Here is a 144,179-nt window from a genome sequence, read left to right on the forward strand (position 1 = left end):
CAGGCTTGTCTATATGTTCATTTGCAAAGTTCAAACGATGATTTTTGTGGTGAGGACGTAGAAGAGGTTTTCATCTGATGACTCTTCCATGAAGACCATATTTGTACAAGTATCTCTTTATAGTGGAATAGTGACCACAACTCCAGTGTCTGCCAGATCTTTCTGGAGGGATCGTGCAGTCAAACATGGGTTTTGAATTGTTTTTCTCACAATCCTGCGAGCTGTTCTGTCTGATATTTTTCTTGGTCTTCCAGATCTTGCTTTAACTTCCACTGTTCCTGATGACTGCCATTTCTTAGTTACATTCCGAACGGAGGATATTGACAACTGAAAACGCTTTGCTATCTTCTTATAGCCTTCTCCAGCTTTGTGAGCGTCAACTATTTTCAGTTTCAGTTTTCTAGACAACTGCTTAGAAGAACCCATGGTGCTGATTGTTGGGGCAAGGTCAGATGAGTCGGGGCATTTAAAACCTTTGAGATTGACATCACCTGGTCTTCCCAGACGATGATTGAGAACAATCCATGACACTGGCAGGTCTCAGCTTGGCAAAGGGGGCAGTGCATGCTATAAATTCTGCAGGGGGCCCAAACTTTTGCAGACGCCATTTTTTTGTTTTCTGTTATTTTGAAAGTGTAAATGATGGAAATAAAATCTAACTTTTGTTGACATATTATAAGAATGTCTAATCTGTAATTTGATGCCTTTTGGAGATTTTTCCATCTTTCCTTGGCTTCTTTATGCACATTAATACACATTTTTAGCTGGGTTGCCCAAACTTTCCATCCCCACTGTGTATATATATGTGTATTTATTGAAATGTATTGAATATGGCCAAAAATGTAGTATTTCAAATATATATTTCTTCCATGTGGGTCGGATCATACATATATAATGAAGGAGACATTTTGTTAAAAAAGATATTTCTCAACTTTATTACATATAGATTTCCATTATAGTATTAAATACTAAATGTTTAAAAGGAATATCGCTCTGATAATACAAGAATATGAAACCACCAAGAAAAGAGGAAAGACAGCTCAACGCATTTCGATCATTCCACAGTCTAGATCTTCCTCAGGGAGCATGCAAGACAAAGGTCATCCCCTGTACTGTGTCCGCAGTCTCTGGTCATCTCCTGTACTATGTCCGCAGTCTCTGGTCATCTCCTGTACTACGTCTGCAGTCTCTGGTCATCTCATGTACTATGTCCGCAGTCTCTGGTCATCTCCTGTACTGTGTCCGCAGTCTCTGGTCATCTCCTGTACTGTGTCCGCAGTCTCTGGTCATCCCCTGTACTGTGTCCGCAGTCTCTGGTCATCTCCTGTACTATGTCCGCAGTCTCTGGTCATCTCCTGTACTATGTCCGCAGTCTCTGGTCATCTCCTGTACTGTCCGCAGTCTCTGGTCATCTCCTGTACTATGTCTGCAGTCTCTGACCATCTCCTGTACTGTGTCCGCAGTCTCTGGTCATTCCCTGTACTATGTCCGCAGTCTCTGGTCATTCCCTGTACTATGTGCGCAGTCTCTGGTCATCTCCTGTACTGTGTCCGCAGTCTCTGGTCATCTCCTGTACTATGTCTGCAGTCTCCGGTCATCTCCTGTACTGTGTCTGCAGTCTCTGGTCATCTCCTGTACTGTGTCCGCAGTCCCTGGTCATCCCTGTACTGTGTCCGCAGTCTCTTGTCATCTCCTGTACTGTGTCTGCAGTCTCTGGTCATCTCCTGTACTGTGTCCGCAGTCTCCGGTCATCTCCTGTACTGTGTCCGCAGTCTCCGGTCATCTCCTGTACTGTGTCCGCAGTCTCTGACCATCTCCTGTACTGTGCCTGCAGTCTCTTGTCATCTCCTGTACTGTGTCTGCACTCTCCTGTACTGTGTCCGCAGATTCTGGTCATCCCCTGTACTGTGTCTGCAGTCTGTGGTCATCTCCTGTACTGTGTCCGCAGTCTCTGGTCATCCCCTGTACTGTGTCCGCAGTCTCTGGTCATCTCCTGTACTGTGTCCGCAGGCTCTGGTCATCTCCTGTACTGTGTCCGCAGTCTCTGGTCATCTCCTGTACTATGTCCGCAGTCTCTGGTCATCTCCTGTACTGTCTGCAGTCTCTGGTCATCTCCTGTACTATGTCCGCAGTCTCTGGTCATCCCTGTACTATGTCCGCAGTCTCTGGTCATCTCCTGTACTATGTCCGCAGTCTCTGGTCATCTCCTGTACTGTGTCCGCAGTCTCTGGTCATCTCCTGTATTATGTCTGCAGTCTCTGGTCATCTCCTGTACTATGTCCGCAGTTTCTGGTCATCTCCTGTACTATGTCTGCAGTCTCTGGTCATCTCCTGTACTGTGTCCGCAGTCTCTGGTCATCCCCTGTACTATGTCTGCAGTCTCTGGTCATCTCCTGTACTGTGTCCGCAATCTCCGGTCATCTCCTGTACTGTGTCTGCAGTCTGTGGTCATCTCCTGTACTGTGTCCGCAGTTTCTGGTCATCCCCTGTACTGTGTCCACAGTCTCTGGTCATCTCCTGTACTGTGTCTGCAGTCTCTGGTCATCTCCTGTACTGTGTCCGCAGTCTCTGGTCATCCCCTGTACTATGTCCGCAGTCTCTGGTCATCCCCTGTACTATGTCCGCAGTCTCTGGTTATCTCCTGTACTATGTCCGCAGTCTCTGGTCATCCCCTGTACTATGTCCGCAGTCTCTGGTTATCTCCTGTACTATGTCCGCAGTCTCTGGTCATCTCCTGTACTGTGTCCGCAGTCTCTGGTCATCTCCTGTACTATGTCCGCAGTCTCTGGTCATCTCCTGTACTATGTCTGCAGTCTCTGGTCATCTCCTGTACTGTGTCCACAGTCTCTGGTCATCTCCTGTACTATGTCCGCAGTCTCTGGTCATCTCCTGTACTGTGTCCGCAATCTCCGGTCATCTCCTGTACTGTGTCTGCAGTCTCTGGTCATCTCCTGTACTATGTCTGCAGTCTCTGGTCATCTCCTGTACTGTGTCCGCAATCTCCGGTCATCTCCTGTACTGTGTCTGCAGTCTCTGGTCATCTCCTGTACTGTGTCTGCACTCTCCTGTACTGTGTCCGCAGTTTCTGGTCATCCCCTGTACTGTGTCCGCAGTCTCTGGTCATCTCCTGTACTGTGTCTGCAGTCTCTGGTCATCTCCTGTACTGTGTCCGCAGTCTCTGGTCATCCCCTGTACTATGTCCGCAGTCTCTGGTCATCTCCTGTACTATGTCCGCAGTCTCTGGTCATCTCCTGTACTGTGTCCGCAGTCTCTGATCATCTCCTGTACTATGTCCGCAGTCTCTGGTCATCCCCTGTACTATGTTTGCAGTCTCTGGTCATCTCCTGTACTGTGTCCGCAGTCTCTGGTCATCTCCTGTACTGTGTCCGCAGTCTCTGGTCATCCCCTGTACTATGTCCGCAGTCTCCGGTCATCCCCTGTACTATGTCCGCAGTCTCCGGTCATCTCCTGTACTATGTCCGCAGTCTCCGGTCATCCCCTGTACTATGTCCGCAGTCTCTGGTCATCTCCTGTACTGTGTCTGCAGTCTCTGGTCATCTCCTGTACTGTGTCTGCAATCTCTGGTCATCTCCTGTACTATGTCTGCAGTCTCTGGTCATCTCCTGTACTGTGTCCGCAGTCTCTGGTCATCTCCTGTACTATGTCCGCAGTCTCTGGTCATCTCCTGTACTATGTCCGCAGTCTCTGGTCATCCCCTGTACTATGTCCGCAGTCTCCGGTCATCTCCTGTACTATGTATGCAGTCCATTGGTTCAAAAAATTTTTTTCTCGTTTTCCTCCTCTAAAATCTAGGTGCATTTTATGGAGCAAAACATACGGGAAGTGTCTCCGGCCTTGAAGGTTTGCAGAACTTATTATTTTGGTTGCTGTATTTCTATTACGCACCATCTGGGGAGTTATTGTAACATCTAGAATGTATTCTGATTGGTGCTTTATGGATGCCGCCCGGAACATCCCGTGTTACCTCCATACTCAAGTACAACAATAAAAAACGCTGAAATTTGCTTTTCACACCTCAGTGTCTGAATTGCATGATTCCAAAAGTGCTTTGTATCTGGTATGGTTGGACAGAGGCTGCCGGCCCGAAACTGAGTTACCCTAACAATACACATACTGGGGCCAATTCAGACAGGAACCAATTAACCTCCCAGCATGTCTTTGGAGTGTGGGAGGAAACTGGAGTAACCGGAGGAAACCCACGCAGGCACGGAGAGAATTCAGCAGCTGCAGGAGGAACATGGATATATCAGTTCTTCTATATGCAGCCACCCCTATCCAGCTTCTTTCTGCTGACCCCCTGTGCTCCTCAGCCCCCCCCCCGCCCGTGCTGTCCGTCCCTCATGCTCCTCACCCCCTGCCCCCCGCTCTCTGGCCCTGTACTCTTCTCCTTGACCCCCCTGCTTTCCACCTCCCCGCACTCTGGCCCCCCATTACTCCTCGGTCCCCCATGCTCCCTGGGCCCCCTGTGCTCATTCCTGGACCTCCCCCGCAGCTCTGCCGGGTTCACCCCTCCCCTCTTCCGTTGGCTGCTATGGGGGATCTGTCAGGATGGAGAGCGGGGAATGGGCCGGTAAATGTGTAATTTACCGGCCCCTTCCTTTTCTAAATGGACAGTCAGTGATCGATACCAATCACTGACTCTGTCCATTCATAAATGAAACATAGTAAACTGTGTTTACTATGCTTCAGCTTATGAATGAATGGAAACCTTTGTATAGAGCTATTCCTGCCCATTCATTCTGTGCAGCTGAGGCTGTAACAAAGGTGGAACATCAGAGGTCTGTTTAGACCCCTGATATTTCACCGAAGCTCTCCCCAACAGGGCTCCTAAATTTTTTTTTTTAAATATTTAAAAAAAAATAATATTGTAAAAAAGAAAAAAAATTTAAAATGCCAAAAAAAAAAGAATGAACAAAAATAAAAAAAACTTCTGACACCAGTGGTGGATCTACCAGGGTTACAAAGGTCGCACTTGCGACCGGGCCCTGGAGTTCCACCATTGGGCTCGGAGGAAAGGGGGGCCCTTCATGGTTTCTTGCACCGAGGCCCTGAAGGTTCTAGTTATGCCTCTGCGATGTGTGATTGGAAGCCATGACACCTGATGCACAGACAATAGACCGCCCGTTGCACGTTGACGGTCTTACTGAATAAGACCAATTCCATCCTATAGAACAGAGATAACGGGTTCAACCCCCAATGGGACGTACCATGCAGCTGCTCCATTTGCCAACCTATCAGTATGGGTATATAGACGCACGCAATGTTTACATAAGGGAGACGGTAATGGGAACGCTACAGGTAGGTGACACGCTCATCCGTGCTGGGATAATAACACCACGCATATCTGTGTGTGCCAACACATGCTGCAGCTGCTATCACAATCGGCAGATGTGCCCAACGTGTTCTGTGTGCCAAGTAGATCCTCGCCTCGAAAAAACGGTGCACTGTGCCAAGTCCTCGCTCATCTGCTGCTGACACATGCTTTGGTAACTCAGGCAGTTTTCTTCTCACAATCAGATTTCCACGTTGATACACACAACAGGGGCTGGGAAAAACCCCGGCGTCCCCACGGGGAACAGCTGATGCCGGGGAATTCCATCGCGCTTTGCGGCCAATGTGATAACGGGAGCCGTGCGCCAACTGCAGTTATGTACATTCATATCGCAGGGGAGCATGCCAACGCACAAGGCCGAAGCCTGAAGAAGCTCGGGTCCTGGAGGCCTGAGGTGACCTCTAGTATCATTCTGTGCTTTACAGCAGATTGTGTATTTATTGATTTATTTATTACAGGTATTTACAGTGAAGGAAATGTGTATTTGCCCCCCGGCTGATAATGAATGTTCGCCCCTCACACAGAAATGATCGGTCTAACAATGGAATGTTCGCCCCTCACACAGAAACGATCGGTCTAACAATGGAATGTTCGCCCCTCACACAGAAATGATCGGTCTAACAATGGAATGTTCGCCCCTCACACAGAAATGATCGGTCTAACAATGGAATGTTCGCCCCTCACACAGAAATGATCGGTCTAACAATGGAATGTTCGCCCCTCATACAGAAATGATCGGTCTAACAATGGAATGTTCGGTGTAACACTGAGAGACAGAATACAACAACAAATTCAGCAGAAATGCGTCTAACAAATGATGACTGATCTGCATGTTCATGAGGGAAAGAAGGATTTGATCCCCTATCATTCAGCAGGATTTCTGGCTCCCAGGTGTCTCTCATACAGGTAACAAGCTGAGATTAGAAGCAGTCTCTTAAAGGGAGTGCTGCTAATCTCATTGTGTTACCTGTATAAAAGACACCTGTCCACAGGAGCCATCAAACCATCAGATTCCAAACTCTCCACCATGGCAAAGACCAAAGAGCTGTCCAAGGATGTCAGGGACAAGATGGTAGACCTACACAAGGCTGGACTGGGCTACCAAACTATGGCCAAGCAGCTTGGTGACAAGGTGACCACAGTTGGTGCAATCATTCACAAATGGAAGAAACACAAAACAAGTGTCAGTCTCCCTAGGTCTGGTGCACCATGCAAGATCTCACCTCGTGGGGTGTCAATGATCATGAGAACAGTGAGGAATCATCCCAGAACTACACGTGAGGATCTTGTCAATGATCTCCAGGCAGCTGGGACCACAGTCACCAAGAAAACAATTGGTAACACACTACGCCGACAAGGACTGAAATCCTGCAGTGCCCGCAAGGTCCCTCTGCTCAAGAAAGCCCATGTCCAGGCCCGTCTGAAGTCTGCCACTGAACATCTGAATGATGCAGAGGAGGACTGGTGGGAAGTGTTGTGGTCAGAGGAGACCAAAATCCAGCTCTTTGGCATCAACTCAACTCGCTGTGTTTGGAGGAGGAGGAATGCTGCCTATGACCCCAAGAACACCATCCCAACTGTGAAACATGGTGGTGGAAACATTCTGCTTTGGGGGTGTTTTTCTGCTAAGGGGACAGGACAACTGCACTGCATCAAAGGGACGATGGACGGGGCAACGTACCCTCAAATCTTGGGTGAGAACCTTCTTCCCTCAGCCAGGGCATTGAAAATGGGTGGTGGATGGGTGTTCCAGCATGACAATGACCCAAAACACACGGCCAAGGCAACAAAGGAGCGGCTCAAGAAGAAGCACATTAAGGTCCTGGAGTGGCCTAGCCAGTCTCCAGACCTTCATCTGATTGACACTACGCCGACAAGTATATAGCGCCAACAATATACACAGCACTTCACATGCTGTACATTCCAACCAGTCCCTGCCCTCGAGGAATTTACAATACCCCACATATGACGGCCAATTTAGACTGGAGTCGATTAACCTACTAGCAAGTCTTTGGAGTACCTGAAGATCAGAATACCGGGAGGAAACCCATGCAAAACAAAGGGAGAACAAGCAAACTCCATGCGGGTAGTGTCCAGGCTGGGCTTCAAACCGAACACCCCAGTTCTGCAAGGCAGAAGCTCTATGAACAGTGTAAGCAGGTGCTTATGGGGTACCCTTGAATGTGTTCATGCGGTAAATTGGCTGCATTATAAAGTTTGTTTAGGCTGCCCAGGATGGGAAGGGGTTAACTAAGTCTCAGACCCTTCCCGAGTATTTTTGGGTCCTTCCCTCTTTTGTGGACCAATAAAGGGAGAGGTTGATAGGTGAGAGGTCAGAAGAACCCACATGGGAATGGAAGGGAAGGCCTGATGGACGATGTAGTCCTCTTGGGAATGCATGACCCCCTTCTGGTGGGTCAACCACTGGGAAGCTTTACCTGGAGCCAGGACACTGCCTACAATGGACTTGGGGGACTCTTACCCAAGGAAGGTATGACCTGGGCAGCCTGCACTAGATAGGTATGAATGTTATGAGGGATGCATGTTATGCCGCTGGACCAGTACTGAATAGTCAGTAAAGTGTTTTGGAGCGCCGAGCTTCAAGCTACAAATCCCTCCAGTGTGAATGCAGCCTAACTGTTCTACGTCCGGTCTGAATTTACTCCAAAGGGGTGCATGAAGGTTCATGGTTTATCCCAAAGAACAGGACCTATTAGATACATTCGGGGGTGACGAGGAAGAACTAGAGGGCCATCACTAGGGTTTAACCCGACGGAGGAATTGGTTGGAAGTCATATAGTTGCTGTGGGTAACTAGGACTGGTGGGAAAGTAAAAGCAGCCAGACAATGGAAGAGTAGGGCTGAGCATGGATGGAGTCTTCTGGTTGGCAAGGGGGTCGGTGTTCTGACTCCCAACCTTGCGGTCCATGCCTCTGGAACATCTGGGACCGAACCTGTGGCACAGAGACCCCATGTACCTAGCCACAGGCATGGGAGAGACGAAGGACCTAATTAGTACACGTATAAAGGTCTGCGCTTAGAGCATGGTGGGACCCCTACTCTGTTACTGGAAGTGAGGTGACAGGAAGCTGGACTGGGGCCCAGGCTCAGTGGTGTCCCCCTCTAAATCCCCCCTTCATTCTGAAAGGCAAGGTGTAAAGTGTTACATGATGGAGCGTTTCACAGCACGGAGCCTCAAGTTTATTGTACGGCTGCACAAGGTGAACGGCTCACTTCTAGTTCACATGACCGTGGTCCCACCTAGCATTAGTGAAGGTGCTCATGAAAGAGTCCCCCCCACACTTGTAGGGCGAGTTGACCCCGCCCACAACCAAACCACTGTCCTCCCCAGTGGGCCTAAACATCTGAAACGGGTCTGCAAGTGTTTGTGTTGTCCACAACAGCTACAATTGATAGTTTTCCTCATTGAGCATCTTGTGGACAGACACTAAAATCTTAAAACCGGCATCTAACTTTCTTGAACCCTTCCCGTGGTCGACAGAACCTCACTGTCCCTGGCTTCTGAGAAATGTAGACCGCCTCCTAATCCGGGCTGACTGGGAACCCTTCCCGTGGTCGACAGAACCTCACTGTCCCTGGCTTCCGAGAAATGTAGACCGCCTCCTAATCCGGGCTGACTGGGAACCCTTCCCGTGGTCGACAGAACCTCACTGTCCCTGGCTTCCGAGAAAAGTAGACCGCCTCCTAATCCGGGCTGACTGGGAACCCTTCCCGTGGTCGACAGAACCTCACTGTCCCTGGCTTCCGAGAAATGTAGACCGCCTCCTAATCCGGGCTGACTGGGAACCCTTCCCGTGGTCGAGAGAACCTCACTGTCCCTGGCTTCCGAGAAATGTAGACCGCCTCCTAATCCGGGCTGACTGGCTCCCCAAATCTGCAATAGATGGCTGCTGCATCGTAACATCCACTTTCAGGAAGGAGATCCAGAGATTAATATTTAAAAACAAAAGCAGTAATTAATATAAATAATACAGATAATTAAATAATTAATAACACATTCAGATAGTTCATATTTACACGCCACGTACCCGGAACACACAGAATTCTGTCTTCTCTGCCGTTATCTGAAATATCGGTGAACGAAAGGACAATCATCACCACAGCGTGTAAAACGGAGGATTGCTACAATCACATTCGAATGCCCGGGCTGGCAATGTGTACATAGAGATATATATATACACGACTCGGACCAAAGTCTGTAGGTGCCACGGCTGCGGGATCCCCGGGGAAGCTGGAAATCTCGATTGTAGGCACCGGTACTCCAGTGATCCCTACTAGCTTCCAGGTCTGGTGCCGAATGACTGCCCTGCTTGACTGTGAACACAGGAGGTCATTCGCTCGGCACAGGCACCATTCACAGAACAATTGGCGCTTTTTTTAATGAACACAAAGTGTTTTCTGATTGGATGAGATAGACATCACTGCCCTGCCTCGCCCAACCAGTGAGGGCTTTGCATTCACCTTCTTGTCACTGCCGTTGTAAATTTGACCCCAGTAATCATTAGAAAATGGAATGGATGTGCCGAAAATTCACATTTTTCAAAAGAAGTTCTACAAGTGGACATAAATGGAGACGGCCACGTCTCCATCCAAGTCTCAATCCACGTCTCATCCATGTCTCCGTCCACATCACCATCCTCGTCTCCATCCACGTCTCATCCATGTCTCCATCCACATCACCATCCTCGTCTCCATCCACGTCTCATCCATATCACCATCCTCGTCTCCATTCATGTCTCATCCATGTCTCCATCCACATCTCATCCACGTCTCATCCACATCTCATCCACGTCTCATCCAAGTCTCCATCCACGTCTCATCCAAGTCTCCATCCACGTCTCATCCAAGTCTCCATCCACGTCTCATCCAAGTCTCCATCCACGTCTCATCCAAGTCTCCATCCACATCTCATCCATGTCTCCATCCAAGTCTCATCCACGTCTCCATCCACATCTCCATCCAAGTCTCATCCACATCTCATCCAAGTCTCCATCCAAGTCTCATCCACATCTCCATTCACATCTCATCCACATCTCTATCCAAGTCTCATCCACGTCTCCAAGTCTCATCCACGTCTCCATCCAAGTCTCATCTATGTCTCCATCCACGTCTCATCCAAGTCTCATCCACATCTCCATCCAAGTCTTCATCCACGTCTCATCCAAGTCTTCATCCACGTCTCCATCCAAGTCTCATATATGTCTCCATCCACATCTCATCCACATCTCCATCCAAGTCTCATCCACATCTCTATTCACATCTCATCCACATCTCCATCCAAGTCTCATCCACATCTCATCCACGTCTACATCCACATCTCATCCAAGTCTCATCCACATCTCCATCCAAGTCTCATCCACATCTCCATCCACGTCTCATCCATGTCTCCATCCAAGTCTCATCCATGTCTCCATCCAAGTCTCATCCATGTCTCCATCCACGTCTCCATCCACATGTCATCAACGTCTCCATCCATGTCTCCATTAATGACTCATCCACGTCTCCATCCAGGTCTCATCCAAGCCTCTATCCACATCTCCATCCACATCTCATACACGTCTCCATCCACTTCTCATCCACATGTCATCAACATCTCCATCCAAGTCTCCATCCACGTCTCCATCCACATCTCATCCAAGTCTCCATCCACGTCTCCATCCACGTCTCCATCCACATCTCATCCAAGTCTCCATCCAAGTCTCCATCCACATCTCATCCACGTCTCCATCCAAGTCTCATCCACGTCTCCATCCAAGTCTCATCCACGTCTCCATCCAAGTCTCCATCCACATCTCATCCAAGTCTCCATCCACGTCTCCATCCACATCTCATCCACGTCTCCATCCAAGTCTCATCCACGTCTCCATCCAAGTCTCCATCCACATCTCATCCACGTCTCCATCCAAGTCTCATCCACGTCTCCATCCACATATGTTCCCATCTAATTACTAATGTTAGCAGCACAAGGATTACAAATAGTTAATGTTGATGCAGAGAGTGAAGTTCTACTTTAACTACATGATATTGTCCCAAGTATTGCCCGCGCCCGGGGCAAATGAAGTGAATGAGGTAAGGAAGGTGAATGAAGTGAATGAGGTAAAGGTGAATGGGGTAAGGAAGGTGAATGAAGTGAATGGGGTAAGGAAGGTGAATGGGTGAATGAAGTGATGAGGTAAGGAAGGTGAATGGGGTAAGGAATGTGAATGGGTGAATGAGGTAAAGGTGAATGGGGTAAGGAAGGTGAATGAAGTGAATGGGGTAAGGAAGGTGAATGGGGTAAGGAAGGTGAATGGGTGAATGAAGTGAATGAGGTGAACACCTTATAATGACAATACGAACGATGATTCCCAGGAAGGAGGCCATGTCTGGAGGTCAGTCAGAAGTACAGGGAGATCTGGGCGGAAGAGTCTCTCACATATGGAATTCTGGCACAGCTGATTGGTGGCATTACGTGAAGTGGGAGGGACAGCCTGCCGGGAAACAGATGATTGGTGACATTACGAGAGGTAGGAGGGACAGCCGGTCGGGAAGACAGCTGATTGGTGACATTACGTGAGGTGGGAGGGACAGCCGGCCGGGAAGACAGCTGATTGGTGACATTACGTGAGGTGGGAGGGACAGCCGGTCGGGAAGACAGCTGATTGGTGACATTACGTGAGGTGGGAGGGACAGTCGACATCTCAGACTCAGCTCTGTATACAGACCGTTGATCTCCTGGCGTGCTGCACGCTGATTGGCCAGCGCTGTCCGGGCGGAACGCTGAGCTCCTTCTCCTGTTTCCGGGGGACGGGTGCAGTGACGGACCGTCCCCCCAGTGACAGGCGGAAGGTGAGTGGTGGAAGGAGAAGACACACAGTCCGGCTGTGCTCCGTGCAGGGATGGAGGGATGTGGAGGAGAGATGTGTGAGGGGCTGTACTGGGGGGGCCTCTAGTGTCAGCACAGAACTGGAGGGGGCAGTACAGGGGACCAGGCCGGTCACTGGTGGGGGGAGGGGGTATATAGGAGGAATAGATCTTCCATGTTGGTTTCCAGATTTCTGTGTGCACTGTACATGCTGACCGCACAAGGCACAGAGGTCATACCGAGGTCAGAGGTCATACCTGGGTCAGAGACTGGAGCGCTGGGCAGTGGAGGGGGCGGCTGGCTTAGGCTCTCAGTAGCTTGCTGATTGGCTGAGCCAGGTGCTGCTCCAGACTCTGGGGTGGATCCCGACTTTAAAGTCGGGATCTTATTCCAGCCTGGATTGACTGAGTGACGTCATCCCGCCATCTGATCGCTGACCCTGGTATGACCTCTGCTCCTTGTGCTGTCAGTGTGTACAGTGCACACAGGAATCTGGAAGCCAACATGGAAGATCTATTACTGAGTGACGTCATCCTGCCGTCAGCTGAAAATGGGTCATGTGAGTGCAGAACAAACATCCAAGAAGAAGAGTACATCCAAAAGTGCTTGGCCTGTACTTCTCCTTTAACCCGGATTTCATACACAATCAAGTGGCTGCATCCTCCGGGACTGTCCTGAAAACCGACAGGCAGACCCATGCTTGTCAGGGGGAGGAGTCCCGATTACCTCCACAGCCCCCGGTAATAGTGCGAGCAGAGGGGGCGGAGCACAGAGCCGGAGGGGGACAGTCTCTGAGTGATCCGGAGGTGTCTGACCTCTGACCCCGATTTGACCTCTGTGCCTTGTGCTGTCAGTGTGTACAGTGCACACAGGAATCTGGAAGCCAACATGGAAGATCTATTCCTGAGTGACGTCATCCCGTCAGCTGAAAACGGGCCACGGGAGTGCAGAACGAACTGCACTCCTGGGATCCACAAAAGTACAGCCAAAAGAACTTTGCTGCACTCCGGGACTGTGCCGAAAACTGACAGGCAGACCCATGTTTGTCAGGGGGAGGAGTCACGGTTACCTCCACAGCCCCCGGTAACAGCGGATAAGTTCAACTTTAGGAACCTGTTACATTCACCCGTTTTTAGGGTGGAACATGTAATGTGTTCCCAATGCTGCAGCCACGCCTGCCGCCCCCCTCCCTCTGACAGATAATACAGGGAGAAGTTTCCCCGTACTATGTGTCAGATTTGAAAACAGCATGGCTCCGCCCACACGACCGCATCATTCATTCACGGACTTCTGTGAATGAATGAACTGCAACTCCTGACAGCCTTAGCAACTGTGTGCTTGTAGCTTTCAATGAACTACCACGGCGCTGTGGAGCGATGTGGCAGTTTCTTGAAGCTTCCTGTCAGAATATCTGCTTATCCGTACATCCAGTACACCCTGTACATCCCCGTACATCCAGTACACCCTGTACATCCCCGTACATCCAGTACATCCCCGTACATCCAGTACATCCCCGTACATCCAGTACATCCCCGTACATCCAGTACATCCCCGTACATCCAGTAACCATGTACATCCCCGTACATCCAGTACATCCAGTAACCCTGTACATCCCCGTGCATCCAGTACACTCAGTACATCCAGTACACTCAGTACATCCTGTACACTCAGTACATCCAGTACACTCAGTACATCCAGTACACTCAGTACATCCAGTACACTCAGTACATCCAGTACATCCCCGTACATCCAGTACATCCCCGTACATCCAGTACATCCCCGTACATCCAGTACATCCCCGTACATCCAGTACATCCCCGTACATCCAGTACACTCAGTACATCCCCGTACATCCAGTACACTCAGTACATCCCCGTACATCCAGTACACTCAGTACATCCCCGTACATCCAGTACACTCAGTACATCCCCGTACATCCAGTACACTCAGTACATCCCCGTACATCCAGTACACTCAGTACATCCCCGTACATCCAGTACATCCCCGTACATCCAGTACACTCAGTACATCCCCGTACATCCAGTACACTCAGTACATCCCCGTACATCCAGTACACTCAGTACATCCCCGTACATCCAGTACATCCCCGTACATCCAGTACACTCAGTACATCCCCGTACATCCAGTACACTCAGTACATCCCCGTACATCCAGTACATCCAGTACATCCCCGTACATCCAGTACATCCCCGTACATCCAGTAACCCTGTACATCCCCGTACATCCAGTACACTCAGTACATCCAGTACACTCAGTACATCCAGTACACTCAGTACATCCAGTACACTCAGTACATCCAGTACACTCAGTACATCCAGTACACTCAGTACATCCAGTACATCCCCGTACATCCAGTACATCCCCGTACATCCAGTACATCCCCGTACATCCAGTACATCCCCGTACATCCAGTACACTCAGTACATCCCCGTACATCCAGTACACTCAGTACATCCCCGTACATCCAGTACACTCAGTACATCCCCGTACATCCAGTACACTCAGTACATCCCCGTACATCCAGTACACTCAGTACATCCCCGTACATCCAGTACACTCAGTACATCCCCGTACATCCAGTACATCCCCGTACATCCAGTACACTCAGTACATCCCCGTACATCCAGTACACTCAGTACATCCCCGTACATCCAGTACACTCAGTACATCCCCGTACATCCAGTACATCCCCGTACATCCAGTACATCCCCGTACATCCAGTACATCCCCGTACATCCCCGTACATCCAGTACATCCCCGTACATCCCCGTACACCCTGTACATCCCCGTACACCCTGTACATCCAGTACACCCCCGTACACCCTGTACATCCCCGTACACCCTGTACATCCCCGTACACACTGTACATCCCCCTACATCCAGTACATCCCTGTACATCCCCGTACACCCTGTACATCCCCGTGCATCCAGTATACCCCTGTACACCCCCGTACATCCAGTACACCCCGTACATCCAGTACACCCTGTACATTCCCGTACATCCAGTACACCCTGTACATTCCCGTACATCCAGTACACCCTGTACATTCCCGTACATCCAGTACACCCTGTACATTCCCGTACATCCAGTACACCCTGTACATCCCCGTACATCCAGTACACCCTGTACATCCCCGTACATCCAGTACACACCCTGTACATCCCCATACATCTCGTACATCCAGTACACCCCCGTACGTCCAGTACATCCCCGTACATCTCGTACATCCAGTACACCCCCGTACGTCCAGTACATCCAGTACATCCTCGTACGTCCAGTACATCCTTGTACGTCCAGTACATCCTCGTACATCCAGTACACCCCCGTACGTCCAGTACACCCCCGTACATCCCCTACACTCCGTACATCCAGTACACTCCGTACACTCCATACATCTCGTACACCTTGTACATCCAGTACACTCCGTACATCAGTACACTCCATACATCTTGTACACCTTGTACATCCCGTATACCTTGTACATCCAGAACACTCCATACATCCAGAACACTCCGTACATCCAGAACACTCCGTACATCCAGAACACTCCGTACATCCAGAACACTCCGTACATCCAGAACACTCCGTACATCCAGAACACTCCGTACATCCAGTACACTCCGTACATCTCGTACACCCAATACATCCCGTATACCTTGTACATCCAGTACACTCCATACATCCAGTACACTCCATACATCTCGTACACCCAGTACATCCCGTATACATTGTACATCCAGTACACCCCGCAGATACTCTGACAGGTCTGCAGGAGACCTGCATGGCATCAGCAATCTACTAATCATCGGTGCAATGCTTTCCAGACTGCTTTGATCAAAAATAATAAATGCACTTTTTTTTTACCTGCAAGAAAATGTGCACTTATTATTTTTGTCCAAAAGCTGAACTTATCCTTTAAAGTTAATAAAAATAAAATTCTGTTCCAAAAAGCATCTGTCATTTCTACATATTTTGTGCTTTTTATCAGTAAAGGTGTAAACCAAACTGTATTTCAATTGGCCCATTAACAGTGTTGTTTCTTTAATGTTACTAACGAGATAAATGGAAGAAAAAAAACATAAAGTAACTATAATTCTCCAAAGCCAAGAGTTACTTTTATGATATCCAGATATAGAGAACGGAGCAAAATGAAAATGACTTTACAGGCATCTATGTCCGGAAGACCACAAATCTGCACTCCTGTGACCTACAGGAGAAGTACAGCCGGCTTTACTTCTCCTTTAAGACCACAAAAATATATAAAAACAATTTTATTTTCAATTCTTAAAAAAATAGATAAAACAGCATACATATAGTATACAAATGGCCAATAGCTTCATCAAACAATCAACATTAATTACTGCATCATTCTAGTAGAGATAGATATATATAGTCCCCTTAGATATAGAACGCCCAACGCGTTTCAATTCATTAAGAATCTTCTTCAGGGGTTATGATGCAGAAGAAGTTTCTGAGAGATAAAAACATATACATGAAATAACATACACCGAATATATAGTATATCCATATACTATATCATACACAATTGGTAATGAAAAGAAACAACAAAACTTACAAAACCATTCTGAGTTTCCTGTAGAAATTCGGCTCTGTAATGATGAATGGTTTTGTAAGTTTTGTTCTTTTTTTTCATTACCAGTTGTGTATTATACAGGGCAGCACAGAGGCTAAGTGGTTAGCACTTCCGCTTGGCAGTACTGGGGAACACCGATCGTTGTACGGGACCTCTGTGTGAGGTCCTGATCATGTGATTACTGATTGGCCAATCTGTGATCACATGAAGAGTAGTAAGCAAGATGTCACTTCTGACATCTTTGCTTACTACGTGTGAAATCTGTGAATGATCACAGAGATCACATAGTACAGGGCCATTCACAACAGCCTTGTACCATGTGACAAGCTGTGACCAATCACAGCTCTCACAGTATTTCTCAATGGCTGCAGGAATGCAGCCAGAGAGAAGGAGAAATGATTCCTCTTACAGCCTTTATGGGTGTAAAAGCAATCAGTGTAAAAAAAAAAAAAATCATCACCCCCCACAAGTAGTACAGTGTCACTATGGTGACACTGTACTGCTAGTGTGACAGTGGGAAAAAAAACATAAATAATATGAAGAAATTAAATAAAAATGTAAAGAAAAATTTTAATTTTTGATGATAAACTAATTTGGGTTATTTTTTTTTTTTACTAAAAAGATAACTGAATAAATTGTGGCCAAGATTTATGAAGAAATATTATTTGTTTACAAAATTTTATAAGAAAAACAATTTTTTTTCAAACATTTTTGGACTTTTTCACTTGTATAGCAAAAAAAAAAAAATAAAAATCCCAGTGGTGAATAAATACCACCAAAATAAAAGTTTTATCTGTCTCAAAAAATTTCTAAAAAACTCATATGGATACAGTGTTGCATGACCGCGCAATTGTCATTCAAAGTGTGATAACGCTGAAAATTGGGCTGGAGAGGAAGGGGGTGAAAGTGTCCGGACTGGAAGGAGGGGGGGGGGTGTCTGGACTGGAAGGAGGGGAGGGGGGGGGGGTGTCTGGACTGGAAGGGGGGAAAGCGTCCGGACTGGAAGGGGGGGTAAAACTGTCCGGACAGGAAGGAGGGGGGGGGGGAAGTGTCCGGACTGGAAGGGGAGGAAAGCGTCCGGACTGGAAGGGGGGTGAAAGCGTCCGGACTGGAAGGGGGGGAAAGCGTCCGGACTGGAAGGGAGGGGGGGGGGGAGTGTCTGGACTGGAAGGGGGGGAAAGCGTCCGGACTGGAAGGGGGGGGGAAACTGTCCGGACAGGAAGGAGGGGGGGGGGGAAGTGTCCGGACTGGAAGGGGAGGAAAGTGTCCGGACTGGAAGGGGAGGAAAGTGTCCGGACTGGAAGGGGGGGGGGGGGAAGTGTCCGGACTGGAAGGGGGGGGGGGGGAAGTGTCCGGACTGGAAGGGGGGGGGGGGGAAGTGTCCGGACTGGAAGGGGGGGGGGGAAGTGTCCGGACTGGAAGGGGGGGGGGGGGGAAGTGTCCGGACTGGAAGGGGGGGGGGGAAGTGTCCGGACTGGAAGGGGGGGGGGGGAAGTGTCCGGACTGGAAGGGGGGGGGGGGAAGTGTCCGGACTGGAAGGGGGGGTGGAAGTGTCCGGACTGGAAGGGGGGGAAGGCGTCCGGACTGGAAGGGGGGGAAAGCGTCCGGACTGGAAGGGGGGTGAAAGCGTCCGGACTGGAAGGAGGGGGGGGGGAGTGTCTGGACTGGAAGGGGAGGAAAGCGTCCGGACTGGAAGGGGGGGGAAAGTGTCCGGACTGGAAGGGCGTTATTCCCTTTAAAGTCTCATTCCTTTTGCTCCAATCTCTATATATTGATATTAGGGATGTGGCACCTTTTCCCATTCAGTGGATTTCATAAACCAGGTAATAAAATCTTAATAGAATTTATAACTCGAAGTAACTCTTGTCTTTGGGGAATTATAACACGAAGTAACTCTTGTCTTTGGGGAATTATAACTCGAAGTAACTCTTGGCTTTGTTGTTTGTAGTTTGGACGGATCCTCCGGCTGGAATTCTACAGCGTCATTGTCTATAGAGGAGATGATTCTGCTTTTTAGGAATTGACACTCCAAGCCTCCGGATCTGCTGTCCATTTCATTGATAAGTGGGGAGATGGCTGCTGGGTGTCGCCTCTCATTGCGCCAGCTAAGACTCTGCCACCACCGCCTTCTTTTCTGCTCCCTTTACACTCGCAGTTCAAGCCAGTTCCAGCCCTGGGCTCCGGTCTTTTATAAGGCGCTGAAATATGGCAATAGAACCGCGTTGGTTGACCAACATGGGCAGCACAGTTACCAGGATCTGTATCTCAGGAGCTGTGCGCTGTCCAGACAGATAACATCTTTGTTGGGCGATCCGAGCAATCAAGCCCGCCCCGAACGAGTGTCTTTCCTTTGCCCCAATGACTCCTCCTATGTGGTGAGCCAATGGGCAGCTTGGATGAGTGGCGCCATTGCTGTCCCTCTGTATAAAAACCACCCTCCCGCTGAGCTAGAGTACATCTTGCAGGACTCCCAGAGTGCTCTGGTGCTGGCAGAGACCAGCTATACGGACGCTGTGGCACCTCTGGCCGAGAAGCTGGGCATTGCAAAACTTACCGTGCCAGATAGACAGTCAGGTGGGAACATGGAGGAGAACGCCCCCGAATTTGGCCTGGACTGGAAAGAGAGGGGAGCCATGATTATATACACCAGCGGGACCACAGGAAGACCGAAGGGGGTGCTCAGCACTCACCACAATCTAAGCGCTATGGTAAGAACCCCAAAATGCAAGAAGATTCTGCTTCTTTCTTCTTCGTTCTTTTTTCTTTTTCTGCACAACATACGGGCAGACCTTTCAATTACGATACAAATAACAAAAATGTATTAAAAAGATGCAAAAACATACAAGCCATAAAGAGCAACTGCTCTGAGGAAGGGAGTTTGACTCCCGAAACGCGTTAGCACTTTATCCGAGGACGCATGCTGTCCACGATTGGCACCTTTGACTTCTTGTCTCTCTTTTTATGACCTTTATGGCTTGTGAGTATGTTTTTGCATCTTTTTAATACATTTTTGGTTATGTATGATTATGTCAGTATTTCTGTGCTCAAAGCGATACATTTTTTTGCATGGAAATATGTTGTTGTTTCTTTTATTGTAGGCTGTAATTTTTGGGAATAACTCACTGAAATCTGTCCAAACAAGAGTCTAGTAAACATCCCGGGGAGGATAAAATTTGAAAAACGAAATCATAAATAATTTAATAAATAATCATAAAAAGTAATATAATAATAAATTTAATTCAATAATATAATCAAACCGAAAACACTGAAATGTGAAATATAGCGCCAAGTTGGCCCATCGCTGAGCTCAGTCGCAGAATCGTTTTCAATGTCTGATGAGGAATTTCCCCCACCAATCATTATCACTCAATTCTGCAAGTGGTTCTGATTTACTATCGCTGTTCTCTAGCCGCTCTAAAACCGCGTCTGACCTAAAGGGACGCTTTTTGGACGCCATGGACGTTTCTCAGTTTCCAGGCAGAAAGAGCGGTAAAAATGCAGGCAGGGCGCCGGACAAAGCACTCGGGACAAAATGTATGTGAAATGGTTTGATACAGGAATGTTATATTATGTGATTTTAGTGGATTTAGTGAATGTCACTTTTTAAAATGTTTACATTTCCCGCCAGTTCTGTTCCCTGAATGTATATATCTTGTATCTGTTAAAATAAAGCCGTCTATTTCCTGGTTTACTTCAATACTGATGCCGTCTAGTCTCGTATGGTTGGCGGTGGTGTCTGTGGTCGGTGTTCGGACGGGGAAGCGGTATTCTAACGGAAGTACCCAAGTGCAGTCTGAGGTCGGTTCCGTTACACGCGCAATTGTCAGTTAAAGTAAAAGAGGGCCGTATCGCAAAAATTGGCCTGGTCATTAAGGGGGGGGGGGGGGCAGGGTAAGTCCTCTGGAGGGCAAGTGGATAATACGGGATTTGTGCGGCTCCGACAGTTTGCGAAGCTCTTTAACTAGTAGCCGACCGCAGATAGCCGAATGACGGCTGCACTGCGGCCGGCCAGTTCTGCGTGGACGTCATATGACAGCCTCCCAGAACGCGCTCTCCTGCACGCCCCAGGGGGCGCGCACCCGGCGATCTCCGTGATCGCTGTGTCCTACAGACACAGCTGATCACGTGATGTGGTAAAAGGCCAATCACAGCGGCCTTTTACCACGTGATCAGCGGTGTCCAATGACACGCTGATCAGAGGGAAATACAAGTGCCGGTTCTCGGCTGCACTTTCCTCACGCTGTCAGATCGTGAGGAAAGTACTGCCGAGAACCGGCAGTTGTCAGAGCGGGGATCGGCACCGATCATCAGGGCACTGATGATCAGTGCCCTGATGATCGGTGCCCAGCAGTGCCACCCGCAAGTTCCGCCCACCTGTGCCCAGCAGTGCGCCCACTAGCTCCGCCCACCTGTGCCCAGCAGTGCACCCACCTGTGCCACTCTGCAGTGCCACCTACATGTGCCCAGAAGTGCCACCTACCTGTGCCCAGCAGTGCCACCCACCTGTGCCCACCAGTGCCACCCACCAGTGCAGCCCAGCAGTGCTGCCAGTCAGTGCCACCAGTCAGTGCCCAGCAGTGATGCCAGTCAGTGCCGTCTATCAGTACCCATCATCAGTGTCACCTATCAGTGCCGCCTATCCGTGACACCTCATTAGTACTGCCTATCAGTGCCCTTTAGTGCTGCCCATCAGTGCCGCCTATCAGTGCCCATCAGTGCTGCCTCATCAACGTACATCAGTGAAGGAGAAAAAAATACCTGTTTGAAAAATTTTATAATAGAAACAAAGAAACGTTTTTTTTTTTTCTTCAAATTTTTTGCACTTTTTTTATTTATAGCGCAAAAAGTAAAGCGCCCAGCGGCGATTAAATACCACCAAAAGAAAGCTCTATTTGTGAGAAAAAAATGATCAAAAGTTCATATGGGTACAATGTTGCATGACCGCGCAATTGTCAAAGTGCGGCAGCGCTGAAAGCTGAAAATTGGCCTGGTAAATAAGGGGGTATAAGTGCCTGGTAGGCGAGTGGTTAAAATGTAAAGGTGGGCAGTATAATTCAATACAGAAGGAATGGGGGGGGGGGGCAGCTTGGTCATGGAGCTTACAATCTACATTCACCAGAACTCCATGCGTTTTGGCTCAGTTGACTTGGGATGGACCAAGGAGGTACAAAGGCCGGGGATAAGGGTGAGGGGGCTGATATTTTTGTACTCTCTCCATACAGGTGACGGCTCTGATACAGGAGTGGGCGCTGAATAGCGCAGATCGCATCCTGCATGTGCTGCCCCTTCACCATGTTCACGGCGTGGTCAACAAGCTGCTTTGTCCTCTGTGGGTCGGGGCCACTTGTGTCATGCTGCCCGAGTTCTGCCCCAAGAAGGTAAGGCATGTTCCGACTTTTATGTTTCAGAACATCGAATGGAATTTGACAATCCTCTTGTATTGATTGGCATCACCGATGCACCTCGTTTGTCTTCCTGGTAAAACATCGACGGTTTGAATGAAATGTCACTTTGGGGGTCCAGTTATTGTAAATCTGACCGTTTCATCCAACGGCTAATGAGATTGGGCCACACATTGTGCGGTTATTAAAGTGGAACTAAACCCTCTCAATCAACACTGACTATTTTAATCCTTATGCCACGTGCATTAGTAAATAGACATTTCTTCAGTTGCTTCCTGGTTTCTGGCCTAGGCCAAAATTATGTCAGAAGGAAAGATCCAGAAGCCGCACATTAAAGGCAGACCCATGTGCATGAGGTGGGATGAATGGCAGCCTCAGCCCAGACTCCACCCAGGATATGCCCCCAACAGATTTCACTCCGCCCCTTGGAGCCTAATCATGGGGGTCAAGCTCCAAGGGGCGGAGTGAAACGTGTTGGGGGCATAGCCTGGGTGGAGTCTGGGCTGAGGCTACCATTCCTCTCACACATGGGTCTGCCTTTGATGTGCGGCTAATGGATCTTTGCTTTTGACATTACTGCAGCTTGGAGCTCCCTATCCCTGGCAGCACTCACAGCGGACTAGTTTGGACTTCACCTCCCTACCTGAGCTGCACCTAATCTTGTCTTTTTAGGCCAAAATGATGTCATATATTCCAGGAGTCTTCATGATCTTTTTTTTTTTTTTCATTTGGAGGAGGGGCTTTGAAACATTTCATAGTTCCCTGCACTGTGTAATGGTTTTGCACAGAGCAGCTCTGATCCACTTCTCCCCATTTAGTGCTCCTGGCTCTCCCCCCCCCCTCCCCCCTGCTTAGGCCCACCATAAGAAGCTGCTTGATATGGGGGCACTTGTACAGGTCACTCCTGAGCCGGCTGTCCATTGACACACACAGCATGGCTCAGCCCTGCCCCTCACCCCGACTTCCTTCTCACTGGCAGTGATTGACAGCAGTGGAAACCAATTGCCTATGAGCCTATGAGGAGGGAGAGAGCCACTGCTCTCATGCACGCCGCTGGATCAGAATGTGGCTCCGGTAAGTATAAGGGAGGGGGGGGATGGGAGCTGCACTCACGTTTTTTTTATCTAATGCAGAGAATGCCTGGAGGTAAAACACCTTCAGCCTTTAGAACCACTTTAATACATTCCTTGCATTAAAAAATGTTTAGGTAAAAGCATTCTCAGTGTCCTCCACCCCTCTCTGCCAATCCCTCCACTGGCCTCCACTCAGTGTCCTCCACCCCTCTCTGCCAATCCCTCCACTGGCCTCCCACTCAGTGTCCTCCACCCCTCTCTGCCAATCCCTCCACTGGCCTCCATTCCGTGTCCTACATTACTCTCTGCCAATCCCTCCACTGCCTCCATTCAGTGTCCTCCACCCCTCTCTGCCAATCCCTCCACTGACCTCCACTCAGTGTCCTCCACCCCCTCTGCCAATCCCTCCACTGGCTTCCATTCAGTGTCCTCCGCCCCTCTCTGCCAATCCCTCCAATGGCCTCCATTCAGTGGCCTCCATCCCTCTCTGCCAATCCCTCCAATGGCCTCCATTCAGTGGCCTCCATCCCTCTCTGCCAATCCCTCCACTGGCCTCCACTCAGTGTCCTCCACCCCTCTCTGCCAATCCCTCCACTGGTATCTACTCAGTGTCCTCCACCCCTCTCTGCCAATCCCTCCACTGACCTCCACTCAGTGTCCTCCACCCCTCTCTGCCAATCCCTCCACTCAGTGCCCTCCACCCCTCTCTGCCAATCCCTCCACTGGCTTCCATTCAGTGTCCTCCACCCCTCTCTGCCAATCCCTCCACTGACCTCCACTCAGTGTCCTCCACCCCCCTCTGCCAATCCCTCCACTGACCTCCACTCAGTGTCCTCCACCCCTCTCTGCCAATCTCTCCACTGGCTTCCATTCAGTGTCCTCCACCCCTCTCTGCCAATCCCTCCACTGGCCTCCACTCAGTGTCCTCCACCCCTCTCTGCCAATCCCTCCACTGGCCCCCATTCAGTGTCCTCCACCCCTCTCTGCCAATCCCTCCACTGACCTCCACTCAGTGTCCTCCACCCCCCTCTGCCAATCCCTCCACTGACCTCCACTCAGTGTCCTCCACCCCTCTCTGCCAATCCCTCCAATGGCCTCCACTCAGTGTCCTCCACCCCTCTCTGCCAATCCCTCCACTGACCTCCACTCAGTGTCCTCCACCCCCCTCTGCCAATCCCTCCACTGACCTCCACTCAGTGTCCTCCACCCCTCTCTGCCAATCCCTCCAATGGCCTCCACTCAGTGTCCTCCACCCCTCTCTGCCAATCCCTCCACTGACCTCCACTCAGTGTCCTCCACCCCTCTCTGCCAATCCCTCCACTGGCTTCCCATTGCCCAACGGATAAAATTCAAAACATGAACAATAACATATAAAGTCGTTTATAACTCCATAAATCCTGCATAATAATAACGTGACATGCGATGTCTGTGCGGTGTGAGCCATCTGATTTCTGGCATTCGCACTGCGTTTTACAATCTGTTTTGGGGTGTCATTAATTTAACATTGACACCCGTACCGGATCTCATGGACGCCGCGGTATTGCAATGCGGTGCGGCACACACACAGGATTCGCCGCGTTTCCCGCATGGCATTAGTGTGAAGCAGGTCTAATGTTTCCTATTACACTCTGTAAGACGGGGAGGTCAGCAGCGGATAGATCCGACTTCCTCTGACATTCCCAACAAACTTTTCATCAATGCTGGAAAGTCACCTGACCTGCGCAGCGATCATTATTGGTAGATATGGCCGCCTGATCTAAATACAAAACAAAGATTGCTCCCCTCTGTCCTCGTCCGGCTGCTCTGAACGAAGAGGCTTTTGGGGGCTTTTGATGTCTCAGCTGCAGTAAAGCGTCTTCTATCTGCGGTCTTTTGGGGGGAGAATTGTTCTGGAGCAGCAATGTGGGGGGGGGGGGGGAGACTGTAAACAGCTAAGGGGAATATAAAGCCGGGGGGTCCAGGATCAGTGAGGGTGTCTGTGAGGCCGGGAGGGAGTCACCTCTATTCAGTCCGCCTTCCTTTTCCCTGTTTAGGCTCCTGCTGGCGGCACAGTGCTGGAATGGGGAAGCCTGTCAGGCCCTGTTAGGAATCACATACATCAGGGGAGGGGGGGGGGGGGGGGGGAGTAGAAAGTCCTCTCAATGCAGAGAGCAGACTCAGTAATGCAGGCCATACACGGGTCGAATTCGTCCAAAAATTGAAACCGTTGTTTGCTCGGTAATCCGACGGCGCCATCAATGATTTCGAAAATCAGCCGACCGAGTCATAAAGTTCACCCCATATAACAGGCGACACTTCTGTTCCTTCCAGGTCACGGCTCATGCGTGTATCCTTTTCGGAAAAAACGATCGTACGATTTGACCATCATTGAGTCAAAAATCGGTCGTTTTTCACAAATTTTCTAACATGCCCAGTCACCGAAAAGGGGAGGAACCACGAAAATCAGCCGGTGCCATTGACCCCACTAACAGAGCGAAAATCGGCCAATTATTCCTAGATCCGATTTTAGGACGAAAAATCGGTCAAATTTCAACCCATGTATGGCCGGCATTAGTGTTCGCATTTGTACACTTCCCCTACAGGTGACACCACCGGAGATACTGCTAGTTTGTTCCAGCCGGGGCACCTTAAACCGATATGGAAGTGCTAGTAAACGCGTTTTTGTGATTTTCTTTTTTTTTCCCACCTACAGGTAATCTTATAACAAAGCTCAAGATTAATATTTCCTAAGCATGTGCTTTTTAGGAGATATTCCATCGAGCGTGGTGACGTCACCGGCACACGTGCTCTGAAGGAACGGCATACCCGTGCTACAAATCGCCACGCACGCCGGAGTGAGAGCAATCATTCTGACCGAGCACGGCTGTCAAACTGGCGGCCCTCCAGCGCCTCCTGATGTGTTCAAGGGGCACTCTAGTGAATCTTTAACTAGTCCACATTGAAAGGGATTATTGCTAAGTGTGTGAAGGTGGTTTTGGTGGCCGTATAGTATTCTTTTTTTGTTTAATGAAAGATTGCAGCACAGCTATACTTGTGTGCACTGGGGGGGGGGGGGGTTTAAGCTTGTTATTAGGGAAAGGGGGCGGGGGGCACATAGGAGGCAGTACTAGGGACACTGGTTCGAATCCCAACCACGGCACCGCCTGCTTGGAGTTTGCATGTTCTCCCTGTGCCTGCGTGGGTTTCCTCCGGGTACTCCGGTTTCCTTCCACACTCCAAAGACATGCTGGTAGGTTAATTGGCTCCCGTCTAAATTGTCCCTAGTATGTGTATGTATGATGGGAGTTAGGGACCTTAGATTGTACGTTCCTCGTGGGCGGGGACTGATGTAAGTGTATGTATGTGTGTATATATATATATATATATACAGTTGCAAGAAAAAGTATGTGAACCCCTTGGGATTACGTGGAGTTTTGCATGAATTGGGCATAAAATGTGCTCTGAACGTCATCTAAGTCACAACAATAGAAGAACACAGTCTGCTGAACATAATACTACACAAACATTAGATGTTGCCATGGTTTAATTGCACATAACATGTAAACATTCACAGTGCAGGGAGGAAAAAGTATGTGAACCTTTGGACTTAATAACTGGTTGACCCTCCTTTGGCAGCAATAACCTCAACCAAACGTTTCCTGTAGTTGCAGATCAGACCTGCACAACGATCTGGAGTCATTTTGGACCACTCCTCTTCACAAAACTGTTTCAGTGTAGCAATATTCTTGGGATGTCTGGTGTGAATCGCTCTCTTAAGGTAATGCCACAGCATTTCAATCGGGTTGAGGTCAGGACTCTGACTGGGCCACTCCAGAAGGCGTATTCTGTGCTGTTGCAGCCATTGTTTTGTTGAATTACTTGTATGCTTTGGGTCATTGTCCTGTTGCATCACCCATCCTCTGCGGAGCTTCAGTTGGCGGACAGATGGTCGTACGTTTTCCTGCAAAATGTCTTGATAAACTCTGGAATTCATTTTCCCATCAATGACAACAATCTGTCCAGGCCCTGAGGCAGCAAAGCAGCCCCAAACCATGATGCTCCCTCCGCCATGTTTCACAGTGGGGATGAGGTTTTGATGTTGGTGTGCTGGGCCTTTTTTTCTCCACACATAGTGTTGTGTGTTCTTCCCAAACAACTCAATCTTGGTTTCATCTGTCCACAGTATATTCTGCCAGTAGTGCTGTGGAACATCCAGGTGCTCTTTTGCAAACTTCAAACGTGCTGCAATATTCTTTTTGGACAGCAATGGCTTCCTCCGTGGTGTCCTCCCATGTACTCCATTCTTGTTTAATGTTTTCCTTATTGTAGATGTGTCAACAAAAATGTTAGCATGTGCCAGAGATTTCTGTAGGTCTTTAGCTGACACTCTGGGATTCTTCTTTACCTCATGCAGCATTCTGCGCTCTGCTCTTGCAGTCATTTTTACAGGACGACCACGCCTAGGGAGAGTAGCAACAGTGCTAAACTTTCTCCATTTGTAGACAGTCTGTCTTACCGTGGACACATGAACATCAAGGCTCAAGGAGATACTTTTTTAACCCTTTCCAGCTTCATGCAAGTCAACAATTCTTGATCGTAGGTCTTCTGAGAGCTCTTTTCTGCGAGGCATGGTTCACATCAGACAGTGCTTCTTGAAACCAGTAAACCCAAAACAGGTGTGTGTTTTTTAAGGGCAGGACAGCTGTCAGCAACACATCCAATATCATCACACTGATTGGAGTCAAGGTTGGCTCACTCCTGGCTCCAATTGGGTCTGGGAGAAGTCATTAAGCTAGGGCCTCACATACTTTTTCCTCCCTGCACTGTGAATGTTTACATGTTATGTGCAATTAAACTATGGCAACATCTAATGTTTTTGTAGTATTATGTTCAGCAGACTGTGTTCTTCTATTGTTGTGACATAGATGACGTTCAGAGCACATTTTATACCCAATTCATGCAAAACTCCTCGTAATCCCAAGGGGTTCACATACTTTTTCTTGCAACTGTATATATATATATGATATGTGACGCACTGCATTAATTGGCGACGCTATGTAAGTACCTGTAGTAGTAATAATAATTAGGAGCAGCAACAAGTACATGAAGCCAACGCGTTTCGGGAGAGAGGCTCTTCCTTCTTCAGGGCGAATGAAAGACTGTCAGAGTGTCATCTGTAGTTGCAGTGGCAGCATTGGCACAATGTATATGTACAGCGCTGCGTAAACTGACGGCTCTATAGTACTGCAAATAAATAATAATAAACATTAGGGATTATTATTATACAGTATTTATAAAGCGCCGATAGTTGGCTCAGCGCTGTACATTACAGAGGGGAACAGAACATGTGACAGAACAATACCAATACAATGCAAAACATGAGGGGATCGAGGGCCCTGCTCCTTGGAGCTTACAATCTAGGAGGGAGGGGATGGTGGCACAGGAGGAGATAGCTGTGGGGGATGGAGTGGTAGGAAGAGTGGAGGAGATCGGTCAAGTTAGCAGGGGGTGGGGTAGGCTTCCCTGAAGAGATGGGTTTTCAGGGTGCGCCTAAAGGAGAGGAGAGTAGGTGATAATCTGATGGGTTGGGGCAGGGAGTTCCAGAGGATGGGTGACACCCTGGAGAAGTCCTGGAGGCGGGCATGGGAGGAGGAGACCAGGGAACTAGAGAGAAGGAGGTCTTGTGAGGAGCGGAGTGTGCGTGTTGGGTGGTACTTGGATATTAGGTCAGTGATGTAGTTCGGGGCAGTATGGTGGACGGCTTTGTACGTCAGTGTTAGGATTTTGAATTTGATCCGTTGTGCAATCGGAAGCCAGTGGAGGGATTGGCAGAGGGGGGTGGAGGACACTGAATGGAGGTCAGTGAGGGGATTGGCAGAGGGGGGTGGAGGACACTGAATGGAGGCCAGTGGAGGGATTGGCAGAGAGGGGTGGAGGACACTGAGTGGAGGCCAGTGGACGGATTGGCAGAGAGGGGTGGAGGACACTGAGTGGAGACCAATGGAGGGATTGGCAGAGGGGGGTGGAGGACACTGAGTGGAGGCCAGTGGAGGGATTGGCAGAGGGAGGTGGAGGACACTGAGTGGAGGCCAGTGGAGGGATTGGCAGAGAGGGGTGGAGGACACTGAGTGGAGGCCAGTGGAGGGATTGGCAGAGGGGGGTGGAGGACACTGAGTGGAGGCCAGTGGAGGGATTGGCAGAGGGGGGTGGAGGACACTGAGTGGAGGCCAGTGGAGGGATTGGCAGAGGGGGGTGGAGGACACTGAGTGGAGGCCAGTGGAGGGATTGGCAGAGGGGGGTGGAGGACACTGAGTGGAGGCCAGTGGAGGGATTGGCAGAGGGGGGTGGAGGACACTGAGTGGAGGCCAGTGGAGGGATTGGCAGAGGGGGGTGGAGGACACTGAGTGGAGGCCAGTGGAGGGATTGGCAGAGGGGGGTGGAGGACACTGAGTGGAGGCCAGTGGAGGGATTGGCAGAGGGGGGTGGAGGAGATGGAGCAGTTGGAAAGGTGAATGAGTCTGGCAGCCGTATTCAGGATCGACTGAAGCGGGGATTGGAGGAGAGGGCCTTGATGAGGGTCAGGAAGTAGGCCTGTTTGGCTGCGTGGAGGGAGGAGGTGTAGGTGCGGAAGGCAGATTTGTAGCGGGTGAAGGCTTGTTGGGATTTGGTTTTGCGCCATAGTCGCTCCAGGGCACGGCTGTGTCGTTTGAGGGTTTTGGTGTGATCAGTCTGCCAGGGCTGGAGCGGTCGGGGTCTGATGTTGCGTGTGGTTAAAGGCGCTAGTGAGTCAAGGGCTGTTGACAGCGCGTTGTTGTAGGCCGTCATAGCCAAGTCGGGGCAGGACAGGGGGAGGATGCTGTCATGGAGTTGATCAGCTGCAGAGTGGAGGGGGGCAGGGTTGAGGTTGCGGAGGTTACGGCTGGTAGTAGTGTGACATTGGAGGGGGTAGGCGTTGCAGGATGAGGAGATGGGGATAACCGTTGCGTTCAGCCACCTCTATGATTGACTGCACCCGCTACAGCCAGGGCTGGGGATGTCTGATGGCAGCCGGGCACAGCCTGCAGACACGCCAGCATTCACCCGGTCCCCCAGCGGGCAGCCAGATCCCGCAGACGTTCTCTGATGTCTGGAGATGCCTTAAGGCTGAACTCCGGGCAGATATACCGTATTTGCCGGCGTATAAGACGACTTTTTGACCCTTGAAAATCTTCTCAAAAGTCGGGGGTCGTCTTATACGCCGGTACACATGTTAGGGGGGGCTGCTGCATTAAGTACAGGGGTTTGCAGGGGCTGATGTCTCTTACCTGGATCCAGTCCCACGACGATCCGGTCCAGGAAGCGCGGCGTCTCCTTCAGTTCGGCCACTGGATGTTCGTGCGGCTGCTCGGCTCCGCCTCCTCACCGGTGATTGGCCGCCAGAACTGTAGCTCAGGAAAGGCACACAGGCGGCCAATCACCGGCGAGGGGGCGGAGCCGAGCGGCCCCGCGAAAATTGAGTGCCGGAGCAGCAGGTAAGTGTTCTGTGTAGAGGTGCTGCTGCAACCACATATGCTGGCTGCAGCAGCACCATACGAGAACAGGGTCAGCAAGTCTCAGTGGGAGGAATAGTGCCCCATCATTGGTGTCACTGATGCCAATGATGGGGCACTATTCCTCCCACTGACACCAACGATGGGGCACTATTCCTCCCACTGACACCAACGATGGGGCACTATTCCTCCCCCCCACTGACACCAACGATGGGGCACTATTCCCCCCCCCCCACTGACACCAACGATGGGGCACTATTCCACCCCCCACTGACACCAATGATGGGGCACTATTCCACCCCTCACTGACACCAATGGTGGGACACCATTCCTCCCACTGACACCAATGATGGGGCACTATTCCTGCCACTGATACCAATGATGGGGCACCATTCCTGCCACTGATACCAATGATGGGGCACTATTCCTCCCACTGACACCAATGATGGGGGACTATTCCTCCCACTGACATCAATGATGGGGCACTATTCCTCCCACTGATACCAACGATGGGGCACTATTCCTCCCACTGACACCAACGATGGGGCACTATTCCTCCCCCCCACTGACACCAACGATGGGGCACTATTCCCCCCCCCCCACTGACACCAACGATGGGGCACTATTCCACCCCCCACTGACACCAATGATGGGGGACTATTCCTCCCACTGACATCAATGATGGGGCACTATTCCTCCCACTGACACCAATGATGGGGCACTATTCCTCCCCCCCACTGACACCAACGATGGGGCACTATTCCTCCCCCCCACTGACACCAACGATGGGGCACTATTCCTCCCCCCCACTGACACCAACGATGGGGCACTATTCCTCCCCCCCACTGACACCAATGATGGGGGACTATTCCTCCCACTGACATCAAGGATGGGGCACTATTCCTCCCACTGATACCAACGATGGGGCACTATTCCTCCCACTGACACCAACGATGGGGCACTATTCCTCCCCCCCACTGACACCAACGATGGGGCACTATTCCTCCCCCCCACTGACACCAACGATGGGGCACTATTCCTCCCCCCCACTGACACCAACGATGGGGCACTATTCCTCCCCCCCACTGACACCAACGATGGGGCACTATTCCTCCCCCCCACTGACACCAACGATGGGGCACTATTCCTCCCCCCCACTGACACCAACGATGGGGCACTATTCCCCCCCCCCACTGACACCAACGATGGGGCACTATTCCACCCCCCACTGACACCAATGATGGGGCACTATTCCACCCCTCACTGACACCAATGGTGGGACACCATTCCTCCCACTGACACCAATGATGGGACACCATTCCTCCCACTGACACCAATGATGGGGCACTATTCCTGCCACTGATACCAATGATGGGGCACTATTCCTCCCACTGACACCAATGATGGGGCACTATTCCTCCCACTGACATCAATGATGGGGCACTATTCCTCCCACTGATACCAACGATGGGGCACTATTCCTCCCACTGACACCAACGATGGGGCACTATTCCTCCCCCCCACTGACACCAACGATGGGGCACTATTCCCCCCCCCCCCACTGACACCAACGATGGGGCACTATTCCACCCCCCACTGACACCAATGATGGGGGACTATTCCTCCCACTGACATCAATGATGGGGCACTATTCCTCCCACTGATACCAACGATGGGGCACTATTCCTCCCACTGACACCAACGATGGGGCACTATTCCTCCCACTGACACCAACGATGGGGCACTATTCCTCCCACTGACACCAACGATGGGGCACTATTCCTCCCCCCCACTGACACCAACGATGGGGCACTATTCCTCCCCCCCACTGACACCAACGATGGGGCACTATTCCTCCCCCCCACTGACACCAATGATGGGGGACTATTCCTCCCACTGACATCAATGATGGGGCACTATTCCTCCCACTGATACCAACGATGGGGCACTATTCCTCCCACTGACACCAACGATGGGGCACTATTCCTCCCCCCCACTGACACCAACGATGGGGCACTATTCCTCCCCCCCACTGACACCAACGATGGGGCACTATTCCTCCCCCCCACTGACACCAACGATGGGGCACTATTCCTCCCCCCCACTGACACCAACGATGGGGCACTATTCCCCCCCCCCCACTGACACCAACGATGGGGCACTATTCCACCCCCCACTGACACCAATGATGGGGCACTATTCCACCCCTCACTGACACCAATGGTGGGACACCATTCCTCCCACTGACACCAATGATGGGACACCATTCCTCCCACTGACACCAATGATGGGGCACTATTCCTGCCACTGACACCAATGATGGGGCACTATTCCTCCCACTGATACCAATGATGGGGCACTATTCCTCCCACTGACACCAATGATGGGGCACTATTCCTCCCACTGACACCAATGATGGGGCACTATTCCTCCCACTGACACCAATGATGGGGCACTATTCCTCCCACTGGTGTGCATTGGAAGAGGGGTAGTCTTATACGGCGAGTATAGCCCAAACACTACATTTTAGCAGGAAAAGTAGGGGGGTCGTCTTATACGCCGGCAAATACGGTATATATAAAATCCGCCAATGAATGCAGATGAACATTTGTTCAAAATCATTATAGCTGAGCCCCAGGCAGATGAATGCAGCTCCATATTCTCTGATCCATCATTAAATGCACGGTTTTCTTCTCCGAGAATAGGTGCCGGAACTCCCCCCTTCTGAATCACTTCTTATCTCCCCCCACCCATCTCCCAGCGCAGCCTCTTGGTTCCACCCGCTTCCCGCCTCGCAGTACACAACCAATGAGAATTCTGGGGGGTCATTTAGGCTCGGTTCACATATATGCATTATGCGGTTTTTTGTTTTTTTTTTCTCCGGTGCAGTTTTGCTTTTTGCAGTTTGTTTTGCGTTTTTCTACACGCGTTTCTACCGCATTTTGCTCAGTTTTTTTTGTTTTTTTTTTTTTTTGTTAAAGTGGAATTTTTTTTTTTTTTGTTGCTGGGCAGAATAACAAAATGCAAACCGCAAAACACGGCAAAAAACGCACTACTGCGCATTTCAACAGCTTCTCCATTAAACTCTGTTGTAGCAAAAACGCTGCATTTTGCTTTTTTAAAAAAGCGCCCGACCCTTTCCAAAAAACGCAGCGGCTCAAAAAAGCCTGAATGTGAACGTGTTCCATAGGAATTAATGTTAAATGGACTGGAGGGCGTTTCTGCAAAAAGCGCTAAAAAAAATGAATTGGTGTGAATGAATTATAACAAGAAAGGCAGTAAAATGGATACCCTGCAGCCAGCAGAAACAGACCTCACAAGTAACAAAACACCACCCCAGCAATAGACCCCCAGCAGCAGCAACAGATCTCCCAGCAGCAGCCAGCATCAATAGACTCTCGGGCAGCCAGAAACAATAGACCCCTCCCTCAACAGTAGATCTCTTCCAGTCTTCCAGCAACAATTACCCCCCCACTAGTAAAAATAGACCCCACCCAGCAGCAACAACAGATCTCCCAGCAGCAGCCTGAATCAATAGACTCTCCAGCAGCCAGAAACAATAGACCCCACCCACAACAGTAGATCTCTTCCAGCAACAATTAACACCCCCTATAGTAACAATAGACCCCCCACCCACCCAGCAGCAACAACAAATATCCAAGCAGCAGCCAGCATCAATGGACTCTCCAGCAGCCAGAAATAATATACCCCTCCCTCCACAGTAGATCTCTTCCAGCAACAATTATCCCCCCCACTAGTAACAATAGACCTCCCCAGCAACAATAGACCCCCCCCCAACCAGCAGCAACAACAAATCTCCCAGCAGTAGCCAGCATCAATGGACTCTCCAGCAGCCAGAAACAATAGATCCCCCCCCTCAACAGTAGGTCTCTTCCAGCAATAATTCACCTCCCCCCACTATTAACAATAGACCTCCCCAGCAGCAAGAGACCCCACCCACACCCAGCAGCAACAACAGATCTCCCAGCAGCAGCCAGCATCAATAGACTTTCCAGCAGCCAGAAACAATAGACCCCTCCCTCAACAATAGACCCCCCCCACTAGTAACAATAGACCCCCATCCAGCAGCAACAACAGATCTCTCAGAAGCATCCAGCATCAATAGATTCTCCAGCAGCCAGAAACAATAGACCTCCCCAGAAACAATAGACCCCCACCTAGCAGCAACAACAGATCTCCCAGCAGTAGCCAGCATCAGTAGACTCTCCAGCAGCCAGAAACACAAGACCCCTCCTTCAACAGTAGATCTATTCTAGCAACAATAACCCCCCCACCACTAGTTACAATAGACCCCCTCCCAACAGCAACAACAGATCTGCCAGCAGCAGCCAGAATCAATAGACCCCTCCCATAACAGTAGATCTCTTTCAGCAACAATTATCCCCCCCAGTAACAATAGACCTCCCCAGCAACAATATACCCCCCCATCCAGCAGCAAAAACAAATATCCCAGCAGCAGCCAGAAACAATAGACTCTCCAGGAGCCAGAAAAAATAGACACCTCCCTCAACAGTAGATCTCTTCCAGCAGCAATAGATCCCCCCTCATCCAGTAACAATAGACCACAATGCAAAAGCAGATCCCCTTCAGTGACAATAGATCCCCGTCAGCCGGCATCAATAGACCTTCCAGGACATCCCAGCACCCCTTGCTATTACATGCATTCAGTGCTGGAGGTACCGGAACTGCGTTCCCACGGAAAGTGCTTGAATGGGCTGCTGTGCCTGCAGAAACGCGAGCCGCAGCAAACGCACAGGCGTGAACCTGGCGTTCCGTGTGCTGAATGATATTAGTAGCTGACCAATCGCTTTCACTTGTTTCCAGAGTTCCTCTCCCCGTTTCAGAGAACTTTATGTTGTTTATTAGCCTGTTCACCGGCCTGAAATGACTGACCCTTCTTGTCTTCCATTTAGGTGTGGGAACACTTACTTAGCAGAGAAATTCCTTCCATCAACGTCTTCATGGCTGTTCCCACGATCTACAGTAAACTGATAGAATATCACGATCGCCATTTCACTCAGCCGCATGTTAAAGACTTTGTACGAGCCGTGTGTCGGGAGCAGATCAGGTACGATGGCTCTGCCAGAGTGACCTGAGCAGCACTGGACCTGATTTATGAAGGCGGAGCTGCTCTCGTCACACAATACAGAAAGTAATATTCTCCAATTAGAGTACAGAAGATTGAAGCAAGGATCGGATTGTTGCCTGTGCGGGGCTACAGTTATAGCCGAATTTCAGGAATTCAGCTACTTGGCATGCCATGGGTTAAATCTAATGAGGTGTCTCATAGACTTATCTCTATTTTCATACCTGACGAGTTTATTGTCCAACAGGAAGATAACTTCTAGAGCTCCGATGCTGCCCACTCTGGTCCCAGTTTCATCAAGAGCAGAATCGTTGGACCTGCTATGCCCGCCCCTCAATTGCTTCTGCCTATTCTCAGAAGCCTTTGTATTATGTTTTTTCAATCACAAAATACAAAGGCTTCTGTGAATGTCATTCACAAAATACAAAGGCTTCCGTGAATGTCATTCACAAAATACAAAGGCTTCCGTGAATGTCATTCACAAAATACAAAGGCTTCCGTGAATTTCATTCACAAAATACAAAGGCTTCCGTGAATGTCATTCACAAAATACAAAGGCTTCCGTGAATGTCATTCACAAAATACAAAGGCTTCCGTGAATGTCATTCACAAAATACAAAGGCTTCCGTGAATGTCATTCACAAAATACAAAGGCTTCCGTGAATGTCATTCACAAAATACAAAGGCTTCCGTGAATGTCATTCACAAAATACAAAGGCTTCCGTGAATGTCATTCACAAAATACAAAGGCTTCCGTGAATGTCATTCACAAAATACAAAGGCTTTTGTGAATGTCAGTCACAAAATGCACATGCACTCCGCCAAACAATAAAAAAAAAACTCTAGCAGTACACACTAAACTGAGCATGTGCAGAGTGCCTCTTAGACCTCTGTACTATCAGCAGATGATTGAGGACAATAGAAGGAGAGGATCAGAGAAGACAGGATCAAACAGCCTTTTTACACAGTGTGGAGGATTAACCCCTTAGGTTCCACATTGAGTATAACAAGCATACTGATTTTACTGTTGTGGGTTTAGTAACACTTTAGCTCATAGTGTCTGGAACTGCTATGCCTGCCCCTGCCTTCCTTCTACCCATTCACAGAAGCCTTTGTATTATTTGGTGGCATTCACAAATACAAAGGCTTCTGTGAATGTCATTCACAAAATACAAAGGCTTCCGTGAATGTCATTCACAAAATACAAAGGCTTCCGTGAATGTCATTCACAAAATACAAAGGCTTCCGTGAATGTCATTCACAAAATACAAAGGCTTCCGTGAATGTCATTCACAAAATGCACATGCACTCTGCCAAACAATAAAAAAAAAACTCTAGCAGTACACACTAAACTGAGTATGTGCAGAGTGCCTCTTAGACCTCTATACTATCAGCAGATGATTGAGGACAATAGAAGAAGGAGAGGATCAGAGAAGACAGGATCAAACAGCCTTTTTACACAGTGCGGAGGATTAACCCCTTAGGTTCCACATTGAGTATAACAAGCATACTGATTTTACTGTTGTGGGTTTAGTAACACTTTAGCTCATAGTGTCTGGAACTGCTATGCTTGCCCCTGCCTTCCTTCTACCTATTCACAGAAGCCTTTGTATTATTTGACGGCATTCACAAATACAAAGGCTTCTGTGAATGGGCGGCAGAGGTTGAGTGGCGGGCATAGCTGCTCTGTGTACTTTTCTGCTCTCACAGCTGGAGTGTATTCTCCAAGAACGCAATAAACCTGTCACATGTAAGTAATAGAGAAGTCCCGGAGGTGACATGCTCCTTTATGAACTTAACTCATCGTGTGCCTGCGCTTTTTGCAAAGTTGCTGATGGAATTCAGCGTTAGGTCTGCAGCCCCCAAGTCAATAACAGACAATACAGCATTCAAGGATTGTGTGGGAAGCAAATGTCCATGCATTCTGGGGTCAGATTAGGCCTGCATACCTGAAAACCACTGTAAATGTAAGCTTTAAAGAGACCCTGTCACCACCCCATGCCAGCCAACATAGACTGCAGGCATACCGTGAGTCAGGTCTAGTGAGGTTCCTTCTGCCTCGTAGATTTATCCGTATTATTCACATCTGACACGTTTATTGTTCTACAGGAAGATAATTTCCGAAGCTCCGACGCTGCTCCCTGTGGTCTGTTCCTTCAAGAGCAGAGTTGCTGGAACTGCTGTGCTCACCCCTTCCTTCCTTCTGCCCATTCACAGAAGCCTTTGTATTATGTGACATTCACAAAAAATAAAGGCTTCTGTGAATGGGCAGCAGAGGAGAGTGGCTGGCATAGTTGTTTTGTGTGCTTTTCTATTCTCACAGCTGTAACAGAGCAATAAACATCACATATATTTAATAGAGATAAGTCCCAGAGGTGACATGCACCTAAATTAGGAGGAAGGAGGTCCTGATTCCTCTATATAGATCTTACTTCACTAGAGGAATCGGGACCTCCTTCCTCCTGCCGGTGACCCCTCTAGTGATATAAAGATCTATACAGAGGATTCGGGACCTCCTTCCTCCTGCCGGTGACCCCTCTAGTGATAGGATCTATATAGAGGAATTGGGATCTCTTTCCTCCCGCCGGTGACCCCTCTAGTGATATAAAGATCTATATAGAGGAATCGGGACCTCCTTCCTCCTGCCGGTGACCCCTCTAGTGATAGGATCTATATAGAGGAATCGGGACCTCCTTCCTCCTGCCGGTGACCCCTCTAGTGATAGGATCTATATAGAGGAATCGGGACCTCCTTCCTCCTGCCGGTGACCCCTCTAGTGATAGATCTATATAGAGGAATCAGGACCCTCCTTTCTCCTGCCGGTGACCCCTCTAGTGATAGGATCTATATAGAGGAATCGGGACCTCCTTCCTCCTGCCGGTGACCCCTCTAGTGATAGATCTATATAGAGGAATCAGGACCTCCTTTCTCCTGCCGGTGACCCCTCTAGTGATATAAAGATCTATATAGAGGAATCAGGACCTCCTTCCTCCTGCCGGTGACCCCTCTAGTGATAGGATCTATATAGGGGAATCAGGACCTCCTTCCTCCCGCTGGTGACCCCTCTAGTGATAGGATCTATATAGGGGAATCAGGACCTCCTTCCTCCTGCCGGTGACCCCTCTAGTGATATAAAGATCTATATAGAGGAATCAGGACCTCCTTCCTCCTGCCAGGGACCCCTCTAGTGATAGGATCTATATAGAGGAATCGGGACCTCCTTCCTCCTGCCGGTGACCCCTCTAGTGATAGGATCTATATAGAGCAATCAGGACCTCCTTCCTCCTGCTGGTGACCCCTCTAGTAATAGGATCTATATAGAGCAATCAGGACCTCCTTCCTCCTGCCGGTGACCCCTCTAGTGATATAAAGATCTATATAGAGGAATCAGGACCTCCTTCCTCCTGCCGGTGACCCCTCAAGTGATAGGATCTATATAGAGGAATCAGGACCTCCTTCCTCCTGCCGGTGACCCCTCAAGTGATAGGATCTATATAGAGGAATCGGGACCTCCTTCCTCCTGCCGGTGACCCCTCTAGTGATTGATCCTAGAATTCTATTCGCTGTCCCCACTGCCTGGTTCACACTGTTTGCTCGTTTTGCAATCATCTTCTTGTCTTGGATTGTGTTTTGTAGAAGCGATGGATTTCCAGGATCAGCTGACTTGGAAGCTCACCAATCGGCTGCATGCTTTGTGGTGTTGACAAGATAAAGTATCTTTGATAAAACTGCTGATTTCCTCCCTTCAGGTTAATGGTGTGTGGATCCTCGGCTCTGCCTGTGCCAGTTCTGGAACGATGGCTGGAGATCACCAGTCACACCCTCCTGGAGAGATACGGCATGACAGAGATTGGCATGGCTTTAACCAATCCGCTAAACGGACCAAGAGTGCCAGGTAGTCGCTTCTGTGTCAATGTTTTACAACAAAAAATGCAGTTCGGTCTGCAGTATTCTCCTCTCTGTTACTGTCCTCTGGACTAGCCTGCTCCTCTGTAGACTAGCCTGCTCCTCTGTAGACTAGCCTGCTCCTCTGTGGACTAGCCTGCTCCTCTGTGGACTAGCCTGCTCCTCTGTGGACCAGCCTGCTCCTCTGTGGACCAGCCTGCTCCTCTGTGGACTAGCCTGCTCCTCTGTGGACTAGCCTGCTCCTCTGTAGACTAGCCTGCTCCTCTGTAGACTAGCCTGCTCCTCTGTGGACTAGCCTGCTCCTCTGTGGACTAGCCTGCTCCTCTGTGGACTAGCCTGCTCCTCTGTAGACCAGCCTGCTCCTCTGTAGACCAGCCTGCTCCTCTGTGGACTAGCCTGCTCCTCTGTGGACTAGCCTGCTCCTCTGTAGACCAGCCTGCTCCTCTGTAGACTAGCCTGCTCCTCTGTAGACCAGCCTGCTCCTCTGTAGACTAGCCTGCTCCTCTGTGGACTAGCCTGCTCCTCTGTGGACTAGCTTGCTCCTCTGTGGACTAGCCTGCTCCTCTGTGGACTAGCCTGCTCCTCTGTGGACTAGCCTGCTCCTCTGTGGACCAGCCTGCTCCTCTGTGGACCAGCCTGCGCCTCTGTGGACCAGCCTGCTCCTCTGTGGACCAGCCTGCTCCTCTGTGGACCAGCCTGCTCCTCTGTGGACCAGCCTGCTCCTCTGTGGACCAGCCTGCTTCTCTGTGGACCAGCCTGCCCCTCTGTGGACCAGCCTGCTCCTCTGTAGACCAACCTGCTCCTCTGTAGACCAGCCTGCTCCTCTGTGGACTAGCCTGCTCCTCTGTGGACTAGCCTGCTCCTCTGTGGACTAGCCTGCTCCTCTGTGGACTATCCTGCTCCTCTGTGGACTATCCTGCTCCTCTGTGGACTATCCTGCTCCTCTGTGGACTATCCTGCTCCTCTGTGGACTATCCTGCTCCTCTGTGGACTATCCTGCTCCTCTGTGGACTATCCTGCTCCTCTGTGGACTATCCTGCTCCTCTGTGGACTATCCTGCTCCTCTGTGGACTAGCCTGCTCCTCTGTGGACTAGCCTGCTCCTCTGTGGACTATCCTGCTCCTCTGTGGACCAGCCTGCTCCTCTGTGGACCTGTCTGCTCCTCTGTGGACCAGCCTGCTCCTCTGTGGACCAGCCTGCTCCTCTGTGGACCAGCCTGCTCCTCTGTGGACCAGCCTGCTCCTCTGTGGACCAGCCTGCTCCTCTGTGGACCAGCCTGCTCCTCTGTGGACCAGCCTGCTCCTCTGCGGACCTGCCTGCTCCTCTGTGTGCCAGCCTGCTCCTCTGTGTGCCAGCCTGCTCCTCTGTGGACCAGCCTGCTCCTCCGTGGACCTGCCTGCTCCTCCGTGGACCGGCCTGCTCCTCTGTGGACCGGCCTGCTCCTCTGTGGACCGGCCTGCTCCTCTGCGGACCTGCCTGCTCCTCCTGGGACCAGCCTGCTCTCCAGCACTGTTCCTCTTCTGGGCTCAATGACACTTAGGGGTTGATTTACCAAAGGCAATTAGACTGCACTCTGCAAGTGCATTTGCTCCAGAGCTTAGTAAATGAGCAAAAGCTCTGTCATCCAATCACGTGCAAGCAAAAATGCTTTTTTGTTTTTTTAATGTTTCTTGCATGTGATTGAGTATTTTTGGCAAAGGGAAGTTTTACTTCATTTTCTAAGCTCTGGAGCAACTGCACTTGCTGAGTGCAATTGCACTTCACAAAGTGCGCAGTCTAATTGCCTTTAGTAAATCAACCCCCTAGTGTCATCAAATCCACTTCATCTGAGTGCAGGGTGACATGGACCTGCTCCTTGGAGGGGAACATCACCATGGCACTCTACATGCAAAGTACGATGATACACTTTGCATCGTTAAAGGTCACCCAACACCGGAAAAGAGGTGAAGAGGACCGGGATTCTGCATATTACATCACTGATCTGAAGACAGCTAAAAAAGAAAAGTAAAACAAAGCTCAAAAATATATGTTGGGGGGGCAGGGTGAATCCAGGATGGTGATGGTATTAGGACTGGATCCAAAGATATCACATGACTAGCCGGAAGACCCCTGGGTTTAAGGCCAGAGTCTCCAAACGTTCTAAACAAAGGGTCGATTTACTGTTTATCAGACTTTAGAGGGGCCAGACTGTGGCCAGCTGGAGAAGCAAATGCCCTGGTGTCAGTGGGTGTAGATAATGTCTCAGGCTTGGTGGTCAGTAGGAGTAAAATAATTATATAGCTCCTGGTTAGTAGGAGTGGGAGGATCAGTGCACCATCATTGATGTCAGTGGGAGAATCAGTACACCATCATTGGTGTCAGTAAGAGGATCAGCGATCCATCATCGGTGTCAGTGGGAGGATCAGCGATCCATCATCGGTGTCAGTGGGAGGATCAGCGATCCATCATCGGTGTCAGTGGGAGGATCAGCGATCCATCATCGGTGTCAGCGGGAGGATCAGCGATCCATCATCGGTGTCAGTGGGAGGATCAGCGATCCATCATCGGTGTCAGTGGGAGGATCAGCGATCCATCATCGGTGTCAGTGGGAGGATCAGCGATCCATCATCGGTGTCAGTGGGAGGATCAGCGATCCATCATCGGTGTCAGCGGGAGGATCAGGGGTTTGCTGGCATTGACACATGTATGGCTTGGGTTTCCTGGGAGTGACACATGTATGGCCGGGGTTTGCCGGGAGTGGCACATGTGTGGCCAGGGTTTGCCGGGACTGGCACATGTATGGCCGGGGTTTGCCGTGAGTGACACATGTGTGGCCGGGGTTTGCCGTGAGTGACACGTGTGGCCGGGGTTTGCCGTGAGTGACATGTGGCTGGGGTTTGCCGGGACTGGCACATGTATGGCCGGGGTTTGCGGGGACTGGCACATGTATGGTTGGGGTTTGCCGGGAGTGACACATGTATGGTTGGGGTTTGCCGGGAGTGACACATGTATGGCTGGGGTTTGCCGGGAGTGACACATGTATGGTTGGGGTTTGCCGGGAGTGACACATGTATGGCTGGGGTTTGCCGGGAGTGACACATGTATGGCTGGGGTTTGCCGGGAGTGACACATGTATGGCTGGGGTTTGCCGGGAGTGACACATGTATGGCTGGGGTTTGCCGGGAGTGACACATGTATGGCTGGGGTTTGCCGGGAGTGACACATGTATGGCTGGGGTTTGCCGGGAGTGACACATGTATGGCTGGGGTTTGCCGGGACTGACACATGTATGGCCGGGGTTTGCCGGGAGTGACACGTATGACCGGGGTTTGCCGGCTCTTTGGAAGGCAGAGGTTGAAATAAGATCTCTGGCTGTTCAATCACGAGCCTTGGCGTGCCGAAAGAGTTAACTGCTGCCTTTGCCTGAGTTTCTCTCTCTGTTCCGCACAGAATTATGAATTATTCATGGGCAGCTCACGCCTCTCCGGGTCTAATCAGGGCTTTAATTGGAGGTTTAGATCACAGTTGGCTAATGGCTGCTCCAGCAGGGACCTGGTGCATTGTGACAGGCGGATCACAGTGCGTCTTATCACCGGCCTGTCTCAATTCTCCGAGGGCCCCTCCACACACAGCAGCATGTGGACCCCCCTGAGCCCAGCACATGCAGCATCCTCAATTACACAGCTCCGCTCTCAGCGAGGAGGGTGGAGGGCTGAAGCGTTCAGCGAGGGCGTCCGCCTGTTCTGTATAGCGGGGTGATGGGTGTCGGGTTTTAGCTCATAGTTTTAGGCGCAGCATATTTATTTGAAAAATGCAGCAGAAAAGCAAATCTATAGTGTAAATCCAGAAAAAGTATGATCAGCGTAAAGAGCAACCGTGAGATGTTCACACAGACCTCCATTTCCTGTTCACAGCCGTCTGTTTTATAAATGCCCCTTTGCAGGGTAACTTTCCTGCCCCGCCTCAACTTCAAAGGGCATGAAAAGTCAAGCTTTGTATATTTTATTCCCATCTATCCTTCTGTTATCTCAGAACATTCCTTAAAGCTGAATTCTAGGCAGATATAAAAAGAAACAAGTAACTCAGGGATGTACTTCTCACAGGATAAGTTCACCTTTAGTAATAAAACAAAAAAAACGCACATTATTTTACAGGTAAAAAAAGCTGCATTTATTATTATTTTTTTATATACTGCAGCCTGTAAAGTATTGCACCCGTGATCAGCTTATTGCAGGTGCAATGGCGGGATCCTGCAGACACTCGGTACATCTATCTGCCCATAACCCCCACACCTCCAGTACCTCAATACACCCCCATACCGCAATACCCCCCCCATACCTCCAGTACCTCCCATACCCCAATACCTCCCATACCTCAATACTTCCCACACCCCAATACCTCCAATACTTCCCATACCCCAATACCTCCAGTACCTCAATACACCCCCGTACCGCAATACCCCCCCCCCCCGTACCCCCAGTACCTTAATACCTCCAGTACCTTCCATTCCCCAATACCTTCAGTACATCAATAACTTCAAGTACCCCAATATCTCCCATACCCTAATATTGCCCATACCCCAATACCTCCAGTACCTCAATACACCCCCGTAGCGCAATACCCCCCTCCGTACCTCCAGTACTTTAATACCTCCAGTACCTCCCATTCCCCCATGCCTCCAGTACCTCAATACACCCCCGTACCGCAATACCCCCCCCCCCCCGTACCTCCAGTACTTTAAAACCTCCAGTACCTCCCATTCCCCAATACCTCCAGTACATCAATAACTTCAAGTACCCCAATATCTCCCATACCTCCAATACCTCCAATACTGCCCGTACCTCCCATACCCCAATACTGCCCATACCCCAATACCTTCAGTACATCAATAACTTCAAGTACCCCAATACCTCCCGTACCTCCAATACCGCCCATACCTCCATACCTCCAGTACATCAGTTACTTCAAGTACCTCAAAATCTCCAGTACCTCCCAATATCTCCAGTACCTCAATATCTCCCATACCCCCAATACCTCCAGTACCTCAATACCCCCCGTACCTCCAATACCTTGAGTACCTCCAATATCTCCCGTACCTCCAGTACCTCAATACTTCCCATACCTCATTACTTCCCCTACCGCTAATATCTCCCATACCTCTAGCACCTCCCATACCTCCAATATCTCCCATACCTCCAGCACCTCCCATACCTCCAATATCTCCCATACCTCCAGCACCTCCCATACCTCCAATATCTCCCATACCTCCAGCACCTCCCATACCTCCAATATCTCCTATACCTCCAGCACCTCCCATACCTCCCATACCTCCAGCACCTCCCATACCTCCAATATCTCCCATACCTCCAATATCTCCCATACCTCCAGCACCTCTCATACCTCCAGCACCTCCCATACCTCCAATATCTCCCATACCTCCAATATCTCCCATACCTCCAATATCTCCCATACCTCCAATATCTCCCGTACTTCCAGTACCTCAATACTTCCCGTATAGACAGACAGGCACTGGGCGGTGCATTATAGTAACATGTTGCACCCTAACTATGGATGTAACATGCTACAGAGGTAAACTTATCCTTAAAACAACTATCAGATGGATCTGTTCTACTGAGAATGTAATTACCTGCATTTGGTATCAGGTGCTATTGTACCGCAGTACTTAGACTGGGAGAAGGAGGAGGTACACTGTGGACCAATCAGGTGTGCTACAAGCACATGTGCTGATAAGATGCATGCTGAAAGAATGAGAGAGGGTGGGGGTGACCTAATCAGCTTGCCGCTGATTCTTTACTGTCCAATCACTGTCCAGGAGACCTAGCTGGAACTCAAAACTAGACTGCTATACTGCAAGGATGAGTTTTCTATTACTCCCGCTGTGGGAAAAACAAACATCCCGAGTCCTAAATGATCCCAGCTGCTGCTACGACTTGTTCCCCAAAAATACACAATGAACCAAAGTATGCTTTTTACTTTCCTATACCTTGATATTGTAAGGATTGCCTTGAAAGAAATGCATATGATGTATGTATGTAAGTATGTAAGTATGTATGTTTCCATAGGTCTAGTTATATGCAGAGTGTATTCAGACTGTAGAACTGTATTTTTTTTTTTTACATGTCAATTTCCTGCTTTATAAAAAGAAATATTGCATGTAAATGTTTCTATTTACCATATGCAGCCCACAGGTGGCGTACTTCAGGTTTCCAATAGAGCCTTTTGGTGGTGACCTGAAATCCCTGTCTTGTAAATAGATCTAAATGCAAGATAACAAATGACAGTGAATGGCAGCTATGTGTGTTTTTTATGCATGTTATTTTACCGCAGATGGGATATAGCGGGAACAGAAACATTTAGCAGTGGTACAGTTCAGTGCAGAGCTGTTGGCTGTTAAGGACACAGCGGGTGCCAGCTCCTTAACGGCAAGCTATTTTCTGGTTGATAAGGACATGGTGGGTGCTGGCTCCTTAATGACCAGGTATTCTCTGGTTGATAAGGACACAGCGGGTGCCAGCTCCTTAACGACCAGCTATTTGCTGGTTGATAATCACGTGGTGGGTGCCAGCTCCTTAACGACCAGCTATTTTCTGGTTGATAAGGACATGGTGGGTGCTGGCTCCTTAATGACCAGGTATTCTCTGGTTGATAAGGACACGGTGGGTGCCAGCTCCTTAACGACCAGCTATTTGCTGGTTGATAAGGACGTGGTGGGTGCCAGCTCCTTAGTGACCAGGTATTCTCTGGTTGATAAGGACACAGCAGGTACTAGCTCCTTAACGACCAGCTATTTTCTGGTTGATAAGGACGTGGTGGGTGTCGGATCCTTAACGACCAGCTATTTTCTGGCTGATAAGGACGTGGTGGGTGCCGGATCCTTAACGACCAGCTATTTTCTGGTTGATAAGGACATGGTGGGTGCCGGCTCCTTAACGACCAGCGCTATTCTCTGGTTGTTAAGGACACCAGCAGGTGCCAGTCCCTTAACAAACAGCGAGTATTCTTTAAATACCATGTGGCTAGACCACCCCTTCTTGAACAATTTGGTTTTTGTATACTTTTTTTTTTTTTTAGTGATTTGACTTTGAGACAGGTTCATGCAGTATTTACTGAGCATTTCTTAGTTTTTGCAGTAAACGCAGCATAAACCTGTAGTGAATTTTTTTTATATCGAATGAGATATTTGAGTAAAATGTGTCACATGACCCACATATCTCATGCGATATGCTTTTTGTGAATTGACCCCCATAGAGTATAGTAGAAGACCTTGCATACCAGGCTGAATGACATTTGGTCACATGTATGTTCTCATGTGTCTTTCAGGATCAGTGGGCAATCCCTTACCCGGTGTAACAGTCCGTATCACTACTGAGGCGCCTCAAACCCACGGTGTGTCCTACACCGTCTTTGCTGAAGGAGATGTCAATGGAACTAAGGTAAGTGATGGGGGCAGACCCTCTGCCTGATCGGTGACGTAGTATTCTAGCAAAGCCCCCGACCTTTACATAGCTAATCAATAAATGACGTGGTGAATACTGGCGGAATGAGTTTTCGTGTGATTGGGCAGGGCTTAAAATTTCAAGTCCTGAGCTACTAGTCAGGCCTTAGAGTTACTTGCCACCAACAAAGACACACGAACAGATACACCTGTACACACACAGACATGTACATACATACACACACACACACACACACACACCCAAACATACACATACAGGCACATACATACACGCATACACAGAAGTACACATGCACAGACACATGTACATACATACACAGACACATGTACACACATGTATGTACAAACACACACATGTACATGCACACACAGACACATGTACACACACACATACATGTACATACACGCAGACACATGTACACATACACACAGACACATGTACAATTGTACATGCGTACACAGACACACACAAACACATATACATACACATACATACACACACAGGCACATATAGACATGCATACACAGAAATACACATGCACAGACACATGTACATACATACACAGACACATGTACACACATGTACGTACATACACACATGTACACGCACACACAGACACATGTACACACACAGACACATTTACACACACACATACATGTACATACACGCAGACATGTACAGATACACACAGACACATGTACAATTGTACATGCGCACACAGACACACACACACACAAACACACACATGTACACGTACACACACACACCCATAAAAAGTTGCAGTACTTCGTTGTTCACTCACAGAGCCGGGTACTGCACTCTAGGGGGAGGCAGAGAGCACAGCACACACTCCTTGCTTTGCTTTCACTGCGCTCAGCTATTGAGCAGTCTGACAGCTCCCAGGGCCAATGACAGATCCGGCCTGAGCTCCGAGCCTGGGGGACACACTCGCCCCCACCATAATTTCCACTCGCCATTGGCAAGCAGGCGAGTGGAAATTTCAAGCCCTGTGATCGGGGATGTTTAAAGCCAAACTTCAGGAACTGCGCACCCCGGTATACGAACAGCGAGGGTTCAGCTGAGGTGATCATCAAAGTTTCCTTGGCAAGATGAGTCTTTGGCAATCTGTTCTTACCATAGACGTTTCCCATACTTCCGAAAGGCATGTTAGGCTCAGCAGGGAACAAGATTGGCTTCTGATTTTATTTATTCTTTCAACAGATGGCTGTAAGTGAAATGACACCATCGCAACTTGTTGAGTTTTTTTTTGTTTTTTCTCTCCTGGCAGAAATATTGCGACATCAATATTAATTTGGAAATAAAATTTCACTGAGAATTGATATTCACGGGTGTTAAGAAAAAGCAAATAATCCAAGCAGCTCACTTGGATGTAACAAACAGCTGAGGTTATGTGGAAAGTGCAGCAACCCCGAGCCAATAGTGTGCAGTCTAATGAAGACCGGTCAGTGATAGATGATTTCTGATTGGCTGCGGTCAGTTGTTACACACTTCCCATTGCCTGAAGGCTGATTTCACAATACTGCGCTTGAAAACACGCTATGCGTTTTACAATCCGTGCATAGCGCGTTTTAAATGTGTTGTGATTAAAATTTGACGCAATGTATATGCAGCGAATATCTGGTTTTTCGGGACGCCAGCAGGTGCCGGCTCTGCTATTCATTGGTTAAGTAGTCAGCACCCACCAGCGTCCTAAAAGCGGAGCTCCGCCCAAAACGCCTGGAAATTAGCCCTGGGATCGCGGTGCCAAGCACTCCCAGGGAGCGCGCACAGGGAATAGATGCGGGAGGACGTTTTTTTTTTTTTTTTTTATAAAAGTGAACTCTGCTACACTCTATTTAAAGAGAAAGTAGCCACATAACATTTCTTGTAATTTCAGAAAAAAAAACATTTGTCCTTTCTCTAAGAAATTTCTGTTTTCGGGGGGGATAGCATGGCTCTAACAGTCAACCACCTATAGAAGAATTTACTAGGGGCGTTCAAGTCAAACCGTGGCTTTTGAGCTGTCTATGATAAAAGAGACAAATTTAAAGAAGTTGAAACTGCATTTATTTTTTGGCGTACTCCCCTGCTACATTTATACACTTATCCCAGCGTGTAACTAATGCCTGGAAAGCCTCGGCATAGAAAGATTTGTCGGGACGCCTGAACCCTCCTAGGACAGCCGGCTTCACTTCCTCATCATCGTGTTCACCGTTCCCACAGAAAGATTCGTCTCTTGTGCAATTTCACGATCGATGATCCAGGATCAGGCGTTCCATGCGCTGAATGTTCAAAGGAATGACTGCTGTGGGCCAGGATTTTATAAGCGAAACAACCCCCCCTAGATGGGACTTTAAAGGCATCACTAAAATGAGTAAAAATGACATCAATCTTTATTGAACATCGATGAATATTAGCCATAAAACACTGAATAGGCGATGATTACAAATGAGTACAATAGTACCGTACAAAATTGTGTCGACCTAACAGAGTTCCTAAACAGCAACCAACGCGTTTCAGAGTAAATCCACTCCTCCTTCAGGGTGCATGAAAACATATGGATTCTAAAGACTGAAACATATATATTACAGTCATGCAACAACTCTGTCTACAACTGTCAACAGAATTACTGTATACTTATCAAAAATACAATACTCACAGCATATTCTAATGGAGGCCAAATAGAAAATATCAATAATCGAGTTTCCACCATATTAAAAACATTTGGTGTATAGCAGGCATGTCCAAAGTCCGGCCCGCGGGCCATTTACGGCCCGGGCGTCGGTTTAATACGGCCCTCCAACAGCCCTCCCTGCTCTGTGTAATGTGGCCCTCCCACGGCCCTCTCTTCTATGGCAGACAGTCTTCTGCTTGAGAGCAGAGGGCAGTGCGCATGCCTGACTGCGGCACGTTCTCCCTGATCTGTGAAAATGCGGCTGTCGCACGGCCCTCCCTTCTGTGGCAGACAGTCTTCTGCTTGAGAGCAGTGCGCAGTGCGCATGCCTGACTGCGGCACGTTCTCCCTGATCTGTGAAAATGCAGCTGTCGCACGGCCCTCCCTTCTGTGGCAGACAGTCTTCTGCTTGAGAGCAGTGCGCATGCGTGACTGCGCCGCGCTGAGAGCGACAGAGGGCGGTGACGTCAGGGCCGAGCTTCCAGCGTGAAGTGTGTTTCTCTTCCCCTCCCGCCTGCCGAGCAGAGACTTCAGCTCCAGCTACCTTTTTCACCCTTCACATTAGTGCAGGTAAGTTTTTTTAAAATGTATTTTCAATACATTTTGAAAACTCAGCTGTCAGTTGATCTTAATGTTATGAAATGAAAAGTATGTCGTTTGCAATTAACTTGGCATAAAATAATTTATTTGCATTTAATTGTAATGGTTCAAAGAATGTTCGGAAAAATGTTCGGCCCTCCCCCATGTTCACTTCATCCAATCTGGCCCTCTTTGAAAAAAGTTTGGACACCCCTGGTGTATAGCCAAGTTTGTGTTTCCTCCCCAGGTCGCATCCTGACAAGCATAAATAAAGAAATACAAATGTAGCGCTACTCATGAAAATAAATAAAATAAATAGAATACAAATGTGAAAGTGAAAACACTGTGTAAAATAAAAAACATAAGTGGAATAAACTAATAATGCTCAATAGGAGGAGCCTCTGCACGCCTTGACGTTACGCCACCGGATCAGGAGGTCCGGTGGCCATCACTTTTTACCCACTGCCCTCACATCTCAGCCCAGCATTCCAGGAGTCCACCCAGGCAGGAGAAGTTGGGATATAGGTCCAGGTCATCATCTCTGGCAGCCGTTACCCCATTTACCACCAGAGGGCACCTTCACCATCAGGCTGTACCTTCACGGGACTTCCGGCTTCATGGAATTTCTATGTGCACATTAAATTGCACTTCCGGTGAGTGGGCAATTTTTCTACACCTTCATGTCATGATGTTGGAATATACCCATTTGGATTGAAGTCATTTACACTCCACCACTGGAATATACCTTTTTGGACTGATATCACATTACCTTGGACTGTATATTATCCAGTTTATAGGACTTTTTTGTCATATTTTGTCATACTTATGACAGTGTGTTTTATTTGTATAGCGCTGCACACCCCATTTTTATGTAATAATGCTCACTGTGTGCCACAGTATAAATATAAAATCTGTGAAATAATCATGAAATAAGTGACACATAATGTAATGCCACAAGTATAGTGATTTGCAGTGATAGTGAATGATAGTCAAAATATAAATATATAAATGTGTATCAACCACTGCAAATTCAATAGAAAGCAGAAACATGCACAAACTTAGTATACATAAATACAATAGATATCTACAGTGCCACCAAACAACATGTACCCCCTAAAAGGTACAATCTCACAATCCGTACAATACAAATATATAGAGCAACCAAAATATACAGTGTACAGTATATGTGCAAAGGCCGTGCAACAGCACACATATAAGATCCTGATGTGGATAATAACACTTTATCCAATACTTTCTTCGTTTATTCCACTTATGTTTTTTATTTTGCACACTGTGTTCACTTTCACATTTGTATTTATGTTATTTATTTTCATGAGTAGCGCTACATTTTTATTTCTTTATATCTACGGATCATGATTTAATGTTAGCAGCTTCTCTTGGTAGGTTACATATTCGGGATTATTAGCGCAGGAGGTTCACACCATTAGCATCCTGACAAGCACCAACCGGGCCAGGCCCCCCCCCCCCCCCCCGAGAGATCACTGAGGTCACACCGATAGCCACAGAGGCAGGCTATATACAAAATATAACAATAATAACTGTCAAACAGCTAAAAGAAGAAGAGTATCAGAACATTCTTATCATATTTACCCCCTTCCTGACCAGGGCAATTTTCAGCTTTCAGCGCTATCACGCTATCACACTTTGAATGACAATTGCGCAGTCATGCAACACTGTACCCAAATTAATTTTTTACCATTTTTTTGAGACAGATAAAGCTTTATTTTGGTGATATTTATTCACCACTGGGATTTTTATTTTTTTTGCTATGTAATGAAAAAGTCCAAATATTTTGAACAAAAGTGTTTTTTTTAATAAAATTTTGCAAATAAATAATATTTCATCATACATCTTTGCCAAAATGTATTCCATTATCTTTTTAGCAAAAAAACAAAAAAAAAACAAATTAGTTTATAACCAAAAATTATAATTTTTAAACATTTTTTTTACATTTTTATTTTATTTTTTTATATTATTTTTTATTTATTTATTTTTACATACTGTCACCCTAGCAGTACAGTGTCACCATGGTGACACTGTACTACTTGTGGGGGGTGATGAAGATTTTTTTTTTTTTTTTTACTGATTGCTTTTATACCCATATAGGATGTAAAAGCAATCATTTCTCTTTCTCTCTGTGTGCATTCCTGCACTCATTGAGAAGTACTGAGTGAGCTGTGATTGGTCACAGCTTGTCACATGGTACAAGGCTGTTGTGAATAGCCTTGTACCATGTGACCTCTGTGATCATTCACAGATTTCACACATAGTAAGCAATGATGTCACAAGTGACATCTTGCTTACTACTTTGCATGTGATCACTGATTGGCCAATCAGTGATCACATGATCGGGACCTCATACAGAGGTCCCGTCCGACGATCGGTGTTTCACTGTGTCCAGAGGACACAGCGGGCACCGGATCGCGGTGCTGCGCGCTCCCAGGGAGCGCGCACAAGCAGGGTGCGGGGAGGCCGTTCATAAACGGCCACCCGACCCTGTACTGCCACCATCCGGCCGTTTATATACAACGGCCGGTCGGGAAGTGGTTAAAAAAGATATAATGACTATTGGATTTAGGGAAACACCCATCACTGCTGAGGCAGATGCAGATTCTATTGTTGGCTGCGGTGGGCCGGGATCATCACGGACGGACGGCCATCTTTGAAACATTTACAGCATTCAAATGTCTTGGCGTCTCCTCACCGTACTGCTCTTGAAGTCTTCTGTAGATATCCGCAGATTTTGCACCTTCGTTCACAAGAAACTTCATCGCCATGCGCTGTTCCATGCACGCACGAACACTCTTGTCCGCCATCTTGATTAAGGGTCTCTGGACTAGCCCAGGACATGTGCGCCCCCTATCAGTATAGGCTGTAAACAAGCTGCTGATTAGTATATAAAAAAGGAAAGTTGCCATCATACTATAATATAATCTAATGACCTTGTGATATCTCCGTCTCACTTTTGCACATATACCACATATACCCTCATCATCATAAGGATCTGACCTGGATTCTTTGTATGGAATTTTCATTTAATGAACACAGAAGGATTATCATTGTCTCGGATTTATCACTAACTATATTGTTAATGCAGCGCAATGGAAGACGCCGAACGTTTTTTTTATTTTAACTCCTTGATTTTATTTTTATGATTGTACTATGATCACCATGTCCACGTCTACCTTTTCATGATCCATGAGATCAAATAAACAGAATATTGCGTTCACCAATATAGTTATAAATTACTCCGCATAGGATTAACTATGAACCACTCCTCGGCAGGTTTTGCACTAGTCAACTGCCATTTTGTCTTCTTAAGCTGCTGATTAGGCCTTTGCTTTTAATTCAACTGGAATAAATACCATTGGAGGTCTAGTTCGCTTCTGACCCGTTCACTTTATTGCCAGTCAAGCCCTGATGAAGGGGGCACTTGGACCCTCGAAACACGTTGGATACTTCTCAAATGATACCCCTGACTTTTAATGGAGTAAAGTTGTATCGGGGGCCTCTTTAGCAGAGGTGTGGCACTTCAAGTTCAGCTCTTCTCACAACAGCTTGTAATAGGACACACTTCCCACTTACTGCTGCGTGTAGTACCGCCATGCTATACCTGGAAAATGGAAAAGTCCCGGATTGATTGAACCCCTCGTATAACACAAGCAGCTGTGTGTAGCCATTTGTTCTTTTCTGCATGTCCTGATTGAGTAGATCTGACCCAGAAAAAAACCCCAAAAACTCTGTTCCCATAATGCAACAGGGGCGTCCGGTGTTCTGCACGATGTCAGCTGTTCTGTCGGATCAGCTTGGTGTAGTGAAAGACACAGACTCAGATTTTTTTCAGGCTGTCAGGCACTGAATTACATATTAGTTTCTTTCTCATTGCAGGAAAAGAAGATGAAAAAGTTAAAGTGAAAGTAAAGGCTACATATAAATATAGCGGGAATTGACTCAAAAAGTGCTGCTGGTGCACCCCTCCCCCAGCCTTTAACTAAGTTACACTTTTTTTTTTACAGGATGGGGGGAGCGAGTAATGATTTTTTTTTCAGCATCTGCTCTCACTACCGCTGTCCTTACCTGGGTGAAGATGACACCCTCACCCTGCCCCCTCCCGCAGCCTCCTGGGACATGTGATCTGTCCCAGGAGGCTGCAGGACCATCTACAAAGCTCACACATATGCATTGGGATGCTGGCTGTGGTTCCTCTGGAAGCCAAAGCTGGGTCCTGTATCCCAGATGGTGGCACTGGGGACCCACAGCGATAAGAACCGGCTGCAGGGAGACAGTGCTGGACTGCAGGCACCAGTATTTTTTTTAAAAGTCAGCAACTACAGTATTTGTAGCTGCTGACTCTCAAAGGAAAAAGTATGGCCAAAGCTTTTTTTGGCCGCCCTTCTCCTATGGATCACCGGAGGGCACTTCATTCTGCACTCCTGTGATCCATTTTCAGCCAGTCCAGACACCGAAAACAGGCCAACTTTACAGTCGGGATCCACCCGGATGCCTGGACCGGCAGCTAGTTCCACCTCTCAACAAGCCTCTGGGAGATTGAGCTGGCCACTCCCGCGCCCTTCACAGCCCTGTGCTCCAGTGAGCACAGGAGGGGCACAACAGAGAGAGAACCAATGACTGACAGTAGCCACTCTCTACAGACTCAATATCAAGAACTGAGCTATAGGCGGTCTTTAATTGCTCAATTCCCAGTGTAGAGGCAGTGGGGGACACCGCTGTCGGTGTAGGGGCGGTGGGGGACACCGCTGTCGGTGTAGGGGCGGTGGGGGACACCGCTGTCGGTGTAGGGGCGGTGGGGGACACCGCTGTCGGTGTAGGGGCGGTGGGGGACACCGCTGTCAGTGTAGAGGCGGTGGGGGACACCGCTGTCGGTATAAAGGTGGTGGGGGACACTGCTGTCGGTGTAGAGGTGGTGGGGGACACCGCTGTCGGTGTAGAGGCGGTGGGGGACACCGCTGTCGGTGTAGAGGCGGTGGGGGACACCGCTGTTGGTGTAAAGGTGGTGGGGGACACTGCTGTCGGTGTAGAGGTGGTGGGGGACACCGCTGTCGGTGTAGAGGCGGTGGGGGACACCGCTGTCGGTGTAGAGGCGGTGGGGGACACCGCTGTTGGTGTAAAGGTGGTGGGGGACACTGCTGTCGGTGTAGAGGTGGTAGGGGACACGATGTCGGTGTAGAAGCGGTGGGGGACACAGCTGTGCTGTCGGTGTAGAGGCAGTGGGGGGCACCGGTGTCGGTGTGGAGGCAGTGGGGTCACAGCTGTCGGTGTAGAGGCGGTGGGGGACACCGGTGTCAGTGTAGATGCGGTGGGGGACACCGGTGTCGGTGTAGATGCGGTGGGGGCACCGCTGTGCTGTCGGTGTAGAGGTGGTGGGGGACACGGTGTTGGTGTAGAAGCGGTGGGGGCACCGCTGTGCTGTCGGTGTAGAGGCAGTGGGGGACACCGGTGTCGGTGTGGAGGCAGTGGGGGACACCGGTGTCAGTGTGGAGGCAGTGGGGTCACAGCTGTCGGTGTAGAGGCGGTGGGGGACACCAGTGTCGGTGTGGAGGCAGTGGGGGACACCGTTGTCAGTGTAGAGGCAGTGGGGGACACCGGTGTCGGTGTGGAGGCAGTGGGGGACACCGTTGTCGGTGTGGAGGCAGTGGGGGACACCGGTGTCGGTGTGGAGGCAGTGGGGGGCACAGCTGTCGGTGTAGAGGTAGTGGGGGGCACAGCTGTCGGTGTAGAGGCAGTGGGGGACACCGGTGTCGGTGTGGAGGCAGTGGGGGACACCGGTGTCGGTGTGAAGGCAGTGGGGGGCACAGCTGTCGGTGTAGAGGCAGTGGGGGACACCGGTGTCGGTGTGGAGGCAGTGGGGGACACCGGTGTCGGTGTGGAGGCAGTGGGGGACACCGGTGTCGGTGTGGAGGCAGTGGGGGACACCGGTGTCGGTGTGGAGGCAGTGGGGGCTGCAGGTCGGAATCATTGCTACAGCCATTTAGATGAGTATTATTGTTTTGTTTTTTTTATTTGTCTATTCCTATTTCTCTTCTATTTCTAAAAAGAAAAATAATCTGAAGTTCCTCTTTAAAATTACCGCCCCCCCCCCCTTTCACTTACCTATGCTGTTTACTGCCGATAAAAGAGATCTGTGTAAATACCTTATTTCAGTCCACTCCGGTCTGGTCATGTGATGCAGAAACTCCAGCTCCCCTGCGTCCTGGAGCAGCTGCTGCAGGGGAGAGCAGGGAGTGTCGACAACAGATGGAGGATGTGGAAGTTTGTGGGTGACATCGGCTCCTGAAATTTAGCCCCGTCGTTGAGCGTTTCATGGCTTCTGCATCGTGTGACCAGATCAGAGCGCATTGATATCCAATACTTTTTTCTTTTTTTCTTTTTTACCAGCATAGGTAGGAGAAAGGGGGAGGCGGCGATTATACGCATATTTGTAGCCTTTACTTCCATTTTAATTGGAAATAAAGGCTTCAGCAGCACCTTATTCTAAAATGTAAAGCTCGTAGGATTGGGTTTGGCAAAAAAAAAAGGAACCCTCCCCTCTTCCCATAGGTCGGCCACAGAAGGGGTTAAACACACCAGTCGGGGATGTGGGGGGGGGGGAGCACCATCCTGCACAGAGATGCAGGATGTACGTTTTGAGTTATTGTTTTCACGCCTTTTCTTTCCGAATTCCCCCCCCCCCTTCCATTGCTGCCAACTGGCGCCAGTCTGTGCCAAGACTCCCAACTGGCAGATGCTGCATGCAGCAGATGTTTTCCTAAAGATGTGGGAGCGTTACCAAAACTTTAGAAAGCACACAAAGTCACCACCAGCTGTACGCAGGGAGTGCGTTTGTATGTGTTTGTATGCGTGTGTGTGTGTGTATGTGTGTGTTTGTATGCGTGTGTGTTTGTATGCGTGTTTGCACCGGGAGGGTACCCAGGTGTGGGGGGCGTTCTTATGTAAGCTCATTTAAGGATCGTTTTTCTTCTTCTTTTTTTTAGGTCTCTCCGGGATTTCAGGAGAGAGAAGGTGAACTGCAAGTCCGTGGGCCAACTGTGTTCAAAGAATACTGGAATAAGGCGCAGGAGACAAGGGAGGCGTTCACACCTGATGGCTGGTTCAAAACAGGTAACGACACAGCTACGTATTCATTACCATCATTGCATTTATTTTTAATTGCTACTAGTGTGAGTACCTGAGTTTGACTTCAGATCTGGTTCCTCACATTCCTTGTACACTGGGGGGGAGGGAGGGGCAGCACTAGGAGCCAATCAAATGTGCTGCACTGCACATGTGTTTTATAAAAACCATACTGATGGATGATGGAAAAGGTAAGAGATCGCTAGATGTTGGGGGTGGGTGGCCAGCTGTATTGCTTTGGAACATGCTGATGGGAAGAAGAGTGGAGAGCGATCACTGTCCAATCAGATGTTGGGGGCGGGTGGCCAGCTGTATTGCTTTGGAACATGCTGATGGGAGGGAGAGTAGAGATTGATCACTGTCCAATCAGATGTTGGGGGTGGGTGGCCAGCTGTATTGCTTTGGAACATGCTGATGGGAAGGAGAGTAGAGATTGCTCACTGTCCAATCATATATTGGGGGCGGGTGGCCAGCTGTATTGCTTTGGAACATGCTGATGGGAGGGAGAGTAGAGATTGATCACTATCAAATCAGATGTTGGGGACGGGTGGCCAGCTGTATTGCTTTGGAACATGCTGATGCGAAGGAGAGTGGAGAGCGATCACTGTCCAATCAGATGTTGGGGGCGGGTGGCCAGCTGTATTGCTTTGGAACATGCTGATGCGAAGGAGAGTGGAGAGCGATCACTGTCCAATCAGATGTTGGGGGCGGGTGGCCAGCTGTATTGCTTTGGAACATGCTGATGGGAGGGAGAGTAGAGATTGATCACTATCAAATCAGATGTTGGGGACGGGTGGCCAGCTGTATTGCTTTGGAACATGCTGATGCGAAGGAGAGTGGAGAGCGATCACTGTCCAATCAGATGTTGGGGGTGGGTGGCCAGCTGTATTGCTTTGGAACATGCTGACGGGAAGGAGAGTGGAGAGCAATCACTGTCCAATCAGATGTTGGGGGCGGGTGGCGAGCTGTATTGCTTTGGAACATGCTGATGGGAAGGAGAGTAGAGATTGATCACTGTCCAATCAGATGTTGGGGGTGGGTGGCCAGCTGTATTGCTTTGGAACATGCTGATGGGAAGGAGAGTGGAGAGCAATCACTGTCCAATCAGATGTTGGGGGCGGGTGGCAAGCTGTATTGCTTTGGAACATGCTGATGGGAAGGAGAGTAGAGATTGATCACTGTCCAATCAGATGTTGGGGGTGGGTGGCCAGCTGTATTGCTTTGGAACATGCTGACGGGAAGGAGAGTAGAGATTGATCACTGTCCAATCAGATGTTGGGGGTGGGTGGCCAGCTGTATTGCTTTGGAACATGCTGATGGAAGGAGAGTGGAGAGCGATCACTGTCCAATCAGATGTTGGGGGCGGGTGGCGAGCTGTATTGCTTTGGAACATGCTGATGGGAAGGAGAGTAGAGATTGATCACTGTCCAATCAGATGTTGGGGGCGGGTGGCGAGCTGTATTGCTTTGGAACATGCTGATGGAAGGAAAGTAGAGATTGATCACTGTCCAATCAGATGTTGGGGGCGGGTGGCCAGCTGTATTGCTTTGGAACATGCTGATGGAAGGAAAGCATGCATTGTTTAGGAGATATTCACACAGCATGCAGCCGGTGATGTCACCGATGCATGCGCTGTTAACGGGATGGCATAGCGTGCCAGAGCTTCAGCTGAGGACTCCTGCGCTCACGTAATCACAGAGTGTGCCCCTGGGGTGTGCAGGGGGGGCAGGTTTCTGGGAGGACGTCAATAGACCTCCTCCTAGAACTAGCCAACTGCACTGTTGCCATCATTTGGCTATAGCGCGGTCGGCAACTAGGAATGGGCTTCACCAACATTGGACAATAGAAGATTGGAAAAACGTCGCCTGGTCTGATGAGTCTGGATTTCAGCTGCGATATTCAGATGGTCGGGTCAGAATTTGGCCCAAACAACTTGAAAGCATGGATCTATCCTGCCTTGTATCAACGGTTCAGGCTGGTGGTGGTGGTGTCATGGTGTGGGGGATCCATCCTGCCTTGTATCAACGGTTCAGGCTGGTGGTGGTGTCACTGGTTTTGGTGTCATGGTGTGGTGAATCCATCCTGCCTTGTATCAACGGTTCAGACTGGTGGTGGTGGTGTCATGGTGTGGTGGATCCATTCTGCCTTGTATCCACAGTTCAGGCTGGTGGTGGTGGTGTCATGGTGTGGTGGATCCATCCTGCCTTGTATCAACGGTTCAGGCTGGTGGTGGTGGTGTCATGGTGTGGGGGATCCATCCTGCCTTGTATCAATGGTTCAGGTTGGTGGTGGTGGTGTCATGGTGTGGGGGATCCATCCTGCCTTGTATCATCGGTTCATGCTGGTGGTGGTGTCATGGTGTGGTGCATCCATCCTGCCTTGTATCAACAGTTCAGGTTGTTGGGGGTGGTGTCATGGTGTGGGGGATTCATCCTGCCTTGTATCAATGGTTCAGGCTGCTGGTGGTGGTGTCATGGTGTGGTGGATCCATCCTGCCTTGTATCAATGGTTCAGGCTGGTGGTGGTGGTGTCATGGTGTGGTGGATCCATCCTGCCTTGTATCAATGGTTCAGGCTGGTGGTGGTGGTGTCATGGTGAGGGGGATCCATCCTGCCTTGTATCAATGGTTCAGGCTGGTGGTGGTGGTGTCATGGTGTGGGGGATCCATCCTGCCTTGTATCAATGGTTCAGGCTGGTGGTGGTGGTGGTGTCATGGTGTGGGGGATTCATCCTGCCTTGTATCAATGGTTCAGGCTGGTGGTGGTGGTGTCATGGTGTGGGGGATTCATCCTGCCTTGTATCAATGGTTCAGGCTGCTGGTGGTGGTGTCATGGTGTGGTGGATCCATCCTGCCTTGTATCAATGGTTCAGGCTGGTGGTGGTGGTGTCATGGTGTGGTGGATCCATCCTGCCTTGTATCAATGGTTCAGGCTGGTGGTGGTGGTGTCATGGTGAGGGGGATCCATCCTGCCTTGTATCAATGGTTCAGGCTGGTGGTGGTGGTGTCATGGTGTGGGGGATCCATCCTGCCTTGTATCAATGGTTCAGGCTGGTGGTGGTGGTGTCATGGTGTGGTGGATCCATCCTGCCTTGTATCAACAGTTCAGGCTGGTGATGGTGTCATGGTGTGGGGGAGATCTTCTTGGCACTAGCAATGTGGACCTAATAAACAGGCCGGTGATGGTATATATTTTTGAACATTCTTACTTTATATTTTACTGTGCAAAAGTTTTAGCCAGTTATGAAGAAATGCTGTAAAGTATTCAGACCCCATTCACTTTTTTCAATGTTGCAGCCTAATACTACAGTTGTTTAAATTCATTTTTTTTTCTCATGAATCTACACTCGGCACCCCATAATGACAAAGTGAAAACAGAATTTTAGAAATGTCTGAATTTATTTAAAAGAAAAAACTGAAATATCACATATGCTGAAGTATTCAGACCCTTTAGTGAGTACTTTGCTGAAGCTCTGTTGGCAGCATTTCAATCCTCGACTTTTTTTAGGGATGAAGCTTTGCACACCTGGATTGGGGGATTTACTGCCATTTTTCTTTGCTCAGTCAGGTTGGATGGGGACTGCTGGTGGACAGCCATTTTCAGGTTCTCCATAGATGTTCAATAGGGTTCAAGTCAGGGCTCTGGCTGGGTCACTCTAGAACAGCGGTTCTCAACCTGGGGGTCGCGACGAACGACCATTTCCCAGGGGTCGCCTAAGACCATCGGAAAACACATATTTCCGATGGTCTTAGGAACCGAGACACCGCTCCTCCGTCTCAGGCGATGTGTGGGTGGGATGATACGCTGCTCCTGTCACCTGGCCACACCTCCGGGATCGCTCAGCAGCTCCGCCTCCTCGCCGCTGATTGGCCACCGGAACTGTAGCTCAGGAGAGGCACACAGGCGGCCAATCACCGGCGAGGAGGTGGAGCTTGGAGAGGAGGAGCCGAGCGGCAGCGCGTGTACATCAAAGAAGATCAAGGGAGCTGCCGGAGCGAGTGAAGAGGAGAGCGGCCAGAGAAGGAAGACAGCTGACAGGTAAGTGAGAGAGCGAGCCCAGGCTGGAGCAGGGGTCAGCAAGGTAAGTATCATTGGTGTCAGTGGGAGGAATAGTGCCCCATCATTTGTGTCACTAATACCAACGATGGGGCACTATTCCTCCCCCCACTGACACCAATGATGGGACACTATTCCTCCCACTGACACCAATGATGGGACACTATTCCTCCCACTGATACCAACGATGGGGCACTATTCCTCCCACTGATACCAACGATGGGGCACTATTCCTCCCACTGATACCAACGATGGGGCACTATTCCTCCCACTGACACCAACGATGGGGCACTATTCCTCCCACTGACACCAGTGATGGGGCACTATTCATCCCACTGACATCAGTGATGGGGCACTATTCCTCCCACTGATACCAACGATGGGGCACTATTCATCCCACTGACACCAATGATGGGACACTATTCCTCCCACTGACACCAATGATGGGGCTCTATTCATCCCACTGACATCAGTGATGGGGCACTATTCCTCCCACTGACACCAATGATGGGACACTATTCCTCCCACTGACACCAATGATGGGGCACTATTCCTCCCACTGATACCAACGATGGGGCACTATTCCTCCCACTGATACCAACGATGGGGCACTATTCCTCCCACTGATACCAACGATGGGGCACTATTCCTCCCACTGACACCAGTGATGGGGCACTATTCCTCCCACTGACACCAGTGATGGGGCACTATTCATCCCACTGACATCAGTGATGGGGCACTATTCCTCCCACTGATACCAACGATGGGGCACTATTCCTCCCACTGATACCAATGATGGGGCACTATTCATCCCACTGACACCAATGATGGGACACTATTCCTCCCACTGACACCAATGATGGGGCTCTATTCATCCCACTGACATCAGTGATGGGGCACTATTCCTCCCACTGACACCAATGATGGGGCACTATTCATCCCACTGACATCAGTGATGGGGCACTATTCCTCCCACTGACACCAATGATGGGGCACTATTCATCCCACTGACATCAGTGATGGGGCACTATTCCTCCCACTGACACCAATGATGGGGCACTATTCCTCCCACCGATACCAACGATGGGGCACTATTCATCCCACTGACATCAGTGATGGGGCACTATTCCTCCCACTGACACCAATGATGGGGCACTATTCCTCCCACTGATACCAACGATGGGGCACTATTCATCCCACTGACATCAGTGATGGGGCACTACTCCTTCCACTGACACCAATGACATGGCACTATTCCTCCCACTGCAAAATTACAGTTATGAAGTAGCAACGAAAATAATTTTATGGTTGGGGGTCACCACAACATGAGGAACTGTATTAAGGGGTCGCGGCATTAGAAAGGTTGAGAACCACTGCTCTAGAACATTCACTGAGTTGTCCCTAAGCCACTCCTGTGTTGCCTTGGCTATGTGCTTAGGATGGTTGTCATGTGGGAAGGCGAACCTTCGGCCCAGTCTGAGGTCTTGAGCACTTCAATTGAGGATATCCCTGTACTTTATCTGTTCCGCTTTCCCCCAACACTGACCAGTCTCCCAGTCCCACCCCCACAGCATGATGCTGCCACCACCATGCTTCACTGTTGGGATGGTATTGGGCAGATGATGAGCAGTACCTGGTTTCCTCCAGACATAATGTTTAGAATAGAGGCCAGACAGTTCAATCTTGGTTTCATCCAACCAGAGAATCTTGTTCCTCTCAGTCTGAGAGTCCTTTGGGCGCTTTCATGCTTTTTGTACAGAGGAGAAGCGTCCGTCTCACCACTCTGCCATAAAGCCCAGATCGGAGGATGGCTGCAATGATGGTTGTCCTTGTGGAACGTTGTCCCTTCTCCACACAGAATCTCTGAAGCTCAGTCAGAGTAACCATCAGGTTCTTGGTCACCTCTCTTACTAAGGCCCTTCTTCCCGATTGTTCGGTTTGGCTGGGCAGCCAGCTATTGGAAGAGCCCTGGTTGTGCCGTACTTCTTCAGTTTGAGAATTATGGAGGCCACTGTGATCTTGCGAATTTTCAGTGCAACAGAAGTTTCTTTGCAGCCTTCCCCAGATCTGTGGTAACAAATAATGACGGCGCTTGCTTTGATTATGTTATAATAAATACCCTCTTAAATATTCAACAAACCGTAACACCTCCCGTGCTTATTCAGTGTCCAAGAGTGACAAGTGCTCAAAAACGTGATAAATGCCTTAAATCGTCAATCTTTATTCAATTTACACTCAATATCTTATCAGTCCATAAATATCTCTAAAATATATATATATATCCAGTTCATATGTGCTCTTTTTACTTCAAATAAAGAAAAAAAAAATATTTTCTACAATAAATTGTCTTGTGCAAAACAAAAAAATATTGTGAAAGAAAAATCCAGATTCTTGTATACACTATATTGCCAAAAGTACTGGGCCCACCCTCCAAATCATTGAATTCAGGTGTTCCAATCCCCTCCAAATCATGTGATTCAGGTGTTCCAATCCCCTCCATATCATGTGATTCAGGTGTTCCAATCCCCTCCCAATCATGTGATTCAGGTGTTCCAATCCCCTCCAAATCATTGAATTCAGGTGTTCCAATCCCCTCCAAATCATGTGATTCAGGTGTTCCAATCCCCTCCAAATCATGTGATTCAGGTGTTCCAATCCCCTCCCAATCATGTGATTCAGGTGTTCCAATCCCCTCCCAATCATGTGATTCAGGTGTTCCAATCCCCTCCATGGACACAGGTGTATACAATCACGCCCCTAGGCATGCAGACGGCTTCTACAAACATTGGTGAAAGAATGGGTCGCTCTCAGGAGCTCAGTGACTCCAAGCGTGGTCCCGTGATAGGTGGCCACCTGGGCAATAAGTCCATCCGTGACATTTCCTGGCTACTAAATATTCCACGCTCAGCTGTTAGTGGGATTATAACAAAGTGGAAGCAACTGGGAACAACAGCCACTCAGCCACCAAGTGGTAGGCCACGTCACATGACAGGGCGGGGTCAGCGCATGCTGAAGCGCACAGTGTGCAGAAGTCGCCAACTGTCTGCAGAGTCAATAGCTAAAGACCTCCAAACTTGGTGTGGCCTTCAGATGAGCCCAACAACAGTGCGTAGAGAGCTTCATGGAATGGGTTTCCATGGCTGAGCAGCTGCATCCAAGCCTTCCATCACCAAGTGCAATGCAAAGCGTCAGATGCCGTGGTGTAAAGCACGCTGCCACTGGACTCTAGAGCAGTGGAGGCGTGTTCTCTGGAGTGACCAATCACGCTTCCCTGTCTGGCAATCCGATGGACGTGTCTAGGTTTGGCAGTTGCCAGGAGAACGGTACTTTGACTGCATTGTGCCAAGTGTAACGTTTGGTGGAGGGGGTATTATGGTGTGGAGTTGTTTTTCAGGGGTTGGGCTTAGCCTCCTAGTTCTAGTGAAGGGAGCTCTTAAGGCATCAGCATGCCAAGACATTTTGGACAATTTCATGCTCCCAACTTTGCAAGGTCCATAAAGACATTGTCAGCGAGTTTGGGTGGAGGAACTTGACTGTCCTGCACAGAGTCCTGACCTCAACCCCATAGAACACCTTTGGGATGAATTAGAGCGGAGACTGCGAGCCAGGCCTCCTCCCCCGACATCAGTGCCTGACCTGACAAATGTGCTTCTGGAAGAATGGTCCAACCTTCCCATAGACACCCTCCTAAACCTTGTGGACGGCCTTCCCAGAAGAGTTGAAGCTGTTATAGCTGCAAAGGGCGGGGCCAACTCAATATTGAACCCTACGGACTAAGACTGGGGGGCCATTAAAGGTCATGTGTGTGGAAAGACCGGCGGCCCAATACTTGGGGCAATATAGTGTAGATAGATAGATAAATAGATGGGTGGATAGTTGGAAAAGATAAATGTATAGAAAGGTACAGTACATAGATATACAGTATATCCACTTCCGGACCAGCGACGTCCCCGTACATCACTCAGTCTTCAGTGGTTGTACCTAAGCGATGCCGGTTTTTTAGAGCCAGTGGTTGGCTCTCTGGTACTAGCAACCAGAGTAGCTACTAGCCCTTCAATTGCTTGTAGAAGCAGCGGGAGGGGACGTTCCTCCCACCACCTCCTGGCGTTCTCTCGGGATCTCCTGTCCAGAGTGCAGGGTTCAGGAGTGCGCTGTGTACAGAGTGGAGGGTTCAGGAGTGCGCTGTGTACAGAGTGCAGGGTTCAGGAGTGCGCTGTGTACAGAGTGGAGGGTTCAGGAGTGCGCTGTGTACAGAGTGCAGGGTTCAGGAGTGCGCTGTGTACAGAGTGCAGGGTTCAGGAGTGCGCTGTGTGCAGAGTGCAGGGTTCAGGAGTGCGCTGTGTGCAGAGTGCAGGGTTCAGGAGTGCGCTGTGTGCAGAGTGCAGGGTTCAGGAGTGCGCTGTGTGCAGAGTGCAGGGTTCAGGAGTGCGCTGTGTACAGAGTGCAGGGTTCAGGAGTGCGCTGTGTAGAGAGTGCAGGGTTCAGGAGTGCGCTGTGTACAGAGTGCAGGGTTCAGGAGTGCGCTGTGTACAGAGTGCAGGGTTCAGGAGTGCGCTGTGTGCAGAGTGCAGGGTTCAGGAGTGCGCTGTGTGCAGAGTGCAGGGTTCAGGAGTGCGCTGTGTGCAGAGTGCAGGGTTCAGGAGTGCGCTGTGTGCAGAGTGCAGGGTTCAGGAGTGCGCTGTGTACAGAGTGCAGGGTTCAGGAGTGCGCTGTGTACAGAGTGCAGGGTTCAGGAGTGCGCTGTGTACAGAGTGCAGGGTTCAGGAGTGCGCTGTGTACAGAGTGCAGGGTTCAGGAGTGCGCTGTGTACAGAGTGCAGGGTTCAGGAGTGCGCTGTGTACAGAGTGCAGGGTTCAGGAGTGCGCTGTGTACAGAGTGCAGGGTTCAGGAGTGCGCCGTGTGCAGGGTTCAGGAGTGTGCTGTGTGCAGAGTGCAGGGTTCAGGAGTGTGCTGTGTGCAGAGTGCAGGGTTCAGGAGTGCGCTGTGTGCAGAGTTCAGGAGTGCGCTGTGTGCAGGGTTCAGGAGTGCGCTGTGTGCAGGGTTCAGGAGTGCGCTGTGTGCAGGGTTCAGGAGTGCGCTGTGTGCAGAGTTCAGGAGTGCGCTGTGTGCAGGGTTCAGGAGTGCGCTGTGTGCAGGGTTCAGGAGTGCGCTGTGTGCAGAGATCAGGAGTGCGCTGTGTGCAGAGTTCAGGAGTGCACTGTGTGCAGAGTTCAGGAGTGCGCTGTGTGCAGAGTTCAGGAGTGCGCTGTGTGCAGAGTTCAGGAGTGCACTGTGTGCAGAGTTCAGGAGTGCACTGTGTGCAGAGTTCAGGAGTGCGCTGTGTGCAGAGTTCAGAAGTGCGCTGTGTGCAGGGTTCAGGAGTGCACTGTGTGCAGAGTTCAGGAGTGCGCTGTGTGCAGGGTTCAGGAGTGCGCTGTGTGCAGAGTTCAGGAGTGCGCTGTGTGCAGAGTTCAGGAGTGCACTGTGTGCAGAGTTCAGGAGTGCGCTGTGTGCAGGGTTCAGGAGTGCGCTGTGTGCAGGGTTCAGGAGTGCGCTGTGTGCAGAGTTCAGGAGTGCGCTGTGTGCAGAGTTCAGGAGTGCGCTGTGTGCAGAGTTCAGGAGTGCGCTGTGTGCAGAGTTCAGAAGTGCGCTGTGTGCAGAGTTCAGAAGTGCGCTGTGTGCAGAGTTCAGAAGTGCGCTGTGTGCAGAGTTCAGGAGTGCGCTGTGTGCAGAGTTCAGAAGTGCGCTGTGTGCAGGAGTGCAGAAGTGTGCCGTGTGCAGAAGTGTGCCCTTTTTAAAACATCAGTTTTCTGTGATGTAAAAAAAGTGAGACAAAGATAAATGATTTCAGAACTTTTTCCACCTTTTGATGTGACCCATAAACCGTACAACTGGGACAGGGGTGTGTAGACTTTTTATATCCCCTTTATGTACAGTAAAGGATTACAATGGATGGATCTGCTGCCCTTCAGAAGACAAAGATACGAAAAGGATATAGAAATGTTTTAAAGGATTGATAGATGGCGATTTTTATTTTTTTTTTGTCTTTTTTTTTTTTTGTTTTTTTTGTTTTTGTTTTTTTGTCTTGTTTTTTTTTGTTTTTTTGTCGTTTTTTTTGATTTTTTTTTTAAATTATTTTTGTCTTTTTTTTTTTTGTCTTGTTTTTTGTTTTTTTTTGTTTTGTTTGTTTTCCATTCACAAGCCCCAGCGATATCCGGCGGAATCTTCTCTGACGGAGGTTTTACAGTAACGTCCATTATTGATCTGAAGGTGTTTTTACAAAGCTTTATTTATTTATTTCTTCTCCTGTGCGCTGCGTTATTGTAGTTGCCTCCACCTGCGCTCCGCCGTGTTCACTTACTTTAACTAACCAGCGGGAAAAGCTTGCTGCGTGCGTCTGTAATTCCGTGCCTGGTGGATTCCTGTGCAGCTCCGGCCCCGGGGTCCCCTGAGCCTCCTCGCCCCCCTGAGTCCTCCTGTGTGAACAGATTCCACTACTGTATCAATCTTGTTTAATAGAGTGGAAGGGTTATTGGCGGGTGGCAGGACGGGAGCAGGCGTGAGATGGATGACTCGGCTCCCCCCGCTGGCCGTGCTGATGTACAATGAAATATTTATGATTTATTCCGGCTAATAAACTGAAATGAAGAGCGTGATGTATGTGAGCAGATGGAGGACTATTGATGCGGCTCCTTATGCGTGGAGGAGGGGGAGGGGGGTTTCGGGGATGCCACACGCACATACAAGAGGCGCTGTCAGAGAGGATTCGGCGCCCCGCTGAGAAGTGAGGGAGGTCGCCGGCCTCCAATAGATTTCCACATACAGTGCAGGAGAAAGGAATCTTTTGCATCTGGTCATTCATTTAATGTGTGTAAGAATGAGAAAACAATCGCTGCCGGCCACGAATCCCCTGCCTGGTTATCAGCGACCGGATGGAAGACGATTTCTGTGTCACAAGATGATGTCAGCTATTCAGTTGGCGTTTAATACCTTCAACTGCCATTTATTTCTTTATTATTAGAGAGGCAGTTGTCCATTGCAGGTACACACCAATCAGAATTGATTAGATCTCCAGCTGCACCCCTCCACCTTAAAGTGCCGCTAAACCCCCAACAGTAAAAATCGGTCTGTAGATTCCGTAACGCATGCTGGTTATACTCACTGTGGATCCTAAGGGGTCAATCCTCCATACTGTGTAAAAAGGCTGTTTGATCCTGTCTTCTCTGATCCTCCCCTTCTTCTACTGTCCCCAGTCCATCTTCTGATAGAACAGAGCCTTGGGGGTGCAAGCTGCACATGCTCAATTTGGTGTGTGTTGCCAGAGAGGTTTTTTGTTTTTTTTTGTGGGAGAGTGCATGTGATCAGCACAGGGCCAATCAGCACTGTCCGGACACAGGGTCGAGGGTTCATGCAGCCTCATAGGACAATCAGGGGAGAATGAAAACTCCTCCTACAAGCTTTAACTAGTGCTCTGCTGGACACTGATAGAAGTCACAAGACTGCTCTATACTGCTGATGGGAAGAGGTATTTAGCAGTTTATATTTACTAAAATAATTGCATTTCCATGTTCTGTGTACTGTGGGAGACCGGATATAGTGAATGCGGGGTCCGGGGAGAGCGGATATAGGGAATGCGGGGTCCGGGGATATAGTGAATGTGGGGTCCAGGGAGAGCGGATATAGTGAATGCGGGGTCCGGGGAGAGCGGATATAGTGAATGCGGGGTCCGGGGAGAGCGGATATAGTGAATGTGGGGTCAGGGGAGAGCGGATATAGTGAATGCGGGGTCCGGGGAGAGCAGATATAATGAATGCGGGGTCCGGGGAGAGCGGATATAGGGAATGCGGGGTCCGGGGATATAGTGAATGTGGGGTCCAGGGAGAGCGGATATAGTGAATGCGGGGTCCGGGGGGAGCGGATATAGTGAATGCGGGGTCCGGGGAGAGCGGATATAGTGAATGTGGGGTCCGGGGAGAGCGGATATAGTGAGTGCGGGGTCAGGGGAGAGCGGATATAGTGAATGCGGGGTCCGGGGAGAGCAGATATAATGAATGCGGGGTCTGGGGAGAGCGGATATAGGGAATGCGGGGTCCGGGGATATAGTGAATGTGGGGTCCAGGGAGAGCGGATATAGTGAATGCGGGGTCCGGGGAGAGCGGATATAGTGAATGCGGGGTCCAGGGGGAGCGGATATAGTGAATGCGGGGTCCGGGGAGAGCGGATATAGTGAATGTGGGGTCCGGGGAGAGCGGATATAGTGAGTGCGGGGTCCGGGGAGAGCGGATATAGTGAATGCAGGGTCCGGGGAGAGCGGATATAGTGAATGCGGGGTCCGGGGAGAATGGATATAGTGAATGCGGGGTCCGGGGAGAGCGGATATAGTGAATGCGGGGTCCGGGGAGAGCGGATATAGTGAATGCGGGGTCCGGGGAGAATGGATATAGTGAATGCGGGGTCCGGGGAGAGCGGATATAGTGAATGCGGGGTCCGGGGAGAGCGGATGTAGTGAATGCGGGGTCCGGGGAGAGCGGATGTAGTGAATGCGGGGTCCGGGGAGAGCGGATACAGTGAATGCGGGGTCCGGGGGATATAGTGAGTGCGGGGTCCTGGGAGAGCGGATACAGTGAATGCGGGGTCCAGGGAGAGCGGATACAGTGAATGCGGGGTCCGGGGAGAGCGGATGTAGTGAATGCGGGGTCCGGGGAGAGCGGATGTAGTGAATGCGGGGTCCAGGGAGAGCGGATACAGTGAATGCGGGGTCCGGGGAGAGCGGATATAGTGAATGCGGGGTCCGGGGAGAGCGGATATAGTGGATGGCGGGGCCCGGGGAGAGCGGATATAGTGAATGCGGGGTCCGGGGAGAGCGGATATAGTGAATGCGGGGTCCTGGGAGAGCGGATATAGTGAATGCGGGGTCCGGGGAGAGCGGATATAGTGAATGCGGGGTCCGGGGAGAGCGGATATAGCGAATGCGGGGTCCGGGGAGAGGGGATATAGTGAATGGGGTTTAGTAACACTTTAAAGCCCCCATCAGATTTTAATTTTTTTTACCAGCCCATGCATAGTTTTTCTTTTTTTCTGCAGTCTTCAGGCTCATCCGGTGATGTTATGGGTCCTTCTTCCTAGCTAGTGATATTCTTTATGTCTAGAGGTGAGTCGAAGAGGTTCTTTCACTTACCTTACACCTCACTCCAGCCAGCTCCAGCGTCTCCTCCTTTGCCCCATCTCCAGCCTGTAGGTCAGTGGTTCTCAACCTGGGGGTCGCGACCCCTTTGGGGGTCGAACGACCCTTTCACAGGGGTCCCCTAAGACCATCAGAAAACACATATTTCCGATGTGTAAAGAGCAGCTACTGTGTAGAAAGCAGCTGCTGTGTTGAAAGCAGCAGTATTGGAAATAAAACGACACTCATGAATTATAATTACTGGGTAAATAATTTTATGGTTGGGGGTCACCACAACATGAGGAACTGTAATAAAGGGTCACGGCATTAGGAAGGTTGAGAACCACTGCTGTAGGTGGAGCTGGGACATCATCACATACCATACAGGTCCACTAAGACTAAGCAGCGGTGGGGGAACTGGTGACATCACTAGAGGAAGGTTGCTGGAGCAGGGAATAAGGTGCAACCCTAGACAAAGCATTTAGCCTTTGCGGTGAAAGCCGGGCCCACTGAAAAGTTGGATTTTTAAAACATTTTCCTGGAGTTGGGCTATAAAGGCTGCTTTGTATGCCCCAGAACATCATCCTCACCCCCCCTCAGGGGGCCGCGGACAGAAGACGGAGGTGATATTAGTAAAACGTGTGACTTTTTCTTTACAGGTAGGTCATTTGTGAAGTGGGAGGGGCTTGGACAGTGTAGGTGGACTTGCATTTTCCTGCAAGGTCCTCTTTAAGACCTCCTTCATATGGGCCATTAGGGCCGCGGTGCGGCATGTTTCAGTGTAAATCTGCATCGGGAATCCCAGGTCGGTGTGATCATTCATGTAAATAAACCGTGTTGCTCTAATCAATTAACTCAAATACATAAATATCAAAAGTAAAAACCAAAATGTCCCAATAATGATGTTGTAAATGTCCACCCAGTGAACGAATGTAAGGAAATATTCCACCAAAGGCTCTTGAAAGAGGTGCAACAACAGACCCAAAGCGTCCACCAGTCACAAATGCAGGCTTACCAAATGGATACGACCCCCTAATACCGGAGAAGTCATAAATGGTGCATGTTGCAGTGCTCCACGTCTGCAGCGGCTCCCGCCGTTCCTTCTCAGCAAGCAGCCCGGTTCCTCATAAATCACCACTTCCAGCCATCAACCACCTATACTCAGAGAACAAGAGCAGACACTCCATGTAGTGTAAAATCTCACAGCACCTTTTGTTTATATTGCACTTACAAGCATCACAGGATAATTTGCTCATTAAAAAAAAAAAAAAAAAAACTGGCCGGCACTTCTGGGTCACTTCTGCTTGGGCGATGACATCAGCATGTAGCTCCCCCTACGCGTTTCGTCACGTAGAACGTCCAGGGGGTGTAATCAATCGCAGCCAGAAAGCCTGCAGAAATCGGTGACAGGTGCCATGGCTGTTCACATGTAACTTCGCATTCAGTGACTACATGTAATTAGGGAGGGACAGTTTGCATCTGGGGGGCACTCATACTACATTTGGATGTGCGATTTACATGCAAACAGCTGTAGCGCCTGGCAGCCTGCCGTTGATTTGTACGGGCTCCCTGGCTGCAACTGATTGCACACACTTGTGATCCATGCCGCAGATTTACGCTGATAATTGCTGCACGACGGCCCTAATCACCAGTGTGAATGAGGCCTAGGAGTGGAGGTTCAGATTCTTACAAATGTCCTTTTTCTCTTTAAGCCCTGGTTCACATATATGCGGGCTGCGCTTTGCGGGGGCATGAGAGCCCATTCATTTGAATGGACTGCCGTGCCCGTGACACGCAGGGAAGAAGTCCCTGCACTTCTTCCGAAAATGCAGCCCGCACGGGAGCCTTGGTTCCCAGTACGGTTGCGTTTTCCAGTGCAGACGGCATGCCATTAGAACTAATGGCACCTGCCCACGGGTCCGCATTTCTCTGTGCGGGTGGTGCGGCTGCACGGATTTTCATGCGGATCCGCAGCTGCACCACCCACACAGATGTGAACCTAGCCTTATAGTTACATAGTTAGTCTCGCTGAAAATAGACAAAAGTCCATCCAGTTCAACCATTAACAAAAAAAAAAAGTATAATCCTACACCCACAGTTGGTCCAGAGGAAGGCAAAAACCCAGCAAAGCACGATCCAATCTGCTCCTGCAGGGAAAAAAATTCCTTCCTGACCCCCCGAGAGGCAATCGGATATTCCCTGGATCCACTTCCCCTATAAATGTTCTATCCAGTTATATTCTGTGTATTTTATATCTACCGATATGGTAACTCGACCAATTAGATCGTTTCGTTCACTTTCCAGCGTGCACTAGAAAATAGCTGCTGGAATCTGATTGGTTGGTGTGGTCAATAATAGCACTTCTGTTCTCAACATCAGCCCCTGAATGCTTGTCTCTGCTGTTGTCGCCTCCTGACAATGCCATCGAAGTGAGAGACGTACATGAAAGCTGTTTTCATACCCGACCCTTCCCAGCCGCTCTATGCCCAGGCAGACTACTCCGGGAAGCAGATGATGTGTACAGCTCTTAATTCATCCCAAGCCCCCTCCCTTCCACCCATGGGAGCGCTGTACTGTTTACTACCTCGGAGACGTTGGTGTGCAGGCTGGGGATAGATTATCTCCGTGCCTTTTACAGGTTAGGACAGATCGCTGTGTTTATTACAAGGCGGATCAGAATGATCGCTGTAAACAGCCAGAGGAGATTGATATGTCTGGGACAACCTGAGGGCGATGGATGGGACAGCCAGAGTTGGGTCAGACAGGACAGTCTGTGATGGGTGTGAATGGAGCCAGTGTATGGGCATGGGACAAGTATAGATGAGACACCCAGAGTTGGGTCAGACAGGACAGTCTGTGATGGGTGTAAATGGAGCCAGTGTATGGGCATGGGACAAGTATAGATGGGGCACCCAGAGTTGGGTCAGACAGGACAGTCTGTGATGGGTGTAAATGGAGCCAGTGTATGGGCATGGGACAAGTATAGATGGGGCACCCAGAGTCAGGTCAAATAGGACAGTCTGTGATGGGTGTGAATCGAGCCAGTGTATGGGCATGGGACAAGTATAGATGAGACACCCAGAGTTGGGTCAGACTGGACAGTCTGTGATGGGTGTAAATGGAGCCAGTGTATGGGCATGGGACAAGTATAGATGAGACACCCAGAGTTGGGTCAGACAGGACAGTCTAGGATGGGTGTAAATGTTACCAGTGTATGGGCATGGGACAAGTATAGATGAGACACCCAGAGTTGGGTCAGACAGGACAGTCTGTGATGGGTGTAAATGGAGCCAGTGTATGGGCATGGGACAAGTATAGATGGGGCACCCAGAGTTGGGTCAAATAGGACAGTCTAGGATGGTTGTAAATGGAACCAGTGTATGGGCATGGGACAAGTATAGATGGGGCACCCAGAGTCAGGTCAAATAGGACAGTCTGTGATGGGTGTGAATCGAGCCAGTGTATGGGCATGGGACAAGTATAGATGAGACACCCAGAGTTGGGTCAGACAGGACAGTCTAGGATGGGTGTAAATGTTACCAGTGTATGGGCATGGGACAAGTATAGATGAGACACCCAGAGTTGGGTCAGACAGGACAGTCTAGGATGGGTGTAAATGTTACCAGTGTATGGGCATGGGACAAGTATAGATGAGACGGCCAGAGTTGGGTCAGACAGGACAGTCTGTGATGGGTGTGAATGGAGCCAGTGTATGGGCATGGGACAAGTATAGATGGGGCACCCAGGGTCAGGTCAAATAGGACAGTCTGTGATGGGTGTAAATGGAACCAGTGTATGGGCATGGGACAAGTATAGATGGGGCACCCAGGGTCAGGTCAAATAGGACAGTCTGTGATGGGTGTAAATGGAACCAGTGTATGGGCATGGAACCAGTGTAGGTTGGACAAGTATAGATGGTGCAGCCAGAGTCAGGTCAAATAAAAAGCACAGTCTGGCATGGGTGTGAATTGAACCAGCGCATGGACATGAAACAGTAGGTTGGACATGTATAGATGAGCCAGCTAGAGTCAGGTCAAACAAAAAGGACAGTCTGGGATGGTTGTAAGTTGAACCAGTGCATGGGCATGGAACCAGTGTAGGTTGGACAAGTATAGATGGAGCAGCGAGAATCGGGTCAAACAAAAAGGACAGTCTGGCATGGGTGTAAATTTAACCAGCGCATGGACATAGAACCAGTGTAGGTTGGGCAAGTATAGCTAGGGCAACCAGAGTCCGGTCAAACAAATAGGACAGTCTTGGATTGTTGTACATGGAACCAGTGCATGAGCATGGAACCAGTGTAGATGGGACAGCCAGAGTCCGGTCAAACAAATAGGACAGTCTGGGATGGGTGTAAATGGAACCAGTGCATGAGCATGGAACCAGTGTAGATGGGACAGCCAGAGTCAGGTCAAACAAATAGGACAGTCTGGGATGGGTGTAAATGGAACCAGTGCATGGGCATGGAACCAGTGTAGGTGGGACAGCCAGGGTCAGCTCAAACAAATAGAGCAGTCTAAAAAAAATTTTTTTTTTTCATTTAATATCTTTACATCTGCTTTAAATATTGTTTCTTTTCTGTCTGGATTTGAGCTTTAAGGTTAGTCCAGTACCGGCCAGTGAACGGTTTCCCTCTTCTGGAATCAGACAGTTGAATGTTTTATCTGTGGGACAATGGGGTAGACCTATATCTATGGGACAATGGGGTAGACCTTTATCTATGGGACAATGGGGTAGACCTATATCTATGGGACAATGGGGTAGACCTATATCTATGGGACAATGGGGTAGACCTTTATCTATGGGACAATGGGGTAGACCTTTATCTATGGGACAATGGGGTGGTCATTTATCTATGGGACAATGGGGTGGACATTTATCTATGGGACAATGGGGTAGACCTATATCTATGGGACAATGGGGTGGAAATGTTTCTATGGGACAATGGGGTAGACCTATATCTATGGGACAATGGGGTAGACCTTTATCTATGGGACAATGGGGTAGACCTATATCTATGGGACAATGGGGTAGACCTATATCTATGGGACAATGGGGTAGACCTATATCTATGGGACAATGGGGTAGACCTTTATCTATGGGACAATGGGGTAGACCTATATCTATGGGACAATGGGGTGGAAATGTATCTATGGGACAATGGGGTAGACCTTTATCTATGGGACAATGGGGTAGACCTTTATCTATGGAACAATGGGGTAGACCTTTATCTATGGGACAATGGGGTGGACATTTATCTATGGGACAATGGGGTAGACCTATATCTATGGGACAATGGGGTGGACATTTATCTATGGGACAATGGGGTGGACATTTATCTATGGGGCAATGGGGTAGACCTATATCTATGGGACAATGGGGTAGACCTATATCTATGGGACAATGGGGTAGACCTATATCTATGGGACAATGGGTTGGACATTTACTATGGGACAATGGGGTATACCTATATCTATGGGACAATGGGGTAGACCTATATCTATGGGACAATGGGGTAGACCTATATCTATGGGACAATGGGGTAGACCTATATCTATGGGACAATGGGGTAGACACTATATCTATGGGACAATGGGGTAGACCTATATCTATGGGACAATGGGGTAGACCTTTATCTATGGGACAATGGGGTAGACCTTTATCTATGGGACAATGGGGTAGACCTATATCTATGGGACAATGGGGTAGACCTATATCTATGGGACAATGGGGTAGACACTATATCTATGGGACAATGGGGTAGACCTATATCTATGGGACAATGGGGTGGACATTTATCTATGGGACAATGAGGTGGACATTTATCTATGGGACAATGGGGTAGACCTATATCTATGGGACAATGGGGTAGACCTATATCTATGGGACAATGGGGTGGACATTTATCTATGGGACAATGGGGTGGACATTTATCTATGGGACAATGGGGTAGACCTATATCTATGGGACAATGGGGTAGACCTATATCTATGGGACAATGGGGTAGACCTATATCTATGGGACAATGGGGTAGACCTATATCTATGAGACAATGGGGTAGACACTATATCTATGAGACAATGGGGTAGACACTATATCTATGGGACAATGGGGTAGACACTATATCTATGGGACAATGGGGTAGACTATATCTATGGGACAATGGGGTAGACCTATATCTATGGGACAATGGGGTAGACACTATATCTATGAGACAATGGGGTAGACACTATATCTATGAGACAATGGGGTAGACCTTTATCTATGGGACAATGGGGTAGACCTATATCTATGGGGCAATGGGGTAGACCTATATCTATGGGGCAATGGGGTAGACCTTTATCTATGGGACAATGGGGTTTGTAGTTATTTTTTTGTCCTTTTTCTGATTGGACCTAATGATTGTTCTGTATTCCCTTTTTTGTTGCATTTTATTTGTAACTCTCCAGGGGACACAGCAGTTTATAAATCGGGATCGTACTGGATCCTGGGCCGAACCTCCGTAGACATCATAAAGAGCGGAGGGTACAAAATAAGCGCTTTAGAAGTGGAGCGCCACCTCTTGGCCCATCCAAGCATTGCAGGTATGCAAGTATTTCTCTAAAATTGTTTCCGCCTACAGAGCTTTGGAATTTAGTTTTTTGGGGGTTTTTTTGTTTTTTTTTCTTGTTATCTTCACATGTAGATGTGGCGGTCATCGGAGCACCTGATGTAATCTGGGGACAGCGCGTGTCAGCCATTGTGAAAGTTCGAGACGGACATAATCTTTTCTTGAATGAACTGAAGCATTGGGCAAGGTGAGATGCTAAAAAACTGTTGTTAGCAATTTCTTAAAGCAAAGCTCCACCCAAAACGAGCAGCTCTGCTTGTCTGCCTCCACTGCCACATTTGGCACTATTTGAAGGGGAAGGGGGGGAGCAGGTACCTGGTTTTGACAGGTACTCACTCCCCCTTCTGGCTCAGTTTGGCCTCCCTCCTTCCTCCCGCAGTCTTCTGGGACACTTCACAGGTCCTGTGCTGATCACAGATCCCCAAAAAAAAACTAACAATTCACACCAAACTGAGCATGTGCAGCTTGCCCGCAAGGCTCTGTTCTATCAGCAGATGGATTGGGGACAGTAAAAGAAGAGGAGGATCAGAGAAGACAGGATGAAAAAGTCTTTTTACACAATGCAGAGGATTAACCTCTTAAATTCCACAGTGAGTATATCAAGCATGCTTTACTGCATCTACAGACTGATGTCACTGCTGTGCGTTTTGTAACCCTTTCATATAGGTGTTGGGAGGGGATGGGAGCAGTAGTTCTAGCCTAGAACTCCACTTGACTCCATGACCTGTGGGTGAGGCAAAACACGTCAGCGGCATGGCCTGGCTGAGGAATGATCGCCGGGCTTGTTTTCAGTGCAACGTTCAGGACTTCTTTTTCTGTCCCTTTGATTACATGGAGCTGGGATGGGCTCTCCACACCCAGCCGGCACCCACACTGGAGTTTCCTAGATTTGGATACACAAACCTGGAGCGGTAACCAAAAATCTTTTATTTAGGGTTCCACTTTAATGGCCACTTGGGCAGAAGTGGTGGCCTTCGCATACAGACCGGGCCTGGAAACCACAGGAACTACACAGGGATACAGAAACTGATGTGAAGAATCGCAGAGGGACTTACAGCACAATGTGCCCCACTGCAGCTGTACGGTGCGATTTTCCAGATTTTAGAATCTGATTCAGGAACACAATACAACCCGGACTGCAAAGAAAGAAAACAAATGCTCAGCTACACTTCGTACTACTTGTGCACAAGGCTGCTGTTAGAACCCACGGGGCCCCATGCAGCCAACCTGGCAGCACCCCCTCCCCAGAAAAACAAAACCGTTTACTATGCTTCAGTTATTAATGAACACAGTAAGTGATCAGTATCAATCCCTCGTTGTGTTCATTCAGGAAAGGAAGGGGCTGGTAAATGTGCAAGATCCTATTGTGTTCTTGCAGTTGCTGGTGGAAAGGAGAGGAGGGAAGCCGACAGCAATGCGGGGATGGGGGGCACACAAGGGGGCTGGGTAGCAAGGGAAATATATGGTGCACAGGGAGGGTGATGGGTGCGGCAGGGGGGCAATTACTGGAACCGATCCCCTGTAGGGCTCTCTCTGGAGCAGCTGAAAACCTTCGGTTAGAAACCATGGGGGCCCCGTACAGCCACCCTGACAGACTCCTCCCCACCCCCTAAAATGAAAAAAGTTTTTTTGTACTTCAGTTATGAATGAACACTGTGAGTGATCAGGACTGATCAGGGATAGGGAAGCCTGCAGAGCTGTGGGGGTACACAGAGGGGCCTGGGCAGCAACAGCCAACCTGACAGCCCTCCCCAGAAAAAAAAACAGTTTGCTGTGCTTCAGTTATGAATGAACACAGTGAGTGGTTGGTACCTATTACTCATTGTGCTCCTTTAGCAAAGAAAGGGGCTGGGAAATGTGACATATTTATCGGACCCTTCCCCCACTTTCCATCCTGAAGGATCCTATTGTATTCTTGCAGTTGCTGGTGGAAAGGAGAGGAGGGGAGCCGGCAGCTCTGTGGGGGGCACACAGGGGAGCCTGGGCAGCAGAGGGAAACGTATGATGCACAGGGAGGGTGATGGGTGCGGCAGGGGGGGCATTTACTGGAACCGATCCCCTGTAGGGCCCTCTCTGCGACAGCTGAAAACCATCAGTTAGAAACAATGGGGGCCCCGTACAGCCACCCTGACAGACTCCTCCCCACCCCCCCCAAAATAAAAAAAAGTTTTTTTGTGCTTCAGTTATGAATGAACACAGTGAGTGATCAGGACTGATCAGGGATAGGGAAGCCGGCTGCGCTGTGGGGGTACACAGAGGGGCCTGGGCAGCAGGGGAAAATGTGTCATGTACAGGGAAGGTAATGGGTGCGGTGGGGAAGGGGGTCAACTACTGGAACGGATCCCCCGTGTGGCTCTCTTTGCAGCAGCTGAAAGTCAACGGGAGGGAGGGGAGAAGAAGCCGGTTTTCAGCTGCCGCAGAGAGAGCCACACAGGGGATCGGTTCTAGTAGTTGACCCGCCCCACCGTACCCATTACCTTTCCTGTGCATGATACATTTTCCCCTGCTGCCCTGGCCCCCCCGTGTACCCCACCCCTACGCCGTGCAGACCACCCTCCCTGCCCACATCCGATTCAGCCAGCTGCCTGGGCCCCGTACAGGAGGACTAGTGGTACCCCCTTATCCACAGGCCTGCTCGTGCGTGACCTCTTCTGGTGCTGGTGGATTGAGCCTGAACCAAGGGAGGAGCTTGTTTTCCATAATACAAGGGGGCTTTCCACTTCCTTCTCCTGCATGAGCTGTGCTACCATCATGATGTAATAGAAGGGCCCGATACAGGCACGTAGCTTGTGTGACCCCCCGGCAGTGGAGGGCTGCAATTTTGGCTCATTAGTTGCTGCATTAAAAAGGATCATTTAAATTTACCGATTGCACTTGGCTGGCAGCACCTTGTTGGGAAAAAACCAAAAACATCGTAATTTTTATTAAATACAAAGCTGTGGTCGCCATACACCAGCTAGACAGACACGGGCACACTGAGAGAGACACGGGCACGCCGAGACAGACACGGGCACAATGAGAGAGATATGGGCACGCTGAGACAGACACGGGCACGCTGAGAGAGACACGGGCGCGCCGAGACAGACACGGGCACAATGAGAGAGATATGGGCGCGCCGAGACAGACACGGGCGCGCCGAGACAGACACGGGCACAATGAGAGAGATATGGGCGCGCCGAGACAGACACGGGCACGCCGAGACAGACACGGCCACGCTGAGACAGACACGGGCACAATGAGAGAGATATGGGCACGCCGAGACAGACACGGGCACGCCGAGACAGACACCGGCACAATGAGAGAGACACCGGCACGCCGAGACAGAAACCGGCGCTCCGAGACAGAGACCGGCACAATAAAAGAGACAGACACCGGCACGCCGAGACAGACACGGGCGCGCCGAGACAGAAACCGACACAATAAAAGAGACACCGGCGCGATGAGAGAGACACCGGCACGATGAGAGAGACACCGGCACGCCGAGACAGACACCGGCACTCCGAGACAGAGACCGGCACAATAAAAGAGACACCGGCACGCCGAGACAGACACCGGCACGATGAGACAGACATGGGCGCGCCTAGACTGACTTGGGCGCGCCGAGACAGACACGGGCACAATGAGACAGACACGGGCGCGCCGAGACAGACACGGGCACAATGAGACAGACACGGGCGCGCCGAGACAGACACGGGCGCGCCGAGACAGACACGGGCGCTCCGAGACAGACACGGGCGCTCCGAGAGAGACACCGGCACGATGAGACAGACACGGGCACTATGAGACAGACACGGGCACGCCAAAAGAGACGCGGGCACGCCGAGACAGACACCAGCACGATGAGACAGACACGGGCATTATGAGAGAGACACGGGCACGCCAAGACAGACACGGGCACTATGAGAGAGACACGGGCACTATGAGAGAGACACGGGCACTATGAGAGAGACACGGGCATTATGAGAGAGACACGGGCACTATGAGAGAGACACGGGCACGCCAAGAGAGACACTGGCAAGATGAGGCAGACACGGGCACTATGAGAGAGACACGGGCACTATGAGAGAGACACGGGCACGCCAAGAGAGACACGGGCACTATGAGACAGACACGGGCACTATGAGACAGACACGGGCACTATGAGACAGACACGGGCACTATGAGAGAGACACGGGCACGCCAAGAGAGACACTGGCAAGATGAGGCAGACACGGGCACTATGAGAGAGACACGGGCACTATGAGACAGACACGGGCACGCCAAGAGAGACACTGGCAAGATGAGACAGACACGGGCACTATGAGACAGACACGGGCACGCCGAGACAGACACGGGCACGCCGAGACAGACACGGGCACGCCGAGACAGACACGGGCACGCCGAGACAGACACGGGCACGCCGAGACAGACACGGGCACTATGAGACAGACACGGGCACGCCGAGACAGACACGGGCACGCCGAGACAGACACGGGCACGCCGAGACAGACACGGGCACGTATGTGATGATGCATGTAACTAAGCCAGGCTCCTTTCTCTCATTTAGGGCATTCATGGCCCCGTACTGCATTCCTGCTGAGCTCATCCATGTGGAAGAAATTCCCCGAAACCAGATGGGAAAAATCAATAAAAAGCAACTGCTGTCTCTGTTCTATCTCCAGCCAGAAGGGGGGAATCAGACCATACCTGCCTGAACACGCGCTCCTGCACCCCCTGGGACACGGCACTCACCGTCAGCCCCGTACTCAGGGGCCCCAATCACTATGCAGAGACAGTGGTGGATGCCTGCGCTGCCCTGTATGTGGAACATTGTAGGTATGCTGTGAGACAAAGCGAATACCTGATACGTTGTGACAACATGGAGGTCCGGGTCAGGGTTGCGCATTTGCAAGCTTTAAAGAGACCCTGTTAAATCGTTTGAGCAAAACACAAAGCAGTAAAGGAGAGGCTGGAGACTTACAGGACTCAGTATTGATGCGGACGACAGCAAGAGGAGCCGGTGAGACCTGCGGGGAACCCAGGAGATCGACACTCCCGGAAGTGTCGACTCCCAGCCTACTTCAGGAGACCATTACTCAGCAATGGAGCCGTGTATAGGTGGCGGGGGAGCAGGAGAGGTCAGTCTCATGTTACATGTATGTACTTTGCCTGAACGGTTCAAACATGTTACAGGGTCCCTTTAAGGTTTGAAATCTTTGTAGACATAAATCGTACCTTTTATTTCCTCATTTTCCTCTCCATTGATCAGACTGCAACAAGGTTGCCAGCATCCCGTACATTTACAGACATTTTGTAAATATCAGCCGATTTACAAACTGTGCATAAAATATGTCTACGGGCCGGGTGGGCACGTGATGACGTCATGGAGCTGTTGGCGCCTTTTATGAATTATAGAACTGGAGGGGGAACTGGCACTTGGGAGCGGGAGCGCCGCCAGCCACTGGGACTATCACTGGAGGACAGGTGGTCTGGAGGAGAACCAGAGGAGCCACTGGGCCTGTCTGACTACCCTGCACCCGAGCGAACAATGGAGGAGGTCCAGCCTCCAGACAGTCTGTGGGGAGTAGGTGTGGTCACCGATGTAAAAGGGGAGTGAATACACGAAGGTAAGGGGAGTACGGATATAAAGGTTCCCCCTTATATCAGTAACCCCTCCCCCCCCCCCCCCCTTACCTTGGTGTATTCGCTCTGTGGTCACCAGAGTCCCTTCCTTCCCCATCAGAATTCCCAGCGTTCCCCCTTGGATCAGTTTCCTCAGAGATTCCCTTTACATCAGAGTCTAGGATTCCCCCTTATAGTGCAAGGGAAAACTCTGCGGTTCATGATGTAAGGGGCAATGCTGCAGACTCTGATGTAAAGGGGAACGCTGCAGACTCATGCAAGTGGGGGCTCTGGTGACCAGAGACCACCTTACATCAGAGTTCCCCTTTACACCAGAGTCCGCACCATGCCTCCTTTACATCAGAGTTTGTAGGATTCCCCCTTATAGTGCAAGGGAGAACTCTGTGGTTCATGATGTAAGGGGCAATGCTGCAGACTCTGATGTAAAGGGGAACGCTGCAGACTCATGCAAGTGGGGGCTCTGGTGACCAGAGACCACCTTACATCAGAATTCCCCTTTACACCAGAGTCCGCACCATGCCTCCTTTACATCAGAGTCTGTAGGATTCCCCCTTATAGTGCAAGGGAGAACTCTGTGGTTCATGATGTAAAGGGCAATGCTGCAGACCCTGATGCAAGTGGGAACTCTGATGTAAAGGGGAATGCTGCAGACTCTTATGTAAGGGGGGGCTCTGGTGACTAAAGACCACCTTACATCAGAGTTCCCCTTTACACCAGAGTCCGCAGCATCCCCCCTTAAATCAGAGTCTTCAGATCTCTCCTTTACATCAGTGTCCACAGTGTTCCTTTTTCCATCACAGTCCGCACTGTGAAGGGGATCCCTGCAGACTCTGATGTAAGGGGGAACTCTGTGCTGGGTTATATTAACCTGACCTTCATGTAGAAGGAGAAATCTCTGTTTCTTGACTGTTGTCACAAGCGACATGTTTGTAGCTTAAATATTGATATTAGCCAAAATGACGGTTTTCAGCGCAAATTTTTTGAACCGTCGAGAAAAAATTTGTCACTGTCAGTAAATTGTGTTGTCCGTAAATTTCACTTCAAGAGGTTGGAAACCCCGAACTGCAACATTGTAACAAAACAAAAGATATTCCGGCTTTATGTTTGCCGATCGACCCTCAAAACGATCTCTGCGCTGTGCTAGCAATGTCACACCTCTGCTACAGGGGCAACTTCACCCAAAGCCACTTGGAGTTTGCCTGTATGCTGCGGTCAAGAGGTAGTAGACCCCTCCAGGTGTTCTGATGTGACTTCCATGAGGATTTCTACTGAATCTCCAAATATAGAGAATACTAAAATCAAATTCAACCTGCTCCCCAAATCGAGAGGCTGACGATGCCCCTCCTACCTCCGCCTGGCAATTGACCAATCCCTGTGATGGACATCCTCAATGGCTAACGATGAGGTATAGGAAGCTCTAGAACAAGTATTTGTGTGAAAGAAACATTAGATTGGAAGCTCCTTTGAGGACAAGGACTAATGTGAATCACTCTTCTGTTCTGTAGTGCCACTTATCCCACTTTATATACGGGTTCCAATGTGAAATTCGGTTTTTTGTTTGTTTTGTGTTTTTTGTTTTTTTTTTTGGTTGTTTTGTTTTTTTGTTTGTTTTTTTGTGTTTTTTTTTGTTTTTTTGTTTGTTTTTGTGTGTGTTGTCCCTCAAGTGTAGAAACTTCCACCTTGGCTTGCACTGAACTTCTAAAAGCAAAATATGTTATTTAATTTATGGTCATTTTATTTGATTTTCAAGTTTTTAATTGCTAAAGAGACAAAAATAAACAACAAAATAAATAAAAAAAGAGTGCATTTATATTTACTTTGACTGGAAGCTGTCTGTATTGGGATATACACGGTACATGTGTGTAAATGTGAGTCAACCTTGAACCGTTCTCACCAGCTGACCATTATGCAGGCCATACACGGGTCGAATTCCGAACGAAATTGCTTTAGAAAATCGGACATTTTGTCCGTTTTGTGTCTCCTTAAGAGTTCCCTTCACTGGAACTAGGGGGCCAAGTCCAACTCCTGAAAAACAACCCCACACTATAATCCCCCCTCCACCAAACTTTACTTTTGGCACAATGCAGTCAGGCAAGTACTGTTCTCCTGGCAACCGCCAAACCCAGACACGTCCATAGGATTGCCAGACAGAGAAGCGTGATTGGTCACTCCAGAGAACACATCTCCACTGCTCTAGAGTCCAGTGGCGGCGTGCTTTACACCACGGCATCCGACGCTTTGCATTGCACTTGGTGATGGAAGGCTTGGATGCAGCTGCTCGGCCATGGAAACCCATTCCATGAAGCTCTCTACGCACTGTTGTTGGGCTCATCTGAAGGCCACACCAAGTTTGGAGGTCTTTAGCTATTGACTCTGCAAACAGTTGGCGACTTCTGCGCACTGTGCGCTTCAGCATGCGCTGACCCCGCCCTGTCATGTGACATGGCCTACCACTTGGTGGCTGAGTGGCTGTTGTTCCCAGTCGCTTCCACTTTGTTATAATCCCACTAACAGTTGAGCGTGGAATATTTAGTAGCCAGGAAATGTCACGGATGGACTTATTGCCCAGGTGGCCACCTATCACGGGACCACGCTTGGAGTCACTGAGCTCCTGAGAGCGACCCATTCTTTCACCAATGTTTGTAGAAGCCGTCTGCATGCCTAGGGGCTTGACTGTATACACCTGTGTCCATGGAGGGGATTGGAACACTGGAATCACATGATATGGAGGGGATTGGAGCACCTGAATCACAAGATATGGAGGGGATTGGAACACCCGAATCACATGATATGGAGGGGATTGGAACGCCTGAATCACATGATATGGAGGGGATTGGAACGCCTGCATCACATGATATGGAGGGGATTGGAACGCCTGCATCACATGATATGGAGGGGATTGGAACACCTGAATCACATGATATGGAGGGGATTGGAACACCTGAATCACATGATTGGGTGGGCGGGGCCAATACTTTTGGCAATATAGTGTATCAACAAATTGCAAGAAAATGGTTATAACAAGTTCCAAACCATTTGAGATTTCTGCCAGTCGCTCGTGAGTCTGACTTCAGGTCTAAGCTTTCATGGTCCAGTGCAAATTCAGGTGCGACTTTTGAAGACTTTATTGTTCCTTGTGAAGATTTTCAATGCTTTCTTGCCATTTGTAATGTGATTTCCATTATATTCTATGTATGTGAAATTGCAACAAAAATGTCATGCAAAAACTACTTGCGGCAAATCCCAAATGTTAAGACATTGATTTTCACATTCATTAGATGCAATTTCAATTCCCAAATCGCACTGGTATGACGGGCACTAAGGCTCGGTGCACATATGTGTGGGTGCTGCCGCTGCGGATCTGCACAGAAATCCGGGCAGCCGCACCACCCACACAGAAGAATGCGGACTCGCGGGTGGGTGCCATTAATTCTATTGGCACGCCGCCCGCACTGGAAATCACAATCGCACTGGGAACTGAGGTTCCAATGCGGGCTGCGTGTTCAGAAGAAGCGAAGGGACTTCTTCCCTGCCTGTCCCGGAGCATGGGAGTCCATTCACATGAATGGACGCTCATGCAAAACGCGGACCGCAGAAACGCAGATATGTGAACCGGGGGTAATCCTGGCCCCTGATCAGTAAAATGAGGAACAAGGGTGCTCTGATGGTGGGACAGGTGAGCTGACAGGTGTGTGGGGCTTGGCATCGAGGGCAGGGATTACACCAAAATCAAGAAAGTCGAGACCTCGGTAGCAAATGAAGTTCACTTTCAAGAAAGGCATTGAAAAGCCTTTTCTATCCAGGAAGGTCATTTCATAGGATTGGTGACAGGTTCTCCTTGTGATGTTATTTATTCTGAATTACCTGCAGAGCAGTATTGTGCTGCGCAGAGCGTTACACCACAATCATCCGAGGAGCTGTATTATTGTATAGTACATTGTATTCGACTTTGCTGAGCAGGAATTCGTCATTATATGCAGAGCACTCTTATAACATGCAGAGCAGTACATGGCAATTACCTGCAGAGCCAACCGTCGTACTACCCTGCCTTGCAGAGCCCTGTTATTACGCGAGGACCGATAATGGCGATATAGTGTTTAGGAGAAGAGTAAAAAATATACCGCGTGTCCAGCTGATCGATATCAAAAATATAACGCGTATCCAGCTGATCGATATAAAAAATATACCGCGTATCCAGCTGATCGATATCAAAAATATAACGCGTATCCAGCCGATCGATATCAAAAATATAACGCGTATCCAGCCGATCGATATAAAAAATATAACGCGTATCCAGCTGATCGATATCAAAAATATAACGCGTATCCAGCTGATCGATATCAAAAATATAACGCGTATCCAGCCGATCGATATCAAAAATATAACGCGTATCCAGCCGATCGATATCAAAAATATAACGCGTATCCAGCCGATCGATATCAAAAATATAACGCGTATCCAGCCGATCGATATCAAAAATATAACGCGTATCCAGCCGATCGATATCAAAAATATAACGCGTATCCAGCTGATCGATATAAAAAATATAAAGCGTATCTAGCTGATCGATATCAAAAATATAACGCGTATCCAGCTGATCGATCTCAAAAATATAACGCGTATCCAGCTGATCGATCTCAAAAATATAACGCGTATCCAGCTGATCGATCTCAAAAATATAACGCGTATCCAGCTGATCGATATAAAAAATATAACGCGTATCCAGCTGATCGATCTCAAAAATATAACGCGTATCCAGCTGATCGATCTCAAAAATATAACGCGTATCCAGCTGATCGATCTCAAAAATATAACGCGTATCCAGCTGATCGATCTCAAAAATATAACGCGTATCCAGCCGATCGATATCAAAAATATAACGCGTATCCAGCCGATCGATATCAAAAATATAACGCGTATCCAGCCGATCGATATCAAAAATATAACGCGTATCCAGCTGATCGATATAAAAAATATAACGCGTATCCAGCCGATCGATATAAAAAATATAACGCGTATCCAGCCAATCGATATAAAAAATATAACGCGTATCCAGCTGATCGATATAAAAAATATAACGCGTATCCAGCCGATCGATATCAAAAATATAACGCGTATCCAGCCGATCGATATCAAAAATATAACGCGTATCCAGCCGATCGATATCAAAAATATAACGCGTATCCAGCTGATCGATATAAAAAATATAACGCGTATCCAGCCGATCGATATAAAAAATATAACGCGTATCCAGCCAATCGATATAAAAAATATAACGCGTATCCAGCTGATCGATATAAAAAATATAACGCGTATCCAGCTGATCGATATCAAAAATATAACGCGTATCCAGCTGATCGATATCAAAAATATAACACGTATCCAGCTGATCGATATCAAAAATATAACGCGTATCCAGCTGATCGATATAAAAAATATAACGCGTATCCAGCTGATCGATATAAAAAATATAACGCGTATCCTGCTGATCGATATCAAAATATAACGCGTATCTAGTTGATCGATATCAAAAATATAACACGTATCCAGCTGATCGATATCAAAAATATAACGCGTATCCAGCTGATCGATATAAAAAATATAACGCGTATCCTGCCGATCGATATCAAAATATAACGCGTATCTAGTTGATCGATATCAAAAATATAACGCGTATCCAGCTGATCGATATAAAAAATATAACGCGTATCCAGCTGATCGATATAAAAAATATACCGCGTATCCTGCCGATCGATATCAAAATATAACGCGTATCTAGTTGATCGATATCAAAAATATAACGCGTATCCAGCTGATCGATATAAAAAATATAACGCGTATCCAGCTGATCGATATAAAAAATATACCGCGTATCCAGCTGATCGATATCAAAAATATAACGCGTATCCAGCTGATCGATATCAAAAATATACCGCGTATCCAGCTGATCGATATCAAAAATATAACGCGTATCCAGCTGATCGATATCAAAAATATAACGCGTATCCAGCTGATCGATATCAAAAATATAACGCGTATCCTGCTGATCGATATCAAAATATAACGCGTATCTAGTTGATCGATATCAAAAATATAACGCGTATCCAGCTGATCGATATCAAAAATATAACGCGTATCCAGCTGATCGATATAAAAAATATAACGCGTATCTAGCTGATCGATATCAAAAATATAACGCGTATCCAGCTGATCGATATCAAAAATATAACGCGTATCCAGCCGATCGATATCAAAAATATAACGCGTATCCAGCTGATCGATATCAAAAATATAACGCGTATCCAGCTGATCGATATCAAAAATATAACGCGTATCCAGCTGATCGATATCAAAAATATAACGCGTATCTAGCTGATCGATATCAAAAATATAACGCGTATCCAGCTGATCGATATCAAAAATATAACGCGTATCCAGCTGATCGATCTCAAAAATATAACGCGTATCCAGCTGATCGATGTAAAAAATATAACGCGTATCCAGCTGATCGATATCAAAAATATAACGCGTATCCAGCTGATCGATATCAAAAATATACCGCGTATCCAGCTGATCGATATCAAAAATATAACGCGTATCCAGCTGATCGATATCAAAAATATAACGCGTATCCAGCTGATCGATATCAAAAATATAACGCGTATCCTGCTGATCGATATCAAAATATAACGCGTATCCAGCTGATCGATATCAAAAATATAACGCGTATCCAGTTGATCGATATCAAAAATATAACGCGTATCCAGCTGATCGATATCAAAAATATAACGCGTATCCAGCTGATCGATATAAAAAATATAACGCGTATCTAGCTGATCGATATCAAAAATATAACGCGTATCCAGCTGATCGATATCAAAAATATAACGCGTATCCAGCCGATCGATATCAAAAATATAACGCGTATCCAGCTGATCGATATCAAAAATATAACGCGTATCCAGCTGATCGATATCAAAAATATAACGCGTATCCAGCTGATCGATATCAAAAATATAACGCGTATCCAGCTGATCGATATCAAAAATATAACGCGTATCCAGCTGATCGATATGAAAAATATAACGCGTATCCAGCTGATCGATATGAAAAATATACCGCGTATCCAGCCGATCGATATCAAAAATATAACGCGTATCCAGCTGATCGATATAAAAAACATAACGGGCCCCTTAGTACCAATTGAGCATCGTTTATCCCCACGGCCTACCTGAGTATTGTTGCTGACCATGTCCCTCCCTTTATGACTCCATTGTCCCCGTCTTCTGGTGGCTCCTCCCAGCAGGATAATGCTCTACGTCACAAAGCTCAGATCACAGTTACATAGTTAGTCTGGCTGAAAAAAGACAAAAGTCCATCCAGTTCAACCATTAACCTCCCTAGCGGTCTGATGATGTCAGGATTTCTGTGCTCAAAGCGGTACATTTTTTTGCATGGAAATATGTATTTTGTTTATTGTAGGCTGTAATTTTTAGGAATAACTCCCTGAAATCTGTCCGGACAAGAGTCTAGTAAACATCCCGGGAATGTTACAATTTAAAACACGAAATCATAAATTATAATTTAATAAATAATCATAATAATAATATAATACATTTAATTCAATAATATAATCAAACCGAAAACACTGAAATGTGAAATATAGCGCCAAGTTGGCCCATCGCTGAGCTCAGTCGCAGAATCGTTTTCAGTGTCTGATGAGGAATTTCCCCCACCAATCATTATCACTCAATTCTGCAAGTGGTTCTGATTTACTATCGCTGTTCTCTAGCCGGTCTAAAACCGCGTCTGACCTAAAGGGACGCTTTTTGGACGCCATGGACGTTTCTCAGTTTCCAGGCAGAAAGGGCGGTAAAAATGCAGGCAGGGCGCCGGACAAAGCACTCGGGACAACATGTATGTGAAATGGTTTGATACAGGAATGTTATACGATGTGATTTTACTGTATTTAGTGAATGTCACTTTTTGTCATTTTCAAATTTCCCGCCAGTTCCGTCCCCCGTACGTCCCGACGCTCGCAGGGACCGGAACCCAGAAGACAGATGCCGGCATCGGCCGGAGGACATTACAGGGGACACTGCAGGGGGGACATCGCGGGAGCGCAGGACAAGGTAAGAGAAGAAGAGATCCCGGAGCAACGCTGCAGTGTATTCCCGAGTGTAGCTCGGGGGGGGTTACCGCTTGTGGTGCTGAAACTTTACCGCCAGGGGGGTTAAAAAAAAAATTATAATCCTACACCCACAGTTGATCCAGAGGAAGGCAAAAAAAAACAGCACTGAATGATCCAATTAGCTCCTGCAGGGAAAAAAATTCCTTCCTGCCCCCCCCAAGAGGCAATCGGATATTTCTTGGATCACCTTTACCTATAAATGTCATCTCCAACTGGCTTCTTGAACATGACAATGAGGTCACTGGACTCCAATGGCCTCCACAGTCACCAGATCTCCATCCAATAGAGCCCCTTTGGGATGTGGTGGAACCGGAGATTCCCATCATGGAGGTGCAGCCGACAAATCTGCAGCAACTGCGTGATGCCATCATGTCAATATGGAGCAAAATCTCTGAGGAATGTTCCCAACACCTTGTTGGATCTACGCCACGGAGAATGAAGGCAAAAGGTGGTCCAACCCGGGACTAGCAAGGTGGACCTCATATAGTGGCCGGTGAGTGTATGTTATAATTTGTCCTACATCAGTAGTGTAATATATCATGAGGTCCGGCATTAATATGTCACAATATGACGATATATTGTATACTTTGTTACCGTACCATAATTCTGACATATTACTAGACTCCTAGTAGGTCCTACAGCAAGGTGTCACAGCGCGAATGTAATGTTTAATAGTAACGTAGGGGACACGCTATACAGTGGGGATGGAAAGTTTGGGCACCCCAGCTAAAAATTTGTATTAATGTGCATAAAGAAGCCAAGGAAAGATGGAAAAATCTCCAAAAGGCATCAAATTACAGATTAGACATTCTTATAATATGTCAACAAAAGTTAGATTTTATTTCCATCATTTACACTTTCAAAATAACAGAAAACAAAAAAATGGCGTCTGCAATAGTTTGGGCCCCCTGCAGAGTTAATATCTTGTACTGCCCCCTTTGGCAAGTATCACAGCTTGTAAACGCTTTTTGACCTATTAACCGCCAAAGCCAAAGGCGACTACTCTGTCCTCCTCCTCCTGGACCTCTCCGCGGCCTTCGACACAGTTGACCACCCCCTCCTCCTTAATAAACTACTCTCCCTTGGCATCAGAGACACCGCTCTCTCCTGGTTCTCCTCGTACCTATCCCGACGCTCCTTCAGTGTCACCTTCAATGGTGCCACCTCCCCCTCACTCCCCCTCTCTGTTGGGGTCCCCCAGGGCTCTGTCCTTGGGCCCCTTCTCTTCTCCATCTACACCTCCTCCCTCGGCAAACTCATACACTCTCACAGCTTCAACTATCACCTCTATGCTGATGACACTCAAATTTACCTCTCCACCCCCCACCTCACCTCCACTTTCTCCGCCCGCATCACTCACCTCCTAAACGACATCTCAGACTGGATGTCGCTCCATTTCCTCAAACTCAACCTCTCCAAAACCGAGCTTCTCGTCTTCCCCCTGCCAACACCCCCCCCATCCTTTCCATCACTACTAACATCACCACCATCAATCCCGCCCCACAAGCCAAGGTCCTTGGCGTCATTCTGGACTCTAACCTTTCCTTCCAACCTCATGTCAAATCACTGACAAACACATGCAGACTCCACCTCCGCAATATCGCCAAAATACGTACGTTCCTTACCCCAGACACCGCTAAACTACTCGTACACTCCCTGATTATCTCACGCCTGGACTACTGCAACTCCCTCCTCACCGGCCTACCCCAGTGCAGGCTCTCCCCGCTTCAGACCATCCTCAACTCAGCGGCTAGACTCATCCACCTCACCACCCGCTCCACCTCTGCCACCTCCCTCTGCCTCTCCCTCCACTGGCTCCCTATCGCCCAACGCATCAAATTCAAACTACTCACTCTGACCTACAAAGCCATTCACAACACTGCCCCTAACTACCTCACCAACCTGATTCCCAAGTACCACCCTACCCGTACCCTTCGCTCTTCACAGGACCTCCTTCTATCTTGCTCCCTGGTCTCCTCCTCACACGCACGTCTGCAAGACTTCTCCAGGTCCTCCCTCATCCTCTGGAACTCACTACCCCAATCCATCAGACTGTCACCTTCCCTCCTCACCTTCAGGCGCTCCCTGAAAACCCACCTCTTCAGGGAAGCCTACCCCACCCTCACCTAACTGCTGCTCTCCTTCATTCCTCCTACCACTCCATCCCCCACAGCCACTTCCTCCTGTACCACTACCCCCTCCCTCCTAGATTGTAAGCTCGAAAGAGTAGGGCCCTATAACCCCTCGTGTGCTGCTTGTAGGTGCTGTAATGTTTCATGTATTGTCCTCCCCCTCTATTGTACAGCGCTGAGCAAACCCTTTGGCGCTATATAAACTCAATGTAATGTAATGTAGCCAGCCAAGAGTCTTTCAGTTCTTGTTTGAGGTATCTTTGCCCATTCTTCCTTACAAAAGTCTTCCAGTTCTTTGAGATTTCTGGGCTGTCTGTCACGCACGGCTCTTTTAAGGTCTATCCATAGATTTTCAATGATGTTGAGGTCAGGAGATTGTGAAGGCCATGGCAAAACCTTCAGTTTACGCCTCTTGATGTAATCCCCTGTGGATTTCGAGGTGTGTTTAGGATCATTATCCATTTGTAGAAGCCATCCTCTCTTTAACTTCAGCTTTTTCACAGATGGCATCAAGTTACCATCCAAAATTTGCTGAAATTTTATTGAATCCATTTTTCCTTCTACTCGTGAGATGTTCCCTGTGCCACTGGCTGCAACACAACCCCAAAGCATGATTGATCCAACCCCATGCTTCACAGTTGGACAGAGGTTCTTTTCATTCAATTCTGTGCCCCTTCTTCTCTAAACGTACCTTTGCTCATTCCGGCCAAAAAGTTCCATTTTAACCTCATCGGTCCACAGAACTTGTTTCCAGAATGCATCAGGCTTGTCTATATGTTCATTTGCAAAGTTCAAACGATGATTTTTGTGGTGAGGACGTAGAAGAGGTTTTCTTCTGATGACTCTTCCATGAAGCCCATATTTGTACAAGTATCTCTTTATAGTGGAATAGTGACCACAACTCCAGTGTCTGCCAGATCTTTCTGGAGGGATCGTGCAGTCAAACATGGCTTTGAATTGTTTTTCTCACAATCCTGCGAGCTGTTCTGTCTGATATTTTTCTTGGTCTTCCAGATCTTGCTTTAACTTCCACTGTTCCTGATGACGGCCATTTCTTAATTCCATTCCAAACAGAGGATATTGACATCTGAAAACGCTTTGCTATCTTCTTATAGCCTTCTCCAGCTTTGTGAGCGTCAACTATTTTCAGTTTCAGTTTTCTAGACAACTGCTTAGAAGAACCCATGGTGCTGATTGTTGGGGCAAGGTCAGATGAGTCTGGGCATTTAAAACCTTTGAGATTGACATCACCTGGTCTTCCCAGACGATGATTGAGAACAATCCATGACACTGGCAGGTCTCAGCTTGGCAAAGGGGGCAGTACATGCTATAAACTCTGCAGGGGGCCCAAACTTTTGCAGACGCCATTTTTTTGTTTTCTGTTATTTTGAAAGTGTAAATGATGGAAATAAAATCTAACTTTTGTTGACATATTATAAGAATGTCTAATCTGTAATTTGATGCCTTTTGGAGATTTTTCCATCTTTCCTTGGCTTCTTTATGCACATTAATACACATTTTTAGCTGGGGTGCCCAAACTTTCCATCCCCACTGTATGTCCCAGTATGACGATAACCTGTAATATAGTTGGTCCTCCATCAATAAGTCCCATCATGGTGACCTCGTAGTATAAGTACGTCGCATGTCATAGAGTGCGTCCCGCAGCAATATATCACAGTAAGAAAAGGAATAATCTATACGTCGGAGCGTTCTACCATCTGATTACTGTCTGTGGCACACGGGGTTAACCGCGGAGTTGCCGTCCCCAGTGTGGGCCCTGATTTCGGTGACATCTCCAGGACTTGGCAGTCAGATCAATACGGAACAGCAGAAGCTCATTCATAACTGTTCGTGTGACAGGCAGGACCCAGCAGGGAATAAATAGCACGCAGACCGCTAACGATCCATCTCTCGGCCAGTCCAACCGTAGGTAATGAAGAAGTGTGTGATGGGATTGGGTGGGGGGGGGGGGTGATCGGGGGTCTTTGAATCATTAATACAAATCCAGAGGAATCTGATATGATAAATGGCGTCTAAAAAGGAAGTGCGGGGCCCGCCTCTCCGCAATTAACCTCCTGACCTAGCCACAGGACTAGTGACATCCCACGTCCCCTATTAGGGCCCTGACAGGCGTAATGCCTGCAAGACTGATGACAGCCATTGTCTGTGGACCGGGAGTCTCATATACCCTGTATGGAAATGGCTGAAGAAAGAACCGTTCTTGTTGGCCATAGTAACCAGACCCTCCCTTTAAATTATTATTATTATTTTCAGGATTTTTGGCGCCAACAGATTTCTCAGCGCTTTACAATATAAAGGGAGACAATACAGTTCAATACAAGAGGGTTAGGAGGACCCTGATCCTTGGAGCTTACAATCTAAATCCCCTACTCCATGGTGGGAGAGGAAAAGGAAGAATGGTATAGGTTGCTGCTGTGAGTGGCTGTAGGTTTTGTCTGAGTCTAAAGGAAGCAGTTTTCCCTTCATGTACAGATATATATACTGTATATAAGAACTGATTATCTTTAAAGTGGTAATAAACCAAAAATCAAACCGTAGGGTTCAATATTGAGTTGGCCCGCCCTTCCAATAGGCCTTTAATGGCCCCCCCGTCTTAGTCCGTAGGGTTCAATATTTAGTCGGCCCACCCTTCCAATAGGCCTTTAATGGCCCCCCAGTCTTAGTCCATAGGGTTCAATATTTAGTCGGCCCGCCCTTTCCACACACATGACCTTTAATGGCCTACCAGTCTTAGTCCGTAGACTTCAATATTGAATCGGCCCCGCCCTTCCACACACATGACCTTTAATGGCTTACCAGTCTTAGTCCGTAGGCTTCAATATTGAGTCGGCCCGCCCTTCCAATAGGCCTTTAATGGCCCCCCAGTCTTAGTCCATAGGGTTCAATATTTAGTCGGCCCGCCCTTTCCACACACATGACCTTTAATGGCCTCCCAGTCTTAGTCCGTAGGGTTCAATATTTAGTCGGCCCACCCTTTCCACACACATGACCTTTAATGGCCCCCCAGTCTTAGTCCGTAGGGTTCAATATTGAATCGGCCCGCCCTTTCCACACACATGACCTTTAATGGCCTACCAGTCTTAGTCCGTAGGGTTCAATATTGAATCGGCCCGCCCTTTCCACACACATGACCTTTAATGGCCTACCAGTCTTAGTCCGTAGGGTTCAATATTGAGTCGGCCCACCATTCCACACACATGACCTTTAATGGCCTATCAGTCTTAGTCCATTGGGTTCAATATTGAGTCTGCCCGCCCTTCCACACACATGACCTTTAATGGCCTACCAGTCTTAGTCCATTGGGTTCAATATTGAGTCGGCCCGCCCTTCCACACACATGACCTTTAATGGCCTACCAGTCTTAGTCCGTAGACTTCAATATTGAATCGGCCCACCCTTCCACACACATGACCTTTAATGGCCTACCAGTCTTAGTCCGTAGGGTTCAATATTGAGTCGGCCCACCATTCCACACACATGACCTTTAATGGCCTATCAGTCTTAGTCCATTGGGTTCAATATTGAGTCGGCCCACCCTTCCACACACATGACCTTTAATGGCCTACCAGTCTAAGGCTGGCCATACATTATACAATTATCTTCCAATTTTCTGCCCAATTTCCTTTTAGATTTACCTTCAACTGTGTAGTGCAAGGGCCTGCCTAATTGGATACAACTGAAAGTGTTGTTTAGGTTTGTCCTCCTATTATATGGTTTTTGGTAAATCTAAACCAAAAATCTCCAGATAATTGTATAATGTATGGCCAGCCTTAGTCCGTAGGCTTCAATATTGGGCCGCCGGCCTTTCCACACATATGACCTTTAATTAACTTTAAAAAGTTGATTGGAGAGGGGAAAACATATAAAGAAGTGCAGAAAATGATCGGCTGCTCAGCTAAAATGATGGCAAATGCTTTAAAATGGCAACCAGAACCTGAAAGACGTGGAAGAAAGCGAAAAACTACCATTGGAATGGATATAAGAATAGCCAAAATGGCGCGGACTCAGCCAACAATCAGCTCCAGGAAGATGAAAGAAGGTGTGACGTTCCCTGTGAGGACTCAGCCAACAATCAGCTCCAGGAAGATGAAAGAAGGTGTGACGTTCCCTGTGAGGACTGTTACAATTAGAAGACGCCGATGTGAAGCCAAGCTATCTGCAAGAAGTCCCCGCAAAGTCCCACTGTTGGGAAAAAGAAGTGTGCTGAAGAGGTTACAATCTGCCAAAGAGCACATTGACCGGCCTAAAGAGAAATGGCGCAACATTTTGTGGACTGATGGAAGTAAGATTGTTCTTTTTGGGTCTAGTGGGCGGAGACAGTTTGTCAGACGACCCCCAAACACTGAATTCAAGCCACAGTACACTGTGAAGACCGTGAAGCATGGTGGTGCAAGCATCATGATATGGGGATGTTTCTCATACTACGGTGTTGGGCCTATTTATCGCATACCAGGGATCATGGATCAGTTTGAATCCATCAGAATACTTGAAGAGGTCATGCTGCCTTATGCTGAAGAGGAAATGCCCTTGAAATGGGGGTTCCAACAATGCAGAGCGTGGATCTCACAGGAGCGCCGTGGACCTTTGGGTGGGCGCTAACTTTATTAACACTATTGGAGGACAACAAGAACATCTCTCCTGGGACGTTATTGCAGCAACCTGAGGATATGTATCAAAAAGAGTACCTCTTAGTTCAGGTTCTCACTTCAGAGTGCCTCCTTATATCAGGTGTCCCCATCAAAGTAACCCCTTATATCAGGTGTCCCCATCAAAGTAACCCCTTATATCAGGTGTCCCCATCAAAGTAACCCCTTATATCAGGTGTCCCCATCAGAGTACCCCCCTATATCAGCTGTCCCCATCAGAGTGCCCCCTTATATCAGGTGTCCCCATCAAAGTAACCCCTTATATCAGGTGTCCCCATCAGAGTACCCCCTTATATCAGCTGTCCCCATCAGAGTGCCCCCTTATATCAGCTGTCCCCATCAGAGTGCCTCCTTATATCAGGTGTCCCCATCAGAGTGCCCCCTTATATCAGCTGTCCCCATCAGAGTGCCCCCTTATATCAGGTGTCCCCATCAAAGTAACCCCTTATATCAGGTGTCCCCATCAAAGTACCCCCTTATATCAAGTATCCCCATCAGAGTACCCCGTTATATCAGCTGTCCCCATAAGAGTGCCCCCTTATATCAGGTGTCCCCATCAAACTACCCCCTTATATCAGGAGTCCCCATCAGAGTGCCCCCTTATATCAAGTGTCCCCATCAGAGTACCCCCTTATATCAGGTGTCCCCATCAGAGTACCCCCTTATATCAAGTGTCCCCATCAGAGTACCCCTTTATATCATCTGTCCCCTTCAGAGTACCCCCTTATATCATCTGTCCCCTTCAGAGTACCCCCTTATATCAGGTGTCCCCATCAAAGTACCCCCTTATATCAGGTGTCCCCATCAAAGTACCCCCTTAAATCAGGTGTCCCCTTCAGAGTGCCCCCATACATCAGGTGTCACCATACATGAGGTTCCCCATCAGTGTGCCTTCATATCACATGTCCCCTTTACATCAGGTGTCCCCTTTGGAATGCCCCCTTGCATCAAGAGTCCCTATCCATATATCAGATTCCCCTATCAGAGTCTCACCTTAGATCAGTAGACTCCATTAGAGCCAGGCGGGATTGGGAGCTGGGAGGAGAAGTGCGTTGCAGGGGGCGGGGCACACATGCGACATCATTGGTTGCTATGACACCAGCAATCCTAACAACCAATGACTGCAGCTTAATGAGGATCCAGCAGAGCTGAAAGGTTGGCTGTTGGTCCAGACTAGGCTTTCAGTAGGTCCGGATCCGGACCGCGGTTCACCATATAGTGAAGGTTCCCATAGATGGGCGGATGGAAAGAAAATTGCTTGACTGCGTTGATGGGGGAATGCCTCCCGCAGCGCTATTGTTTTCTGCCGCGGGGAGCCTTTTTCCAGCCGGCAGAACCCAGTGATCACTACTAGCGACTATAGCCTCCGGCAGTGATCGCATGCAGAATATCCGAAGCTCATTTTGTTTCTCCTCCAGGATGGTGATCATAACTCCGCTTCCCAAAAACAAGCACCCTTTTGGGCTTTTCTCTAATGGCAATCTGAACCGTACCGTAGCCCATGGTGGCCAATCACCGCCCCACCGTTACATTGTATACGCAGCGCCCTCTGCATGGTGTGTGCGGCATTGCAGTCACCGTGCCCTCTATGTGCCCCCGTCTTCAGTATATCACAGACCCTTCCTAATGGCACCGTCATCCCCCGTGCATTGCCATCTGTGCCCATTGTAGCCATTTTTTTTCCTCCCCCCCCCTTTTCCATCCATTGTTAAGGACAAGCTAAGCGCTGTGCACTGTCCCCCTCGCAGTCTCTTGGGCATTGTTTTGTGTCTAGGCTGAGCTCCGTGCCCTTTTTGTTACGCCATTGACCATCCCCAGCGCTGTACTTTCCCCTTTTTTCAAATGACCGCTCAACGCCCAGAGGTGTGCGGCGCTCTCGGCCCGCGTTGCTGTTTGCCCTGTCCTCCGTGCCCCGCGGTGCCACGTTGCGCGCTGCGTGCATTGTGCTGCGCGAGCGCTCTGCGTTCTGCCCGTGCTGTGTCTGCAGCAATCAGCAGACGGTGGAATGTGTGCCCGGGGGGTGCTGGGCCTCCAAGTTTCTTTATAGCTGACATTATCTTTTATTGCCAGATAAAAATTCCAGGCTCGGCTGGTTTTATTGCCGCTATATGTGCTGCTCTTCCTATCCTCGCAGGATCCACTCCCCTGACGCCGCGCCGCACACTTCTGTTCCTTTTTGGCTGGCATGGGGGGAGGGGATGCATGCCCCCCCCTTACCCTGCCTTCTCAGGATGGATGCCCTCATCTGTATTCATGTTGCACCCCCTGCATGCCCCCCCCCCCCCCCCAAAACCAGCTTGTGTAGAATATATTGCCACCTAACCTTACACAGTGGGGATGAGTGTAAAATCAGTGGCACAGCGGGAGCTACTGCAGCAACTACAGCACAAGTATCGGCAGACAAGTAAAAGGTCACAAAATATATAATATGAGAATTTCACAAAGAAATGATGGAAATCGACAAATTGTTTTTTGATACTTTACCTGCAAACGGGTGCTAATAGAAACCACGGAGCCCCATACACCCAACCTGACAGCTCCCCCCCCCCCTCCCCTTGTAAGAAAAAAAAAAATTTACTATGCTTCAGTTATGAATTGACACAGCGAGTGATCATTACCAATCACTCATTGTGTTCATTCAGGAATGAAAGGAGCTGGTAAATGTGACCCTTCCCCCACTCTCCATCCTGAAGGATCTTATCGGGTGCTTGTAGCTGTCAGTGGGAAAGGGGTGGAGGGAAGCAATGGGGGGGGGCTCACGGGGGGGGGGGGGCCTGGGCAGCAGGGGGAAACATATGGTGCACAGGGAAGTTGATGGGTGCAGTGGGGGGGGGGCAATTACTGGAACCGATCCCCTGTATGCAGGGCCGTGGATAAGGGGGTACCACCAGTCCTCCTGTATGGGGCCAAGGCCAGCAGCTGGGTGAATTGGATGTGAACAGGGAGGGTGATCGGCATGGTGGGGGGCCAATTACTGGAACAGATCCCCTGTAAGCAGGACTGTAGATAAGGGGGTACCACCAGTCTTCCTGTACGGGGCCAAGGCCTGCAGGGGGGCCCAGCCAGCTGGGTGAATTGAATGTGGACACAGAGAGTGATCAGCATGGTGGGGGGCAATTACTGGAACCGATCCCCTGTATGCAGGGCCGTGGATAAGGGGGTACCACCAGTCCTCCTGTATGGGGCCAAGGCCAGCAGCTGGGTGAATTGGATGTGAACAGGGAGGGTGATCGGCATGGTGGGGGGCCAATTACTGGAACAGATCCCCTGTAAGCAGGACTGTAGATAAGGGGGTACCACCAGTCTTCCTGTACGGGGCCAAGGCCTGCAGGGGGGCCCAGCCAGCTGGGTGAATTGGATGTGGACACGGAGAGTGATCAGCATGGTGGGGGGCAATTACTGGAACCGATCCCCTGTATGCAGGGCCGTGGATAAGGGGGTACCACCAGTCCTCCTGTATGGGGCCAAGGCCAGCAGCTGGGTGAATTGGATGTGAACAGGGAGGGTGATCGGCATGGTGGGGGGCCAATTACTGGAACAGATCCCCTGTAAGCAGGACTGTAGATAAGGGGGTACCACCAGTCTTCCTGTACGGGGCCAAGGCCTGCAGGGGGGCCCAGCCAGCTGGGTGAATTGAATGTGGACACAGAGAGTGATCAGCATGGTGGGGGGCAATTACTGGAACCGATCCCCTGTATGCAGGGCCGTGGATAAGGGGGTACCACCAGTCCTCCTGTATGGGGCCAAGGCCAGCAGCTGGGTGAATTGGATGTGAACAGGGAGGGTGATCGGCATGGTGGGGGGCCAATTACTGGAACAGATCCCCTGTAAGCAGGACTGTAGATAAGGGGGTACCACCAGTCTTCCTGTACGGGGCCAAGGCCTGCAGGGGGGCCCAGCCAGCTGGGTGAATTGGATGTGGACACGGAGAGTGATCAGCATGGTGGGGGGCAATTACTGGAACCGATCCCCTGTATGCAGGGCCGTGGATAAGGGGGTACCACCAGTCCTCCTGTATGGGGCCAAGGCCAGCAGCTGGGTGAATTGGATGTGAACAGGGAGGGTGATCGGCATGGTGGGGGGGCAATTACTGGAACAGATCCCCTGTAAGCAGGACTGTAGATAAGGGGGTACCACCAGTCTTCCTGTACGGGGCCAAGGCCTGCAGGGGGGCCCAGGCAGCTGGGTGAATTGGATGTGGACATGGAGAGTGATCAGCATGGCGGGGGGCAATTACTGGAACCGATCCCCTGTATGGCTCTCTCTGCAGCAGCTGAAAGCCGGCTTCTTCTCCTCTCCCTCCTGCTGGCTTTCAGCTGCTGCAAAGAAAGCCATACCGGGAATCGGTTCCAGTAATCCCCCCCCCACTCACCCACCATGCCGATCACCCTCCCTGTACACATCTGATTCACCCAGCTGCCTGGGCCCCCACAGTGCCGGCTGGCCTGCTCTCCGTCCCACTAGCAGCACACAATAGGATCCTTCAGGATGGAGAGCAGGGAAGGGTCTGATAAATATGCCACATTTACCAGCCCCTTCCTTTCTTGAATGAACACAATTGAGTGATCAGCACTAATCACTCGCGTTCATTTATAACTGAAGCATAATAAACTGTGTGGTTTTTTTTTTTGAAGGGGGCCCTGTCAGGTTGACTGTATGGGGCCCCGTGGTTTCTAACAGCAGCCCTGCCTGTACGACTCTCTCTGCAGCAGCTGAAAGCCAGCGGGAGAGAGAGCTGAAGAAGCCGGCTTTAAGCTGCTGTAGAGAAGAGCCATACAGGGGATCGGTTCCAGTAATTCCCCCCTCACCGATTACCCACACTATAGAAGGATGTACTTTGTTCATATTTCATGTCTGAGGTTTACAGCCACTTTAACTCTTCCCCCTTCAGAGGATTTACCCCCCCCCCCCCCGACTAGGCCAAGCAAAAAAAGACAGACAATTTTGAGAAAAAAAACTATATTTTTGACTTTTTGCTATCAAACGCATCCAGTAAAAAAATGTAAGGCATCAAATTTCGCCATAATTTGAGGCCAAAATGTATCTCGCTCCGAGTCTTTGCTGAAAAAAATCCCGATACGTGTAAATGAATTGGTTTACGTGAAAGTTATAGCGACTACAAATGGCGGGATAGATACGGGGATTTTTTATTTTTGTTTTTACTAGTAATGACGCCGATCAGCGACTTATAGCGGGGCTGCGGCGGGCATTCTGACACTGGGGGGGGGGGGGGACTGACTTGGTGTCACTGACATCCCCAGTGACACCAATACAGTAATCAGTGCTAATAAAAAGCCCTGACACTGTACTAATGGCACTGGGCAGGAAGGGGTTAACGTGTGGGGCGATCAAAGGGTTAACTGTGTGCAGGGTGTGTTTCACTGTACGCATGCTGCTATGCAGAGCCATACATAGTATCATGCAGGAGCTGACAGGGGAGAAATCTGTGTTGTTTCCATACAGACCTCTCCCCTGTCGGTAATACCTGGCGATCACCGGGAGCCGGTGATTGACAGCCGAGGCCACGAATGGTGGTGCGGGTAGGGCGCACGGGTCACGCACGCCCAGGAGTGGACTGACAACTCATGGGGCCCCCGGGCAATAGGGGATCATGGGGCCCCTGTGTCCTTGCCCACACTCAAAGCGAACCCAAAAAAGCTTATAAAAAAGGTACCAGGGGCATTTCATGGGGCCCCCTACTGACCCCGGGCCCTCCGGCAGTGCCCGAGTGCTCGAATGGTCAGTCCGCCCCTACCCAGAACTGCAAAATCACGTATATACACATGACTTTGCGCACCTGTGCCCCCCTGTAGGAGTACTCCTGCTGTAGGGTGGTCGGGAAGCGGTTTGCGCATATCCGGTATAGCGGACACCAGTCGGTAGTCGTTCCCCGGCACAGCGCAGGATGACACGGCGACAACATCCTTGTCTATAGGCTCGGCGCCATATTCAGCGAGCTGCAGAGAAGGCGCACGCCTCGTGCTGGTAGGAAGCGCGGTTCCTCCGTCTCTTTGTGCCGTTTCGGCGCCCGGGGCCCCATGAATCCTTCAGCTGGTGTGGAGGACGGACAGAATATGCTTTGTGCTGCTCTGCCGTGATGTGATGTGATGTGGCCGGGCCGGAGAGTGCCAGTGGCAGGCAACATCTGCTCAGCCGCCCCCCACCCTGGCGGCCATCCGCCGGGTCAGATTGCGGGCGAGGGCTAACGCCCGTGGACGCAGTGTGCATCGATGTGAAGTGGGGGGGAGGGGAGAGAGGTTTTCGCCGCGCTTGGAACTGTCTAGCATTTCACGCGAACAATCAGGATGGCTGACATTCATGAAGGGCGCACAGAGAGCGCGGCCGGGAGAAGGCACCGAGGGCAGATAAAGGGAACAACGTCAGCCGCAGTGACAGACGGACAAACGTGACAGTTCCAGGGACAAAGGGACGTCATGACGGCTCCGACGACTCATCCCCGGATGGACTCTGCGAATTAAAGCCGCCATTATTATTCTGATGTTAAAGCATTTAAAGCCCACAAACACTATATAATGTGGCTGCCGTCCTTTTCTTTTTGATTTTGTTTTCGCCTGGCGATCCTTCCATGAAAAACACTTCTTGTTCTAGGATGACCGGGGCGGACTGACCATTTGGAAACTCAGGCACTGCCCGGGGTCAGTAGGGGGCCCCATGAGACGCCCCTGGTACCTTTTTCATAGGCTTTTTTGAGTTTGGGAAAGGACACAGGGGCCCCATGATCCCCTATTGCCTGGGGGCCCCATGAGTTGTCAGTCCGCCCCTGAGGATGACATACTCTCGCTGTATTGTGCAGACAGATAGCTCAGCGATACGAAGTAACAAAAAACAGACAAAATCGATATCTGAGCCCGAGTTCACATACAGTTGTGTTCAAAATAATATCCGTGTGATGAAAAAAGTGACTAAAGCTGCAAATCCTTCTAATCCTTTTATTTCCATCCACACAAATGCATTGGGAACACGACACATTCTATTCCAAATCACAACATGAAGAAAAATACATCAAATTTGTGTTGTTCCTCTAAAAAAATGGAAGAAAAGTGAATATTAGACGGTTCAAAAAAATGGCCGTGTTTGTATTCTTCTTTCCAAACTCCAACATTCACTATATAAACTGAGAAATGTTTGAAGATTTTGCTTTCCTTTGAATGACTTCATGAATATTTGGTTGTAGTCGCACTGTTTCTGAGAACTGCTGTACATCTGTGTTGCATGGAGTCCCCCAACTTCTGGCCCCTGTGATCAGGTATTCCAGCCCAGGATGATTGGACCACATTCCACAGTTCTTCTCCATTTCTTGGTTTGGTCTCAGAATCGGCATTTTTGATGTCACCCCACAAGTTTTCTATTGGATGAAGATCCGGGGATTGGGCTGGCCACTCCATAACGTCCATCTTGTTGGTCTGGAACCAAGATGCTGCACGTTTACTGGTGTGTTTGGGGTCGTTGTCTTGTTGGAACCCCCATTTCAAGGGCATTTCCTCTTCAGCATAAGGCAGCATGACCTCTTCAAGTATTCTGATGGATTCAAACTGATCCATGATCCCTGGTATGCGATAAATAGGCCCAACACCATAGTATGAGAAACATCCCCATATCATGATGCTTGCACCACCATGCTTCACGGTCTTCACAGTGTACTGTGGCTTGAATTCAGTGTTTGGGGGTCGTCTGACAAACTGTCTCCGCCCACTAGACCCAAAAAGAACAATCTTACTTTCATCAGTCCTCAAAATGTTGCGCCATTTCTCTTTAGGCCGGTCAATGTGCTCTTTGGCAGATTGTATCCTCTTCAGCACACGTCTTTTCTCCAACAGTGGGACTTTGCGGGGACTTCTTGCAGATAGCTTGGCTTCACATCGGCGTCTTCTAATTGTAACAGTCCTCACAGGGAACGTCACACCTTCTTTCATCTTCCTGGAGCTGATTGTTGGCTGAGTCCTCACAGGGAACGTCACACCTTCTTTCATCTTCCTGGAGCTGATTGTTGGCTGAGTCCTCACAGGGAACGTCACACCTTCTTTCATCTTCCTGGAGCTGATTGTTGGCTGAGTCCGCCCCATTTTGGCTATTCTTCTATCCATTCCAATGGTAGTTTTTCGCTTTCTTCCTCGTCTTTCAGGTTTTGGTTGCCATTTTAAAGCATTTGCGATCATTTTAGCTGAGCAGCCGATCATTTTCTGCACTTCTTTATATGTTTTCCCCTCCAATCAACTTTTTAATCAAGGTACGCTGTTCTTCTGAACAGTGTCTGGAACGAGCCATTTTCCTCAGAATTTCAGAGAGAAATGCACTGTAACCAGCATGTCCAACATTTGCTGCCTTCCTTCCTTAAATAAGGGCAATGATTGCCACCTGTTTCTCAAAGAATGAATGACGTCACTAATAGAACTCCACACTGCTATTATGTTGAACACGCCCCTTTCAATGAGTGATTCAATGACACAGAATCAGCAGCATGCATGTCATGACTGTCGGGTCTGTTGGATTTCTATGACTCTACTACACCTGCTAGGAAATTATCTGCCATGTAGAAATATCATTTCCACCAAAAACAGTGATTGATCCGGTTAGTGATGTCTGACGGCTATTATTTTGAACATAACTGTATATGTGGTGCGATATATCGCATGTGATTCGCACAGGTACCGCACCGCATTCCCTGCAGATCACATGTGACTTGTGTGCGGTGCAATCGAAGTCGTACATTTTGTATGGCTCTATATTGCGCCGCACCAAAAAGGCGCAGGACCCTTTTTTTGTATTGATGATGTCATATACATTGTAATATTGCGCATTGCTCGCATTGTATGTTTGTAGCGCCACACATTGTTACTTTTGTTCCAGATGTAAAAGCTACCCGGCCCCCTCAGCCCACTTCAGACAGAGTCAGCAGGACTTTCACAATGCCGCGGTAAGCACTCCAGCCTGCCGTGGTGTGACTTTGTATCTGCCGCCCTGGGAGGAGCTTTTTTCACAAAGTTCAGGACTGTTCATGAAATAATGATGGATTGCAGGAATTCAGCGGCGGGGTTGGCCTTTATCTCGCCATCTCGCGACTATCTCTGTCAGCGCAGCGCCCCGCCACTGTACACCAATCACCACTGTGCTGCACTCAGCATCCCACCGCCATTAACACTTTAATAGACTCAGCATCCCATTCCCCGCCACACATCTGTACATATTATCCCCAGCGGTGGAATCAAGTTGTAAAGTTAATGGCGGCTCTCTCTTCTCTCCCGCATTATCGTATCACAGGAGCGCCGTGTGTGCTCAGCTGCATCTGACACTGTGTACCCTGCTGCAGAGCTGACATTCCCACAGGGACACTGCAGGGGTCTGTTGCCCCCATCTCCACCTCCGCAGCGCGGTAGTCACAGCTGCCAACCACTACCCGCTAGACTGTGTGCCAGCTCAACAGCTCCCTCTGCTGGACGTCGCTCAGGCTGCTAATGTCAGAGGAAGGTTCTTGTAGGCAGACAAAACTTTAATAGGTTTGGAACACAACGAACAGACAGACACCTGGCAATCACCCAGCATGCATTGTGATTATCCAGCATGCTACTTGTTCTGAATTCGGCCGCAGGACACCTTCACGGCGGGCTAGACCAGTGTTCCTCAACCATTCTACAGTCAAGGCACCCTCTAATGTTATGGACAGTCCTGAGGGACCCACTAAAATTATGGACAGTCCTGAGGGACCCTCTAATATTATGGACAGTCCTGAGGGACCCTCTAATATTATGGACAGTCCTGAGGGACCCACTAAAATTATGGACAGTCCTGAGGGACCCTCTAATATTATGGACAGTCCTGAGGGACCCTCTAATATTATGGACAGTCCCGAGGCACCCTCTAATATTATGGACAGTCCCGAGGCACCCTCTAATATTATGGACAGTCCCGAGGCACCCTCTAATATTATGGACAGTCCTGAGGGACCCACTAAAATTATGGACAGTCCCGAGGCACCGTCTAATATTATGGACAGTCCTGAGGGACCCACTAAAATTATGGACAGTCCCGAGGCACCCTCTAATATTATGGACAGTCCTGAGGGACCCTCTAATGTTATGGACAGTCCCGAGGCGCCCTCTAAAATTATGGACAGTCCCGAGGCACCCTCTAATATTATGGACAGTCCTGAGGGACCCTCTAATATTATGGACAGTCCTGAGGCGCCCTCTAAAATTATGGACAGTCCCGAGGGACCCTCTAATGTTATGGACAGTCCCGAGGCGCCCTCTAAAATTATGGACAGTCCTGAGGCGCCCTCTAAAATTATGGACAGTCCCGAGGGACCCTCTAATATTATGGACAGTTCCGAGGCACCCTCTAAAATCATGGACAGTCCCAAGGCACCCTCTAAAACTATGGACAGTCCCGAGGCACCCTCTAAAACTATGGACAGTCCCGAGGCACCCTTTAAAATTATGGACAGTCCCGAGGCACCCTCTAATATTATGGACAGTCCTGAGGCGCCCTCTAAAATTATGGACAGTCCCAAGGCACCCTCTAAAACTATGGACAGTCCCGAGGCACCCTCTAAAACTATGGACAGTCCCGAGGCACCCTCTAAAATTATGAACTCTCCCGGGGCACCCTCTAAAATTATGGACAGTCCCAAGGCACCCTCTAAAATTATGGACAGGCACCCTCTGTTGCACACCGGTACTGACTAGTATGCCATTGTTTCTCTTCTCCCTCAGTTGTACACCGGTACTGCCTAGTATGCCAGTGTTTCTCTTCTCCTTCAGTTGCACACCGGTACTGACTAGTATTCCAATGTTTCTCTTCTCCCTCAGTTGCACGCTGGTACTGACTAGTATACCATTGTTTCTCTTCTCCCTCAGTTGCACGCTGGTACTGACTAGTATACCATTGTTTCTCTTCTCCCTCAGTTGCACGCCGGTACTGACTAGTATGCCATTGTTTCTCTTCTCCCTCAGTTTCACACCGGTACTGTCTAGTATGCCATTGTTTCTCTTCTCCCTCAGTTGCACGCTGGTACTGACTAGTATTCAGATCTCTATGCTACGTCACCTTGGCAGAGCAGATTGTGCCTGAACCTGCCTCCTATGTGCTCATTTCTGCTCAAACTACCATTTATATTTTACCCGTACCAATACACTGAGCTCATTTACCACTTGTGTCTCTTTCCTGGGGCTAATTCACAGCCGAGGTGAAGCTATCTGCACTTGTGTTCCTATAAGTGCTTGCAGTGACTTTCATTCAACCAGGTGTGGCAGAGGAGCCGAGAACATTCAAGGTGCAGAACAAGGAACCCGATTTGCCAAGCGGCTCCTGCGGGGGTAGCGCTACTTGTGTATATAAGGGGAAGCACAGTGGCTAAATGGTTAGCACTTCCGCCTGGCAGTACTCGGGTCGTTGGTTCAAATCCCAACCACGGCATCACCTGCCTGGAGTTTGCATGTTCTCCCTGTGCCTGCGTGGGTTTCTTCCGGGTACTCCTGTTTCCTCCCACACTCCAAAGACATGCTGGGAGGTGAATTGGCTCCTGTCTAAATTAGCCCTAGCAGGGGCGGACTGACAACTCATGGGGCCCCTGGGCAATAGAGGATCATGGGGCCCCTGTGTCCTTGCCCACACTCAAAGCACACCCAAAAAAGCCTATAAAAAGGTACCAGGGGCATTTTCATGGGGCCCCCTACTGACCCCGGGCCCTTGGGCAGTGCCCGAGTGCTTGAATGGTCAGTCTGCCCCTGAGCCCTGGTATGTGTATGTATGAATGTGAGTTAGGGACCTTAGATTGCACGCTCCTCAGGGGCGGGGCCTGATGTGAATGTACAATATATGTGTGAAGTGCTGTGTAAGTGGAGAGCGCTATAGAAGGACCTGAAATAAATCAAATCTAAGCATGTGGGACTGTAGGGACTGTAGGGACTGTAGATTGTCAGCTCCTGGAGGTCAGGAATTCATGTGAATGAGTGATATGTAAAGCACTATGATATATATACCTGTAATAAATAAATCTGCGTGGGGTGCCGTTATCTCCCAGTGCCGTCCTGAGGCAGGTGCGGGGGGGGGGGGCGCGCTGCACCGGGTGACACCTACCGCATGGGGTGACACCGGCCCGCTCCACGAAAAGCTAAGTTGTAAAGAAAGCCACCGATCCCCGCAGGATGGATTGGATCTGTGGATTGGGGAGCATAATGGATCGGGGTCTGATCTATTATACTCAATCCGCAGATCCAATCCCAGGGGCGGACTGACAACTCATGGGGCCCCCGGGCAATAGGGGATCATGGGGCCCCTGTGTCCTTGCCCAAACTCAAAAAAGCCTATGAAAAAGGTACCAGGGGCATCTCATGGGGCCCCCTACTGACCGAGTTTCCAAATGGTCAGTCCGCCCCTGCTGCAGTCTCTGACCATCTCTTGTATCATGTCTGTAGTCTCTGACCATCTCCTGTACTATGTCCACAGTCTCTGACCATCTCCTGTATCATGTCTGCAGTCTCTGACCATCTCCTGTATCATGTCTGCGGTCTCTGACCATCTCCTGTACTAAGTCTGCAGTCTCTGACCATCTCCTGTACTAAGTCTGCAGTCTCTGACCATCTCTTGTATCATGTCTGCAGTCTCTGACCATCTCCTGTATCATGTCTGCAGTCTCTGACCATCTCCTGTATCATGTCTGTGGTCTCTGTCCATTTCCTGTATCGTGTCTGTGGTCTCTGATCATCTCCTGTATCGTGTCTGCGGCCTCTGACCATCTCCTGTACTATGTCCGCAGTCTCTGACCATCTCCTGTATCATGTCTGCAGTCTCTGACCATCTCTTGTTCTATGTCCGCAGTCTCTGACCATCTCCTGTATCATATTTGCAGTCTCTGGCCATCTCTTGTATCATGTCCGCAGTCTCTGGCCATCTCCTGTACTAAGTCTGCAGTCTCTGACCGTCTCCTGTATCATGTCTGCTGTCTCTGGCCATCTCTTGTATCATGTCTGCAGTCTCTGGTCATCTCTTGTATCATGTTCGCAGTCTCTGACCATCTCCTGTACTAAGTCTGCAGTCTCTGACCGTCTCCTGTATCATGTCTGCAGTCTCTGACCATCTCCTGTATCATGTCTGCAGTCTCTGACCATCTCCTGTATCGTGTCTGCAGTCTCTGACCATCTCCTGTATCATGTCTGCAGTCTCTGACCATCTCCTGTACTAAGTCCGCAGTCTCTGACCATCTCCTGTATCATGTCTGCAGTCTCTGACCATCTCCTGTATCATGTCTGCAGTCTCTGACCATCTCTTGTTCTATGTCCGCAGTCTCTGACTATCTCCTGTATCATGTCTGCGGTCTCTGACCATCTATTGTATCATGTCTGCGGTCTCTGACCATCTATTGTATCATGTCTGTGGTCTCTGTCCATTTCCTGTATCGTGTCTGCGGTCTCTGACCATCTCCTGTATCATGTCTGCGGTCTCTGACCATCTCCTGTACTATGTCCGCAGTCTCTGACCATCTCCTGTATCATATCTGCAGTCTCTGGCCATCTCCTGTACTAAGTCTGCAGTCTCTGACCATCTCCTGTATCATGTCTGCTGTCTCTGGCCATCTCTTGTATCATGTCTGCAGTCTCTGGTCATCTCTTGTATCATGTCCGCAGTCTCTGACCATCTCCTGTACTAAGTCTGCAGTCTCTGACCGTCTCCTGTATCATGTCTGCAGTCTCTGACCATCTCCTGTATCATGTCTGCAGTCTTTGACCATCTCTTGTATCGTGTCTGCAGTCTCTGACCATCTCCTGTATCATGTCTGCGGTCTCTGACCATCTCCTGTATCGTGTCTGCAGTCTCTGACCATCTCCTGTATCGTGTCTGCAGTCTCTGACCATCTCCTGTATCGTGTCTGCAGTCTCTGACCATCTCCTGTATCGTGTCTGCAGTCTCTGACCATCTCCTGTATCGTGTCTGCAGTCTCTGACCATCTCCTGTACCGTGTCTGCAGTCTCTGACCATCTCTTGTGCTGTCTGTGTCCTTGCCCAAACTCAAAAAAGCCTATGCAAAAGGTACCAGGGGCATCTCATGGGGCCCCCTACTGACCCCGGGCCCTCGGGCACTGCCCAAGTTTCCAAATGGTCAGTCCGCCCCTGTCCAATCCATTCTGCGGGGATCATCGGAGGGGGTGACACCAACCCTAGGGACTCCCCTGGTTACAACCAGTTGCTATGAGCAATGCAGCCACCCCCCATATCTCAGCAGGTGGTGCAGATTGCGGTAGGATGATCAGCGTTGAGGACGGTCAGGTGCGGCAGACGCGGGCGGCGTGTTCTAGTTGGCTCTTCTCCTCACCTCCAGCTCCTGTCACATAAGCTGAGCATATGTGGGCTGACAAGATGGCACAGCCTGCGGGCATCCTGTGTGGCACGGCTTCTGTGACTATATGAGCTGTGACAGCAGGAGCCAGGAGGGCTTTCTACGGCACTACAGCCCGCGGCACCAACGCTCCCGCCTCTCTGTGTCTATTCACACAATGCATGCTGATTACCCGACTTATGTGACGTGAGCCTCTATGACAGGCGCCGGCGCAGAGCTCAACTCCTCCAACAGAAAATAAATAGTCTGTTTTCCAGCCATTGCTCACCTGTAAAGTCATTTCCATCCGTATTGCCGTTCGCCTGGAATGTGAGACTCCGATGTTCAGTCTGCAATGATTACCGAAGGGCAGGAGGTCTGATCGGTATCATTTCCTTCCAGCCGAGGTCCAAATATCTCTTTTCAAATGAAAGAAAACAGAAACACCTTATATAAGGTGTCACAATCAGAGTACGCCTTTAAATTAGGGTGCCCCCATACCTCAGGTTTCCCCTTATATCAGATTTCCTCATCATAGTGCTCCCATATATCAGCTGCCAAAATCACAGTGCCCCCTTACCTCAGAGTGCCCCCATACATCAGATGTCCCCATCCGAGTGCCCCCATACATCAGGTTTCCCCCATCAGAGTGCCCCCCATACATCAGGTGTCCCCATCAGAGTGCCCCAATACATCAAGTTTTCCTCATCAGAGTGCCCCCATACATCAGGTGTCCCCATCAGATTGCCCCCATTAGAGTGCCCTCATATATCAGGTTTCCCAATCAGAGTGCCCCCCATACATCAGATATCCCCATCAGAGTGCCCCCATACATCAGGTTTCCCCCATTAGAGTGCCCCCCATACATCAGGTGTCCCCATCAGAGTGCCCCAATACATCAAGTTTTCCTCATCAGAGTGCCCCCATACATCAGGTGTCCCATTCAGAGTGTTCCTATACATCAGGTATACCATCAGAGTGCCCCCATACATCAGGTGTCCCCATCAGAGTGCCCCCATACATCAGGTGTCCCATTCAGAGTGTTCCTATACATCAGGTATACCATCAGAGTGCGCCCATACATCAGGTATACCATCAGAGTGCCCCCATACATCAGGTATACCATCAGAGTGCCCCCATACATCAGGTATACCATCAGAGTGCCCCCATACATCAGGTATACCATCAGAGTGCCCCCATACATCAGGTATACCATCAGAGTGCGCCCATACATCAGGTGTCCCCATCAGAGTGCCCCCATATACTGTATCAGGTGTCTCCATACATCAGTTTTCCCTCATCAGAGTGCCCCCATACATCAGGTGTCCCCATCAGAGTGCCCCTAATTTATCAGGTGTCCCCATAAGAGTGCCCCCATACATCAGGTGTCCCCATCAGAGTGCCCCCATACATCAGGTGTCCCCATCAGAGTGCCCCCATATACTGTATCAGGTGTCCCCATCAGAGTGCTCCCATACATAAGATTCCCCCATCAGAGTCTCACTATAGATCAGTAGATTCCATTAGAGCCATGTGGGAGCATGAGCTGGGAGGAGACGTGTGCTGCAGGGAGCGGGGCACACTCGTGACATCTTTGGTTGCTATGACACTGGCAATCCTAACAACCAATGACTGCAGCTTAGCGAGGATCCAGCACAGCAGAGTGGAGGGCTGATGGTCCTGACTGGGTTGTCAGTAGGTCCGGATCCGGACCGTGGTCCGCCATTTAGTGAAGGCTGCTGTAGGGAGTGAAGGCTGCTGTAGTGGAGATCCAATCTCCACACACTGCCCCATGTAATGAAAGACAACAGGGACCGGAGGAAGCTAGACAGCCGGCAGAAAGCACAAACCAGAGAAACTGCACTGGAGAGGTACAAGCAGTGCTGCAGCAGAAACAGCCGGCACACTTGTCTATGATGGGGGGAGACAAAGGGGGGGAACAGACAATGCATTTCTGGGCTACTGTGTCCCCAGAAATGCGTTGCCTAGTCCCAGGAAGGACTTGTTAACGCGTTTCACACAATCTCATAATTATGATTAAGCACGAGATGGTGTGAAACGCGTTAACAAGTCCCCCTGTATTGTGCCCTTTTGCTTCCCCTGTACTGTGCAAATTGGGGCAGGCTGGTAGGGGCCCCAGTGCGTTATTTTGCCCAGGGGCCCATGATACTATTAAGATGGCCCTGGATGATACCGCCTTGGTAACATAATATCAATGAGCATAAATAGGCATCAATGTAATAATCATCCCCATACACGGCACAACTCCCGGCCGGGTGCCAGGAAACACGTCTTAAAGGACACGTCCTCCCTGAACCCCATTTTACATGAAATGCAAACCCATCAGCGACAGCGTACCGTACTTGTATGATACTTATATGATACTTGTATGATACTTATATGATACTTGTATGATACTTGTATGATACTTGTATGATACTTGTATGATACTTGTATGATATTTATATGATACTTGTATGATACTTGTATGATACTTGTATGATACTTACAGTTGTGTTCAAAATAATAGCAGTGTGATGATAAAAGTGACTAAAGCTGCAAATCCTTCTAATCCTTTTCTTTCCATCCACACAAATGCATTGGGAACACGACACATTCTATTCCAAATCACAACATGAAGAAAAATACATCAAATTTGTGTTGTTCCTCTAAAAAAATGGAAGAAAAGTGAATATTAGACGGTTCAAAAAAATGGCCGTGTTTGTATTCTTCTTTACAAACTCCAACATTCACTATATAAACTGAGAAATGTTTGAAGGTTTTGCTTTCCTTTGAATGACTTCATGAATATTTGGTTGTAGTCGCACTGTTTCTGAGAACTGCTGTACATCTGTGTTGCATGGAGTCCCCCAACTTCTGGCCCCTGTGATCAGGTATTCCAGCCCAGGATGATTGGACCACATTCCACAGTTCTTCTCTATTTCTTGGTTTGGCCTCAGAAACGGCATTTTTGATGTCACCCCACAAGTTTTCTATTGGATGAAGATCCGGGGATTGGGCTGGCCACTCCATAACGTCCATCTTGTTGGTCTGGAACCAAGATGTTGCCCGTTTACTGGTGTGTTTGGGGTCGTTGTCTTGTTGGAACACCCATTTCAAGGGCATTTCCTCTTCAGCATAAGGCAGCATGACCTCTTCAAGTATTCTGATGGATTCAAACTGATCCATGATCCCTGGTATGCGATAAATAGGCCCAACACCGTAGTATGAGAAACATCCCCATATCATGATGCTTGCACCACCATGCTTCACGGTCTTCACAGTGTGCTGTTGCCTGAATTCAGTGTTTGGGGGTCGTCTGACAAACTGTCTCCGCCCACTAGACCCAAAAAGAACAATCTTACCTTCATCAGTCCATAAAATGTTGCGCCATTTCTCTTTAGGCCGGTCAATGTGCTCTTTGGCAGATTGTAACCTCTTCAGCACACGTCTTTTTCCCAACAGTGGAAATTTGCAGGGACTTCTTGCAGATAGCTTGGCTTCACATCGGCGTCTTCTAATTGTAACAGTCCACACAGGGAACGTCACACCTTCTTTCATCTTCCTGGAGCTGATTGTTGGCTGAGTCCTCACAGGGAACGTCACACCTTCTTTCATCTTCCTGGAGCTGATTGTTGGCTGAGTCCGCCCCATTTTGGCTATTCTTCTATCCATTCCAATGGTAGTTTTTCGCTTTCTTCTACATCTTTCAGGTTTTGGTTGCCATTTTAAAGCATTTGTGATCATTTCAGCTGAGCAGCTGATCATTTTCTGCACTTCTTTATATGTTTTCTCCTCTCCAATCAACTTTTTAATCGAGGTACGCTGTTCTTCTGAACAATGTCTGGAACGACCCATTTTCTTCAGAATTTCAGAGAGAAATGCACTGTAACCAGCATGTCCAACATTTGCTGCCTTCCTTCCTTAAATAAGGGCAATAATTGCCACCTGTTTATCAAAGAATGAATGACGTTACTAATAGAACTCCACACGGCTATTATTGTGAACACGCCCCTTTCAATGAGTGATTCAATGACACAGAATCAGCAGCATGCATGTCATGACTGTCGGGTCTGTTGGATTTCTATGACTCTACTACACCTGCTAGGAAATTATCTGCCATGTAGAAATATCATTTCCACCAAAAACAGCGATTGATCCGGTTAGTGATGTCTGACAGCTAGTATTTTCAACACAACTGTATATGATACTTATATATTTATATGATACTTATATGACAGGTCGCAGGCTCACGCTGGTGAGACCTCATTAGAAATGTTCAACAAATGTTGGGATTGTGAAGTTTTCCTGATTTCAACGATTTTCTAAAACATTCCGCGACTCAGTTACAGGATCTGCGTCCTCATAGTAGCACATCGTATCCGCGGTCTCTGCTGCCACCTCATGGCGACGAGAAAATCTCTGTGACCGGCTTTCGCTGTTTTTTTTTAGTGGTAATCAATTCTGTGACATTTTGTAATCATTTCCCCTGCAGAGTACTAATCCAAGAAAGAAAGCTGCACTCCCAACATGCACTATATTGCCCCAAGTATTGTCCCCGCCCCCCCGTATATACACTATATTGCCCCAAGTATTGTCCCCGCCCCCCGTATATACATTATATTGCCCCAAGTATTGTCCCCACCCCCCCGTATATACACTATATTGCCCCAAGTATTGTCCCCGCCCCCCGTATATACCCTATATTGCCCCAAGTATTGTCCCCGCCCCCCGTATATACACTATATTGCCCCAAGTATTGTCCCCGCCCCCCCGTATATACACTATATTGCCCCAAGTATTGTCCCCGCCCCCGTATATACACTATATTGCCCCAAGTATTGTCCCCGCCCCCCGTATATACCCTATATTGCCCCAAGTATTGTCCCCGCCCCCCGTATATACACTATATTGCCCCAAGTATTGTCCCCGCCCCCCCGTATATACACTATATTGCCCCAAGTATTGTCCCCGCCCCCCGTATATACACTATATTGCCCCAAGTATTGTCCCCGCCCCCCGTATATACACTATATTGCCCCAAGTATTGTCCCCGCCCCCCGTATATACCCTAAATTGCCCCAAGTATTGTCCCACCCCCGGTATATACACTATATTGCCCCAAGTATTGTCCCCACCCCCCATATATACATTATATTGCCCTAAGTATTGTCCCCGCCCCCCCATATATACACTTTATTGACCCAAGTATGACCTTTAATGCCCCCCAGTCTTAGTCCGTAGGGTTCAATTTTGAGTTGGCTCCGCCCTTTTCCCACACATGACCTTTATTTGCCCCCCAGTCTTAGTCCGTAGGGTTCAATATTAAGTTGGCCCCACCCCTTTCTCCACGCATGACCTTTAATGGCCCCCCAGTCTTAGTCCGTTGGGTTCAATATTGAGTTGGCCCCGACCTTTCCACACGCATGACCTTTAATGCCCCCCCAGTCTTAGTCCGTAGGGTTCAATATTGAGTTGGCCCCGCCCTTTCCACACACAGGACCTTTAATGGCCCCCCAGTCTTAGTCCGTAGGGTTCAATATTGAGTTGGCCCCGCCCTTTCCACACACATGACCTTTAATGGCCCCCAGTCTTAGTCCGTAGGGTTCAATATTGAGTTGGCCCCGCCCTTTCCACACACATGACCTTTAATGGCCCCCAGTCTTAGTCCGTAGGGTTCAATATTGAGTTGGCCCCGCCCTTTCCACGCACATGACCTCTAATGGCCCCCCAGTCTTAGTCCGTAGGGTTCAATATTGAGTTGGCCCCGCCCTTTGCAGCTATAACAGCTTCAACTCTTCTGGGAAGGCCGTCCACAAGGTTTAGGAGGGTGTCTATGGGAAGGTTGGACCATTCTTCCAGAAGCACATTTGTCAGGTCAGGCACTGATGTCGGGGGAGGAGGCCTGGCTCGCAGTCTCCGCTCTAATTCATCCCAAAGGTGTTCTATGGGGTTGAGGTCAGGACTCTGTGCAGGACAGTCAAGTTCCTCCACCCCAAACTGGCTCCTCCATGTCTTTATGGACCTTGCTTTGTGCACTGGTGGGCAGTCATGTTGGAACAGGAAGGGGCCATCCCCAAACTCCTCCCACAAAGAGTCCAAAATGTCACCTTAAGGATAGCGACATGGATGGATGGATGGAGACTTGGATGGATGGATGGAGACATGGATGGATGGATGGATGGAAATGTGGATGGATGGATGATGTGGATGGATGAGGACATGGATGGATGGATGGAGACATGGATGGGTGGATGGATGGATGGATGGATGGAGACATGGATGGATGGATGGGGACATGGATGGATGGATGGGTGGATGGATGGATGGGGACATGGATGGATGGGGACATGGATGGATGGATGGGGACATGGATGGATGGATGGATGGATGGAGAAGTTGGTAAAGATGAATAAATACAATGTATCAGTGTGGAGGTCATAGGTCGCGGTGGGAAGTATGACTGCTCCTGATGGCGCGGCTGGCCCAGCATTGCACTGTATTCATGGTGACAAATGGTCCGTCTTTCAGGCAACTATCAAAATACCGGCAACATGTGCAAAAGAGGGTCAGACAGCGGGGGGGGGGGGGGGGGGGGGTAAATAAACTCCTGTCAGCCCTGACACAAGGTCCTGCACCCTCCCCTCCCCCAACACATCCTCATTATCTGTACAACTGCCCCATAGAGAAGTCCGGAACATCCTGTCCAACGTTGTAACTCAACAAACAGATTTCAGGGGAATTAGAAAAAAAAATAGGAAATAAAGAAAAAATGTATATAGTATATCGTTGGATGGAAATGATCGACCTACAGAGGACCGAATTCACAGACCCCCCGAAAATCAAAGTGAAGAAATGATGCAGCAGGCGAGTCCATGTTGGTGAAATGTCATTGCAGCAACTCAGAATGGCCCTCAGTAGTCTGTGTGGCCCCCACGTGCTTGTATGCATGCCTGACAACGTCGGGGGAGGGGCCTAATGGGACCACGGATGGTGTCCTGGGGGATTTCCTCCCAGATCTGGGCCAGGGCATCACTGAGCTCCTGGACTGTCTGAGGTGCAACCTGGCGGCGTTGGATGGCCCGAAACATGACATCCCAGAGGGGTTCTATTGGGTTTAGGTCAGGTGAGCGTGGGGGCCATTCAGTGGTATCAATTCCTTCATCCTTCAGGAACTGCCTGCATACTCCCCCCACATGAGGCCGGGCATTGACCTGCACCAGGAGGAACCCAGGACCACTGCACCAGGAGGAACCCGGGACCCACCGCACCAGGAGGAACCCGGGACCCACCGCACCAGGAGGAACCCGGGACCCACCGCACCAGGAGGAACCCGGGACCCAGTGCACCAGGAGGAACCCGGGACCCAGTGCACCAGGAGGAACCCGGGACCCACTGCACCAGGAGGAGCACCAGGACCCACTGCACCAGGAAGAACCCAGGACCCCCTTCACCAGGAGGAACCCAGGACCCCCTTCACCAGGAGGAACCCAGGGCCCACCGCACCAGGAGGAACCCAGGGCCCACCGCACCAGGAGGAACCCAGGGCCCACCGCAGCAGGAGGAACCCAGGGCCCACCGCAGCAGGAGGAACCCAGGGCCCACCGCAGCAGGAGGAACCCAGGGCCCACCGCAGCAGGAGGAACCCAGGGCCCACCGCAGCAGGAGGAACCCAGGACCCACCGCACCAGGAGGAACTCAGGACCCCCTGCACCAGGAGGAACCCAGGACCCACCGCACCAGGAGGAACCCAGGACCCACCGCACCAGGAGGAACCCAGGACCCCCTGCACCAGGAGGAACCCAGGACCCCCTGCACCTGGAGGAACCCAGGGCCCACTGCACCAGCGTAGGGTCTGACAATGGGTCCAAGGATTTCATCCCGATACCTAGTGGCAGTCAGAAGCCATTGTCTAGCCTGTAGAGGTCTGTGTGTCCCTCCATGGAGATGCCTCCCCACACCATCACTGACCCACCACCAGAACAGTCATACTGAACCATGTTACAGGCAGCAGAACGTTCTCCACGGCTTCTCCAGACACTTTCACGTCTGTCACATGTGCTCAGGGGGAACCTGCTCTCATCTGTGTAAAGCACAGGGTGCCAGTGGTGGACCTGCCAATTCTGGGGTTCAATGGCCAATGCAAATCCAGCTCTATGGTGCCGGGCAGAGAGCACTGGGCCCATTAGAGGACGTCGGGCCCTCAGGCCTCCCTCATGAAGTCTGTTTCTGATTGATTGGTCAGAGACATTTACACCAGTGGCCTGCTGGAGGTAATTTTGTAGGGCTCTGGCAGGGCTCCTCCTGTCCCTCCTTGTACAAAGGAGCAGATACCGGTCCTGCTGATGGGTTAAGGAGGGCACAATACTGGGATCAGGGGGCACAATGGTGGGGTCAGGGGGGGCACAGTACTGGGATCAGGGGGCACAATGGTGGGGTCAGGGGGGGCACAGTACTGGGATCAGGAGGGCACAATACTGGGATCAGGGGGGGCACAATACTGGGGTCAGGGGGGCACAATACTGGGGTCAGGGGGGCACAATACTGGGGTCAGGGGGGGCACAATGGTGGGGTCAATAGGGCACAATACTGGGGTCAGGAGGGCACAATACTGGGGTCAGGGGGGCACAATACTGGGGTCAGGAGGGCACAATACTGGGGTCAGGAGGGCACAATACTGGGATCAGGAGGGCACAATACTGGGGTCAGGAGGGCACAATACTGGGGTCAGGAGGGCACAATACTGGGATCAGGAGGACACATGACTAGTGCACCCGAGATAGGTTCATCCAGACCCCACTACACCACCGTTACCCTTCCATACCAATCCCCTTTACTTACTATACTTACAGAAAACACAACACCAATTTTGGAGTAAATGCCCAGCACGGCCTTTTATTAACCCATCAAGTTTAAACACATCAACCGTTCCTTATAACAGAAACATAAAGAATTGTCGTTGGTCTTCGAAGGCACCACCAAAACGATCCAAAATGCACCTGCGGACAACCCTATACACTAGGCCTCCAGCCGCAACCAACCAGCTCGGAGACCACCACCTTCCAGTTAAACCTCGGTTAACTGGGAATGTTCCCGGGCATCCCATACCAACGATGGGTCCCACACCATTTTGTACCTCCAAGATAAGAACCGCCTCCAAAGACCAACCACCGCCCAGGAACCAAAATAACACCCCCCCCCCCCCCAGGAGGAACACAACATTCACCAAACAGGGCGGGCGGGAGGGAAGCTCTCTCTCCCACGTCCAGCTCCCAACTGACGCCCCTCCCAAGAACACCCCACCCTAAAGTGCAGGAGACCCCACCTACACTCTCCTCTACCAACCAGATCCCCCAGCTATCCTTTACCAACTCTAAACAATCATTAACCCCTCACACGTCTTCCTTCCCACTCCAGGCCTAGTCATGCCTGCCCTGCGCTAATTCTTTTCTTCTTTTATCGCTGCGGGCATTTCTATACTGGGATCAGGGGGGCACAATACTGGGATCAGGGGGGCACATTACTGGGATCAGGGGGGCACAATACTGGGATCAGGAGGACACAATACTGGGATCAGGAGGACACAATACTGTGATCAGGAGGACACAATACTGGGATCAGGAGGGCACAATACTGGGATCAGGAGGGCACAATACTGGGATCAGGAGGACACAATACTGGGATCAGGAGGGCACAATACTGGGATCAGGAGGACACAATACTGGGATCAGGAGGGCACAATACTGGGATCAGGAGGACACAATACTGGGATCAGGAGGGGACAATACTGGGATCAGGAGGGCACAATACTGGGATCGGAGGGCACAATACTGGGATCAGGAGGGCACAATATTGGGATCAGGGGGCACAGTACAGGGATCAGGAGGGCACAGTACTGGGATCAGGAGGGCACAATACTGTGATCAGGAGGGCACAATACTGGGATCGGAGGGCACAATACTGGGATCAGGAGGACACAATACTGGGATCAGGAGGGCACAATACTGGGATCAGGGGGCACAGTACAGGGGTCAGGGGGGGCACAATACTGGGATCAAGGGGGCACAATACTGGGAACAGGGGGCACAATACAGGGGTCAGGGGGGCACAATACTGGGATCAGGAGGGCACAATACTGGGATCGGAGGGCACAATACTGTGATCAGGAGGACACAATACTGGGATCAGGAGGGCACAATACTGGGATCAGGAGGGCACAATACTGGGATCAGGAGGGCACAATACTGGGATCAGGAGGACACAATACTGGGATCAGGAGGGGACAATACTGGGATCAGGAGGGCACAATACTGGGATCGGAGGGCACAATACTGGGATCAGGAGGGCACAATATTGGGATCAGGGGGCACAGTACAGGGATCAGGAGGGCACAGTACTGGGATCAGGAGGGCACAGTACTGGGATCAGGAGGGCACAATACTGTGATCAGGAGGGCACAATACTGGGATCGGAGGGCACAATACTGGGATCAGGAGGACACAATACTGGGATCAGGAGGGCACAATACTGGGATCAGGGGGCACAGTACAGGGGTCAGGGGGGGCACAATACTGGGATCAAGGGGGCACAATACTGGGATCAGGGGGCACAATACAGGGGTCAGGGGGGCACAATACTGGGATCAGGAGGGCACAATACTGGGATCGGAGGGCACAATACTGGGATCAGGAGGACACAATATTGGGATCAGGGGGCACAGTACAGGGATCAGGAGGGCACAGTACTGGGATCAGGAGGGCACAATACTGTGATCAGGAGGGCACAATACTGGGATCGGAGGGCACAATACTGGGATCAGGAGGACACAATACTGGGATCAGGAGGGCACAATATTGGGATCAGGGGGCACAGTACTGGGATCAAGGGGGCACAATACTGGGATCAGGGGGCGCAATACAGGGGTCAGGGGGGCGCAATACTGGGATCAGGAGGGCGCAATATTGGGATCATGAGGGCGCAATATTGGGATCAGGGGGCGCAATACAGGGGTCAGGGGGGGCACAGTACTGGGATCAGGAGGGCACAATACAGGGGTCAGGGGGGGCACAGTACTGGGATCAGGGGGCACAATACTGGGATCAGGGGGCACAATACTGGGATCAGGAAGACACAATACAGGGATCAAGAGGGCACAATATTGGGATCAGGAGGACATAATACTGGGATCAGGGGGGCAAAATATATATATATATGGCGCAGGGGCTCCTCATTCCTCCTCCTCCTCATTCCTCCTCCTCCAGCCTGGTAGTTGTGAGTCACCAGTAACAGCCGTCTCATCGTCTCCCATGACCCTGCCAGCCGCGGATTCTGCGGTCGCAGTAAGAATGGACGCTGGCCGATGGTTGAGCCCCCACTTGCCACCTGTGCTGTGAGGATATAGGGGCTGTGCTGGCCCTGCGGCCCCCAACCCCCCACCCCCGGTGTGAGCGCATCCTTGTTGGGTCGCGACTGACTGCAGCGTCCGGCTCCGGTGATGTCATCCGAAAGACGCGCTAATGGCAAAATCTGCCGCTTCACAGCTGAGAACTCTATAAAGTAATAAAAGGTTAAAGTGTTCCTGAACTCCGGACCCCACATTCATTATATGTGACCCCCCCCCCGGATCCCGCATTCCCCATATATGCCCCCTCGGACCCCGCATTCCCCATATATGCCCCCCCGGACCCTGCATTCCCCATATATGCCCCCCCGGACCCCGCATTCCCTATATATGCCCCCCCCGATCCCGCATTCCCCATATATGCCCCCCCCCGGACCCCGCATTCCCTATATATGCCCCCCCGGATCCCGCATTCCCCATATATGCCCCCCCGGACCCTGCATTCCCCATATATGCCCCCCTGGACCCCGCATTCCCTATATATGCCCCCCCGGACCCCGCATTCACTATATCCGCTCTCCCCGGACCCCGCATTCACTATATCCGCTCTCCCCGGACCCCGCATTCACTATATCCGCTCTCCCCGGACCCCGCGTTCACTATATCCGCTCTCCCCGGACCCCGCATTCACCATATCCGCTCTCCCCGGACCCCGCATTCACTGTATCCGCTCTCCCCGGACCCCGCATTCCCTATATCCGCTCTCCCCGGACCCCGCATTCACTATATCCGCTCTCCCCGGACCCCGCATTCACTATATCCGCTCTCCCCGGACCCCGCATTCACTATATCCGCTCTCCCCGGACCCCGCATTCCCTATATCCGCTCTCCCCGGACCCCGCATTTACTATATCCGCTCTCCCCGGACCCCGCATTCACTATATCCGCTCTCCCCGGACCCCGCATTCACTATATCCACTCTCCCCGGACCCCGCATTCACTGTATCCGCTCTCCCCGGACCCCGCATTCACTATATCCGCTCTCCCCGGACCCCGCATTCACTATATCCGCCCTCCCCGGACCCCGCATTCACTGTATCCGCTCTCCCCGGACCCCGCATTCACTATATCCGCCCTCCCCGGACCCCGCATTCCCTATATCCGCTCTCCCCGGACCCCGCATTCACTGTATCCGCTCTCCCCGGAACCCGCATTCACTATATCCGCTCTCTCCGGGTCCTGCATTCACTATATCCGCTCTCCCCGGACCCCGCATTCACTATATCCGCTCTCCCCGGACCCCGCATTCACTGTATCCGCTCTCCCCGGACCCCACATTCACTATATCCGCTCCCCTCAGACTCTCACTCTGCACAGGCTATGCACAGCCCGATGATGTCGCGTCTACCTTTACATGGTAATATCTGGGTTTGCAGAGGCATTTGTTGCTCACATAATGGAATTATATCTTTTTTTGGCTACAGAGAAATAAATTTAAATACAATTTTTTGTTTTCAGACGTAGCGGGGAATTTCCCGCCTAGAGAACTTTATTCCAAAGGTGAACGCAGAACAATTTCTTGGTTTTCCCGCTTTTTGTTCTTCTTAAAGCGATAAAAAACCCGAAACCAGAAACGTCCCTTTTCTGCAGATTACTGATCCTGAGACGTGGCGGCTGCATTCGTTTTCCTTTTAGGCTTCTTCCCCCTCTGTTTTCACCTGGTGATCCGCCCGGTAACACACCTCCTGTATTAGAGCGCCCCCACTCTGGAGGAAGGAGCACAGGGGGACCTATGGACAGCGGCACTGTCAGTGTGGGGGAGGGGAGTGTTAGATGGACTAGCAGATTTAGATACACTAACACTCCGGCTGACACTTTAAAATCCGTTACAGTCACAGTTTTCGTTCCTTTAGGGATAAAGGGTTTCCATCAATAAAAGCTGATCATTGTCAGCACCCCTGTCAGTGGTCAATGGTTCATCTCATCCCTCTAACTGCTACATCTGGAAGAGAGCTTGTCCTTTTGAAAAAAACAACAGACTTCCTGGCAGGATCACCAGGTGAAAACAGAAGCAAGGAAGCAAAAAGGAAACGAATGCAGCCGCCACATCTAAGAATCGCTAAGCTGCGATATAATAAACGTTTGATTTTGAGTTTAGCCCGGATCAGGGGCGGACTGACAACTCATGGGGCCCCCAGGAAATAGGGGATCATGGGGCCCCTGTGTCCTCGCCCACATTCAAAATACACCCAAAAAAGCCTATAAAAGGTACCAGGGGCATTTTATGGGGCCCCCTACTGACCCCGGGCCCTCGGGCAGTGCCTGAATGCTCGAATGGTAAGTCCGCCCCTGGCCCGGGTTCATGCTGATGCCGTGCGGAATTCACATTGGTTTCTGTGCGATTTCTGCACGGCCTGACGATCACCCTGTTCATGCGAATCGCTGCGGCTGTGTATGTTAATGACACCCCAAAATCGGTTCACAAAACGCGGTGCGATGCGCAGAATACCCGTGCGATCCGATTTCTGGTGCGGACAAAAAAAGAAAGGGTCCTGCACCTCTTTGGTTCTGATGCGGTGCGATCTGAGCCATACAAAATGTACGACTCAAACTGCACCGCATGCAATTCGCATGTCATGTGCACAGAAATGCGGTGCGGCTCCCGTGCGAATCACATGTGATGTGCCGCACCGCATGAGTGTGAACCCGGGATTACCGTTCATTACTGAAATCAGTTCACAAAACGCGGTGCGAGTCGGATCGCATGGGGTGTGAATAGTCATGTAATCCGAATCTGGTGCGGACAAAAAAAACCGTCCTGCACCATTCTGGTCCGGATGCGGTGCGATCTGAGCCATATAAAATGTATGGCGCAAATTGCAGCGCCCAGAAATCGCATGTGATTTGCACAGGAATGCGGTGCGAGGTTCCTGTGCAATTAAAATGCGATGTGCTGCACCGCATCAGTGTGAACCCGGGATTAACCATTCATTACTGAAATTGGTTCGCAGAATCGGATCGCATGGGTGTGAATACCCACGTGATCCGATTCTGGTGCGGATAAAAAAAAACGTCCGGCAGCATTCTGGTCCAGATGCGATCTTCTGAGCCATACAAAATGTATGGCGCAAATTGCAACCACACAAAAATCGCATGCACAGGAATGCGGTGTGCGGTTTCTGAGCAAATCGCATGCGATGTGTCGCACCGCACCAGTGTGAACCCGGGATTACCGCTCATTACTGAAATCGGTTTGTAAAACGCGAAGTAATGTGCAGAATCGGATCGCATGAGTGTGAACACCCACGAGATCCAATTCTGCTGCGGACAAAAAAAAAAAGTGTCCTGCAGCATTCTGGTCCGGATGCGATGCGATCTGAGCCATACAAAATGTACGACTCAAGCTGCAGCGCCCAGAAATCGCATGTGATTAGCAGGGAATGCGTTGTGCGCTTCCTGTGCGAATCGCATGCGATGTGTCGCGCCGCACCAGTGTGAACCCGGGCTTCACCGTCCATCCAGCGGCTGCCCTTTAAACCTGATCTGGTTGATTTGGGAACAGGTGGCGCTTTTATCGCATTGTCTCCGCATTCCGCGGCGTCCCGATCGCCCCGACAATAATTGGGGGTGCAGGAGCCGGGGAGTGACCTTGAACAGAGGCGACCGTGTAACGGGCACAGCTGCAGGCGCTCTTCCCTGCGATCCCCCCTCCCGGCACCCCTGTGATCCCCCCTCCCACCCCATGGAGTGGAGTAAAGTTACACTCCACAACACTTGTGCTGTCAGTCACACACAGGCGGAGCGCAGCTCTAGGCTCAGGCAGACACAACGACAGAGGACATCATCGGAGCCGGCTGGGATGGAGGGACGGATCCTCCGGGCCATGTGCGTCCTCGCGCCCCTCTGGTGCCAGGTAAGAGCGCCCGCTCCGGGCCATGTGCGTCCTCGCGCCCCTCTGGTGCCAGGTAAGAGCGCCCGCTCCGGGCCATGTGCGTCCTCGCGCCCCTCTGGTGCCAGGTAAGAGCGCCCGCTCCGGGCCATGTGCGTCCTCGCGCCCCTCTGGTGCCAGGTAAGAGCGCCCGCTCTGGGCCATGTGCGTCCTCGCGCCCCTCTGGTGCCAGATAAGAGCGCCCGCTCCGGGCCATGTGCGTCCTCGCGCCCCTCTGGTGCCAGGTAAGAGCGCCCGCTCCGGGCCATGTGCGTCCTCGCGCCCCTCTGGTGCCAGGTGAGAGCGCCCGCTCCGGGCCATGTGCGTCCTCGCGCCCCTCTGGTGCCAGGTGAGAGCGCCCACTCCGGGCCATGTGCGTCCTCGCGCCCCTCTGGTGCCAGGTAAGAGCGCCCACTCCGGGCCATGTGCGTCCTCGTGCCCCTCTGGTGCCAGGTAAGAGCGCCCGCTCCGGGCCATGTGCGTCCTCGCGCCCCTCTGGTGCCAGGTGAGAGCGCCCGCTCCGGGCCATGTGCGTCCTCGCGCCCCTCTGGTGCCAGGTAAGAGCGCCCGCCGCTGACAGCGACTCACTTTTTGCACGAACTATTCGAAGCTTTATTAGGAAGTCTTCGCCGCACAAAACGGTCAGCTCGCTCCTTCATCCCTTCCCAATCCAGGGAGCGGAAAGTCCCAGAAACTTTTTTTTTTAGAGGGGGGGGGGGGGGGGGGCTCCCATGAGATTTCTGAGCCCCCCAGTTTTGTTCATTCTCCGACGCTGGAGAGCCCTGCTGACTTTTACAATGCTGAGACTGCAGCAGGAGGAGTGAGACCATCTGGGGGGGGGGGGGGCAGTCATGGTCCGGCACTGAAGACTAACTCCAGACACTTTCTTCTAGTTTTAGCTAGCATGGGGGAGAACAAAGCTTTTCTGGAAGTGGATGACCCCCATTAGGGCTCGTTCATGGTAGTTGGGGGGGGCAGTAAAATCCTGCAGTCAACCTACGCTTTTTACTGCCATCCCCCGTGTACACCCCCCAGCTAAAGGGGGGTGGTAAAAGCACCCTTCCCAACCGCTATCCCCTTTAGCTGTGTGGAGGAGTAGCTGGGGGTGTGCACATGCAGCGAATTATACCCCCCCCCCCCCGCAGCATATTCAGTGGGCGCAGTGCCTGCTGAACGCAGGTTCAAGCAGGGGTGGACTGACAACTCATAGGGCCCCCGGGCAATAGGGGATCATGGGGCCCCCGGGCAATAGGGGATCATGGGGCCCCTGTGTCCTTGCCCAAACACAAAAAAGCCTATGAAAAAGGTACCAGGGGCATCTCCTGGGGCCCCCTACTGACCCCGGGCCCTCGGGCAGTACCCGAGTTTCCAAATGGTCAGTCTGCCCCTGGGCTCAAGTATATAAGCTGCTCTGCAAGCACCCCACGACCGCGCACGATGCGCATAGCGGCAGCACGCTAGTATGGGGATCGAGAGGTTAAGCCCGGGTTCTGTCATTGTGTACGGCTCAGATCGCACCAGAATTGGATCGCATGGGGATTCACACCCATGTGATCCGATTCTGCACATCGCACCGCGTTTTGTGAACCGATTTCAGTAATGAACGGTGAAGCCCGGGTTCACATTTCTGCGGTGCAGCACATCGCATGTGATTCGCAGAGGAACTGCACCACATTCCTGTACACATCACATGCGATTTCTGTGTGGTGCGATTGGAACCGTACGTTTTGTATGGCTCAGATCGCACCGCATCCAAACCAAAACAGTGCAGGACCATTTTATTTCTGCACTAGAATCGGATCGTACGGGTATTGACACGCATGCAATCCGATTCTGCGTTTTGCCAACCAATTTCGGGGTGATGCTAACTTAACATGCGATTACTGTGTGGTGCAGTTTGAGCCGTACATTGTATATGGCTCAGATCGCACCAAGTCCGCACCAGAATCGGATCGCATGAATGTTCACACCCGTGCCATCCGATTCTGCACATCGCACCGTGTTTTGTGAACCGATTTCAGTAATGAACGGTGAAGCCCGGGTTCACATTTCTGCAGTGCAGCACATCGCATGTGATTTCTGTGCGGTGCGATTTCACACATTCATTTTGTATGGCTCAGATCGCAGCGCATCCGATCCAAAATAGTGCAGGACCCTTTTTTTTTTTCTGATAACACGGTTATTCACACGCATGCGATCCGATTCTGCGTTTTGCGAACCAATTTCGGGGGGTTGTTAACTTAACATGCGATTACTGTGCGGTGCAGTTTGAGCCGTACATTGTGTATGACTCAGATCGCACCGCATCAGCACCAAAAAGATTCAGTTCACACCACATGCAGTCCAGTGCGTTTTTTTTTTTTCCAGCATCAAAAATTCATTGATGGCAGGTTACATGCTTTCCAACAGCATAGTCAGTTCTGGTTCCAGAAAAAAAATTAGAACAGGCTGAATTTTTTCTGCCTTGAGCTGTACTGGAACGCAGTAAAACGCATCAAAAACGCACAGGAATGCACATGTCCCTATTTAAGTTGAAAAAAAAGAGGGGGGACAAAATTAACTGGAACGCATCAAAAAACGCAGCGCGTACAAAAACGCATCCAGACTGCATTTCTATGGTGAGGACCGACCCTAAAGAAAGCAGGGAGGAGGCAATATAACGCCTCCTCACTGCCTGTGAAATACCCTCTGAAGAGCGATCTGAATGCACATCGGCCCTTTAAACATGGAAGTCATTTGTGTGTGCCGATCGTAAGGATGCCGCCATTCTTTCACCAATGTTTGTAGAAGCAGTCTGCATGCCTAGGGGCTTGATTGTATACACCTGTGTCCATGGAGGGGATTGGAACACCTGAATCACATGATATGGAGGGGATTGGGACACCTGAATCACATGATATGGAGGGGATTGGGACACCTGAATCACATGATTGGGAGGGGATTGGAACACCTGAATCACATGACTGGGAGGGGATTGGAACACCTGAATCACATGATATGGAGGGGATTGGAACACCTGAATCACATGATATAGAGGGGATTGGAACACGTGAATCACATGATATCGAGGGGATTGGAATACCTGAATCACATGATATGGAGGGGATTGGAATACCTGAATCACATGATATGGAGGGGATTGGAACACCTGAATCACATGATTTGGGGGGGCGGGGCCAATACTTCTGAAAATGTAGTGTATATTGTTCTACATAAAAAGTAACTTGTAGAGTCATTTATCGTCCCGAATCACATCGATGAAAGATCTAAGGCTTGGTACACATCTACACACAATTGCGTGCTTTTCTGCAGGTAGGGCAACCCCCCATTGACATGAATAGGATTCCCTACATGTGACGAGCAGCAATGCGCAATAAAATGCGTGGAACCAAGCGCACACTCAGTTGCATCATACTGGAGTGATCCTAGCCTAGGGTTGCATGTGGCTCTTTGACCCCCTTTTGTGCAGCCCTTGGGGCCCCTACAGACACTAATCTGTGTTTCCCTATTGCCCTAGTATATCAGCGATTTCTAGCAGTCTCCTGTTATATGTGTCCAGCCTCCTGAAGCATGTTCCCCAGTCTCCAACAACTCCTGTATCATGTCTGCGGTCTCTGACCGTCTCCTGTGTCATGTCTGCGGTCTCTGACCGTCTCCTGTGTCATGTCTGCGGTCTCTGACCGTCTCCTGTGTCATGTCTGCGGTCTCTGACCGTCTCCTGTGTCATGTCTGCGGTCTCTGACCGTCTCCTGTGTCATGTCTGCGGTCTCTGACCGTCTCCTGTACCATGTCTGCGGTCTCTTACCGTCTCCTGTAACATGTCTGCGGTCTCTGACCATCTCCTGTATCATGTCTGCGGTCTCTGACCGTCTCCTGTATCATGTCTGCGGTCTCTGACCGTCTCCTGTATCATGTCTGCGGTCTCTGACCATCTTTTATATCCTGTCTGCAGTCTCTGACCATCTCCTGTATCATGTCTGCGGTCTCTGCTCATCTCCTGTATCATGTCTGCAGTCTCTGACCATCTTTTATATCCTGTCTGCAGTCTCTGACCATCTCCTGTATCATGTCTGCGGTCTCTGACCGTCTCCTGTATCATGTCTGCGGTCTCTGACCGTCTCCTGTATCATGTCTGCGGTCTCTGACCGTCTCCTGTATCATGTCTGCGGTCTCTGACCGTCTCCTGTATCATGTCTGCGGTCTCTCACCATCTGCTGTATCATGTCTGCGGTCTCTGACCATCTCCTGTACTATGTCTGCGGTCTCTGACCGTCTCCTGTATCATGTCTGCGGTCTCTGACCGTTTCCTGTATCATGTCTGCGGTCTCTGACTGTCTCCTGTATCATGTCTGCAGTCTCTGACCATCTCCTGTATCATGTCTGCGGTCTCTGACCGTCTCCTGTATCATGTCTGCGGTCTCTGACCGTCTCCTGTATCATGTCTGCGGTCTCTGACCATCTCCTTTACTATGTCTGCGGTCTCTGACCATCTCCTGTATCATGTCTGCAGTCTCTGACCATCTCCTGTATCATCAGCAGCAGAGAACGTGAAGCTCCTCCTACCACTGTTTCCCTGCAGACAGGCTGGGAGAGAGCTGGGTCATGTGACAGCTGTATATTGATAAGAAAAAAGGTACTTAGATGGTTTTTTTAATGAAGATACATGAAGTGAGCTGTCCATATTCAGTAATAGAAGGGAGGATGTAGATTAGATGGTGTGTTTAGTATCACTTTACTTTTCAAAGCTGCAATCGGTGCCTGTGATGGGCGATGAGCCCGGAATTCCAGTGCTGCAAAAGTTGCAGAACACTGAGCCAAGAAACCGAGATTATCAACAAAGATATATTTTTTTTCTTTTCATCCAGAAATGGTTCAAATTGTATTTTATATGGAAACAGTTTGGCAAGTGAACCAAAAATGATTTGTACGTCGTGGAAATGCGTATTCCTCACCTCCACGAGGTGAGATCTTGCATGGTGCACCAGACCTAGGGAGACTGACACTTGTTTTGTGTTTCTTCCATTTGTGAATGATTGCACCAACTGTTGTCACCTTCTCACCAAGCTGCTTGGCCATAGTTTGGTAGCCCAGTCCAGCCTTGTGTAGGTCTACAATCTTGTCCCTGACATCCTTGGACAGCTCTTTGGTCTTTGCCATGGTGGAGAGTTTGGAATCTGATGGTTTGATGGCTCCTGTGGACAGGTGTCTTTTATACAGGTAACACAATGAGATTAGCAGCACTCCCTTTAAGAGACTGCTTCTAATCTCAGCTTGTTACCTGTATGAGAGACACCTGGGAGCCAGAAATCCTGCTGAATGATAGGGGATCAAATCCTTCTTTCCCTCATGAACATGCAGATCCGTCATCATTTGTTAGACGCATTTCTGCTGAATTTGTTGTTGTATTCTGTCTATCAGTGTTACACCGAACATTCCATTGTTACACCGATCATTTCTGTGTGAGGGGCGAACATTCCATTGTTAGACCGATCGTTTCTGTGTGAGGGGCGAACATTCCATTGTTAGACCGATCATTTCTGTGTGAGGGGCGAACATTCCATTGTTAGACCGATCGTTTCTGTGTGAGGGGCGAACATTCCATTGTTAGACCGATCATTTCTGTGTGAGGGGCGAACATTCACCATCAGAGGGGAGCAAATATACATTTCCTTCGCTGTATATATGTATGGCTTTTTTTCTCAAAGAATAAGTGCAGGAACCCCCCTCCCCTTCTGAGTCACCCCTTGTATCCAACCCCTACCCACCTCTGAGCATCGTCCCTTGGTTCCTCCTCCTACCCACCTCTGAGCACCATCCCTTGGTTCATCCCCCTACCCACCTCTGAGCACCATCCCTTGTCTCGGCTCCCCTACCCACCTCTGAGCACCATCCCTTGTCTCGGCCCCCCTACCCACCTCTGAGCACCATCCCTTGTCTCGGCCCCCCTACCCACCTCTGAGCACCATCCCTTGTCTCGGCCCCCCTACCCACCTCTGAGCACCATCCCTTGGTTCTTCCCCCAACCCAACTCTGAGCACCAAACATTGATTCCTCCCCCTACCCACCTCTGAGCACCATCCCTTGGATCCTCCCCCAACCCACCTCTGAGCACCATCCCTTGGTTCCTCCCCCAACCCAACTCTGAGCACCATACATTGGTTCCTCCCCCTACCCACCTCTGAGCACCATCCCTTGGTTCCACCCCCTACCCACCTCTGAGCACCATCCCTTGTCTCCACCCCCCTACACACCTCTGAGCACCATCTCTTGGTTCCTCCCCCTACACACCTCTGAGCAAACATGCTAAATCAGCAGGGGAGCAAATACTTATTTCCTTCACTGTATATATATATATATATATATATATATATATATATATATATACAGTCAGGTCCATAAATATTGGGACATGGACACAATTCTAACATTTCTGGCTCTATACACCACCACAATGGATTTGAAATGAAACAAACAAGATGTGCTTTAACTGCAGACTGTCAGCTTTAATTTGAGGGTCTTTACATCCAAATCAGGTGAACGGTGTAGGAATTACAACTGTTTGCATATGTGCCTCCCACTTGTTAAGGGACCAAAAGTAATGGGACAATTGGCTTCTCAGCTGTTCCATGGCCAGGTGTGTGTTATTCCTTTATTATCCCAATTACAACGAGCAGATAAAAGGTCCAGAGTTCATTTCAAGTGTGCTATTTGCATTTGGAATCTGTTGCTGTCAACTCTCAAGATGAGATCCAAAGAGCTGTCACTATCAGTGAAGCCATCATTAGGCTGAAAAAAACAAAACAAACCCATCAGAGAGATAGCAAAAACATTAGGCGTGGCCAAAACAACTGTTTGGAACATTCTTAAAAAGAAGGAACGCACCGGTGAGCTCAGCAACACCAAAAGACCCGGAAGACCACAGAAAACAACTGTGGTGGATGATCGAAGAATTCTTTCCCTGGTGAAGAAAACACCCTTCACAACAGTTGGCCGGATCAAGAACACTCTCCAGGAGGTAGGTGTATGTGTGTCAAAGTCACCAATCAGGAGAAGACTTCACCAGAGTGAATACAGAGGGTTCACCACAAGATGGAAACCATTGGTGAGCCTCAAACACAGGAAGGCCAGATTAGAGTTTGCCAAACGACATGTAAAAAAGCCTTCACAGTTCTGGAACAACATCCTATGGACAGATGAGACCGACATCAACTTGTACCAGAGTGATGGGAAGAGAAGAGGATGGAGAAGGAACTGCTCATGGTCCTCAGCATACCACCTCATCAGTGATCATGGTGGTGGTAGTGTCATGGCGTGGGCATGTATGGCTGCCAGTGGAACTGCTTCTCTTGTATTTATTGATGATGTGACGGCTGACAGAAGCAGCCGGATGAATTGTGAAGTGTTTCGGGAATATTATCGGCTCATATTCAGCCAAATACTTCACAACTCATTGGACGCTTCACAGTGCAGATGGACAATGACCCAAAGCAGACTGCAAAAGCCACCAAAGAAGTGGAATGTTCTGCAATGGCCAAGTCCATCACCTGACCTGAATCCGATTGAGCATTTCACTTGCTGAAGATAAAACTGAAGGGAAAATGCCCCAAGAACAAGCAGGAACTGAAGACAGTTGCAGTAGAGGCCTGGCAGAGCATCACCAGGGATGACACCCAGCGTCTGGGGATGTCTATGCGTTCCACACTTCAGGCTGTAATTGACTGCAAAGGATTTGCAACCAAGTATTAAAAAGTGAAAGTTTGATTTATGATTATTATTCTGTCCCATTACTTTTGGTCCCTTCACAAGTGGGAGGCACATATGCAAACTGTTGTCATTCCTACACCGTTCACCTGATTTGGATTTAAAGACCCTCAAATTAAAGCTGACAGTCTGCAGGTAAAGCACATCTTGTTCGTTTCATTTCAAATCCATTGTGGTGTATAGAGCCAAAAATGTTAGAATTGTGTCGATGTCCCAATATTTATGGACCTGATTGTATATATACACACACATATATATATATATATATATACACACACACACATACATACATACACATACAGTACACACACACACACACACACATACATACATACATATACATACATACATACATACATACAGTACACACACACACTTTATATATGGATATACAGAGCAATTAGTCACAAGTCGCTACCGGACTGCGTAGTTCTAATTGGCCTTTAAAGCGACAGTAGCGGCATGAATCCCATCCCTGCGATTGGTTCTGCCCCCCCCCCCCCTCCACCGCTGGTAACAATTTGATTAATGGGAATCTTTCGGATGATTTTGCAGCATCTCGCAGTTAGTTGGGAACTGAAACAGATGTGTTTCGGCTTTTATCTGTCGGGGAGGATGAATGATATCGCCGGATTATTATCCCATCAACAGAGCCAAACAAACCGCGCTCATCATCCTCTTCAAATGCGTTGTGCGTACTCTCCCGCTGCGGTGGGAACCACGCAGGTGAATCGGCTTCACTGAAGGAGCGCCGTCATTTTATGATCGTGATTACAAAGTATTTACCCGCATTATTCCAAGATGAAGTCAGAACCGGGTCATAGCAAAGGCTTATCACCCCGCATCACATACATGCGGCGTGCGGGCCGCGTTTTGCGCATGAGAGCTCATTCATTTGAATGACACGCTGAGAAGTCCCGGCACTTCTGAAAACGCAGTCGAGGTTCCCAGTATGGTGGTGTTTTCCAGTACGGGCGGGTGCCATTAGAACTAACGGCACCCACCCGCGGGTCCGCATTCCTCTGTGCGGGTGGTGCGGCTGCACGGATTTTCATGTGGATCCGCAGCGGCACCACCCGCACCGATGTAAACCTAGAGTTAGGCTGCGTAGATATTGCTTTGCTCTGCGCTGCCCCCTATAGCTATATCTAGATACAGGCGTACCTCAGTTCACAAACGCCGCGGTTAACGTAATTTTCGGTTTACGAATGAAAATCCATTGACCATAACGCCGCGGTTTACGATTTGTTGTTCGCAATATGAACGCATTCATTGGTTTTCAATGCATTTACAAATTCTTTTTATAATCATGTCTCTGTACAGTATTTATGCCTTTAAAGTGCACTTTATAGAGTTTTGAACAGACAAAAGACTTTTTTTTACTTTCTTCTGACCTCCGGAACCGATTAATTGGTTTTCAATGCATTTACAAATTAATTTTTAATCATGTCCCTGTACAGTATTTATGCCTTTAAAGTGCACTTTAGAAAGTGTTTTGAACAGATAAAAGACTTTTTTGACTTTTTTCTGACCTCCGAAATGGATTAATTGGTTTTCAATGCATTCCTATGGGAACACGTTTCGGTTTCCGAATTTTTTCGCAATACAAATGGGTTAATTGGTTTTCAATGCATTTACGATTTTTTTTTTTTCAATCATGTCTCTGTAGAGTATTTATGCCTTTAAAGTGCACTTTATAAAGCAGTGGTTCTCAACCTTTCTAATGCCGCGACCCCTTAATACAGTTCCTCATGTTGTGGTGACCCCCAACCATAAAATTATTTTCATTGCTACTTCATAACTGTAATTTTGCAGTGGGAGGAGTAGTGCCATGTCATTGGTGTCAGTGGAAGGAGTAGTGCCCCATCACTGATGTCAGTGGGATGCATAGTGCCCCATCGTTGGTATCAGTGGGAGGAATAGTGCCCCATCACTGATGTCAGTGGGATGAATAGTGCCCCATCACTGGTGTCAGTGGGAGGAATAGTGCCCCATCGTTGGTGTCAGTGGGAGGAATAGTGCCCCATCGTTGGTGTCAGTGGGAGGAATAGTGCCCCATCGTTGGTGTCAGTGGGAGGAATAGTGCCCCATCGTTGGTGTCAGTGGGAGGAATAGTGCCCCATCGTTGGTGTCAGTGGGAGGAATAGTGCCCCATCGTTGGTGTCAGTGGGAGGAATAGTGCCCCATCCTTGGTGTCAGTGGGAGGAATAGTGCCCCATCCTTGGTGTCAGTGGGAGGAATAGTGCCCCATCCTTGGTGTCAGTGGGAGGAATAGTGCCCCATCATTGGTGTCAGTGGGAGGAGTAGTGCCCCATCATTGGTGTCAGTGGGGGGAGTAGTGCCCCATCACTGGTGTCAGTGGGGAGAGTAGTGCTCCATCACTGGTGTCAGTGGGGGGAGTAGTGCCCCATCACTGGTGTCAGTGGGAGGAATAGTGCCACATCATTGGTGTCAGTGGGAGGAATAGTGCCCCATCACTGGTGTCAGTGGGAGGAATAGTGCCCCATCGTTGGTGTCAGTGGGAGGAATAGTGCCCCATCACTGATGTCAGTGGGATGAATAGTGCCCCATCACTGGTGTCAGTGGGAGGAATAGTGCCCCATCGTTGGTATCAGTGGGAGGAATAGTGCCCCATCACTGATGTCAGTGGGATGAATAGTGCCCCATCACTGGTGTCAGTGGGAGGAATAGTGCCCCATCACTGGTGTCAGTGGGAGGAATAGTGCCCCATCACTGGTGTCAGTGGGAGGAATAGTGCCCCATCGTTGGTGTCAGTGGGAGGAATAGTGCCCCATCGTTGGTGTCAGTGGGAGGAATAGTGCCCCATCGTTGGTGTCAGTGGGAGGAATAGTGCCCCATCGTTGGTGTCAGTGGGAGGAATAGTGCCCCATCCTTGGTGTCAGTGGGAGGAATAGTGCCCCATCCTTGGTGTCAGTGGGAGGAATAGTGCCCCATCCTTGGTGTCAGTGGGAGGAATAGTGCCCCATCCTTGGTGTCAGTGGGAGGAATAGTGCCCCATCATTGGTGTCAGTGGGAGGAGTAGTGCCCCATCATTGGTGTCAGTGGGGGGAGTAGTGCCCCATCACTGGTGTCAGTGGGGAGAGTAGTGCTCCATCACTGGTGTCAGTGGGGGGAGTAGTGCCCCATCACTGGTGTCAGTGGGAGGAATAGTGCCACATCATTGGTGTCAGTGGGAGGAATAGTGCCCCATCATTGGTGTCAGTGGGAGGAGTAGTGCCCCATCATTGGTGTCAGTGGGAGGAGTAGTGCCCCATCATTGGTGTCAGTGGGAGGAGTAGTGCCCCATCATTGGTGTCAGTGGGAGGAGTAGTGCCCCATCATTGGTGTCAGTGGGGGGAGTAGTGCCCCATCATTGGTGTCAGTGGGGGGAGTAGTGCCCCATCACTGGTGTCAGTGGGGGAGTAGTGCTCCATCACTGGTGTCAGTGGGGGGAGTAGTGCCCCATCACTGGTGTCAGTGGGAGGAATAGTGCTCCATCACTGGTGTCAGTGGGAGGAATAGTGCCACATCATTGGTGTCAGTGGGAGGAGTAGTGCCCCATCATTGGTGTCAGTGGGGGAGTAGTGCCCCATCATTGGTGTCAGTGGGGGGAGTAGTGCCCCATCATTGGTGTCAGTGGGAGGAATAGTGCCCCATCACTGGTGTCAGTGGGGGGAGTAGTGCCCCATCACTGGTGTCAGTGGGAGTAGTGCCCCATCACTGGTGTCAGTGGGAGGAATAGTGCCACATCATTGGTGTCAGTGGGAGGAATAGTGCCCCATCATTGATGTCAGTGTGGTGGAGGAGAGAATAGTGCCCCATCATTGGGGTCAGGGGGGGGGGGAAATAGTGCCCCATCGTTGGTGTCAGTGGGGGGAGGAATAGTGCCCCATTGTTGGTGTCAGTGGGGGGAGGAATAGTGCCCCATCGTTGGTGTCAGTGGGGGGAGGAATAGTGCCCCATCGTTGGTGTCAGTGGGGGGAGGAATAGTGCCCCATCGTTGGTGTCAGTGGGGGGAGGAATAGTGCCCCATCGTTGGTGTCAGTGGGGGGAAGAATAGTGCCCCATCGTTGGTGTCAGTGGGGGGAGGAATAGTGCCCCATCGTTGGTGTCAGTGGGGGGAGGAATAGTGCCCCATCGTTGGTGTCAGTGGGGGGAGGAATAGTGCCCCATCGTTGGTGTCAGTGGGGGGAGGAATAGTGCCCCATCGTTGGTGTCAGTGGGGGGAGGAATAGTGCCCCATCGTTGGTGTCAGTGGGGGGAGGAATAGTGCCCCATCGTTGGTATTAGTGACAGCCTGGGCTCGCTCTCTCACTTACCTGTCAGCTGTCTTCCTTCTCTGGCCGCTCTCCTCTTCACTCGCTCCGGCAGCTCCCTCGGTCTTCTTTGATGTACGCGCGCTGCCGCTCGGCTCCTCCTCTCCAAGCTCCACCTCCTCGCCGGTGATTGGCCGCCTGTGTGCCTCTCCTGAGCTACAGTTCCGGTGGCCAATCAGCGGCGAGGAGGCGGAGCTGCTGAGCGATCCCGGAGGTGTGGCCAGGTGACAGCAGCGTATCATCCCGCCCACACATCGCCGGAGACTGCAGCGGTGTCTCGGTTCCTAAGACCATCGGAAATATGTGTTTTCCGATGGTCTTAGGCGACCCCTGGGAAATGGTCGTTCGACCCCCAAAGGGGTCGCGACCCCCAGGTTGAGAACCGCTGTTATAAAGAGTTTTGAACAGATAAGATTTTTTTTTTACTTTTTTCTGACCTCCGGAACGGATTAATTCGTTTTCAATGCATTCCTATGGGAATGCATTCCGGTTTCTGAATTCCCGCAGAACAAATTGAATTTGTAAACCGAGGTACTCCTGTATGTCCGATTGTGCTTCAGCTGACCTCATTGTAACTGAACTGCATATTATTATTATTACGTCTGGAGGAAAAGAAATGTCATCTCCAAACACGGAAAGGTTTCTTCACAGTAAGAGCTGTGAGAATGTGGAATAGACTCCCTCCAGAGTTGGTTGTGGCCAGCTCAGTGGATTGCTGTAGGAAAGTCCTGGATTCTTTCTTGGATACACAGAATATAACTGGATATAACATTTATAGGGAAAGTTGATCCCGGGAATATCCGATTGCCTCTCGGGGGATCAGGAAGGAAGTTTTCCCCTGCAGGAGGAGACCGGATTGTGCTATGCTGGGTTTTTTTGCCTTCCTCTGGATCAACTGTGGGTGTAGGATTATAACTTTTATTTTTTTAATAGTTGAACTGGATGGACTTTTCTCTTTTTTCAGCCAGACTAACTATGTAACTATTATTATACAGGATTTATATGGCGCCAACAGTGTGCTCAGCGCTTTAAGGGGGACAGTACAGTTACAAGACATTTCAGTACAGAAGGAATAGGAGGGTCCGGCTCGTGGAGCTTACAATCTACAGACACACATGACACAAGATCATTTTATTTTTTATCTCAGGTACTTATATAGCGCCCTCAATGTACTCCGCGCTTTACATATATATTGTACATTCGCATCAGTCCCCGCCCCCGAGGAGCATACAATCTAAGGTCCCTAACTCACATAATACAGACACATACTAGGACCATCTTAGACAGGAGCCAATTCACCTCCCAGCATGTCTTTGGAGTGTGGAAGGAAACCAGGCACAGGGAGAACATGCAAACTCCAAGCAGGTGGTGCCACTTTACATATATATTGTACATTCACATCAGTCCCTAACCCTCAAGGGGCGTACAATCTAAGTTCCCTAACCTACATTCATACATACACATACTAGGGCCAAATTAGACAGAATCCAATTCACCTCCCAGCATGCCTTTGGAGCCATGTTCCTCTGACTTCCTCTCCCTCTGCAGTGCACTGCAGTTGGGCACCACTTGCAGTGGAGAAAGTAGACTGCACCTGTCTACATGGGATCACCTGGGTGGGGATCCACTTCCAAGCTCCTGTTTGCAGATGGCCATGACTAATCCACTGTAGGCACCTACCTGATATCAGACTGGTCACTTACAGTGTTGGATATTGTCATTGCGATGTCTCACCATCTGTGCCAGAAGATGGCCCCTTGACAAGAAGATCCAAGAAGATCATTCCCACAACTGCAGAGCATCATTGCCACCACACCAGATGTCGCCGTATTAGAGGGGTCTTAGGAGGCATCATAACAGTCTACGTTTCATACCTGATCCCATAACGTGAGTCAGACATTCGTCCTCACTGATCACAACGAATATAATCCAGGACCGTGGCCAATCTGTCATCATCCTCCAGTGTTCTGGGTGTGTGCCTGATCACCAAACAGCCTGAGAACATCCTGTCCATGTAGATGGGCTTGAAGGCTCTGCGTCCTCTGCGCCCCCTGCGCCCCCTGTGCCCAAGGCTGGAACCACCCCACCGCTTCCTACAAAGGAATGTAGAAGAGCTTTGTGTTCTTCATTTCTGGTCTTTCTTGGTTTGGGTCTGCAGAACAGTTTTAAAAAAAAAAAATGAAAAAAATTCCCTTTTTAATCATCAGGTGTCAGGGGCGGACTGACAACTCATGGGGCCCCCGTGCAATAGGGGATCATGGGGCCCCTGTGTCTTTGCCCAAACTCAAAAAAGCCTATAAAAAAAGGTACCAGGGGCATCTCATGGGGCCCCCTACTGACCCCGGGCCCTCGGGCAGTGCCGAATGCTCGAATGGTCAGTCCGCCCCTGTCAGGTGTTAAATGCTTATTAAGAAAAAGTATACAGTATATATACTGAGTATAGAAAATATCCACCATTGCTGCACTGTAGTTGTATTAAAATTCAAGATGTTCCATGTGATTGTGGCATCTTCTGTGAAACTTTAATCATTTTAAAGTGCAGAAATCCTGGATTGTCAGAGAGGGTTGGAGGACACTGATTGGAGGCCAGGGGAGGGATTGGCAGAGAGGGGTGGAGGACACTGATTGGAGGCCAGTGGAGGGATTGGCAGAGAGGGGTGGAGGACACGGATTAGAGGTCAGTGGTGGGATTGGCAATGAGGGGTGGAGGACACTGATTGGAAGCCAGTGGAGGGATTGGCAGAGAGGGGTGGAGGACACTGAATGGAGGCCAGTGGAGGGATTGGCAGAGAGGGGTGGAAGACACTGAATGGGCGCCAGTGGAGGGATTGGCAGAGAGGGGCGGAGGACACTGAATGGAGGCCAGTGGAGGGATTGGCAGAGAGGGGTGGAAGACACTGAATGGGCGCCAGTGGAGGGATTGGCAGAGAGGGGCGGAGGACACTGAGTGGAGGGATTGGCAGAGGGGGGTGGAGGACACTGAGTGGAGGCCAGTGGAGGGAATGGCAGAGAGGGGTGGAGGACACTGAATGGAGGCCAGTAGAGGGATTGGCAGAGAGGGGTGGAGGACACTGATTGGAGGCCAGTGGAGGGTTTGGCAGAGAGAGGTGGAGGACACTGATTAGAGGTCAGTGGAGGGATTGGCAATGAGGGGTGGAGGACACTGATTGGAAGCCAGTGGAGGGATTGGCAGAGAGGGGTGGAGGACACTGAGTCGAGGCCAGTGGAGGGATTGGCAGAGAAGGGTGGAGGACACTGACTGGAGGCCAGTGGAGGGATTGGCAGAGATGGGTGGAAGACACTGAATGGGCGCCAGTGGAGGGATTGGCAGAGAGGGGCGGAGGACACTGAGTGGAGGGATTGGCAGAGAGGGGTGGAGGACACTGAGTGGAGGCCAGTGGAGGGATTGGCAGAGGGGTGGAGGACACTGACTTGAGGCCAGTGGAGGGACTGGCAGAGAGGGGTGGAGGACACTGAATGGAGGCCAGTGGAGGGATTGGCAATGAGGGGTGGAGGACACTGAGTGGGGGCCAGTGGTGGGATTGGCAGAGAGGGGTGGAGGACACTGATTGGAGGCCAGTGGAGGGATTGGAAGAGAGGGGTGGAGGACACTGAATGGAGGCCAGTGGTGGGATTGGCAGAGAGGGGTGGAGGACACTGAATGGAGGCCAGTGGTGGGATCGGCAGAGAGGGGTGGAGGACACTGATTGGAGGCCAGTGGAGGGATCGGCAGAGAGGGGTGGAGGACACTGAATGGAGGCCAGTGGTGGGATTGGCAGAGAGGGGTGGAGGACACTGATTGGAGGCCAGTGGAGGGATTGGAAGAGAGGGGTGGAGGACACTGAATGGAGGCCAGTGGTGGGATTGGCAGAGAGGGGTGGAGGACACTGAGTGGAGGCCAGTGGAGGGATTGGCAGAGGGGTGGAGGACACTGACTTGAGGCCAGTGGAGGGACTGGCAGAGAGGGGTGGAGGACACTGAATGGAGGCCAGTGGAGGGATTGGCAATGAGGGGTGGAGGACACTGAGTGGGGGCCAGTGGAGGGATCGGCAGAGAGGGGTGGAGGACACTGAATGGAGGCCAGTGGTGGGATTGGCAGAGAGGGGTGGAGGACACTGATTGGAGGCCAGTGGAGGGATTGGAAGAGAGGGGTGGAGGACACTGAATGGAGGCCAGTGGTGGGATTAGCAGAGAGGGGTGGAGGACACTGAATGGAGGCCACTGGAGGGATTGGAAGAGAGGGGTGGAGGACACTGAATGGAGGCCAGTAGAGGGATTGGCAGAGAGGGATGGACTGGAGGGGGTGTGGCCTATGTGAAGGTCATCCAATGAGGAGGGAGTTGCAGTAGTCGAGGCGAGAGATGACCAGGGAGGGAGTTAGACGCGTTGT

General features: G+C 49.7%; 2 protein-coding genes across 4 annotated transcripts in view; both read left to right on the forward strand.

The window, feature by feature from the left end:
• Positions 1-12,067: 12,067 nt before the first annotated feature.
• Positions 12,068-84,920, forward strand: ACSF3 (acyl-CoA synthetase family member 3). Its single transcript, XM_089692391.1, has 10 exons — positions 12,068-12,202; positions 18,783-19,542; positions 22,057-22,212; positions 35,752-35,906; positions 39,674-39,819; positions 47,151-47,263; positions 57,554-57,680; positions 77,339-77,473; positions 77,575-77,686; positions 82,046-84,920. The coding sequence occupies exons 2-10, from the start codon at positions 18,907-18,909 to the stop codon at positions 82,191-82,193; spliced, it is 1,728 nt and encodes a 575-aa protein (XP_089548517.1). The 5' UTR covers positions 12,068-12,202; positions 18,783-18,906; the 3' UTR covers positions 82,194-84,920.
• Positions 84,921-127,581: 42,661 nt separating this feature from the next.
• Positions 127,582-144,179, forward strand: part of LOC149450071 (cadherin-15-like) — an 81,477-nt gene continuing 64,879 nt past the window's right edge. The window contains exon 1 of one of the 3 annotated variants that reach the window (XM_089692392.1): positions 127,582-127,697. In XM_089692392.1, the coding sequence (XP_089548518.1) occupies positions 127,644-127,697 (54 nt within the window). In that variant the 5' untranslated portion in view covers positions 127,582-127,643. Of the gene's footprint in view, positions 127,698-128,133; positions 128,166-128,236; positions 128,270-144,179 lie in introns of those variants that run through there. The other 2 variants (XM_089692394.1, XM_089692393.1) reach the window with 2 other exon arrangements.

The sequence above is a fragment of the Staurois parvus genome, unplaced genomic scaffold (assembly GCF_062004578.1).
Source record: "Staurois parvus isolate SC_StPar_1 unplaced genomic scaffold, SC_StPar_1.0 ptg000584l, whole genome shotgun sequence".
Lineage (NCBI taxonomy): Eukaryota > Metazoa > Chordata > Amphibia > Anura > Ranidae > Staurois > Staurois parvus.

Coding starts and splice junctions, on each gene's coding strand:
- ACSF3 (XM_089692391.1), top strand. CDS start 18,907: ATGGCTGCTGGGTGTCGCCTCTCATTGCGCCAGCTAAGACTCTGCCAC. Junction 22,213..35,751: donor CCGAGTTCTGCCCCAAGAAG/GTAAGGCATGTT, acceptor TCTTCCATTTAG/GTGTGGGAACACTTACTTAG. Junction 77,687..82,045: donor GAACTGAAGCATTGGGCAAG/GTGAGATGCTAA, acceptor TCTCTCATTTAG/GGCATTCATGGCCCCGTACT.